The 144,179-nt window shown below is 40.3% G+C and overlaps 6 protein-coding genes across 21 annotated transcripts in view; 4 read left to right on the top strand and 2 right to left on the bottom strand.

Annotated features, from left to right (window-relative positions):
• Positions 1-27,388, bottom strand: part of vav1 (vav guanine nucleotide exchange factor 1) — a 33,743-nt gene extending 6,355 nt beyond the window's left edge. Inside the window, exons 1-25 of one of the 2 annotated variants that reach the window (XM_079812973.1) lie at positions 26,860-27,388; positions 25,660-25,776; positions 22,847-22,963; positions 22,710-22,768; positions 22,423-22,488; positions 22,137-22,242; positions 21,958-22,053; positions 21,299-21,367; positions 21,116-21,219; positions 17,837-17,936; positions 17,599-17,694; positions 17,428-17,496; positions 17,140-17,226; positions 16,966-17,051; positions 15,669-15,804; positions 15,478-15,587; positions 15,265-15,366; positions 14,014-14,108; positions 13,905-13,927; positions 12,942-12,984; positions 12,716-12,852; positions 12,230-12,295; positions 8,163-8,194; positions 7,944-8,054; positions 7,774-7,861 (exon numbers count right to left, since the gene is read on the bottom strand). In XM_079812973.1, coding sequence (XP_079669099.1) covers positions 7,774-7,861; positions 7,944-8,054; positions 8,163-8,194; positions 12,230-12,295; positions 12,716-12,852; positions 12,942-12,984; positions 13,905-13,927; positions 14,014-14,108; positions 15,265-15,366; positions 15,478-15,587; positions 15,669-15,804; positions 16,966-17,051; positions 17,140-17,226; positions 17,428-17,496; positions 17,599-17,694; positions 17,837-17,936; positions 21,116-21,219; positions 21,299-21,367; positions 21,958-22,053; positions 22,137-22,242; positions 22,423-22,488; positions 22,710-22,768; positions 22,847-22,963; positions 25,660-25,776; positions 26,860-26,946 — 2,202 coding nt within the window. In that variant the 5' untranslated portion in view covers positions 26,947-27,388. The remainder of the gene's footprint in view (positions 1-7,773; positions 7,862-7,943; positions 8,055-8,162; positions 8,195-12,229; positions 12,296-12,715; positions 12,853-12,941; positions 12,985-13,904; positions 13,928-14,013; positions 14,109-15,264; positions 15,367-15,477; positions 15,588-15,668; positions 15,805-16,965; positions 17,052-17,139; positions 17,227-17,427; positions 17,497-17,598; positions 17,695-17,836; positions 17,937-21,115; positions 21,220-21,298; positions 21,368-21,957; positions 22,054-22,136; positions 22,243-22,422; positions 22,489-22,709; positions 22,769-22,846; positions 22,964-25,659; positions 25,777-26,859) is intronic. The other variant, XM_079812974.1, reaches the window with a different exon arrangement.
• A 12,942-nt stretch (positions 27,389-40,330) lies between these two features.
• On the top strand, positions 40,331-63,086 carry sh2d3a (SH2 domain containing 3A). Of its 2 annotated transcripts, XM_079813578.1 has the most exons (16): positions 40,331-40,489; positions 43,436-43,567; positions 43,700-43,805; positions 45,184-45,346; positions 51,310-51,343; positions 51,451-51,567; positions 52,756-52,899; positions 52,976-53,253; positions 53,529-53,611; positions 53,699-53,970; positions 57,383-57,730; positions 57,848-57,963; positions 58,037-58,208; positions 59,723-59,834; positions 59,910-60,095; positions 62,499-63,086. In XM_079813578.1, exons 2-16 carry the CDS (start codon positions 43,478-43,480, stop codon positions 62,672-62,674), a joined length of 2,397 nt encoding a protein of 798 aa, XP_079669704.1. In that variant the 5' UTR covers positions 40,331-40,489; positions 43,436-43,477; the 3' UTR covers positions 62,675-63,086. The 2 variants fall into 2 exon arrangements, with proteins under 2 accessions (XP_079669704.1, XP_079669705.1); XM_079813579.1 differs by lacking the exons at positions 40,331-40,489; positions 43,436-43,567; positions 43,700-43,805; positions 45,184-45,346 and adding an exon at positions 48,781-49,189.
• LOC307124408 (cdc42-interacting protein 4 homolog) lies at positions 62,846-78,864 on the bottom strand. The gene is made up of 15 exons (XM_079813580.1): positions 78,458-78,864; positions 76,742-76,857; positions 74,132-74,185; positions 73,835-73,982; positions 73,684-73,746; positions 72,996-73,100; positions 72,786-72,914; positions 72,564-72,710; positions 72,233-72,391; positions 69,934-69,957; positions 67,769-67,878; positions 66,347-66,479; positions 66,207-66,256; positions 65,983-66,113; positions 62,846-64,109 (listed from the first exon to the last, which is right to left on the bottom strand). Exons 1-15 carry the CDS (start codon positions 78,479-78,481, stop codon positions 63,967-63,969), a joined length of 1,536 nt encoding a protein of 511 aa, XP_079669706.1. The 5' UTR covers positions 78,482-78,864; the 3' UTR covers positions 62,846-63,966.
• A 179-nt stretch (positions 78,865-79,043) lies between these two features.
• Positions 79,044-104,302, top strand: LOC307123827 (NACHT, LRR and PYD domains-containing protein 1 homolog). 5 transcript variants are annotated; one of them, XR_013816215.1, is made up of 8 exons: positions 79,044-79,134; positions 84,478-84,750; positions 84,937-85,011; positions 88,811-89,119; positions 89,291-89,353; positions 92,926-93,007; positions 101,283-103,646; positions 103,690-104,297. XR_013816215.1 is itself a non-coding variant. In XM_079812553.1 (8 exons), the coding sequence occupies exons 2-8, from the start codon at positions 84,495-84,497 to the stop codon at positions 102,439-102,441; spliced, it is 2,001 nt and encodes a 666-aa protein (XP_079668679.1). In that variant the 5' UTR covers positions 79,075-79,134; positions 84,478-84,494; the 3' UTR covers positions 102,442-104,302. The 5 variants fall into 5 exon arrangements, 4 of the variants coding, with proteins under 4 accessions (XP_079668682.1, XP_079668679.1, XP_079668680.1 ...); XM_079812553.1 differs by adding an exon at positions 85,793-85,849 and having other exon boundaries at positions 79,075-79,134; positions 101,283-104,302; XM_079812554.1 differs by lacking the exon at positions 79,044-79,134 and adding exons at positions 84,299-84,352; positions 85,793-85,849 and having other exon boundaries at positions 101,283-104,302.
• A 5,964-nt stretch (positions 104,303-110,266) lies between these two features.
• On the top strand, positions 110,267-123,889 carry LOC307123829 (NACHT, LRR and PYD domains-containing protein 1 homolog). 10 transcript variants are annotated; one of them, XM_079812567.1, is made up of 6 exons: positions 110,316-110,533; positions 110,576-111,044; positions 111,136-111,176; positions 112,576-112,848; positions 114,788-114,854; positions 120,634-123,883. In XM_079812567.1, the coding sequence occupies exons 4-6, from the start codon at positions 112,593-112,595 to the stop codon at positions 121,781-121,783; spliced, it is 1,473 nt and encodes a 490-aa protein (XP_079668693.1). In that variant the 5' UTR covers positions 110,316-110,533; positions 110,576-111,044; positions 111,136-111,176; positions 112,576-112,592; the 3' UTR covers positions 121,784-123,883. The 10 variants fall into 10 exon arrangements, with proteins under 10 accessions (XP_079668684.1, XP_079668693.1, XP_079668691.1 ...); XM_079812565.1 differs by lacking the exon at positions 110,316-110,533 and having other exon boundaries at positions 110,977-111,044; positions 111,133-111,211; XM_079812563.1 differs by lacking the exon at positions 110,316-110,533 and having other exon boundaries at positions 110,992-111,044; positions 111,117-111,211.
• A 1,848-nt stretch (positions 123,890-125,737) lies between these two features.
• Positions 125,738-138,998, top strand: LOC307124259 (protein NLRC3-like; the record flags this gene model as incomplete). Its single annotated transcript, XM_079813305.1, is given in 6 exon segments — positions 125,738-125,817; positions 126,411-127,282; positions 131,830-131,988; positions 134,653-134,847; positions 134,850-135,832; positions 138,435-138,998. Coding segments are annotated over 6 exon segments (2,853 nt in total).
• Between the last annotated feature and the right edge of the window lie 5,181 nt (positions 138,999-144,179).

The raw sequence follows: 144,179 nt of genomic DNA, 5'->3' as shown, positions 1-144,179 counted from the left end.
AACTGTAACAATAACTGTAACAATAACTAACAATAACTGTAACAATAACTGTTAGGATAACTGTAACAATAACTAACTGTAACAATAACTGTAACAATAACTAACAATAACTGTAACAATAACTGTTAGGATAACTGTAACAATAACTAACTGTAACAATAACTGTAACAGTAACTAACAATAACTGTAACTATAACAATAACTGTAACAGTAACTAACAATAACTGTAACAATAACTGTAACAGTAACTAACAATAACTGTAACAATAACTGTTAGGATAACTGTAACAATAACTAACTGTAACAATAACTGTAACAATAACTGTAAGGATAACTGTAACAATAACTAACTGTAACAATAACTGTAAGGATAACTGTAACAATATCTAACTGTAACAATAACTGTAACAATAACTGTAACAATAACTGTAACAGTAACTAACAATAACTGTAACAATAACTGTAACAGTAACTGTAACAATAACTGTAACAATAACTGTAACAGTAACTAACAATAACTGTAACAATAACTGTAACAGTAACTGTAACAATAACTGTAACAATAACTGTAACAGTAACTAACAATAACTAACTATAACAATAAATGTAACAGTAACTAACAATAACTGTAACAATAACTGTAACAGTAACTAACAATAACTGTAACTATAACAATAACTGTAACAGTAACTAACAATAACTGTAACAATAACTGTTAGGATAACTGTAACAGTAACTAACAATAACTGTAACAATAACTGTAACAGTAACTGTAACAATAACTGTAACAGTAACTGTAACAATAACTGTAACAGTAACTAACAATAACTGTAACAGTAACTAACAATAACTGTAACAGTAACTGTAACAATAACTGTAACAGTAACTGTAACAATAACTGTAACAGTAACTAACAATAACTGTAACAGTAACTAACAATAACTGTAACAATAACTGTAACAGTAACTGTAACAATAACTGTAACAGTAACTAACAATAACTGTAACTGTAACAATAACTGTAACTGTAACTAACAATAACTGTAACTGTAACAATAACTGCAACAATAACTGTAACAGTAACTAACAATAACTGTAACAGTAACTAACAATAACTGTAACTGTAACAATAACTGTAACTGTAACTAACAATAACTGTAACTGTAACAATAACTGCAACAATAACTGTAACAGTAACTAACAATAACTGTAACAGTAACTAACAATAACTGTAACAGTAACTAACAATAACTGTAACAATTAGAGCCCTGTATTTCTGCCCGAGCCCGACGGGCCCCGACTTTTTTACGCCCCTAGGGCCGGGCTTCGGGCCAATTTTCCCGTCATACCTCAAACGCGGGCCGGGCTTCGGGCCTTTTTAGGCTTCTCCTTCATTTTATATTTTAGACATTCAATAATTAAAAGAACCAATGAGATGTGCTGCGCTGGTGGAAACAACATGAGACCATGATATCGCGAGTCCACAACTGTCAAGACTGACTGAGTGTTTAGAGGACGGCGTATGCAACACACATCTGCAAATGAGTAAAGCAAGCCAACACGCAAACGGCCACAAGTGAAACTGAAAATAAGCTAAGACTGAGATGCTCAAAAACACAACCATTTTCATTAAAACTAATGAGATTAAAGGCTCTTCCAGTGCTCAGGTCGCTCGTTCTCATAATGCGGTCTTTGATGTTGAAATGAGCTGATGAATAAAATGCTCATATCGGTTGCTTTCGTTGACATGAACTCCGTTAATTGTGCATATAGCGCGGGAATTGAAGATCGGATTTATATTCATTTCGCAGAGAGGTGTAAGGCAAGACAACCTGCATGTTTTTTTTATTTGTATTCTTTGTTTAGCTTGTGTAGCCCGTTTCGTTTGCGCGTGCCGTTGCGATCTGCCTGCCTCATCTTGTCAAAAATGCCTTTTTACTGTGATGGTGGTGATAGAGGCTAAACGTTTAAACGATGCTTTAAGTGTTTTATATGGATTTTATAAGCAAGGCAAGTCAAGTGTTGATTTGAGAGGCTAAAGCGTTGGGTTAACTCACTGTCGGCCGCTTGGTCGTCACTTTAAAGAACAAAAATTTTAATTTAACAAGCAACAAAATGCTTCAAACATTTGTCTAAATTAACTTAATAAAGAAACAAAATGAAATATAACTACTTTGACATTAAAAACAAAACTGAACTATTTTAATGGCTGCAACTAATGTGTAATAGGGAGGATAAAAAAAAACACGGGCTCCAGTCGGACTCGGGCTGATCATTTTGATGAGCTGTCGGACACGGGCCGGGCTAGGGCCTAGTTTTGAGGCCCGTGCAGGGCTCTAGTAACAATAACTGTAGCCGTAACGGACCCACTTTATATTAGGTGGCCTTAACTACTATGTACTAACATTTTAATTAATCTTTGATACATTGCACTTATTGTGTACATACATGTTTTTACATTGTACTTACATTTTTAAAAACACCTTCATGTAATTACATCACCACACCACCACCACACCTGTCCCTAACCCTACCCTTAAACTCACCCATACCACCACACCTGTCCCTAACCCTACCCTTAAACTCACCCATACCACCACACCTGTCCCTAACCCTACCCTTAAACTCACCCATACCACCACACCTGTCCCTAACCCTACCCTTAAACTCACCCATACCACCACACCTGTCCCTAACCCTACCCTTAAACTTACCCACACCACCACACCTGTCCCTAACCCTACCCTTAAACTGACCCACACCACCACACCTGTCCCTAACCCTACCCTTAAACTTACCCACACCACCACACCTGTCCCTAACCCTACCCTTAAACTGACCCACACCACCACACCTGTCCCTAACCCTACCCTTAAACTTACCCATACCACCACACCTGTCCCTAACCCTACCCTTAAACTTACCCACACCACCACACCTGTCCCTAACCCTACCCTTAAACTTACCCATACCACTACACCTGTCCCTAACCCTACCCTTAAACTTACCCATACCACCACACCTGTCCCTAACCCTACCCTTAAACTCACCCACACCATCACACCTGTCCCTAACCCTACCCTTAAACTTACCCACACCACCACACCTGTCCCTAACCCTACCCTTAAACTTACCCACACCACCACACCTGTCCCTAATCCTACCCTTAAATTTACCCATACCACCACACCTGTCCCTAACCCTACCCTTAAACTGACCCACACCACCACACCTGTCCCTAACTCTACCCTTAAACTTACCCACACCACCACACCTGTCCCTAACCCTACCCTTAAACTGACCCACACCACCACACCTGTCCCTAACCCTACCCTTAAACTTACCCATACCACCACACCTGTCCCTAACCCTACCCTTAAACTTACCCACACCACCACACCTGTCCCTAACCCTACCCTTAAACTTACCCATACCACCACACCTGTCCCTAACCCTACCCTTAAACTTACCCATACCACCACACCTGTCCCTAACCCTACCCTTAAACTCACCCACACCACCACACCTGTCCCTAATCCTACCCTTAAACTTACCCATACCACCACACCTGTCCCTAACCCTACCCTTAAACTTACCCACACCACCACACCTGTCCCTAACCCTACCCTTAAACTTAACCATACCACCACACCTGTCCCTAACCCTACCCTTAAACTTACCCACACCACCACACCTGTCCCTAACCCTACCCTTAAAATTATCCACACCACCACACCTGTCCCTAACCCTACCCTTAAACTTACCCATACCACCACACCTGTCCCTAACCCTAACCTTAAACTGACCCTTACCACCACACCTGTCCCTAACCCTACCCTTAAACGTACCCACACCACCACACCTGTCCCTAATCCTACCCTTAAACTTACCCACACCACCACACCTGTCCCTAACCCTACCCTTAAACTTACCCACACCACCACACCTGTCCCTAACCCTACCCTTAAACTTACCCATACCACCACACCTGTCCCTAATCCTACCCTTAAACTTACCCATACCACCACAACTGTCCCTAACCCTACCCTTAAACTTACCCATACCACCACACCTGTCCCTGTCCCTAACCCTGCCCTTAAACTTACCCACACCACCACACCTGTCCCTAACCCTACCCTTAAACTCACCCATACCACCACACCTGTCCCTAACACTACCCTTAAACTTACCCACACCACCACACCTGTCCCTAACCCTACCCTTAAAGTTACCCACACCACCACACCTGTCCCTAACCCTACCCTTAAACTCACCCATACCACCACACCTGTCCCTAACCCTACCCTTAAACTCACCCATACCACCACACCTGTCCCTAACCCTACCCTTAAACTTACCCACACCACCACACCTGTCCCTAACCCTACCCTTAAACTGACCCACACCACCACACCTGTCCCTAACCCTACCCTTAAACTTACCCATATCACCACACCTGTCCCTAATCCAACCCTTAAACTTACCCACACCACCACACCTGTCCCTAACCCTACCCTTGAACTTACCCATACCACCACACCTGTCCCTAACCCTACCCTTTAACTTACCCATACCACCACACCTGTCCCTAACCCTAACCTTAAACTAACCCTTACCACCACACCTGTCCCTAACCCTACCCTTAAACTGACCCACACCACCACACCTGTCCCTAACCCTACCCTTAAACTAATCCACACCACCACACCTGTCCCTAATCCTACCCTTAAACTTACCCACACCACCACACCTGTCCCTAACCCTACCCTTAAACTTACCCACACCACCACACCTGTCCCTAACCCTACCCTTAAACTTACCCATACCACCACACCTGTCCCTAATCCTACCCTTAAACTTACCCATACCACCACAACTGTCCCTAACCCTACCCTTAAACTTACCCATACCACCACACCTGTCCCTGTCCCTAACCCTACCCTTAAACTTACCCATACCACCACACCTGTCCCTAACCCTACCCTTAAACTCACCCATACCACCACACCTGTCCCTAACCCTACCCTTAAACTTACCCATACCACCACACCTGTCCCTAATCCAACCCTTAAACTTACCCATACCACCACACCTGTCCCTAACCCTACCCTTGAACTTACCCATACCACCCCACCTGTCCCTAACCCTACCCTTTAACTTACCCATACCACCACACCTGTCCCTAACCCTACCCTTAAACTAACCCACACCACCACACCTGTCCCTAACCCTAACCTTAAACTAACCCTTACCACCACACCTGTCCCTAACCCTACCCTTAAACTGACCCACACCACCACAACTGTCCCTAACCCTACCCTTAAACTTACCCACACCACCACACCTGTCCCTAACCCTGCCCTTAAACTGACCCACACCACCACACCTGTCCCTAACCCTACCCTTAAACTAACCCTTACCACCACACCTGTCCCTAACCCTACCCTTAAACTCACCCATACCACCACACCTGTCCCTAACCCTACCCTTAAACTGACCCACACCACCACACCTGTCCCTAACCCTACCCTTAAACTAACCCATACCACCACACCTGTCCCTAACCCTACCCTTAAACTGACCCACACCACCACACCTGTCCCTAACCCTACCCTTAAACTGACCCACACCACCACACCTGTCCCTAACCCTACCCTTAAACTTACCCACACCACCACACCTGTCCCTAACTTTGCCTGTATCCCACCTCCATGTACACAGTAAGTACATTGTACTTATTTTTTGATGTAAGTACATATAACAGTAACTGTAACAATAACTAACTACAACACTAACTAACAATAACTGTAACAATAACTGTAAGGATAACTAACAGTAACTGTAAAAATAACTGTAAGGATAACTGTAACAATAACTGTAACAATAACTAACACTCACTAACAATAACTGTAAGGATAACTGTAACAATAACAGTTATAATAAACAGAACAATGTTTTTCCAGCTGATGAACACAAAAAAAACATTGACAGCCAATCAGAATCCATCCTGCTTTAAAGAGCTCAAGCATTTAAAGTGGCAGACAACAAAACCGCAGCGCTTATAATACACAGAATGATATTGCGTGTGTGTGTGTGTGTGTTTGTGCGTGTGTTTGTGCGTGTGTTTTTGCATGTGTGTGTGTGTGCGTGTATGTGTGTGTGTGTGTGTGTGGGGGCATGTTTTTGTGAAATATCAGGACACAAATGTGTATAATGACATTGGTATGACATAGGTATTACAAAAAGAGGGTGAAATATGAGGACGTTCCCCATGTCCTCACTTTTCAAAATGCTTATAAATCACACAGAACAAGTTTTTTTTCACAGAAAGTGAACTGCAGTCTCCTGTGAGGGCTAGGTTTAGGGGCAGGGGCAGTGTAAGGGGATAGAAAATACGGTTTGTACGGTATAAAAACCATTACGCCTATGGAATGTCCTCACATTTCACAAAAACAAACATGTGTGTGTGTGTGTGTGTGTGTGTGTGTGTGTGTGTGTGTGTGTGTGTGTGTGTGTATCTGTGTGTGTGGGCATGTTTTTGTGAAATATAAGGACACAAATGTGTATAATGTCATGGGTATTACAAAAAGAGGGTGAAATATGAGGACGTTCCCCATGTCCTCACTTTTCAAAATGCTTTTCAAAAATCATACAGAACAAGTTTTTTTTCACAGAAAGTGAACTGCACAGTCTCCTGTGAGGGCTAGGTTTAGGGTCAGTGTGTGTGTGTGTGTGTGTGTGTGTGTGTGTGTGTGTGTGTGTGTGTGTGTGTGTGTGTGTGTGTGTGTGTGTGTGATGGGTAGGTTTAGGGTCAGTGTAAGGGGATAGAAAATACGGTTTGTACGGTATAAAAACCATTACGCCTATGGAATGTCCTCACATTTCACAAAAACAAACGTGTGTGTGTGTGTGTGTGTGTGTGTATCTGTATGTGTGTGTGTGTGTGTGTGTGTCTATCTGTATCTGTTTGTGTGTATCTGTATATGTGTGTGTGTGTGTGTGTGTGTGTGTGTGTGGGTGTGTGTGTGTGTGTGTGTGTGTGTGTGTGTGTGTCTATCTGTATCTGTTTGTGTGTATCTGTATGTGTGTGTGTGTGTGTGTGTGTGTGTGTGTGTGGGTGTGTGTGTGTGTGTGTGTGTATCTGTTTGTGTGTATCTGTATGTGTGTGTGTGTGTGTGTGTGTGTGTGTGTGTCTATCTGTATCTGTTTGTGTGTATCTGTATATGTGTGTGTGTGTGTGTGTGTGTGTGTGTGTGTGTGTGTGTGTGGGTGTGTGTGTGTGTGTGTGTGTGTGTGTGTGTATCTGTTTGTGTGTATCTGTATTAGTGTGTGGTTGTGTATCTGTGAGTGTGTGTGTGTGTGTGTGTGTGTGTGTGTGTGTGTGTGTGTGTGTGTGTGTGTGTGTGTGTGTGTGTGTGTGTGTGTGTGTGTGTGTGTGTGTGTGTGTATGTCAGTACTCTGTTACCGGACCTGACGTTCATGAGGTGAGAAACTGGCACACAGGGGAAATGAAATGACCATCTATCATCCAGATAATCAATGGAGATATGCTTTTGACTAACAGCCCATATCTATGTTTTGGTCTTAACTGACAAAATTCCCCTACAGCGTGTGAGTGTGTTGTGTGTGTGTGTGTGTGTGTGTGTGTGTGTGTGTGTGTGTGTGTGTGTGTGTGTGTGTGTGTGTGTGTGTGTGTGTGTGTGTGTGTGTGTGTGTGTGTGTGTGTGTGTGTGTGTGTGTGTGTGTGTGTGTGTGTGTGTGAGAGATCACTTACAAACAGCCCCTTGAAGGCTTTCTTCTCGTTGATTCTGTAGAGACCCTCTATGAACGTGACCTTTATGTGTCTGATGTCCATGTTGAACCTGAGACAGAGACAGAGAGGCATGTCACTGGTGCTGTTTGATTGACAGCTGTCAGTCAGGGTTTTTGATGTATTCACAGTACTTGAGGCTGATGGCAAATTCCCCAGCGTCTTTCTGTCGCACCAGAAATGTCCCGTCAGAGCGAGACGTCAGCAGAGTTTTAGCACCGGCCCGGTCCATGTTACCAGCGAACCTGACACACACACACACACATGCACACAATCTCAAGACGATGCCTGGAAACTTTAAGACCTGTGTTTTTAATGAAAATGAGTGAATAAAGATGAAACGTGTGTTTTACCAGGGCAGTGCTGTTAAATCTGGAGGTATCGCCTGCAGAGACACAACAACACATTCACTGCACTAGTACTACTAGAAATTGCCAAGCAAAAACTTTTTTTTTTTTTGTATATATTTGATTTTTGATATATACAGCAGGGTCCAAATGTAACATCTAATTTAATTTAAACCTGGAAATAAACAGAAAAATGTGGCGAGGGGGCCATGTTTAATGTGAAGTCTGTAGCGGGGGAACGGGTGTGGAGACGAGCGGTAATAAGGATATATAGATATATAGTTATTATAAAGACTTGGACTTCTCCCACCCTGACTTCTTTGTCATTTCTACTGGAACTGCTTACATTTGTGCCGACACCTGGGACGAAGTAGTCGGCACGTTACCGTTGCGTCACGTTGCGGCCAGCCCACCCAACACCGCTTGCGGACCTTGTCAAGTCACTCGCTGGTCTTTATCAGACTCAACATCAGGCTCTGATGGACCTCAGGTTGAAACAGGAGGATGGCTTCCGCCTGTTGGTCCAGACCTGCGGGTGGCAGACGCAGACCCCACTGCCGCCCACGTGCAACTGGTGAAGATGGGTCCACAGGACGATTTGTGGACCTCTTTGAAAAGACGAGGAAATGTGGGTGGGCACGCGCCCAATGGCCGGTTTGCCTGATCCCGCTGCTGTCCGGAGAGGCACAGGTGGCCGCGCAACAGCTACCTGTACAGAACCTTCTGGCCTATGACAATCTTAAGCTGGCCATCCTTCAATGGGTCGGCCGCTCCCCTGAACAACATCGTAAACGCTTCCTGTAAGTGAAGCTGGGGGACAGTGGCCGACCTTTCATAATGGCCCAACAGCTCCGGGACGGTTGCCGCAAGAGGCTGGTGGCCCAAACACGTGATGTCGAGGAAGTGTTCAATCAGGTGGTACTCAGTTCATTGCTCGGCTGCCACAAGGAACGGCCGAGTGGGTCCAGCATCACAACCCGGCGTCACAATCCAGCTGGCTGAAGTTCATCTGGTGGGTGGCGTGTCCCTCACTAACCTCTCTCTCTCCAGCCCCTCTCCCTCTCTCACTCGCCTTATATCCGTTCCCAGGTCGCAAAGCAACACGCCCCCCTCGATCCACTCAGCAGGGAAGAGGCAGGGTTAAATCTGGGATCATCGAAGCCTCCGCTCCATATCCACCTTTCCCCCTCTTTCCCTCAGTCTCTTGACCATGCTTCTGCCACCGGACCAGGAGCAGTGTCCAGTGATGGAGATGGGAACATCGATACTGGTCCCCAACTAGCCGTGGGCTGCCCCTGATCAAGCCGGGCAATACCAAAATACCTCTGAGTATTAAGGGTGATCTATATCAGGCTTTGGTGGATTCAGGCTGTAACCAAACCTCGGTTCATCACAGCTTGATGCAACAACGGCATTGGATACGTCATGGCCTGATTTTTTTTGGCCTGGCATTCATGAGAATATTCGCCGGTGGTGTGCGGCTTGTCGTGAATGTCAGCTGGTTAACCCTTTGGCTTTTTCAAAAGGGCCATTGCGCCCATTACCACTGATGGTGGTTCCCCTTGAGAGAATTGGTATCGACCTCATTTTGCATTAGTTCTAGTGGACTATGCAACACGATACCCAGAAGCAGTGCCGTTACGCACCATTTCTGCAAAGACTGTGGCAGATGCTCTGTTTCGCATTATCTCCCAAGTGGGAATCCCCAAAGAGATTCTCATTGATCAGGGCATTGTGCTTAAGTCACATACGTATTTGAGTATTGTACAAACTTTTGGGCATTACATTGATTCGCAGCAGCGTCTATCACCCACAAACAGACAGCTTGGTGGAATGATTTAATCGCACACTGTAATAAATGGTTCGTAAAAGAGGATGCCAAAATTTGGGATGAAAGGCTTGAGCCCCTGTTGTTTGCGCTGCGAGAGGTTCCTCAAGGGTTTTCCCCATTGAAGCTTCTCTATGGTCGTGAGCCCCGCGGGGTGCTTGACGTCATCAGGAAGGCTTGGGAGGAGGTGCCTTCAAACAATTGTAGTGAAATTCAGTATGTCAAGGACTCCTGAGCCAAACTCCACACATTGGGGCAACTCTCCATGCAGAATTTCCTCCAGGCACAAGACTGTATAACAGGGGTACGCAAGAGCTTCAATTTACAATAGGAGATAAAATGCTTGTGTTACTTCCAACATCTAGTTCTAAATTACTTGCTAAGTGGCATGGAAACTTTGTGGTTACACAGCGATTTGGGCTTCTCGATAATGAGGTAAGACGGACAGACAGGGGTGGTGCATGTCTATTTTATCACCTCAATCCCCTAAAACGCTGGAGTGAGGTTACATTTTTTGAGCTAGCAGCGGCCGCTTCGACAGAGGAGGATCTCGGACCAGAAGCAGCTATCCCAGTCAATCGGCTCGCTCTGGTCCCAGGGGAGATCCCCTCACGCCGCTGCAGCTCACCAATGTAGCCAGGTTGCAGATTTTGCAAATGTATTCTCACCCCTGCCCGGTCGCCCGAACCTCGTACAGCCCCATATCGAAGCGTTCCCAGGGGAGGTGGCACACAGCCGACCATATCATTGACCTGAACATAAGAAAAAAGTGGTACAGGAAGAATTAAAAGCCATGCCTAGAGTTGGGCGTAAAAGAAGAATCTCATAGCGACTGGGCGAGCCCGTTTCTGTGTAGATTATAGAAGGGGGAATGCTGTGTCGAAATTCAAGGCTTATCCAAAGTTGATGAGCTGCTTGATTGGTTAGGGTCGCCTAACTGGATTTAACAAAAGGGTACTGGCAGAGCCCCTTATCACCATTATCCAAAAACAGACTTCACAACGGCGTTCGGATTACACCAATTAATTACTCTTCCATTCAGGTTGTTGGGGCTCCTGCTACCTTTCAGCGTCTCATGGACAAAATCCTTAGGCCACATTCCAGGTATGGAACATCTACACGCTGTCCTGCAATCACTTAGGGTGGCTGAACTCATGGCGAACCCGCAGCAGTGTGCAATTAGGTGTGTGGAGGTACGGTATCTGTGCTTCCACTTGGGACATGGGCAGATGCGTCCCCATTTGATAAGACCGCTGCGGTTGCAGCCTGCCCACATCCTAAGACCAAAAAGGAGATTGAGAGTGGGGCTGGCAATATATTATATTATATATAGAAGGAAGCTACAGATCCCTGCCAACAGGCTCTAACCAAAGTGAAGGCTTCCCTGTGCAGCGGACCGCTGTTACACTCTCCTAACTTTGATCTCCCTTTTTTTGAGAAAGAATGAATGTTTGGCCATTCGTTGGGCCGTCCTCAACCTCCGCTATTACCTCCTGGGTCTGGAATTCAGGACGCAGATGGCTGTGGCTGACTTCCTCTCTAGAAATAGGGGGAAGGCCAGATGGTGAGCCGTGTGGTGGGGGTATGTGGCGGAGGTGTGGTAAAGCACTGTCTGTAGCGGGGGAACTAGTGCGGAGACGAGCACTGATAAAGAGATCAAGTGAATGATGACTAAAAACCTATCTCTAATTCAGTAACTGGTGGAGAGACGGGATACAAGCGCCCCGTAGACCTGGGAAGAAGAGAGAGAGACTTTTCCACATGGACTGTTTAGTGAATGTGTTTTGATGTGTGCCCGCCTGGAGTTATTTGGACTTCTCGCCACCCTGACTTCTTGGTCATTTCTATTGGCACTGCTTATACTGGGATTTAGAAACAAATAAAAGAAAGTTCTGATGAAAAATGGCTAAACGTTATTTCAGATTGTCCTCTATTTCCGTCACTAATCGTGTGCTGACATCATCAAACTCAAGCTCTCAATTTCAGTCGAATTGTAATAGTGAAAACGATTTAAAATGAACAATAAAAGTGAATAAAAGAAGCACTTTCACTAGACTTTTGGACTTTTGGACACTAGTGACTTTTGGACGCTGATGTAACTGTATGATGATTATGTGATAAATTAAGAAATACTGTCAGAAATAAAGAAAATATACAGATTAAAAATGAAAGATAAAAATTGTAGGAGATGAATAAAGATTGAAAATGACATGTATCAGATGTGAAGGGCTGAGCTTCGACTCACCGGTACAAACGGCTGGACTTTACTGCAGGGAAACCAGCCAACCTCGCCGATGGTCAGATTCCTGCCCTGAAATGAAAGCATATCCCGGATTTGACAGCAGAAACCACCACTGAAGGCAAGAGGAAAAGAGAAGGAAAGAAGTGCAGACGCACAGAGGTTTCTGTTCTGCATTATCAGAAGAGAGCGAGACTCGTGTGTGTCCTGCTGTAACCTCCTTCAGACACACAGCCATCACCACCAAATCTGGGTTTTTATAGAATATAAACCAAGATATCTCTTCTCTGATGACAAGGGCGGGGCAACCTGTCACTCACATGAGATCCACCAATAGCAAACCACCACCATCCGATCAATTCCCCACAGACACAATCAAGCCCCGCGCTACATTTGTTCTTGTTTGAGAAGCAATTCACTCGGATATGCGGCACTATAGCTGTGAAGACAGCTAGCGGTGTGATTCCTAGCGAAGGCTTGTGTGATTCTCACCTCCCACCACTGCAGGTCGACCTCGGCGCGCGTCAGCTCCACCACGTCCCCCACAGACAGAGGCAGCGGCTGGCCGAACGCCACCGGCGGCGGGGGGAGGCCGTAGTAGTCCATACACACCTCCATCTTGGGCAGACCTGATGGAGACAGACGAGGGACGAGTGAGTGAGTGTGTGAGTGTGTGTTTGAATATCAGGACACTGTGAGCGTCTGACACACACTTTACCTGGTTTAGTTTGTCTTGAAGACGCTAACCTCATCGTCTTACCCTGGAAACACAGGAAATACACACTTCAACACTCACAAACATACGCTAACACGCTTGTATTATATTATTATAGAAACAGCTGTATATATAAATGGTAGAACATACTTGAACATACTTAAAATATGCATATTAATTATAATGTAATATAATTTATTAAATTTAATATTATATAGTATTTGTTCGATATGTTTACTATATTATATTATATTATTGAAGTAGCATATAAAAGATTAAAAATTGTAGTAAAAAATAAATAAAATAAAGTAATTATATGATATTATATTGTTGAAGGAACATTTAAAAGATTAAAAATTGTAGTAAATAAAAAATAAATAAAATAAAGTAATTATTATATTACATTATATTGTTGAAGGAACATATAAAAGCTATTGGTTTTTGCATATTATATTTTATTTTAAAAATGGTAGAAAAATTAAATATTTAGGAAATATATTTGTATTTATTAACAATATACAAATATATTATAATTTAATAAATATAACATTATACAATATTTATAAAAAATAAATGCATATTTATTATAATGTAATATAATTTAATAAATATAATATTATATAATTATTGTTGAATTATATTAAAACATGTTTAAATTAAATTTGTAATTACTAAATATATAAATATTAAATATATAATTTTGTTTGTATATATTATTATATTATATTAATTATATTATATTCAGCATATTTACGCAGTTTAAATGTTAAAAGTTTGAATTCATGTTCACTTTCGTAGTGTGTAAATGAGTTTATGATTATTATGTCAAGGTGTGTTTAATGTCCAGTTTAAAACAACAGAATGTTGGCCAAAGTGTTGTAAAGAAATAAAATAAAACTCTAGACATCATGAGAATATAGAGAAAGGAAGTGTGTCGAGCACAGTTGAGTTTTCAGATGTTCACACCTTCTTCAGCGTTCCAGACAGTTCTGTGGAGTGAAGGAGAAGCACAAGTGAACTCAAGCGAAGCAACAACATCAGCATCACAGAGTCATGAGCTCAGTGTGTCTCTCACCAGAGTTTCGTCCACACGCTCCGACTCGACCCAGGCACTCTTTATGAGCGGCCATCTTACAGCGCGTGCAGCGGTAGCCCTGGTAGAAGATGCCCCTGAAACACACACACACACAGCTGACTCCACAAAAATCTTCTGAGCTTAATTAGGGTTGATTCCTCAGAACTTCCTCCCGCTCTAAAAAGAGCTGCAATCGAAACTGAGCACTATTAACACACATTATATCAACAACTGCAGTACAAATGCTGTCATGGCAACTCACTGACATTATACACGTTCTGAAATACTAAAATTACTACTAAATATAAAAGCTAATAAAAATGTCAAATTTTCCCCAAAAATATTTAATATTAATAAAGTCAAATTAACATCTTAAATATAAAAAAAGATATTTAAAAACAATAAAAGGAAAAAAACTATTGAAATATTAAATATTAAAACATTCTTTTAAGCAAAAATAACTACTCAAACTAAACTTTTAATAAAAAACATATTATAGTAAGTAAGACCATATAAGTGTTAAAAAAAACCATTTCCGTTAACTGAAATAAACTTAAAATTAAATTAAATATAAATATTTAAAAAACAATAAAAGGACTTTTTAAAAATATTAAAAGTTAAATGAACTAAAACTAACATTTAAAATACAAATCAAAAGTATTAAAAACATTTTTGTTAACTGAAATAAACTAAATCTTATAATTAAAAATGAAAGAGAAATATTAAAAATGATAAATGTTAGTATTAAAATGTGAAATATTCAAAATGAAGTAAAATGAACTACTTAAACTAACAATAAAACCTGACAATTACAAATATTAAAAAATATTTTCGTTAACTAAAATAAAAGTGAAATAAACTAAAACATATAACTAAAAATTAAAGAGAAATGTTAAAAAAAGAGAAATATTAGTATCAAAATGTGAAATATAAAAAATAAAGTCAAATTACTTGAAAATTACCAATATTAGTATAAAATAAAAGTGAAATAAACTAAAATATAAAATTAAATAGAACTATTTTTTAACTAATAAAATGACAAAAACAACTGAACTACTAAAAACGTGCACTAAAATATAAAACGCTCTGTTACAAGCAATTTTCCACACCAGAAAGCCAAATTCATGAATACAAGCAACATAATATATAGATTTAATAGGCGGTTGAGTATAAAAGAGCAGCATTGACATTCTGACAGAGACTCGAGCGCACTGATGCATGCTGGGAGAAGTGTGTGTGACTGATGTTCACCTGAGGAGCATCTGACAGGCTTTACATGACGTGGTGTCCTCAAAACAGTGCATCTGGAAGTCATGACCGTTCGCAGAGCTGTTCTCCGGACATATGTTTGACCTGCACACACACACACACACAGCACATATTAATAACAGAAGTATCACATAAATGTAAATATACACAGCTCTTTTCTTAATCAACTCTGGAAATAATAACAAATCGACTCACAGTGCCATCTCAAACTGCTCCAGCCATTTCTTCTTCAGCTCACGCGTCTTAAAGTATAGATCGTAGCTGCCTTGACCGTATAAATCCATCAGGAAGAACGTGTGTGTCCACTATAAACACACACACACACAAGCGTTAAACACAGGAGACGCTGAAGATGACGTTCAGATGAAACGAGACGGGACTGAAACCTTCTTGCCGTCTTTCTCTCCTGACGGTTCGTCTCTCAGCTGGTAATGTTGTAGTTCAATTAGCTCCTTCAGCTCATGACTCTCCCCGCTGCGCTTCTTACACACTAACAGAGCCTTATCGAAGAGGAACGCGTACCTGAACACACACACACACACACACACACACACACACACACACACACACACACACACACACACACACACACACACACACACACACACACACACACACACACACACACACACATGTTACACACTAATAGCCTGATCACACCAAGAACGAGAAGTGTAACTATAAAGTTTTAATAATCGCTCAGTTCACACTATAATGATAATGTTGGAATCACTTTCAGAACAATGTTTTTCCTGCTAATGAATAGGAAAAACATTGACAGCCAATTAGAATTCATCCTGATTTAGTCACCATTATGTGGATCAGTGTTTATTTTAGTTGGGCACTTTGTGGTTTTTGGAACAGCGTTTGCTAAAGCACATGATTTGTTGCAAAGGAAACCATGATCAAAGACAATCAGATGATCAAAAATGATAACTAAAACAACAACTATAACACTAACTAACTAACTAACTTGTTTTAGTTATTGTTAAATTTACTGTTATAATTATCATTATAGTTACTGTTATATTTGTTGTTTTAGTTTTTGTTATAGTTACTGTTATAGTTATCATTATAGTTACTGTTAAAGTTATCATTATATTTACTGTTATAGTTGTTGTTTTAGTTTTTGTTATAGTTACTGTTATAGTTATCATTATAGTTACTGTCATAGTTATAATTTATAGTTACTGTTATAGTTATCATTATAGTTACTGTTATCGTATTAGTTATCATTAACATTATAGTTATTATTATAGTTATAGTTGTAGTTACTGTTATAGTTATCATAGTTATCGCTGTAGTTATCATTATAGCTACTTTTAATATTAAAGTAATAGTCATAGTTATGATTTTCATTATGGTCCCATCATTGTTATAGTTGCCGTTACCATAATAGTTATAGTCATAGTTATAGTTCAGTATTGTTTTTTAATAGTTATTGCTGTAATGTTAGGTATCATTATAGTTGTTGTTATAGTCATAGTTACTGTTTTAGTTATCATTATAGTTATCGTTATCATTGTAGTTATAGTAATAGGTGCTTTAGTTATTATTATAATTAGTATTATCGTTATTGTTACTATAGTTATAGATAGTGTTATAGTTATCATTCTTGGTGTGAATGGGCCTTAATAGAGCTTTAAATCCTGCTCCCACACACACACACACAAACATACACACCTGTCCTGTTTGGATTTCTTCTCTGGGCTGCAGATCTTGAATTCTCCATCTATTTTGGGACGGCCGTATAACGCCAGAGACTGAGACTAAACACACAGAGAGAGAGAGAGCGCCTGAATGAACACATATGCACCAGAATCAGTCAGAGTCAATCGTTCTCAAGTGCTTCTGTACCATGTTCTCGAGGGACAGCTGAAACGATGTGATCTGACGTATGATCTCATTGTCTCTCTTCACCTCGTTCACACACTGAGCCAGATCCTGCACACACACACACACACATCACGTTCATTTTTTCAATAGAACGTTCAAAAGAACATCACTTATTTGAAATATAAATCTTTTGCATAATAAATGTCTTACTTTCACTTTTTATAAATGTAAAGTGTCTCTGCTGAATAAAAGTATACATTTATTTAATTTCTGTATATCTAAGCTTTGAAGGTGAAGACATTGTTTTACCCTCATGGCATCCAGTGCAGTGCGTAAGTTTTCCTTGTCTTGTTGGTCCACTGTATGTTTCATGAGCTCCTGAGAGGCACATTTGTCATTAAATGTTCATTAAATGAAAACATCCTCAGTAATATAGTGAAATGAGAATAAAAGAAGTGTGTGTGTGTGTGTGTGTTTTACCTGCAGCAGCAGATGATACTTCAGGACTCTCTGCATGGGAACCATCAGCAGATCTCGCAGTGAAAACCTGCCGCTGTTTGCTCTCATCGAACACTCCTGACAAACACAAAACACTAAAAATGAGCGGCTCTGCTGAATAAAACCTCTAACGGTGGTTATCTCAGTTCTAGGTAAGTCGCTAGTATTTATATCAGACCAAAATGTGTGGGTGGTCTGTCTGTTTGTGTGTGTTTCTGACCTCTAGTTTCATCTTCACATCTTCTCTGGTGCTGGTGATTTTTTCCAGGTGTTTGGTGGCGGCTTCCACCTGACTGCAGTAACGTCCGTACAGCAGCAGCCTGCGACACACAGTTTGCATTTCCATTTTAGTTAAAGTTGTAGTAACATGTGTCTACACTCAGTTTTAGTTACTTTAGCATTCCAAGTTAAAATAAACGCAAATGAGGAAGTATAGGTTACATATGTAACCTGGTACCCTGATAAGGGAACTAAAAGCTGCGTTGACTGAAGCTTCGCTGAACCCCGTGTCTGAGGCACATGTAACATAACTGTCGCCTGAAGGAAGCCACGCAGACATGCCCGAAGAATGGCAACGCAGCATCTCGTTTCCTTCTCAGGGAACCAGGTTACATATTTAACCTAGATGTTCCGTTTCAAACACAATGCTATGGGGATGTGAATACCAACTACACCATGCTGATCAATGCCTGTTTTTTTTCTTGTGGTCAGAACCAATCTGCACTAAAAAACTCAAAGGCCTCAGTCCTGAACCCATAATGTGTTAGCTGGAAAGCGGTACGCACTTTGCTTCCAGTATCTAGTATAGCAATGTTAGGAAAGGCCCTGAAGGTTCTATGCTCTAATGGGAATCTCAATAGAAAGATGGGAGTCTGAACCATGCTTCCTGAGAGTCTATATCCCTTAGAGCACCGGAAAATTGACATAGCCTCAGCTAAATCCATTTTGACCCATCTCTAACCATTTTTAGGGCGAGGAAAGGTACCAGCTTCAGTTAAGACTGCTCCAGTCTTTAAATAATAATGAGTGTCAGGCTCAAGCCGGTGCCCTTCATCCTCTAGTCAACATCTTGTACCCCAACACCCTTTCTCTTATTGCCTGAACCCATATTTATCTCGCCTCTCTAAACTTGTCCACCACCCTCTCAACGGCAGTGCCAGAAAGTCCAGAGGGGACAAGTCATGGGCATCAAGGAGGACAGCTTTATCACACACCTTGATGCCCGAAAAATTCAGCTACAGATGCCTCCCTATTATAACCAAAGCAGCCATAGCCCGGTCAATAGAGCCGGCCGCCTGCTTGGTTGTACAAAGAGCTAGATCTGTGGCTATATGCAGTTCAGAATCCGCCTCAGTGGATAAACCCTCCCCTTGATCCAGGTCTTTGAGCAGGTCTGCCTGGTAAGAGTGTAGAACTGCCCTAGTGTGCAAAGCTCCACCAGCTTGATCATCCGGCGCATCCACTAGCTCCACTAGCTCATCATATTCAGAGCTTTGTTGTGTGGAGCAAGAAACAGATCTTTTGGATATATCTGTCTCTACTGACACCATGTTAATCCATCAGAATCACAGGCAAGCATCAAGTCCTTGTCTTCCCCCACACTCCTCTATCTGCTCCATCTGAGATTCCCACGCCCGCAGCCTGCAAACTACCTTGGCAAACGCAGGGCTAGAGATGCGGGGCTAAGCGTCTTGACTTCACTCATAGTGGCGAGCCAGTCAGGAGTGAAACTTTCGTAGTGAGAAATCCGCGCAATTAATGCATCAGCCCCCTCAAGGGCTGAATATGCCTGCTCCTCTCCCAGAAAGATAACACACAGTTCATGACCATCACCAGCCGTTATAAATGCCGTGATGTTTCATGTGCCTCAGACACCAGGTTCTGCAAAGACGCGACCCCATAGCGTCAGTCGACACAGAGTTGATTTCCCTCAAAAGATGATTGATGTGTGTGTGTGTGTGTGTGTGTGTGCACAGTAAATTCCCCGGTGTTGAATTAACACCGCTCGGTGTTCATATGGGAACCACCAGCAGGGTGTTAAAGTAACACTGAAGCAGTGTTAGAGTTAATAAGATACTTAAGTGATTAATTGAGTGATGATTGTTTGATTATTGAAGACACCTGATGGTAATGAGCAGAATCACTGAAGGACAGAGAAACACAACTACAGCCACAGCTTATGATGACATCAACTGAAAAGACATTAAATCTCTCTTATTATAAACCAGACTGACTTTATTTCTGTCATTTGTCTACAGTTCTTTTTGAGAATTAACAGAGGTTTGAAGTTTGATGTTTTATGGGAAATGTTTGGTCACCATTATGTAGATCAGTGTTTATTTTAGTAGGGCAGTTTGACTTGGCATTTTATGTCAGTTTGTGGTCTTAGCAACAGAGTTTACTGGAAAACATACTTTGTTGTAAAGGAATCCATATACATAAATTATCAGGTGAAATAGTTATCATCACAAACATTTTATTTTTGACTAAACTAATCTTTGAGAAAAGTGAATAATAGAAATGTTAATACAATCTGTTGTAATAGATTTTCACCATAAATGCTCTACTGCCGCAGATCAGTCATCCTAAATTATGATTCTTAGATACATTTGGGGGGGATAAATGTTTGCGCACACAGACATCAAGAATCATCATATGAATCTTAACAATGGTGACATGCTGCAATGCATGCTGGGAGTCATGCGTGTTATACTATGATGGTGATATATCCCAGCATGCATTGCAGCATGAAGCATGTCACCGTCATTGAGATTAATATGCTGATTCTTGATGGTTGTGTGAGTGTGCGTAAAGTGTTTTTCTTCACAATGTGTTTAAATAACAAAATTCAGAATATTTTATATTTGGCAGGAAAGGATTGCTGGTGAAAATCTAATAATAACAATTTGACAATATTATTTTTTATGTGTCAATTATCAGTCTCCTTTATGATGTTCAAAGATATATCATATGACCATCTTTGTTTATGGCTTCTTTCATAACTAATTATGCGTTTGAGTAAACACTATTACAAAGATCACAACCTGACATCAAAACCCAAGAGTCAAACTGCCCAAATAAACGAAGTACTGATCACCATAATGGTAACCAAATATTTTCAATACAACATCAACCTCTAAACCTCTGTTAATTCTCAATAAGATCTTCTGTAGATGTCAGAAATAAAGTCAGTCTGGTTTGCAATAAGAGAGATTTAATGTCTTCAGTTGATTTCATCTAAAGCTGTGGCTGAAGTCAGTTGTAGTTCTTGAGTTTCAGTGATTCTGCTCATTATCATCAGGTGTCTTCAATAATCAAACAATCATCACTCAATGAATCACTTAAGTATCTTATTAACTCTAACACTGCTTCAGTGTTACTTTAACACCCTGCTGGTGCTTCCCATATGAACACTGAGCGGTGTTAATTCAACACCGGGGAATTTACTGTGTGTGAGTAAGTGTGATTGTGTGTGCAAGTGTGAGTGTGTGTCTGGTACCTCTCCTTGTAGTCAATGAAGATCTGATGGAGATTCTCGGCTCCTAAGTGCATTATGGACTCCTCCAGCTCATGATGGAGAGAGCGATGGGTTTTGGCCAGATCCTGTGAGAGATGCCGTGGATTATTGAGCTGAACAGATGAACCCAAAGGCATATCATGAAGTCATGATGGAGAGACTCACTTGAATATTAATGAAGATGTTCTCCACGTCCACAGGCTGAAGGAAAGGCTGCAGTGGTTTCAGAAAGTGCTGCAGACACACAAGCAAACACACGTCTCAGTGCTCATGTGTGTCTGTGAGAGAAGCTGTGTTTGTGGTTACAGACCCAGCCGATGAAACACTTTCGCTTTCAGGCTGACTGACTAGATTAGTAGATGTGAGTGCGAGAGAATCAGTAAACCACAGCACCTGCACATCGCACCGGTCCATTGGTCAGAGCCTCGGTGGCTCTGGAGCGTGTGACCCTTCAGAGAGACGCTTCTCATGTGGCTCGACACAAAACGGCTACTAACAAACATTGGGCCTTAGGAAATACTTTTCATATTTAATCAAATTCCGATTTTCCTACAGGGACCAGCAGCTCATTTACTGTTATATTTGAGTTTTTCTCTATTTGTGCGAGTGTGTGTGTGGGGTCCTGGGAAACCCTACATTATGGGGTAAATGTCCCCACAAAGATGGCAATATCCAAAACCCTTGTCCTTGAGGGATATTTTTTGGTCCCCACGAGGAAACAGAATCATTAAAAAATCATGCAGAATTAATGTTTTAATACGTAATAAGTTTTGTGTGATGGGTAGGTTTAGGGGTAGGGTTTGTGTGTGTGTGAGAGTGTGTACCTGAAGTATTGATTCCAGTGTGTTTGTGTATTTCTCCTCTGTCTGTCTGATTTCCTGAAGACAGCAGCTCCTCTTGTCCACTTCGACTTTCTGCTGCTGTGACAGACAGACGGACAGATAAAGTTATCTATAATTCTGTTTTCTGTTTGTATTTGGGTCTGTGTGTGTGAGTATCTCACTGTTTCTAGTTCCTCTGTCCTCATCAGATCTTCATAAATATCATCTCCTTCATTCTCATCTTCCTCCACACAGTCGTAAAGATCGTCATCTTCCTCCACCGTATCACTGAGAGACAATCATTTATTTATTTCTAGCCCAGCTAACAGGGAACGTTCTGGCAAGGTTCTCTGAAAAGTTACGAACAAACGTTCTTCCAGTAACACTAAGAGAACAATAGTAATGAATTATCTGGTCTTCAATAACGTTCTCCAAACTTTAGCACATCTACACTTTTTCTAAACTCACTCGATCTGGTCTGAGAGGCCTGTGTAGATGTCATCGTCTCCAACACATGCTTCATCTGGAAACGGCCTGCAGTGAAAACGACAGCAAACACAAATAACACTGAATGCATGAACATTCTTCTGAACATCTGCTTTTGTGTTCCACGGAGAAGCAGTCAGACGGAGCGACATGAGGGTGATTAAACCATGACTAACTGAATCAGTCTGAGGCATGTGTGTGTGTGTGTGTGTGTGTGTGTGTGTGTGTGTGTGTGTGTGTGTGTGTGTGTGTGTGTGTGTGTGTGTTACCGGAATCCTCTCTGCACAGCCAGCGGTGTTTGTGACAGGATAGACAGCGTGTCGATCACCTACGACATGAGCATTCGTTAGTGAGACATCATGGTCAACACAGGGACATCATCACAGTAATCACACATCATCCATACCTTCCCAAAGTCCCGGACATCAAACAGGTCAAAGGCCTCGAAAAGCTCGTTTTTCTTCATGCCGAATTTCTCCTGACAGGCACACAGGAACGTCCTGATGTTCTTCAGACACAAGAACTACACAAACACACAATCGATCAGATAGATAGACAGACAGACAGACAGATGGATAGATAGATAGACAAACAGATAGATAGACAGACAGACAGACAGATGGATAGATAGATAGACAAACAGATAGATAGACAGACAGACAGACGGATAGATAGATAGACAAACAGATAGATAGACAGACAGACAGATAGACAGACGGATAGATACACTCAAAAAAATAACTCTTGAATGAACATAAAAAAAATCATGGAAAGTATTTCCACATAATTAACTTGCTTTATTTCAGCATTATGCAATTCTGTTATTCCAATTTAATGTACTTACATTGGGTCAACTTAATTTATTAAGGTTGATACAACTTAATGTTTAAAGGTTGATTCAACTTAATGTATTAAGGTTGATTTAACTTAATGTATTAAGGTTGATTTAACTTAATGTATTAAGGTTGATTCAACTTAATGTAGTAAGGTTGATTCAACTTAATTTATTAAGGTTGATTCAACTTAATGTAGTAAGGTTGATCCAACTTAATTTATTAAGGTTGATTCATTTTAATTTATTAAGGTTGATTCAACTTAATGTAGTAAGGTTGATTCAACTTAATTTATTAAGGTTGATTCAACTTAATGTATTAAGGTTGATTCAACTTAATGTAGTAAGGTTGATTCAACTTAATTTATTAAGGTTGATTCATCTTAATTTATTAAGGTTGATTCAACTTATTTACTATGGTTGGGCACAGCTTAATTTAGTAGTGTCAGCCCAACTAATTTGCAATGTTTTGGACAAACTAATTGACATAAGTTAGCCTTACAAAAGTGCTTAATGCTGATAGAAAGCCATTTAATCACATGGAAATTATTTCCATGATTTAATTACATTAATTCAAAGAATAGCTTTTGAGTGTTAATAAATTAAAACCTTTTTAACAAACTCTAATGATGGAAACACCACACAGCATAGCCTAACCACAAGGTCTACACTTCAGCATTAGATTTTTGGTAACCTCAAAAATCGACACAACATAACACAACTTTTAAATATCAAATATAACTGTCAAATATAACATCAAACTTTAACAGGTCTTTCCCTTTACTAAAAAACACATTAAACAGCACTTAATTTCAACATTTACTCTCCTGATCCATCCCTATGCAAAGCATGCTGGGAACTAGAAATACACTTGCCAGTTCAGTCAGCGCAACATACTGTAAATGATTCATGTAATCCCAACACAAATGGTTCAGGTTAACTTAACATTTTACAAATTTTATTTCATTTAACGTAATCAAATTTTGTTGGCATTTCCATGAAAGGCTGGACATGGTCTCAACAATGCTTAGGTATCTGGCACCAAGATCCATCCCACAGATGCTCGATTGGATTGAGATCTGGGGAATTTGGAGGCCAAGTCAACGCCTCAAACTCGTTGTTGTGCTCCTCAAACCATTCCTGAAGCATTTGTGCTTTGTGGCGGCGCATTATCTGCTGAAAGAGCCACAGCCACAGGGAATACCGTCTCCATGAAAGGCTGGACATGGGCTCAACAATGCTGAGGTAGGTGGGACGTGTCAAAGTCACATCCACATGATGGAGGACCCAAGGTTCTCCACTTCTGATAGAGCCTGACCACTGCAGACCGGGAACACTCCACAAGAGCTGCAGTTTTGGAGATGCTCTGACCCTTGTCTAGCCGTCACAATCTGGCCCTTGTCAAACTCGCTCAAATCCTTACGCTTGCCCATTTTTCCTGCTTCTAACAAAATCAACTCTGAGGATGAAATGTTCACTTGCTGCCTAATATATCCCACCAACTAACAGGAGATCATAGATAGATAGATAGATAGATAGATAGATAGATAGATAGATAGATAGATAGATAGATAGATAGATAGATAGATAGATAGATAGATAGATAGATAGATAGATAGATAGATAGATAGATAGATAGATAGATAGATAGATAGATAGATAGATAGATAGATAGATAGATAGATAGATAGATAGATAGATCATAATAAAACTGTGAGTGTGCACCACTGAGTCAAATGCAGAAACGGCGGTCTACATCTGCATTTAAAGTACTTCCTGAGTCACAGCCTTGTGCGGCGGGTGTGAGTGTGTGTATGTGTGAGTGTGTGTGTGTGTGTGTGTGTGAGTGTGTGAGTGTGTGTGTGTGTGTGTGTGTGTGAGAGTGTATGCAGGAGGAAGTTAAGTTGAGAATAAGGAAGTGTAATGAAACTGCTGTACATGAAACAACTGCTCTAAACTCATTAGTAGCACACACAATAATCTTTCTTAAATCTGCGTGTGTGTGTGTGTGTGTGTGTGTGTGTGTGTGTGTGTGTGTGTGTGTGTGTGTGTGTGTGTGTGTGTGTGTGTGTGTGTGTGTGTGTGTGTGTGTGTGTGTGTGTGTGACACTAGAGGTTATCATTAAACACTGACCAATTACCACTACATTAGCCAAATGTAACTTTCACTTTGGCTTCAACACAAACACACACACATGCATCCATTAAGATCAGCAGCTGGTGATTGTCATCAATGATTTCCATATCACACAGATCTCTCTCTCTCTCTCTCTCTCTCTCTCTCTCTCTCTCTCTCTCTCTCTCTCTCTCTCTCTCTCTCTCTCTCTCTCTCTCTCTCTCTCTCTCTCTCTCTCTCTCTCTCTCTCTCTCTCTCTCTCTCTCACGTACCTGAGACATCTGGGGTCGCAGGTTAATCTGCCGTAGGTTGACCGACTGTGGCAGCAGGTTATTGAGCAGCTGACAGAGTAAAACTCCATCTCTCAGCGCATGGGCCAGATCACACACCTGTCAAACACACAACAAAACACCGTAAAGCTCCTCATTCAGCCCAATCAAATCCAGACACACACACCTACCCAAATCAGACATGGCCCACCATATTCACAATACAGATACATCAATACAGCGTAACTTTTTACAATCACTAAGGCTGATTTCTCCTGTGTCTGTTTTTGAGAACAGTGAACACAACAGCAGTGTGTGTGTGTGGGCTGAACTGAGGATCATTCATGACTGCTTTGCATCTTTCAAATTACATGAATGCTTTTCCATTTAGACACAAAAAACAACAAAACTCGATGAACCTACAGGCACACGTTTATAACACTACAAGGTTCTCTCAATGTTGTGAACAAACGCTCCAGTAACGCTAGTAGAGCGTTCGTTCAACGTTATCTGTCCTTTATTAATGTTCCTAAAAAACGCTGGCACGAAATGGAAGTTTTGGAATGTAAAGAAACGGTTACACTTTATCTTACGGTGTCATTATTACAGTGTAATTATAGAATATTAATAACTATATGTACTTACTGTAGGGTTAGGGTTTGGTTTAGGGTTAGCTGCGTGTAAATATGCATAACTTACTGTTATTGCTATACTGTATACACTGTGAAATAAAGTGTTACCGTAACGTTCCCACAACATTTGAAGAATCGTTTGAATAATTTTTCTAATAATAATAATGGAAAAAACATTTTGAACATTTAGAAATGACCCGCAAAAATGGCTTTCTTAGATATATAAACATAAAAAGTCTCATATCAAGATTCTTTTTCTGACCCCATTGGCAGAAAACACGCATTGTGCTTCTTCTCCAGTAAATGTGTGTTGATTTTAAGAATGATTGTGTATCAGTGCTGGAAAACAAGACTGAACTTCTGAGGAAGAGCCACTTTTTAATTTCATTACCATCTCTACACAATGTGAAAATAATATGAGTGTGTCTGTTGCTGGTGTTTTTAGGTCATTGTGTGTTGAGTGCTCTCGAGACAGGTTTCGGCAGCTTTAGTGGGTTTTGGTTGAGTAATTCACCGAGCTTAGAGTGGAAAACACACACACACACACACACACGCACACACACTCACTCACCTGTGCGCTTTCCCAGGTGACCCTGTGGTTCTCGGGAAGCACTCGGCACTGGATCAGCCATCCGGCGCACTGCCTCCACAGCTCCATCTCCACACGATACCAACGGCCCTCAGCTGACCTTCAGTGACCTACAACCTTCCCAACGCATCGATGGTCCCAGCGCTAAACTACAAACCCCACATCAGATGCAGAACACCTCGACTCAATAATCAACTCCTCAGGCGTCCGGCGCGTGCTCATTAATGAAGTCTCCTTTGACCTTTGTCCTCTTCCTGCCTCTTCAGGATGTCCAGCGAGCGTCTCTTGAGTCGTCTCTCGCTCTTTCCTCCGCGCGGCTGCTGCTGCTCTGCAACACTGCAGAAGGGAGGAAGCCTTTCAAATGCACACAACTTCCTCTTTCCTCTATGTCACACGCACACGCACACATACACACTTGACTTGCAAAATTTGGGTTTTATATTCCTGCATGTGCTGCTGCTAGAGTGTGTGTGTGTGAGTGTGGTTTCTCTGTAAGAGTGTGAATGTGCATGTGTGTGTGTGTGTGTGTGTGTGTGTGTGTGTGTGTGTGTGTGTGTGTGTGTGTGTGTGTGTGTGTGTGTGTGTGTGTGTGTGTGTGTGTGTGTGTGTGTGTGTCACTAACCGCAGTATGTGCACTCAAAGAGCAGCAGAGCTGCTGTTGCGTGGAAATGCAAACTCTCAGGCCGGTTTTCGTACAGTATGTTAACAGTATAAGAGCAGACATTCGCTCATAGGCGATCCGCTTCTATCAATGAAACGATAACAGAGGTCATGACACTATGCTCACACAATCAGCATGAAGATTTGTGAGCGTGACTAAACTGAACTAACTCAAGCATGATGGGAAACGTCCTGCTGACGTCACATGGACAACAATGAAGTTCTGTTCTTAATTATCATTTTCGTCCTCAGAATCATCTGCTTTTACATGTTTAAATCAAGGTGCATTTACTTCAGAAGCGTAATGACTAGAGATATTATGACATATTCATTGGGTTAATGCTTGAAACAAGGACACATATCTGAGAAACTTGATTCAAAGGGCAGCTACTTCTTGTTTTAAGCATAAACTCTCTTAATATTGTGTGAAAACAATGATATCTCGCACTGTGAGCGGTTCTGTAACTGGGCCTCCTTTGATTCTTATGTTCGTCTTTCCATCAGTTCATTCATGCCTCGAATTTTAAAGTTCTTGTCTTGTTTTTATCGATTCCTCCTCCTGTTGTCACCTTTCTGTTTTGTCATTTGTCTTAATGTACAAATAATTCATTGGTCCCATTGTATTTATCACTTATATTTCATAAGGCGTGCATATCTTATTTTGGCACAAGGGCTGTGTTGAAATCTCACACTTCTCAACTATATAGTAGGTGAAAAACTGTGCTCATAGAAGAGTCTGCAAAAACTACTTCCGGCGAGATTCTGAAGTGTGCATCCCATGGTAATAATCTGACCCAGGATCTGAAAAAAAAAACTACACTAAAACTACCCAAACACTGGGTTGTAACGTCTGACCCAGGATCTGGGTAACACAAAAACTACCCAAACACTGGGTTGTTACGTCTGACCCAGGATCTGTTTAACACAAAAACTACCCAAACACTGGGTTGTTACGTCTGACCCAGGATCTGAGTAACACAAAAACTAGCCAAACACTGGGTTGTTACGTCTGACCCGGGATCTGTGTAACACAAAAACTAACCAAACACTGGGTTGTTACGTCTGACCCAGGATCTGTTTAACACTAAAACTACCCAAACACTGGGTTGTCACGTCTGACCCAGGATCTGTTTAACACTAAAACTACCCAAACACTGGGTTGTTACGTCTGACCCAGGATCTGTTTAACACAAAAACTACCCAAACACTGGGTTGTTACAGCTGACCCAGGATCTGTTTAACACAAAAACTACCCAAACACTGGGTTGTTACGTCTGACCCAGGATCTGAGTAACACAAAAACTACCCAAACACTGGGTTGTCACGTCTGACCCAGGATCTGTTTAACACAAAAACTACCCAAACACTGGGTTGTCACGTCTGACCCAGGATCTGTTTAACACAAAAACTACCCAAACACTGGGTTGTCACGTCTGACCCAGGATCTGTTTAACACAAAAACTACCCAAACACTGGGTTGTCACGTCTGACCCAGGATCTGTTTAACACAAAAACTACCCAAACACTGGGTTGTCACGTCTGACCCAGGATCTGTGTAACACAAAAACTACCCAAACACTGGGTTGTCACGTCTGACCCAGGATCTGTTTAACACAAAAACTACCCAAACACTGGGTTTTCACGTCTGACCCAGGATCTGTTTAACACAAAAACTACCCAAACACTGGGTTGTCACGTCTGACCCAGGATCTGTTTAACACTAAAACTACCCAAACACTGGGTTGTTACGTCTGACCCAGGATCTGTTTAACACAAAAACTACCCAAACACTGGGTTGTTACAGCTGACCCAGGATCTGTTTAACACAAAAACTACCCAAACACTGGGTTGTTACGTCTGACCCAGAATCTGAGTAACACAAAAACTACCCAAACACTGGGTTGTTACGTCTGACCCAGGATCTGAGTAACACAAAAACTACCCAAACACTGGGTTGTTACGTCTGACCCAGGATCTGAGTAACACAAAAACTACCCAAACACTGGGTTGTTACGTCTGACCCAGGATCTGAGTAACACAAAAACTACCCAAACACTGGGTTGTCACGTCTGACCCAGGATCTGTTTAACACAAAAACTACCCAAACACTGGGTTGTCACGTCTGACCCAGGATCTGTTTAACACAAGAACTACCCAAACACTGGGTTGTCACGTCTGACCCAGGATCTGTTTAACACAAAAACTACCCAAACACTGGGTTGTTACGTCTGACCCAGGATCTGAGTAACACAAAAACTACCCAAACACTGGGTTGTCACGTCTGACCCAGGATCTGAGTAACACAAAAACTACCCAAACACTGGGTTGTCACGTCTGACCCAGGATCTGTGTAACACAAAAACTACCCAAACACTGGGTTGTCACGTCTGACCCAGGATCTGTGTAACACAAAAACTACCCAAACACTGGGTTGTTACGTCTGACCCAGGATCTGAGTAACACAAAAACTACCCAAACACTGGGTTGTCACGTCTGACCCAGGATCTGTTTAACACAAAAACTACCCAAACACTGGGTTGTCACGTCTGACCCAGGATCTGTTTAACACAAGAACTACCCAAACACTGGGTTGTCACGTCTGACCCAGGATCTGTTTAACACAAAAACTACCCAAACACTGGGTTGTTACGTCTGACCCAGGATCTGAGTAACACAAAAACTACCCAAACACTGGGTTGTCACGTCTGACCCAGGATCTGAGTAACACAAAAACTACCCAAACACTGGGTTGTCACGTCTGACCCAGGATCTGTGTAACACAAAAACTACCCAAACACTGGGTTGTCACGTCTGACCCAGGATCTGTGTAACACAAAAACTACCCAAACACTGGGTTGTTACGTCTGACCCAGGATCTGAGTAACACAAAAACTACCCAAACACTGGGTTGTCACGTCTGACCCAGGATCTGTGTAACACAAAAACTCAACCTGGTCTCATTGTGAAAATGTACCTCTGGCAACGTTTTTGCAAACCGCCAAAATACGTACCAATATGTACATATCTCTGCAGTTTCAAAGTGAAATGAACACTAGAGGCAGTAAAACAGCAAGCACTTTTTATCGTTTTTTTTTTTCCATGTAAATGAATACATTTTGGAGTTTGCGTCACTTAATCTGCTCCATATGCTCGGCTTTTTTCATATAATAAATTTGCTCAGTAGCTCAGCTGGTACAGATTTGTACTTGTAATAATGAAAGCTCAGGTACGAATCCCGTGAAAGACAAGTCATGATAAAAGAGCTCAAAGATGAGTTCACAGAAGCTAACAAGACATGGTTACTATTGTATTTTTGTCACATTTGCTTTTGTTAACACTATCGGTTAAGTTTAGGGTTTAGTGTAGGTGTACGTTAAAAAAACAATGTCACAAAACGTCAGATTGACGCTCATCTGTTCCGGGAAAAAAACGAAGCTTTTGGCGGCACCCAGTGGACATATCACTTTGAAACTGCAGTGATATGTACATATTGGTACGTATTTTGGGGTTTGCAAAAACGTTGCCAGAGGTACATTTTCGCAATGAGACCAGGCTGCAAAAACTACCCAAACACTGGGTTGTCACGTCTGACCCAGGATCTGTTTAACACAAAAACTACCCAAACACTGGGTTGTCACGTCTGACCCAGGATCTGTTTAACACAAAAACTACCCAAACACTGGGTTGTTACGTCTGACCCAGGATCTGTTTAACACAAAAACTACCCAAACACTGGGTTGTTACGTCTGACCCAGGATCTGAGTAACACAAAAACTACCCAAACACTGGGTTGTCACGTCTGACCCAGGATCTGTTTAACACAAAAACTACCCAAACACTGGGTTGTCACGTCTGACCCAGGATCTGTTTAACACTAAAACTACCCAAACACTGGGTTGTTACGTCTGACCCAGGATCTGTTTAACACAAAAACTACCCAAACACTGGGTTGTTACAGCTGACCCAGGATCTGTTTAACACAAAAACTACCCAAACACTGGGTTGTTACGTCTGACCCAGGATCTGGGTAACACAAAAACTACCCAAACACTGGGTTGTTACAGCTGACCCAGGATCTGAGTAACACAAAAACTACCCAAACACTGGGTTGTCACGTCTGACCCAGGATCTGTTTAACACAAAAACTACCCAAACACTGGGTTGTTACGTCTGACCCAGGATCTGAGTAACACAAAAACTACCCAAACACTGGGTTGTTACAGCTGACCCAGGATCTGAGTAACACAAAAACTACCCAAACACTGGGTTGTCACGTCTGACCCAGGATCTGTTTAACACAAAAACTACCCAAACACTGGGTTGTCACGTCTGACCCAGGATCTGTTTAACACAAAAACTACCCAAACACTGGGTTGTCACGTCTGACCCAGGATCTGTTTAACACAAAAACTACCCAAACACTGGGTTGTCACGTCTGACCCAGAATCTGAGTAACACAAAAACTACCCAAACACTGGGTTGTTACGTCTGACCCAGGATCTGAGTAACACAAAAACTACCCAAACAGTGGGTTGTCACGTCTGACCCAGGATCTGAGTAACACAAAAACTACCCAAACACTGGGTTGTTACGTCTGACCCAGGATCTGTTTAACACAAAAACTACCCAAACACTGGGTTGTCACGTCTGACCCAGGATCTGTTTAACACAAAAACTACCCAAACACTGGGTTGTCACGTCTGACCCAGGATCTGTTTAACACAAAAACTACCCAAACACTGGGTTGTTACGTCTGACCCAGGATCTGTTTAACACAAAAACTACCCAAACACTGGGTTGTTACGTCTGACCCAGGATCTGAGTAACACAAAAACTACCCAAACACTGGGTTGTCACGTCTGACCCAGGATCTGTTTAACACAAAAACTACCCAAACACTGGGTTGTCACGTCTGACCCAGGATCTGTTTAACACTAAAACTACCCAAACACTGGGTTGTTACGTCTGACCCAGGATCTGTTTAACACAAAAACTACCCAAACACTGGGTTGTTACAGCTGACCCAGGATCTGTTTAACACAAAAACTACCCAAACACTGGGTTGTTACGTCTGACCCAGGATCTGTTTAACACAAAAACTACCCAAACACTGGGTTGTTACGTCTGACCCAGGATCTGAGTAACACAAAAACTACCCAAACACTGGGTTGTTACAGCTGACCCAGGATCTGAGTAACACAAAAACTACCCAAACACTGGGTTGTCACGTCTGACCCAGGATCTGTTTAACACAAAAACTACCCAAACACTGGGTTGTCACGTCTGACCCAGGATCTGTTTAACACAAAAACTACCCAAACACTGGGTTGTCACGTCTGACCCAGGATCTGTTTAACACAAAAACTACCCAAACACTGGGTTGTCACGTCTGACCCAGGATCTGTTTAACACAAAAACTACCCAAACACTGGGTTGTTACGTCTGACCCAGAATCTGAGTAACACAAAAACTACCCAAACACTGGGTTGTTACGTCTGACCCAGGATCTGAGTAACACAAAAACTACCCAAACAGTGGGTTGTCACGTCTGACCCAGGATCTGAGTAACACAAAAACTACCCAAACACTGGGTTGTTACGTCTGACCCAGGATCTGTTTAACACAAAAACTACCCAAACACTGGGTTGTCACGTCTGACCCAGGATCTGTTTAACACAAAAACTACCCAAACACTGGGTTGTCACGTCTGACCCAGGATCTGTTTAACACAAAAACTACCCAAACACTGGGTTGTCACGTCTGACCCAGGATCTGTTTAACACTAAAACTACCCAAACACTGGGTTGTTACGTCTGACCCAGGATCTGTTTAACACAAAAACTACTCAAACACTGGGTTGTTACGTCTGACCCAGGATCTGAGTAACACAAAAACTACCCAAACACTGGGTTGTTACAGCTGACCCAGGATCTGAGTAACACTAAAACTACCCAAACACTGGGTTGTCACGTCTGACCCAGGATCTGAGTAACACAAAAACTACCCAAACACTGGGTTGTCACGTCTGACCCAGGATCTGTGTAACACAAAAACTACCCAAACACTGGGTTGTCACGTCTGACCCAGGATCTGTGTAACACAAAAACTACCCAAACACTGGGTTGTTACGTCTGACCCAGGATCTGAGTAACACAAAAACTACCCAAACACTGGGTTGTTACGTCTGACCCAGGATCTGAGTAACACAAAAACTACCCAAACACTGGGTTGTCACGTCTGACCCAGGATCTGTGTAACACAAAAACTACCCAAACACTGGGTTGTCACGTCTGATCCAGGATCTGTTTAACACAAAAACTACCCAAACACTGGGTTGTCACGTCTGACCCAGGATCTGTTTAACACAAAAACTACCCAAACACTGGGTTGTTACGTCTGACCCAGGATCTGTTTAACACAAAAACTACCCAAACACTGGGTTGTCACGTCTGACCCAGGATCTGTTTAACACAAAAACTACCCAAACACTGGGTTGTCACGTCTGACCCAGGATCTGTTTAACACTAAAACTACCCAAACACTGGGTTGTCACGTCTGACCCAGGATCTGTTTAACACTAAAACTACCCAAACACTGGGTTGTTACGTCTGACCCAGGATCTGTTTAACACAAAAACTACCCAAACACTGGGTTGTTACAGCTGACACAGGATCTGTTTAACACAAAAACTACCCAAACACTGGGTTGTTACGTCTGACCCAGGATCTGAGTAACACAAAAACTACCCAAACACTGGGTTGTCACGTCTGACCCAGGATCTGTTTAACACAAAAACTACCCAAACACTGGGTTGTCACGTCTGACCCAGGATCTGTTTAACACAAAAACTACCCAAACACTGGGTTGTCACGTCTGACCCAGGATCTGTTTAACACAAAAACTACCCAAACACTGGGTTGTCACGTCTGACCCAGGATCTGTTTAACACAAAAACTACCCAAACACTGGGTTGTCACGTCTGACCCAGGATCTGTTTAACACAAAAACTACCCAAACACTGGGTTGTCACGTCTGACCCAGGATCTGTTTAACACAAAAACTACCCAAACACTGGGTTGTCACGTCTGACCCAGGATCTGTTTAACACTAAAACTACCCAAACACTGGGTTGTTACGTCTGACCCAGGATCTGTTTAACACAAAAACTACCCAAACACTGGGTTGTTACAGCTGACCCAGGATCTGTTTAACACAAAAACTACCCAAACACTGGGTTGTTACGTCTGACCCAGAATCTGAGTAACACAAAAACTACCCAAACACTGGGTTGTTACGTCTGACCCAGGATCTGAGTAACACAAAAACTACCCAAACACTGGGTTGTCACGTCTGACCCAGGATCTGTTTAACACAAAAACTACCCAAACACTGGGTTGTCACGTCTGACCCAGGATCTGTTTAACACAAGAACTACCCAAACACTGGGTTGTCACGTCTGACCCAGGATCTGTTTAACACAAAAACTACCCAAACACTGGGTTGTTACGTCTGACCCAGGATCTGAGTAACACAAAAACTACCCAAACACTGGGTTGTCACGTCTGACCCAGGATCTGAGTAACACAAAAACTACCCAAACACTGGGTTGTCACGTCTGACCCAGGATCTGAGTAACACAAAAACTACCCAAACACTGGGTTGTTACGTCTGACCCAGGATCTGAGTAACACAAAAACTACCCAAACACTGGGTTGTTACGTCTGACCCAGGATCTGTGTAACACAAAAACTACCCAAACACTGGGTTGTCACGTCTGACCCAGGATCTGTGTAACACAAAAACTACCCAAACACTGGGTTGTCACGTCTGACCCAGGATCTGTGTAACACAAAAACTACCCAAACACTGGGTTGTTACGTCTGACCCAGGATCTGAGTAACACAAAAACTACCCAAACACTGGGTTGTCACGTCTGACCCAGGATCTGTGTAACACAAAAACTACCCAAACACTGGGTTGTCACGTCTGACCCAGGATCTGTTTAACACAAAAACTACCCAAACACTGGGTTGTCACGTCTGACCCAGGATCTGTTTAACACAAAAACTACCCAAACACTGGGTTGTTACGTCTGACCCAGGATCTGTTTAACACAAAAACTACCCAAACACTGGGTTGTTACGTCTGACCCAGGATCTGAGTAACACAAAAACTACCCAAACACTGGGTTGTCACGTCTGACCCAGGATCTGTTTAACACAAAAACTACCCAAACACTGGGTTGTCACGTCTGACCCAGGATCTGTTTAACACTAAAACTACCCAAACACTGGGTTGTTACGTCTGACCCAGGATCTGTTTAACACAAAAACTACCCAAAGACTGGGTTGTTACAGCTGACCCAGGATCTGTTTAACACAAAAACTACCCAAACACTGGGTTGTTACGTCTGACCCAGGATCTGGGTAACACAAAAACTACCCAAACACTGGGTTGTTACAGCTGACCCAGGATCTGAGTAACACAAAAACTACCCAAACACTGGGTTGTCACGTCTGACCCAGGATCTGTTTAACACAAAAACTACCCAAACACTGGGTTGTTACGTCTGACCCAGGATCTGAGTAACACAAAAACTACCCAAACACTGGGTTGTTACAGCTGACCCAGGATCTGAGTAACACAAAAACTACCCAAACACTGGGTTGTCACGTCTGACCCAGGATCTGTTTAACACAAAAACTACCCAAACACTGGGTTGTCACGTCTGACCCAGGATCTGTTTAACACAAAAACTACCCAAACACTGGGTTGTCACGTCTGACCCAGGATCTGTTTAACACAAAAACTACCCAAACACTGGGTTGTCACGTCTGACCCAGGATCTGTTTAACACAAAAACTACCCAAACACTGGGTTGTTACGTCTGACCCAGAATCTGAGTAACACAAAAACTACCCAAACACTGGGTTGTCACGTCTGACCCAGGATCTGAGTAACACAAAAACTACCCAAACAGTGGGTTGTCACGTCTGACCCAGGATCTGAGTAACACAAAAACTACCCAAACACTGGGTTGTTACGTCTGACCCAGGATCTGTGTAACACAAAAACTACCCAAACACTGGGTTGTTACAGCTGACCCAGGATCTGTGTAACACAAAAACTACCCAAACACTGGGTTGTCACGTCTGACCCAGGATCAGAGTAACACAAAAACTACCCAAACACTGGGTTGTCACGTCTGACCCAGGATCAGAGTAACACAAAAACTACCCAAACACTGGGTTGTTACGTCTGACCCAGGATCTGAGTAACACAAAAACTACCCAAACACTGGGTTGTCACGTCTGACCCAGGATCTGTTTAACACAAAAACTACCCAAACACTGGGTTGTCACATCTGACCCAGGATCTGTTTAACACTAAAACTACCCAAACACTGGGTTGTCACGTCTGACCCAGGATCTGTTTAACACAAAAACTACCCAAACACTGGGTTGTTACGTCTGACCCAGGATCTGAGTAACACAAAAACTACCCAAACACTGGGTTGTCACATCTGACCCAGGATCTGTTTAACACTAAAACTACCCAAACACTGGGTTGTCACGTCTGACCCAGGATCTGTTTAACACTAAAACTACCCAAACACTGGGTTGTTACGTCTGACCCAGGATCTGTTTAACACAAAAACTACCCAAACACTGGGTTGTTACAGCTGACCCAGGATCTGTTTAACACAAAAACTACCCAAACACTGGGTTGTTACAGCTGACCCAGGATCTGAGTAACACAAAAACTACCCAAACACTGGGTTGTCACGTCTGACCCAGGATCTGTTTAACACAAAAACTACCCAAACACTGGGTTGTCACGTCTGACCCAGGATCTGTTTAACACAAAAACTACCCAAACACTGGGTTGTCACGTCTGACCCAGGATCTGTTTAACACAAAAACTACCCAAACACTGGGTTGTTACGTCTGACCCAGAATCTGAGTAACACAAAAACTACCCAAACACTGGGTTGTTACGTCTGACCCAGGATCTGAGTAACACAAAAACTACCCAAACACTGGGTTGTCACGTCTGACCCAGAATCTGAGTAACACAAAAACTACCCAAACACTGGGTTGTTACGTCTGACCCAGGATCTGAGTAACACAAAAACTACCCAAACACTGGGTTGTCACGTCTGACCCAGGATCTGTTTAACACAAAAACTACCCAAACACTGGGTTGTTACGTCTGACCCAGAATCTGAGTAACACAAAAACTACCCAAACACTGGGTTGTTACGTCTGACCCAGGATCTGAGTAACACAAAAACTACCCAAACACTGGGTTGTTACGTCTGACCCAGGATCTGAGTAACACAAAAACTACCCAAACACTGGGTTGTTACGTCTGACCCAGGATCTGAGTAACACAAAAACTACCCAAACACTGGGTTGTTACGTCTGACCCAGGATCTGTGTAACACAAAAACTACCCAAACACTGGGTTGTTACGTCTGACCCAGGATCTGAGTAACACAAAAACTACCCAAACACTGGGTTGTTACGTCTGACCCAGGATCTGAGTAACACAAAAACTACCCAAACACTGGGTTGTTACGTCTGACCCAGGATCTGAGTAACACAAAAACTACCCAAACACTGGGTTGTTACGTCTGACCCAGGATCTGTTTAACACTAAAACTACCCAAACACTGGGTTGTCACGTCTGACCCAGGATCTGTTTAACACTAAAACTACCCAAACACTGGGTTGTTACGTCTGACCCAGGATCTGTTTAACACTAAAACTACCCAAACACTGGGTTGTTACGTCTGACCCAGGATCTGTTTAACACAAAAACTACCCAAACACTGGGTTGTTACAGCTGACCCAGGATCTGTTTAACACAAAAACTACCCAAACACTGGGTTGTTACAGCTGACCCAGGATCTGAGTAACACAAAAACTACCCAAACACTGGGTTGTCACGTCTGACCCAGGATCTGTTTAACACAAAAACTACCCAAACACTGGGTTGTCACGTCTGACCCAGGATCTGTTTAACACAAAAACTACCCAAACACTGGGTTGTCACGTCTGACCCAGGATCTGTTTAACACAAAAACTACCCAAACACTGGGTTGTTACGTCTGACCCAGAATCTGAGTAACACAAAAACTACCCAAACACTGGGTTGTCACGTCTGACCCAGAATCTGAGTAACACAAAAACTACCCAAACACTGGGTTGTTACGTCTGACCCAGGATCTGTTTAACACTAAAACTACCCAAACACTGGGTTGTTACGTCTGACCCAGGATCTGTTTAACACAAAAACTACCCAAACACTGGGTTGTTACAGCTGACCCAGGATCTGTTTAACACAAAAACTACCCAAACACTGGGTTGTTACAGCTGACCCAGGATCTGAGTAACACAAAAACTACCCAAACACTGGGTTGTCACGTCTGACCCAGGATCTGTTTAACACAAAAACTACCCAAACACTGGGTTGTCACGTCTGACCCAGGATCTGTTTAACACAAAAACTACCCAAACACTGGGTTGTCACGTCTGACCCAGGATCTGTTTAACACAAAAACTACCCAAACACTGGGTTGTTACGTCTGACCCAGAATCTGAGTAACACAAAAACTACCCAAACACTGGGTTGTTACGTCTGACCCAGGATCTGAGTAACACAAAAACTACCCAAACACTGGGTTGTCACGTCTGACCCAGAATCTGAGTAACACAAAAACTACCCAAACACTGGGTTGTTACGTCTGACCCAGGATCTGAGTAACACAAAAACTACCCAAACACTGGGTTGTAACGTCTGACCCAGGATCTGAGTAACACAAAAACTACCCAAACACTGGGTTGTTACGTCTGACCCAGGATCTGAGTAACACAAAAACTACCCAAACACTGGGTTGTTACGTCTGACCCAGGATCTGAGTAACACAAAAACTACCCAAACACTGGGTTGTTACGTCTGACCCAGGATCTGAGTAACACAAAAACTACCCAAACACTGGGTTGTCACGTCTGACCCAGGATCTGTGTAACACATAAACTACTCAAACACTGGGTTGTTACGTCTGACCCAGGATCTGTGTAACACATAAACTACTCAAACACTGGGTTGTTACGTCTGACCCAGGATCTGTGTAACACAAAAACTACCCAAACACTGGGTTGTTACGTCTGACCCAGGATCTGTTTAACACAAAAACTAACCCAAACACTGGGTTGTTACATTTTAATTATTCATAAAAAGAGAATCTATTCAAGATTTTGGATGCAGCTAAGCACTTCTAGTGCAGTTTTATCGATGATGTACACTTGAACCATCTTACAGTGTTCAACTGTAATAATAATATTATTATTATTATTATTATTCTTATAAGTCAATGGTGTCTGTAGAGTCAGTGGTCTTGACCTGAGAGAGGGGCTGCATGGGCTCTAACCTGTCTCCACCTGCTGGTGTAATCCTGTGGCTACAGATGAACAATATTGCATTTGATTTCTGATTTTTTCAGAGCCCCACTGAATGATAATCATATTGATAATCAAGTCCAAAGTGAGTTACAGTCATCCGGACTCATATTTCATCAGGTTTGTGGGAGTCAAACCCACTACCTTGGAATGCCTAGAATCACGTTCGACCAGTTACAGAAACGTCACCTGCTAATTTCTCACACAACGAACTGATGTTGTTCTGAGAATCACTGAATGTGTCTCAACCTGCAGACCGAAGCTGCAACTTCCTGCACTGTGATTGGCTGAGAGAGGACAGATGCTGCAGGAGCCAATCAGAACACAGCGCCCCAGGTTCTTCCATCAGGAGCCCCTGGAAATCAAACAGAGAGAGAGAGAGAGATGTGGACAACGGTTCGAATACAACACAACTGATGACTAAACCATAAAGACTGACCAACGAAGAAGGAATAAGAGCAGAGCAGAAGAGGAGTTTAGCATCACAGGTAGGAGTTCAACTACATCTGTACATCTGAATGTGGCTGATTTCATCTCATATATATCCACCAGAATCCTGCGGAAGCACATACGAGAAGATAAATCACACTTTATTGATTATGACATGAAAAGTCATAAATGACATAAACTTAATAGTAATTAAATATTAATTATGACATGAAAAGTCAAAATTATTGCATAATAATGAGTTAAAAAGTCGAAATTATGAGATAAAAAGTTTCAATTATGATATACCAAGTCATAATTATGACATGCTATGTAATAATTAAGATACATCTGAGATACTGATCATACAAAGTGTAAATTATGCCTTTCTGTGTCATAATCACAACTTTGTCATCTCATAAATTAGTTTTTATTTAATATCATATGACTTTTTATGTCATCTCATAAATATGAATTTTTATGTCATCTCATAAATATGAATTTTATGTCATCTCATAAATATGATTTTTTATGTCATCTCATAAATAAGAATTTTTATGTTATCTCATAAATATGAATTTTTATGTCATCTCATAAATATGAATTTTGTAATCTCATAATATGACATTCTATGTTATCTCATAATTATAACATTATATGTAATCTTGTGACGTTTTGTCATCTCAAATATTAATTTTATGTCATCTCATAAATATAAATTTTTATGTTATCTCATAAATATGAATTTTATGTCATCTCATAATTATGACGTTCTATGTTATCTCATAATTTTGCCTTTTTATGTTATCTCATAAATATGACTTGTTATATCATCTCATAAAAATGTATTTTTATGTCATCTCATAAATATGACTTTTATGTCATCTCATAAATATGACTTTTTATGTAATATCATAAATATTACTTTTTATGTCATCTCATAAATATGATTTTTTTATGTCATCTCATAAATATGACTTTTTGTCATCTCATAAATATGACTTTTTATGTCATCTCATAAATATGATTTTTTATGTTATCTCATAAATATGACTTTTTATATCATGCCATAAATATGCATTTTTATGTTATCTCATAAATATGAATTTTATGTCATCTCATAAATATGAATTTTATGTCATCTCATAAATGACTTTTTATGTCATCTCATAAATATGACTTTTTATGTCATCTCATAAATATGAATTTTTATGTCATCTCATAAATATGAATTTTTATGTTATCTCATAAATATGAATTTTTATGTAATCTCATAAATATGATTTTTTTATGTTATCTCATAAATATGAATTTTATGTCATCTCATAAATGTGACTTTTTATGTCATCTCATAAATGTGACTTTATGTCATCTCATAAATATGAATTTCATGTAATTTCATAAATATGACTTTTTATCTTATCTCATAAATATGATTTTTTTATGTCATCTCATAAATATGATTTTTTTATGTTATCTCATAAATATGAATTTTCTGTCATCTCATAAATAAGATTTTTTATGTTATCTCATAAATATGAATTTTATGTCATCTCATAAATAAGATTTTTTATGTTATCTCATAAATATGAATTTTATGTCATCTCATAAATAAGATTTTTTATGTTATCTCATAAATATGAATTTTATGTCATCTCATAAATATGACTTTTTATGTTATGTCATAAATATGACTTTTTATGTAATCTCATAAATATGAATTTCATGTAATTTCATAAATATGACTTTTTATCTTATCTCATAAATATGACTTATGTCATCTCATAATTATGACATTCTATGTCATCTCATAATTATGACGTTCTATGTTATCTCATAATTTGGCCTTTTTATGTTATCTCATAAATATGAATTTTTATGTCATCTCATAAATATGAATTTTTATGTCATCTCATGAATATGAATTTTATGTCATCTCATAAATATGACTTTTTATGTCATCTCATAAATGACTTTTTATGTCATCACATAATATGCATTTTATGTCATCTCATAAATATGACTTTTTATGTCATCTCATAAATATGAATTTTTATGTTATCTCATACATATGAATTTTTATGTTATCTCATAAATATGAATTTTTTCATCTCATAAATATGACTTTTTATGTTATCCCATAAATATGACTTTTTATGTAATCTCATAAATATGAATTTCATGTGATTTCATAAATATGACTTTTTATCTTATCTCATAAATATGAATTTCATGTGATTTCATAAATATGACTTTTTATCTTATCTCATAAATATGACTTATGTCATCTCATAATTATGACGTTCTGTTATCTCATAATTTTGCCTTTTTATGTTATCTCATAAATATGACTTGTTATATCATCTCATAAATATTACTTTTTATGTCATCTCATAAATATGAATTTTTATGTCAGCTCATAAAAATAAATTTTATGTCATCTCATAAATATAACTTTTTAAGTTATCTCATAAATATGAATTTTTGTCATCTCATAAATATTACTTTTTAAGTTATCTCATAAATATGATTTTTTGTCATCTCATAAATATGAATTTTTATGTCATCTCATAAATATGAATTTTTATGTTATCTCATATATATGAATTTTTATGTCATCTCATAAATATGAATTTTATGTCATCTCATGAATGTGACTTTTTATGTCATCACATAAATATGACTTTTTATGTCATCTCATAAATATGACTTTTTATGTCATCTCATAAATATGAATTTTATGGCATCTCATAATTATGACTTGTAATATAATCTCATAAATATGACTTTTTATGTTATCTCATAATTTTGCCTTTTTATGTGATCTCAAATATGACTTTTTATGTTATCTTTATAATTATAATTTCTTTATCTCATACATATTAATTTTGGTATCTCATAATTATGACTTATCTCACCGCATGATATATCTCATAATTATGACTTTTTTGTCATTTATGTGAATTCTGATGTGTGATGTGGGTAAATGTCCTTCCATGTGTTATCAGAGTGAAGCGCTCTGTCCTCTGCTGCGTGTGTGTGTGTGAGAGATGAACAATCGGTCGATCGCGCGCTGGCTGGGCCAGATCGGACTGCCGCAGTACACCAGCGTGCTGGAGAAACAGTACTACGGCCTCGAGGTGCACCTTCTCTCTAACCGCCCCGCTGATATCATTACTCTTGTCTGATTAGAGACTACGTGGAATATTTGGTACTTTTAAACTGATTTGACACAGAGCAGAATCAAACAGTGAGATGGTGTGTGTGCGCAGGGTCTGCTCTCTGTGACAGAAGATGATCTGAGACTGATGGGAGTCGAAGATCCAGAACACAGAGCGACCATCATGAGGGAACTACAGACTCAACAGCCGGAGAAAGGTGAAGAACATCACTCTCACAGATAACAGGGAACGCTCTTTAATTATGTTCTCACAATGTATATACACTCACCTAAAGGATTATTAGGAACACACACTAATACTGTGTTTGACCCCCTTTCGCCTTCAGAACTGCCTTAATTCTACGTGGCATTGACTCAACAAGGTGCTGAAAGCATTCTTTAGAAATGTTGGCCCATATTGATAGGAGAGCATCTGCAGTTGATGGAGATTTGTGGGATGCACATCCAGGGCACGAAGCTCCTGTTCCACCACATCCCAAAGATGCTCTATTGGGTTGAGATCTGGAGACTGTGGGGCCATTTTAGTCCAGTGAACTCATTGTCATGTTCAAGAAACCAATTTGAAATGATTGGAGCTTTGTGACGGTGCATTATCCTGCTGGAAGTAGCCATCAGAGGATGGGGACATGGTGCTCATAAAGGGATGGACATGGGCAGAAACAATGCTCAGGTAGGCTGTGACATTTAAACCATGCCCAATTGGCACTAAGGGGCCTAAAGTGTGCCAAGAAAACATCCCCCACACCATTACACCACCACCACCAGCCTGCACAGTGGAAACAAGGCATGATGGATCCATGTTGTCATTCTGTTTACGCCAAATTCTGACTCTACCATCTGAATGTCTCAACAGAAATCCAGACTCATCAGACCAGGCAACATTTTTCCAGTCTTCAACTGTCCAATTTTGGTGCAAATTGTCGCCTCTTTTTCCTCTTTGTAGTGGAGATGAGTGGTACCCGGTGGGGTCTTCTGCTGTTGTAGCCCATCCGCCTCAAGGTTGTGTGTGTTGTGGCTTCACAAATGCTTTGCTGCAGACCTCGGTTGTAACGAGTGGTTATTTCAGTCAAAGTTGCTCTTCTATCAGCTTGAATCAGTCGCCCATTCTCCTCTGACCTCTAGCATCAACAAGGCATTTTCTCCCACAGGACTGCCGCATACTGGATGCTTTTCCCTTTTCACACCATTCTTTGTAAACCCTAGAAATGGTTGTGTGTGAAAATCCCAGTAACTGAGCAGATTGTGAAATACTCAGACCGGCCCGTCTGGCACCAACAACCATGCCACGCTCAAAATTGCTTAAATCACCTTTCTTTCCCATTCCGACATTCAGTGTGGAGTTCAGGAGATTGTCTTGACCAGGACCACACCCCTAAATGCATTGAAGCAACTGCCATGTGATTGGTTGATTAGATAACTGCATTAATGAGAAATTGAACTGGTGTTCCTAATAATCCTTTAGGTGAGTGTACAGTGTTCATGGAATGTTTTCAGAACGTTCAGAGAACATTTAAAGGTTTTAATTTTTCTGGTTCCTCGCATTGTGTAATGGTAGATCTGGTGCTCCCTCCTCAGAGAATATCTCCACTGGCACATTGAGCCGGAAATACGGATCGTCCACCGACTTCTTCCGCCACAGCATCGTGCCGCGACTGCGTCGCCGTGACAGCAGAGTCTCCGCCTCCTGCCTCCAGCTCCGGGATGTAGACCACGCCCCCTCCAGCAAACTCAAACCCAGGTTCCTTCATGACCACACCTTGATTATTGATTATTTCAGAGTGAACACTAAACTAGCGCCAAATGCTTTGCTGACTTAATCAAATTAGTCGCTAATAGTCAAAATAAAAAAATTATCATCTAAAGAAAGGATATGTCACGCTTCTTCAAGAAACATTTACCTCAGTGACAAATTCAGCCTAAGTTCAGCAAGTAAGTTTCCAAACGTGAGTTCACATCTATTATCTTGGAGCGATTCTATAATTGGAGCAGAGGTGGACGGTAACTAAGTACATTTACTTGAGTACTGTACTTAAGTACACTTTTTGAGTATCTGTACTTTACTGGAGTATTATTTTTTAGGGATACTTTTACTTTAACTTCACTACATTTGAAAGACAAATATCATACTTTTTACTCTACTACATTTCTATCAAAGTCCTCAAAGTCGAAAGTCGTTTCTGTAGCAGCTTTGAAAGTAAGTGGATGATTTTTTCTTCTTTAAAAGGTTTTTATTTATTTATGTAGGGTCATGTGAAGTTTCCTAATAATTTTTTGAACACTGATCAGTTTATAGCTAAATGGAAAAAGACGGTTCCTTGGCACAGTGTGTGCACCATGGCCATACTTAAAAAGTGTGTTTCAGTTTTCTCAAAAGATTAAAGATTAGTTTAGTTGGCATATACTTAAAGCATGTCTCATAAAATGTAAAAAAAAAATTAAATGTCCGGGAGAAAGAAGAGTAAACAGCTGGGCGAATATCGGATGCAGTATCAGAGTATAGGGTCCATGCATTCAGCCTTAAAGTGACAGCAGCTTTGTAAAGAGCGTTGTAACTTTTATACAAGTATTTAAATTAGTTTAAGGTGGTCGTATGCTAGCATGTCGGATGGAGCATCACTGACTGGCTTAAACCACCATGATGACATAGAGTGCATTTATACAACAATGCAACAATAATAAAATAATGCATTGACATACAAAAGGAAATGTACTTTTGATACTTAAGTACTTTTAAAAACAAAGACTTCTGTTTTTAGAACTTTCACTTATAACGGAGTAATATTTGACCAGTAGTACTTTTACTTTTACTCAAGTAATAGAGTTGTGTACTTTGTCCACCTCTGAATTGGAGATACATTTTGCGTTTCAAAAAGTTAAGGAAAAAGTGTCTTATTGAAAACATTTTCAATGTGCTTGCCAAACACAAGTTACTGCCTCTTTTTTTTTTACTTTTAACAAAAAAAAAAAATTCTTTATAGTATTGTTAGTCAACTCTGTTACCGTCAACTCTGTTACTCTACATTGGTAACAGAGTTTGACAGTAACAGAATTGACACTTTTAGCCAAAAACTTCACTTACTAGCATAAATGCTAAGAGCACAGATTAAAAGACTTTTAAACAACCCACTGTGTGATCAGTGATAAATTCAGTTTTCCTTCTGATATTATGGTAACAGTTTTGACGTTTTACAAAATAACTGGACCACAAAACCAGTCATAAGGGTCAATTTTTATACATGAAATCTGGATAAACAAACTTTCCATTGATGTGTGGTTTGTTAGGACAATATTTGAAAATCTGGAATCTGAGGGAGCAAAAACATTTAAATATTGAGAAAATATCCTTTAAAGTTGTCCAAATTAAGTCCTTAGCAATGCATATCACTACTAATAATACATTTCTGATATATTTACGGTAGGACATTTACTACCATAATCATTTACTAAATATCTTCATGCAACATGATCTTAATATCCAAATGATTTTCCGCATAAAAGAAAAATTTATAATTTTGACCCATACAATGTATTGTCGGCTATTGCCACAAATATACCCGTGAGACGCAGGACTGCTGTTGAGCTCCAGGGTCACATATTTTCTCAGAGAGAGCACACACACCTTTCATCGCTGCAGATCCTATCAGTGAGGGAAAGTTACATCATTTCCTGTACCTCACATACTTGTGGGAGATAATTCCACCAATTTAAAGGGAAAGTATGACACGGTAACAGAGTTGACACAAGATTTACGGACACAAAGTTTTACAAGATAAAATTTATTTTTTAAACAATTCAATGTTGTAGAATTAGGAAAATGACTATTTAGGGCTTTTATAAATGAAATATTACCAAAAGAAATATTTTGGTTACGCAAAAAGATACACTGACTAATTCCGACAACAAGAAATCATGATTTCCAGACACTTTTTACAGAAAATAGTATATTATGACCTGTATACCATAAATACAAAATGTGCAGTGTATCGTGCAATTGTTCTCCCAGCTCTTCTATATGGAGCAGAATCTTGGCCAGTTTATATGACCCAAGCATACAACCTAAACGCTTACATGATGAGACACCTGAGACTAATTTTAGGCATTAAATGGTGGCACCATATATCCAACAAAGAGTTATTAGACAAAACCAACACACTTAGTATGTACGAAACTTTAATACTTTTAATAACTTTAAAAACTCAGCGCAATCTGAAATGGGCTGGCCATCGAAGCAGACTGGACAATAGTCGACCACCAAAGCAGATTATCTACTCCCAGCTCAAAGAGGGGCAGCGTGGCATAGGCAGGCAAAGTTGCGCTTTAAAGACACAGTTAAACGAAATCTCAAGCATAAACAGATCCCACTAGGCAAGCAAAAAATAGGACTCTGTGGAGAAATTTAATTCGAAGGAAGTCGTCATCGGACACGATGGACAGCTATTGAGAACATCTTGTGATCTATGACAATGAGTGACATATTATTAAAATAGTTCAAAATATAACCATTTGAAAAAGCAGAAAAAATAGGCTAATGACTTTGGACACCAAATGTACCTGCAATTATAAAATCTCACCCATATGTATCAAGGAAAAATGCATATGTTTTTGCTGAATTGTCCGTGAAGTGTTTTGTTTACATTTTGCTGAAAGGTCTGTCAATGGCAGGACTTAATATTGTATTAAATATATGACCCTGGAGCTCAACAGCAGTTCTGCGTCTCACGGGTTGTGTGGGTCAAAATTATCCATTTTTCTTTTATGCCAAAAATCATTAGGATATTAAGATCATGGTCCATGAAGATATTTAGTAAATTTCCTACCGTGAATATATCATACATGTATTATTAGTAGTAATATATGTGCTAAGGACTTCATTTGGAAAACTTTAAAGGAGATTTTCTCAATGTTTAGATTTTTTTGCACCCTCAGATTCCAGATTTACAAATATTGTCCTAACAAATCACACATCAATGGAAAGCTGGTTTTGTGGTCCAGGGTCTCATATTGTGACTAGAAACTTTATTTTAAAGTTTACCCAGAGAAATACTGAATGCAATAAATTGTGTGACAACATGCCCCGGGCTTACCTATAAAAGTACACACAACAGAAGTTTACTGTCAGGTTAATTGTCTGTCTCCTTCGCAACATGTCACGGCTCACACTTTGGATTCTTTCTTGTGAACGCGCACAGTGAACGCGGCGTCTTGCGCAACGCGCGTGTCTCTGGTTAAACTCAGCGAAACGGGGCGTCGTCACATCAAGCCGACACAAGTCTGACTCTGCCGCCGGAGATCGAGCATGTCGGCCGGGTTGCGGGTTTTCAGGGCCTCGGGCGGCGTCACACAGGTGAGTGCGCGCGGTATGCGAGGAATGCGCGTGAGATAGCGGCGCGCGCGCGCTCGCGCGGGAGGAGCGCAGCGTGTGTGAACTCGTCAGCTGTGAGTGAGGGATCTGCTGGAAAAGAAGAAGAAGAAGAAGAAGAAGAAGAAGAAGAAGAAGAAGAAGAAGAAGAAGAAGAGCAGTCGGATCATGATCTCTCCCTCGATGACAAACTCCAGAATAGGAATAGCTTTTGTTGTCCAGGTAAGTTTCAGCTTGGTGTCCATGTTCCCGTGCAGATGTTAATGATTATCCTGGTGTTTGCGCTGGGACGGGCACAGCTGCAACTCAGACCTTTGATATATACGTTGTTAAAACAGAATTAGTTGCTCTTAGGTTGCTTTCTAAACACTTTATTAAAGTAAGTTGTCATCGAAACCAGCTGTTCTGCATTACTTTGATGGTGAACTCAAGTTTGTGTTTCCAGGATTTAGAATCTAGATGAGACATTGTAGGCTATACTTTAACATACTTTAATAATTGCATATATTAATTTATAATGACTGTAATTTAATACTAAATGATTCAAGCAGGGGGACCATATTCATATGCCATATTTATGGTTTTCCATGATACTGGATAAACAAAACAACATTAGAGTACATGTCCAAAAACATGGTAAAACATTGTGGTAAATGTGTGGTTCTTTTGTTAGTGAATTGTTATCTAGATTTGTTGCTGTCATTGTAAATACTGCAAAAAATATGTTCTTCCTCAGTATTTTTGTCTTGTTTTCCAGCACAAATATCTAATCATTAATAAATCAAGATACATTTACTGGAGAAGCAAAATGACTGAAAATATTAAGTGTTGTTTTTCTGAACAATTGATCAAAATTATGTGAGTTTGTGCTTAAAACAAGAAACAAATATTTGCCAATGGGGTCAGAAAAAAACGTTATAATTTAAAGTGAAAACAAGGTTATTTTTTTATAACCCCACTGGCAAATTTTGTTATTTATTTATTTATTGCATAAAGTCACTTAATTTTGATAAATATTTCAGAAAGCAAGACTTAATATCTGAAGTAATTTTGCTCCTCAAGTAAATGTGTCTTGATTTAGGAAAAATAGATTTTTTTATTCTGAAAAAACAACACAAAAAGGAGTTTATAGGTTGAGTTTTATGTTTTTTGGAGGGGGAGTTTGACCGCACTGACCTTGTATCCACAGCCCATAACATCCGTTTCCATGGTAACCGGTCCCAGGGCATTCCCTGATGTCCACAGGACACAATGTAGCGGGTTTGGCTGTGAGATGGGAAGGAAACGCCATTAAAATGCTATTTGAAAACACACCTCTCCATGTCAGTGATCTGTAGTGCTTTACCTTGCTGTTCTCAGAGGTCTTTACTGTAACGGTGAAGTTATCAAACACAAAGAAGAGTTTATCGTAGTTCAGTTTCTGTGTGAAAAATTCTGCTGCTTCAAGGTAACATTATTAACATTGTAAAATAAATAAAATACAAGCCGCTACGAGTAAACAGGGTAACATTTTAGTAGCTATTCCCATACTTTCTCCAGTTGATTCATTTGACAAATTTTGTATTACAAGTTCTGAAATGTTATGTTTAATTATGCAAATGAGGCATTAATCAATCATCTAATAAAATGTGCACTCGTTTGCATACTTTTCCAGCACATACATCTGAACATTTGATAAAGCCAGGTTTGAAATTGTAGTTTGATTCTGTTTACATATTAGAGGTAAAGTTTTTTAGAGAAGGGATTTTGGATTTCTCTTTTTATCACTCCATAAATCAGAAAATACTGTCAACAGCGGGGAAAAAAACACACATTTTCACCATGTTTTTAGGAATTAAATTGTTAAATATATACCAAGGCGAATGGTATATGAACAAACCCCTCACTAGAAAGCTTCAGAATGTAGATGGGAATACAACTGTAAGATTTGGTGCATATAACTGCTGCTGAAGTGGAGAAACAACTCTTTAAATATATGTATTGTAACTGAAATCTACAGACGCAAATCGATAAAGTGCAAAAAAACAACAACACTTAAATGTGTATGGTGTTTTCTTTCCACTGGTCTGAAGAAAGACATGTAATGGAAGAAAAATACACCTCAAAATGGACCAGTGCGTGAAAAAACAATGATTTTGCATGTAGTGCCTGAAATAAAAATAATCGTAATAAACCGCTTTTATTCAAGTCAAAACTATCGGGACTGAATCAACTTGACCAGATCACATAAAAGTGGATACAGAGGTTGTATAAAAATGTGTCTGCAAAATGCATGAATGTAAATAAATGTCATATTACAAATGAAAATTGCTTTTTTTCATCTGTTGTGCTCTGTTTCGCAGCAGGAGGAAGAGTGTGGCGGCCTTCATCAGTCAGGTGAGTGTGTTACACTGGTCATGTCGTAAGACACGTTTTACCACTCTGACATTTTGAGATCTGTCCACCCCACAGTGCTTCATTGTGTTATTGTGATGTTTGTGAAGGTGTTCTCGGGGGTGAAGGACATGGACTCTCTGAAGAAAGAGCTGGAGGAGGAGCTCAAACTCAGCACTGAAGATCTGAGGAGTCACGCCTGGTATCATGGTCAGCTGCTGCGCGAGGTGTGTTTGTGCGATGCTACGGTAAAAGCCATCCTTCACTCAAAGTCACCAAACCTGCAGTACATTGAAAGACCCCAGGAGGAATGTTTGAAGCATGTTCACGCAGCTCTGTTTCAAATGAAAAATTCATAGCGGCCACAGTGTTTCCAAGCCCTAAAAGGACATAAAAAGAGCAAATCAGAATCATAAAAGTATATCAAGCCTTATTCCAAGTTTTCTGAGGTCATATGATGTTTTTGTGGGAGGAACAGACAAAAGTTAACATATTTCCATAAAAAAAAAAACGCATTACAACATTTTAATTTTAGTTTGAGCTATTCCTTTAGGTTTTCAATATTTTATAAGTTACGCACTTCCAAATATGATGGGCTGGACGCCCATCCTCAAATTTAAAAGACACCTACGTTGTTTCTTATATAAAAATAAATATACAATATATTGAAATATATACAAAATTTATATTATATTTAGTTTCTGTTAAGTTACCTCATTGTATTTTTCTATTTATTTTTTGTTTATTTATGCATTTATTTTCATATAATTTTTATTTGTTTGTTTTAATTGTTTATTTATCTGCTTTATTGTTATTTAAGTTAATTATTTTAATCAAATTTTAATTTAGTTCCAATTAGTTTTTTTAAATAATTTATTTATTTTATTTACTAATTTATTAACTTATTTAGTTTAATCTAATTTTTATTTATGTATTTATTTTATTTACTCATTCATTTTAATTAAATTTTAATTGATTTGTTTGTCTTAATTATTTATACATTTATTTAGGTATTTGTTTATACATTTTACATATACATTTATTTACTCATGTATTCACTTATTTGGCTTAATCAAATTTTTTATGCATTTGTTTGTCTTAATAATTTATTTATTTAGTAATTTAATTGTGTATTTATTTATCAAGTTTTTATTTTATTGCTTATTTATTTAATAAATTATACGCCCTTTTGAAAACCATTTTTTTTTTTTAAATTCTCTGTTCACAATACAATAAAAATGTACATAAATATATCAAGTTTGTTTATACTGTGAAATGCTGTTGTACTGTAAATTAAAAAAGCGTGTTCAATTACTGGCACGCAGTCCGGCCAAACCTCACTATCTGTTGATATCAGCACCTGTATTTGTTTGATAAGTGTGGGTGTGTGTGTGTGTGTGTGTGTGTGTGTGTAGGGTGCGGAGCAGCTGTTGTGTAGAGATGGAGAGTTTCTGGTGCGCGACTCCAACTCCAGCCCAGGCGAATACGTCCTGAGCTGCATGTGGAAAAATCAACCCATGCACTTCAAAATCATACACATTGTGCTGCGACCCAAACAGGTACGGCATCCGTCTCAGTATTTGCCATGTGAACGAACGTTCAGATACTGAGTCTGATTTATGTGTGCATGTGTAGGGTTACACCAGGGAGCTGTTTCAGTTTGAGAACGACCAGTTCGATAACATTCCAGCGTTAATTCGGTTTCATGTCGGTGGGCGGCGTCCCATCTCGAATTCCACCGGCACCATCATCTTTCAGCCAATCACACGCACTGTGCCTCTACGCATCATCAGTGAGCGGCAGGCTGCGAGGTTATCGAGCTCCTCCCATCTGTCACGAGGTCAGAGCAAGAGGCGGAGCCTGAGTTCCTCTCAGAAAGAGACGCTGCAGGTCAACAGCAACAACCTGCTCAGGTAAACACACACAATGATAAACAGATCCATAAAAAACATCTGATTCCGAAACGTGATATACAGAACAGGATATTGCAAAGTTTTGGACTGACATTCAGATGAATATTTGAATTCTTATGATTGATATTTTTCATAATGGCCTTTATGTGTTGTTCAAAATGTTGGAATAAAAAAGAACCGCAATGCACAATCAGAATCAGACATGTCTAACATGTTAACGGTGTTGTATATGTGTATAGTTGCCATAGTTATGGTGTGTTGTGTGTGTGTGGTAGGAGCGGCAGTCAGCCTGCTAATCTGGAGACAGTGGGGAGACCGTTTCTACAGTCCGCACAATCTGACAGCAACCTCCGCACAGGTACACACTCACGCACACGATGAACATACTTAAAAACTGATCTGATATCTGATTACCACACAGATTGATTTCTTCCATATTTTGCAGGTGTACCTCCGTCCAGTCCGTCACAGGAGTCCAGCCCCGCCCCCATCTCCCCAGTGTTCCGCACAGGAAGTGAGCCGGTACTCAGCCCAGCCGCTTCCTGTGCCGCTCCGCCCAGCCAGTCGGGTCTCGGTGGCTCTCCTCTACGCGGCTCAGATGGACAGCTCCATTCCCGAGCACCACCCAAACCATTGCGAATCTCCATCGTTTTCACCCCGTCTCAATCCGGTCCGGAGTCGGATCCTTGCGGCCTCTACGGTGAGCTGGTGCCACAGGTGAGAGTTCATGAGCGCATGCCATCTAAAGTACACATGACAACAAAATCGAACCAATTTACTTACACAATTTACTTTTGCGGACATGCTAAAAAAAAGGAAAAGAAATAAGGAAAAATAATATAGAAGATACTTTTGCAAAAGATACTTTTGCTTTATTGAAGAAGTATTGTTTACCCGAGAAATTTTGCCTTTCTTTTACAATTTTTTTTCATTCTGTTACACTTTTGCAAGTAAATGCAAAAGTTTTTATGAGCAAATACAACATTTTTTAGGGGAACACTAAGTTTCTTGGCGGAATGCAGAGTTTCTTAGGGGAACGCAGAGTTTCTTAGGGCAATGCAGAGTTTCTTACGGGAACGCAGAGTTTCTTAGGGGAACGCAGAGTTTCTTAGGGGAACACAGAGTTTCTTAGGGGAACACAGAATTTCTTACGGGAACGCAGAGTTTCTTAGGGGAACGCAGAGTTTCTTAGGGGAACGCAGAATTTCTTAGGGGAACGCAGAGTTTCTTAGGGGAACGCAGAGTTTCTTAGGGGAACGCAGAGTTTCTTAGGGGAATGCAGAGTTTCTTAGGGGAACGCAGAGTTTCTTAGGGGAACGCAGAGTTTCTTAGGGGAATGCAGAGTTTCTTAGGGGAACGCAGAGTTTCTTAGGGGAATGCAGAGTTTCTTAGGGGAATACAGAGTTTCTCAGGGGAACGCAGAGTTTCTTACGGGAATGCAGAGTTTTTCAGGGGAATGCAGAGTTTCTTAGGGGAACGCAGAGTTTCTTTGGGGAACACAGAATTTCTTAGGGGAACGCAGATTTTCTTAGGGGAATGCAGAGTTTCTTACGGGAATGCAGAGTTTCTTACGGGAACGCAGAGTTTCTTAGGGGAACGCAGAGTTTCTTAGGGCAATGCAGAGTTTCTTAGGGCAATGCAGAGTTTCTTAGGGGAACGCAGAGTTTCTTAGGGGAACGCAGAGTTTCTTAGGGGAACGCAGAGTTTCTTAGGGGAACACAGAGTTTCTTAGGGGAACGCAGAGTTTCTTAGAGGGGGAACGCAGAGTTTCTTAGGGGAACGCAGAGTTTCTTACGGGAATGCAGAGTTTCTTAGGGCAATGCAGAGTTTCTTAGGGGAACGCAGAGTTTCTTAGGGGAATGCAGAGTTTCTTAGGGGAATGCAGAGTTTCTTAGGGGAATGCAGAGTTTCTTAGGGGAATGCAGAGTTTCTTAGGGGAACGCAGAGTTTCTTAGAGGGGGAACGCAGAGTTTCTAGGGGAACGCAGAGTTTCTTACGGGAATGCAGAGTTTCTTAGGGCAATGCAGAGTTTCTTAGGGGAACGCAGAGTTTCTTAGGGGAACGCAGAGTTTCTTACGGGAACGCAGAGTTTCTTAGGGCAATGCAGAGTTTCTTAGGGGAACGCAGAGTTTCTAAGGGGAATGCAGAGTTTCTTAGGGGAACGCAGAGTTTCTTAGGGGAATGCAGAGTTTCTTAGGGGAATGCCGAGTTTCTAAGGGGAATGCAGAGTTTCTTAGGGGAACGCAGAGTTTCTTAGGGGAACGCAGAGTTTCTTAGGGGATCGCAGAGTTTCTTAGGGGAACGCAGAGTTTCTTAGGGGAACGCAGAGTTTCTAAGGGGAACGCAGAGTTTCTTAGGGGAACGCAGAGTTTCTTAGGGGAACGCAGAGTTTCTTAGGGGAACGCAGAGTTTCTTAGGGAACGCAGAGTTTCTTACGGGAACGCAGAGTTTCTTACGGGAACGCAGAGTTTCTTAGGGGACCGCAGAGTTTCTTAGGGGAACGCAGAGTTTCTTAGGGGATCGCAGAGTTTCTTAGGGGAATGCAGAGTTTCTTAGGGGAACACAGAGTTTCTTAGGGGAACGCAGAGTTTCTTAGGGGAACGCAGAGTTTCTTAGGGGAACGCAGAGTTTCTTAGGGGAACGCAGAGTTTCTTAGGGAACGCAGAGTTTCTTACGGGAACGCAGAGTTTCTTACGGGAACGCAGAGTTTCTTAGGGGAACGCAGATTTTCTTAGGGAACGCAGAGTTTCTTAGGGGAACGCAGAGTTTCTTAGGGGAACGCAGAGTTTCTTAGGGGAACGCAGAGTTTCTTAGGGGAACGCAGAGTTTCTTACGGGAACGCAGAGTTTCTAACGGGAACGCAGAGTTTCTTACGGGAACGCAGAGTTTCTTACGGGAACGCAGAGTTTCTTAGGGGAATGCAGAGTTTCTTACGGGAACGCAGAGTTTCATAGGGGAATGCAGAGTTTCTTAGGGGAACGCAGAGTTTCTAAGGGGAACGCAGAGTTTCTTAGGGGAACGCAGAGTTTCTTACGGGAACGCAGAGTTTCTAACGGGAAGCTTCTTATGGGAATGCAGAGTTTCTTAGGGGAATGCAGAGTTTCTTACGGGAACGCAGAGTTTCTTAGGGGAATGCAGAGTTTCTTATGGGAACGCAGAGTTTCTTAGGGGAATGCAGAGTTTCTTATGGGAACGCAGAGTTTCATAGGGGAATGCAGAGTTTCTTAGGGGAACGCAGAGTTTCTTAGGGGAATGCAGAGTTTCTTATGGGAACGCAGAGTTTCTTAGGGGAATGCAGAGTTTCTTACGGGAACGCAGAGTTTCATAGGGCAATGCAGAGTTTCTTAGGGGAACGCAGAGTTTCTTACGGGAATGCAGAGTTTTTTAGGGGAATGCAGAGTTTCTTAGGGGAACGCAGAGTTTCTTAGGGGAACGCAGAGTTTCTTAGGGGAACGCAAAGTTTCTTAGGGGAATGCAGAGTTTCTTAGGGGAACGCAGAGTTTCTAAGGGGAACGCAGAGTTTCTTAGGGGAACGCAGAGTTTCTTACGGGAACGCAGAGTTTCTAACGGGAAGCTTCTTATGGGAATGCAGAGTTTCTTAGGGGAATGCAGAGTTTCTTACGGGAACGCAGAGTTTCTTAGGGGAATGCAGAGTTTCTTATGGGAACGCAGAGTTTCTTAGGGGAATGCAGAGTTTCTTATGGGAACGCAGAGTTTCATAGGGGAATGCAGAGTTTCTTAGGGGAACGCAGAGTTTCTTAGGGGAATGCAGAGTTTCTTATGGGAACGCAGAGTTTCTTAGGGGAATGCAGAGTTTCTTACGGGAACGCAGAGTTTCATAGGGCAATGCAGAGTTTCTTAGGGGAACGCAGAGTTTCTTACGGGAATGCAGAGTTTTTTAGGGGAATGCAGAGTTTCTTAGGGGAACGCAGAGTTTCTTAGGGGAACGCAGAGTTTCTTAGGGGAACGCAAAGTTTCTTAGGGGAACGCAGAGTTTCTTAGGGGAACGCTGAGTAGGGAAATTCCATTCACAAAGTCCATTTTCCTGCACAGTTTCTCAGGGGAATGGAAAATAATTCATAATTAGATTCCATGTATGACAGTAATGAACTCACCTTTGACCTCATAGGTCCCCATCACCATGCTGCCCAAAGGTCACGCGGCGCGGCTCCGTGCTCAGGAGAAGTGGACCAGTCGTGCGCGTCTCACAGAGACCAGCTTTGGCTTCCTGGAGGCACAGAAGCTGGAGGAGGAGCGCAGACAGAGCGAGACGGCCGAGGAGGATGCACGTGACTGGTGTTTCGAGCGGCCGCAGACCGAGACGACATCGTGCTTCCGTCTGGATGAGTTTCGCTCACTCCTGCTGCCGGAGAACAACCGTCCTCTGGATCAGAGCGTCCTGCTGAAAGTCAAAGAGCTGGTGACGCGCAACGACCCCAGAACCACCGCACTGCACATTCTCAGCATTAACTGCCAGGTGCGACACGCCGGGGGTTATTAAACAAAACTATTAAAACAATTGTTTAATTGAAATTAAGCTGAATTTAAAATAATTTATAAATAATAATACAATTACACACCCGGCCTGGCTCAGGTGGCACGGGTCACAGGTGTGACGCCGGAGCTGAAGAGGATCATGGGAGTTGAGAGCGGCCTGGAGCTCGTCACGCTGCCGCATGGAGGCCAGCTCAGAAAGGATTTGCTGGAGAGGTGTGTGTCGTGACGCTGACACTGCTGTCATGTGATGCGTGATAAAGTCATCATGATGCTGTCTTCCCATCAGGCATCACGTTTTGGCTCTGGGAATCGCGGTGGATCTGCTGGGCTGTACGGGGACACTGGTTCAGAGAGCGACGGTGCTGCACAGGATCATCCAGCTGGCACAGGAGTTACGCAACACCACGCAAGACCTGTACGCCTTCTCCGCCGTCATGAAGGCACTGGAGTTACCGCAGGTATCCAGCTAATATATTTATATAAGAAGCAAGATTTTACATCTTGCTTTCTGAGAAATCTCTCAAAATGTAGCTTTTGCTTAAAGTGGACATATTATGCCCTTTTACAAAGTCTTGCTGTTGTTTCTGTCTCTACTAGAGCAGGTTTTCCTGCTTGAATGTTGATTATTTCCTCATATTCTCCATTGTTGCGGCTCCTCTCTTCCCAGTCTGTCAGTAACACTCTGTTTAGTTCCTGTCTCTAGGAAACCCTGCCTTCTGAAAAGCACACTGTGCTCTGATTAGTCAGCTGGAGCAATGTGTTGTAGGAATGCAGAGTTTCTTAGGGAAATGCAGAGTTTCTTAGGGAAATGCAGAGTTTCTTAGGGGAACGCAGAGTTTCTTAGGGGAATGCAGAGTTTCTTAGGGAAATGCAGAGTTTCTTAGGGGAACGCAGAGTTTCTTAGGGGAACGCAGAGTTTCTTAGGGCAATGCAGAGTTTCTTAGGGGAATGCAGAGTTTCTTAGGGGAATGCAGAGTTTCTTAGGGCAATGCAGAGTTTCTTAGGGGAATGCAGAGTTTCTTAGGGGACTGCAGAGTTTCTTAGGGGAACGCAGAGTTTCTTAGGGGAATGCAGAGTTTCTTAGGGCAATGCAGAGTTTCTTAGGGGAAAGCAGAGTTTCTTAGGGGAACGCAGAGTTTCTTAGGGGAATGCAGAGTTTCTTATGGCAATGCAGAGTTTCTTAGGGGAACGCAGAGTTTCTTAGGGGAATGCAGAGTTTCTTAGGGCAATGCAGAGTTTCTTAGGGGAACGCAGAGTTTCTTAGGGGAACGCAGAGTTTGTTAGGGGAATGCAGAGTTTCTTAGGGGAAAGCAGAGTTTCTTAGGGGAATGCAGAGTTTGTTAGGGGAATGCAGAGTTTCTTAGGGGAAAGCAGAGTTTCTTAGGGGAATGCAGAGTTTCTTAGGGGAACGCAGAGTTTCTTAGGGGAATGCAGAGTTTCTTACGGGAACGCAGATTTTCTTAGGGGAATGCAGAGTTTCTTAGGGGAAAGCAGAGTTTCTTAGGGCAATGCAGAGTTTGTTAGGGGAATGCAGAGTTTCTTAGGGGAAAGCAGAGTTTCTTAGGGGAATGCAGAGTTTCTTAGGGGAACGCAGAGTTTCTTAGGGGAATGCAGAGTTTCTTACGGGAACGCAGATTTTCTTAGGGGAATGCAGAGTTTCTTAGGGGAAAGCAGAGTTTCTTAGGGCAATGCAGAGTTTGTTAGGGGAATGCAGAGTTTCTTAGGGGAAAGCAGAGTTTCTTAGGGGAATGCAGAGTTTCTTAGGGGAACGCAGAGTTTCTTAGGGGAATGCAGAGTTTCTTACGGGAACGCAGATTTTCTTAGGGGAATGCAGAGTTTCTTAGGGGAAAGCAGAGTTTCTTAGGGGAACGCAGAGTTTCTTAGGGGAATGCAGAGTTTCTTACGGGAACGCAGAGTTTCTTAGGGGAATGCAGAGTTTCTTAGTATTATTAATATAAAGGTGATACTACAGGTGGTCAGGTTGGAGATGACGTGGAGAGCGCTGAGGCGCAATCACACCGAGAGCGCCGTGACCTTCGAAAAGAGCCTCAAGCCCTTCATGAAGTCCCTCAATGAGGGCGATGGTGAGTGTTTGTCACAGGCCGATGGTTTCGTATATCGAGTCTGAGTGAGTTTCCAGCGAGTGTCTTGTGTCGCAGACGCCGTGGTGTCGGGGCCGCTGTCTCTGCCGCACATGGTGCCATTGCTGAGGCTGATGGAGGGTGAGGACAGCGTCGAATCCACCGACAGAGGCTGCCAGCTGCTCTACAACCTGCTGCAGTCGGCCCGCAACGCTGCGCTTCACGCCAACGACTGCACGCGACACGCTCACGGCCTACTCTCCGGTACACTCCGCACACACACATCAGCTGCTTTCAATGCAGCTGCTCGGAAACTGGCTAAATGACATCTAAATCTGTGCAGTGACTTCAAAAGTAGCTAAATTACATCATTTTAGCTGTATTTATGTGAACATCAGTGGTTGTTAATCACCAAAAATAGGCAAAAAAGCTCTTTGTCATAAAACTAGTTACCAAACAAGTTGAAGCAACAAGTAGCTATTTGCTAATTAGCATGTTTTCATAATTTCGGCTATATTACATGTAAATCTCAGAGAGAATGTTTGACACGACAGAAAGTCTTTAGCCCTATTCGCACGGGATTAGTATTACCTGGTGACCTCTAGTAATTTGTAATAATTGCGGAGGTTGTCTGTGATCTTAATCCCGTGCGAATCGGCCATGTCTGTAATTTGTAAAGTAAAAATTCCACCGCAAATTACCTACCATATTTCGCCGAACACAGAGGTCCTGTGAGAATATTAGTCCCGTGTGAATCGGCATCTCTGTGATTTGGCCAGGATTTGGAGGGTCATATATAATTTGGAGGGTCATATATAATAAAAAAAAAAAAAGGTTTTTGTTTCTTGTGCGCATTTTTAATCCATATTTCGCGAAGAATGGAGGCTGCATTCATAAGGCACACCGTTATAAATGCCTGTGCGGCTGTGCACATTATACTTTGACTTTAGAATTACACTGTAAAAAAAAACAGGTCTCCAATTAAAAATTGTCTGGTGACTGATCACATCTAATTTTTTTAGTTGGCCAAATTGAATCAATTCACGGAAATTCAATTTGGCCAACTGAAAAATTTAGATGTGATCAGTCACTAGAAAATTTTCAATTGGAGACCTGATTTTTTTTTTTGCAGTGTAGAGGAGCAAATTACCTGAAAGGTGTGTTCAATATTATTCTTAATGAAAAACACAAAAAAAGAACAAGCTCGCTTAAATGGGCGCTTTTACATTTAGCTTTGAAACTTCCGCCATCATATTGTCAGCTCCTCACTCTTGTGATAAATTAAATCTGATTCCTGCTGCTGGTCTGTGCTCACTTCAGTTTTTAATTGTAACGTCTGTTCTCTAACTGAACTAAATGTTTTTTATTACTATAAAAAATCAAAACGATTTGGGGGGGGGGGGGGGGGGGCAAGTGATGTAACACTGGTGTAACCGGTGTAACACCGACTATTGCAAAAAGCCTAGATAACATATAGCAGCACACGGTAAGGAACTGTTGTTTATGATATATCATACAGCTATATCTATAACGAAAAACATTTACAAGTCTTGACATCATATCCGGGAGATAAGTCCGTAAATATGAGTAAAATCACAGGCTTTGCTTATCCTGTGCGAATGGCAATTCTAAATCACACAAGGTCCCCAGATAATACTAATCCCGTGAGAATAGGGCTTTAGTCTTGTATGGTTGTTAATCACCGAAAATAGCTAAACAAGTTTAAATGTTGCCATCAAGCATGTTCATGACATAGTTTCAGCTATATTTACATGTAAATCTCAGAGAGTAAAGTTTGAAACAACAGAACATCTTTATTTTTTTGTCTCGTATGGTTGTTAATCGCCAAAAATAGCCATTTACTGTGTTTAAATGTAGCCACAAATGCCACACGAGTCGTATTTGCATGCCTTTGCTGACAGATACTTTCCTCAAATACAACAGAATTCCCCAAAAAAGGCCTAATTGTTCTTATTTACATATTCAGTTTCTGTTGTCATAAAACGGAACTAATGTGAAATAGAGAAGTCCAAGCCATTATTTATTTATAACCGTGACATCATGTGATACCACAACCATGCACGTGCGTTAAAGGTGCAGTGTGTAAATTTTAGCGACATTTAGCAGTGAGGTCACTCACCCCTCCCTTTGGAAGCACATAGAGAAGCTACGGTAGCCGACACAGGACAAAGATGTGGTCGTCTGAGACAGCAGAGAGTGACTAGCGCTCTGTAGAAAAGTTTGTCCCTTTAAGGCCACTGTAGAAACATGGCGCCGCAAAATGGCGGCTTCACTGTAAGGTGGCCCATGGTGTGTGTAGATAGAAATGGCTTTTCTAAGATAATACATACATAACGGTTCATTATGTAAGGTCTGTATACTCCACTGAAAACATAGCATATTATGCATATTATATTGCATTTCTGTCCATAGTTCCTCATAAATATTACACACTGCACCTTTAAAGGCAATGGCTGTGCTTTAATTTCACTCTGAGAGGATGATAGAAGTGACAGAATGTGTTTTTATGCTTGTTAAATATCCAATATGTAGCCATTATTAGAAGTCGTAGCAACAATGAGAAAGTCGCTAAAATTGGTAGCCATTGGACAAACATGCGTTCTGAGGATCTGATTGGCCGGCTGACCTGTCGCTCTCTTCCTCCAGCCGGATGGGAACCAATCCCGGAGCTGCTGGAGGTGTTTCAGACGGAGTTCGCCCTTCGCCTCTTCTGGGGACAAGCGGGCGCGAAGGCCGAGCAGAAGGAGCGCTACGCCAAATTCGACAGGATCCTCACGGTTCTCTCCAACAAACTGGAGCCGGACATGGGCTCTGAAGTTTGAGCTGCACCGGGCCATGGCCACAGATATGCACCATATTGAGTTTAAAGGGACAGTTCACCCTAAAATGAAAATTCTGTCATTTACTCGCTCTCAAGTTGTTCTCTTCTGTTGATCCCAAAAGAAGACATTTTGAAGTATATGGGTAAACAAACCAGAAACTGTGTGAACCATCCCTTTCATATTCCTGTCATTTATTGTATATTCAGATTACGAAACGTTTCAACATTGAGAATATATCACACTTCACCTTCAGTGCTTTTCATTATTAATGCATTTGAGACCTTGATGATGTTTCAAAACTGTGATTGTGTTCACGCTCGAGTGAAATATGCCCAATTTCAGAGGCAGTTTGTATGGATTTAAGAATATATTTTAGTTTCTTAATGAATTAAAATGGAAATTAATATAATGGAACTGAGCCTGCTTAATTTACAGTCGGCATGAAATTCACAACCCATTTTACTTTCACATAGTGTAAGATAAAAGTGAAAAAAAAGGGGATTTAGGTAATCGGAAAAAGAAAATAGTTGTAGAGGTTGAGTTAACACATTTCAATGTATTCTTTACATGAATTCACTCGGTGCCCTGGAGAATGGATTTAAGTTCATTTAGTTGACTAAATTATAATACCGCCAGCAGAGGGAGACACACACACACACTCTCTCTCTCTCTCTCTCTCTCTCTCTCTCACACACACACACACACACACATACATTATAATATTGCTGCCTTCAGCAGAGGGAGACAAACACACACACACACCTGCACAATGTACCAAAACAAACCTGCTCACGTCAACAAACTCCTCGCACAAAAGTACCGAAACACCACGGACATACCATGTTTTTAAACAGGGTTTGAATTTAAAATCTAAATGTTAAAGACCTTTAAGCCCGTTCACATAAAGAAGGACGACTATAAGCAAACCTTATTGCCATTCACAACAAGGACGACAACTATGACGATAACAATCTAGTTTTACAAATCATTCGTTTACATACTCTGTTGGTGTGATGCTAATATTAGCTAACAGCTAACAGTTGTTGTTGGTGAGAACAGGCTTTAATTCAGCACAATCAGAGTCAAACATTTGGACACACATGACTGTATTTATGCTTCTCATGAATGTAATATGAAGGCTTGGCGAACACAACAGGAAAAGACAATGAACATGATCTTTAAAACTACAAATGCACAGGGAAGCATTCTGAGAGAAAAGAAAGAACATGAAAGCAAGCACTCCCCATAAGAACATAAACAGACGGGTATATGGAGTCACATGGTGTCAGTGTTCAGATGATCTGGATGTAGGACGCCGGCACATATCCCACGTCTCCATTGGACCTCTGAACCCGGACCCAGCCATCGCCCTGGTCCTCATCCATCAGACTCAGCTGCTCGCCCACCTTCATGGACACGGCTCCCTCGCTGCTGCCTACACACACACACACACACACACACACACACACACACGTCTCAGACAGAGGCTCATGGGAAGAGGATTGGGTCAATCAGACCCACAGCAGGGACCAACAAGTGCATCAACGGACCCGTTTCACATTTCCCTGGCCCTCAAAAGCAGAAGTCGTCATGGGTGGATAAACTTCAATAGTGGTGTATGGGAAAATACAGCAAATATACTTTTCGTGTTCCCTAAAAGCTATTTAAAACAAGAGTGTTTATGATTTACCAAAAGAGGAACGACACAGCGACAGACTGATGTCAAATTTGCTGTAGTATTAGAAACACAGTTTTCTGTCATTTAACGCCAAGGTCAGAACACACAACATTTAGTCTTATAAATGTAAGGGGGAAAAAAAAAATCGTAATTATGTCATATTTATGAGATCAACAGTCAAAATTATGTCATTTATTCAATGTAAAGATGAAATTGTGTTAAAATGACAAGACAAAAAGTCAAGATTATGATACAAAGTTATTTATGACATTAAAGGTCAAAATTATGACTTAAAACAACAAAATGAAGACTTAAGAATTTGAAAATTAGGACGTACTAATAGTATGTAATTATTTGGACTTTTCAAGTCATTTATGAGATGTAAAGTTGAAATTACTACTTAAAACGACATTGAAATTATGACACTAAGTCATAGTATGTCATTTTTTTGACTTTTCAAGTAATTTATTCAATGTAAAGATTGAAAATTATTACTTAGAATGACGACAAAAAGTCATTTATGAGATGAAAGTTCAAAATTATGACTTACAACGAAATAATTAAGACATAAGAAGTCGGGATTTTGACATGCGAAGTCATAATTATGATAAAGTATGTTATTATTTTGACTTTCAGTCATTTTTATTAGACGTAATGTTGAAATTATTACTTAAAACGACAATTAAGACTAAAATTAAAACATACAGTTATATTTATGAGATCACAAGTCGAACTTTCGACTTAATTTTTTAAGTCGTAATTTCGATTGATGACATATTAAGTCATACTATGTCATTATTTTGACTTTAAGTAATTTATTCAATGTAAAGATTAAATTATCACTTACAATGACGAACAAAATGTCACAATTATGACATGTCATTTATGAGATGAAAGGTCAAAATTATGACATAAAACAACAAAGTTAAGATATTAGAAGTCAAGAATTTGACATACCAAGTCATAATTATGAGAATGTTATTATTTTGAATTTTCAAGTAATATTTACTAGACAAAGTTGAAATTATTACTTAAAACGATAATTAAGACCAAAAGTTGAAAAGACTTTTCAACTTTGTCATAGTTGTCATAATTTTGAATTTTCATCTCAAATAGTGTCATAATTATGAGAGTATGTAATTATTTAGACTTTTCAAGTGATATTTATAAGATGTAAAGTTGAAATTATTACTTTAAACGATAATTAAGACAGAAAGTCAAAATTATTATACAAAGTTATATTTATGAGATCAAAGTCGAAAATGATGGCTTAAAACGTCAAGTTGAAAAGTCGAAATCGACAATCTTTATAATTATGACTTATGTCAATTTCGACTCTTCAACTGTTATAATTGTCATTTTAAGTCTTCATCTCAAATAATGTCATAGTTTCGACTTTATAATTATGACTTAGTATGACACGATTTATTAGATGAAACGTAAAAAAATATGACTTAAAATGTCAATAATGACAAAAAGGCGAAATTGACAGTCACATTTATGAGGTGAAAGGTCAAAATAAAAACACACAGAGGCTCATGGAAGACCTTTCGTTTGCTCTCTGTCGGCTGACTCTGAATCAGTAAACGTGAGATGATCAGATGTTGTGGAGGAACAGAAGGAAACTCACCGTCAAAGTCATAGAGCGCTTTGCACTGTCCTACGGGCACGGCCACGTCAAAGTCTTCATCAAAACCACTCTCATAGATGTTCTCTGACGGAGACACGCTGGACTCGCTCAGCACAGCAATATACTCCGAACTACACACACACACACACACACACACAGATGAGTCAAAATGATGATCAATCCCTCATGCACATACAGACACGTGTGTTTGTGGACGGACTGACCTGGCGGGAGAGAATGGCAGCGTCCCACCGCTGGCTTCAGTCAGCTGACCCTGGAGAACATACATCGGTTTATGTGTTGAGTTTAGAATGATGCAAACTTCCTCAAGTATGAGACCTGCTGTGACATTGTGTGTGTGTACCTGGTATTTGTTGAGCTCTCCTCTGAGTCTGGCGATGTTGTGAGCGGTTTCTGTGATCTGAGGCTGAAGGCTGGACGGATCGCCGAGCTGCGAGTTCTGCTCATAAACGCCCTTCATCTTCATCAGAGCCTCGCTGACGGACAGACGGACAGAGCATCAGATAGTGGATCTGGGTTTACATGCATGTTTTTAACATGGTTACGCGAAATAAGCCGATAAACGCAGGTAAAACGCAAGTTACACTGGTCTTTTCTCCTCTATTGTGCCGTATATCCAGTGAATCGCTTCTCAAACAAGAACAAATGTAGGGCGGGCTTGATTGTGTCTGTGGGGAATTGATTGGACGGTGGTGGTTTGCTATTGGTGGATCTCATGTGAGTGACAGGCGGGGCCACCCTCATCATCAGAGAAGAGATGAAACTATTCTGATTCAAGATTATTAACACAATAATGATAGATCAATTAGAATAAACACTGCAATATTCCATAAAAAACACAAGAACTTTCCATTTTGATTTCTAGCTAATTAACTACAGTGTGTGAGGGCGGGGCAAAGAGATGCTGTTCAGCCAATCAAGACCAGAGGCGGGCATTATGCTAATTAACTACAGTGTGTGAGGGCGGGGCAAAGAGACGCTGTTCAGCCAATCCTGACCAGAGGCGGGTATTATGTTAATTAATATACAGTGAGAGTGAGTGAGGGCGGGGCAAAGAGATGCTGTTTAGCCAATAAGGACCAGAGGCGGGTATTATGCTAATTAACTACAGTGTGTGAGGGCGGGGCAAAGAGATGCTGTTCAGCCAATAAGGACCAGAGGCGGGTATTATGCTAACTAACTACAGTGTGTGAGGGCGGGGCAAAGAGATGCTGTTCAGCCAATAAGGACCAGAGGCGGGTATTATGCTAACTAACTACAGTGTGTGAGGGCGGGGCAAAGAGATGCTGTTCAGCCAATAAGGACCAGAGGCGGGTATTATGCTAATTAACTACAGTGTGTGACGGCTCGTTTCAGTTCAGAATCACTTCTTTCATTTGGGAGAAAAAAACTCAAACATTTATCTGCACTTTGATCTGCAGATATGAAAGATAATATCCATAAAAGCATAATCGGGGCACTTGAATAAACATTCTTACAGGAAGTTGCTGGAACATCTGATGTTAGTCAAGTTTAACTCGCACTCATGTTTCACAGAGGTGCAAGGAAATGAAATGTTTCTTTAATGTTTTTAAATAAACGCAACTATTGTCAAGAATAATAGAGACAGACAGCAGTCGTGATGCCACCCCTAGCTCCGCCCCTGAGTTTATAACGCTTTATTTAACAGCACAACTAACGCTCTGACACGACTAGCGTCTCTCTGGCGATGTAGCGTCGCCGGGTTATTGCTAGCATGAACACAGTTATGAGGGATGATCTGAACCTCTGCTCCGTCTCTTTCTGCAGCTCTTTCTGGACGTCGTCCATCTTCTCCTGCAAACGTCTCCGTCTCTGATCCGGCGGGAGACGAGAGAAGTCCTCCAGCGAAGACGGCTTCACACACACACACACACACACACACACACACACACACACACACACACACACACACACACACACACACACACACACACACACACACACACACACACACACACACACACACACACACACACACACACACACACACACACACACACACACACACACACACACACACACACACACACACACACACACACACACACACACACACACACACACACACACACACACACGTAATATGGTTTATTTGCACATCAACCCCTCAAACACCCATCAACAATGTACAACCCCAAATCAGAAAAAGTTGGGACAGTATGGAAAACGCAAATAAAAAAAAAGTGATTTCTAAATTTACTTTGACTTGTATTTCATTGCAGACAATATGAACACAAAATATTTCATGTTTTGTCTGGTCAACTTCATGTCATTTGTAAATATGCATCCTTTCCTGTCATTCAGACCTGCAACACATTTCAAAAAAAGTTGGGACAGGAGCAATTTAGGGCTAGTAATGAGGTAAAATGGTTAATGATGTGATTTGAAACAGGTGATGTCAACAGGTGATTGTAATTATGATTTGGTACAAAAGCAGCATCCAAGAAAGGTCTAATCCTTTAGGAGCAAAGATGGGCCGAGGATCGCCAGTTTGCCAACAAATACGTGAGGAAATTATTGAAATGTTTAAAAACAATGTTCCTCAAAGAAGAGATTTGGATATTTCACATTCAACAGTGCATAACATAATTAAAAGATTCAAGGAATCTGGAGGAATTTCAGTGCGTAAAGGACAAGGGCGCAAGCCTAAGCTGAACAACCGTGATCTCCGATCCCTCAGGCGGCACTGCATCAAGAATCGTCATTCATCTAGAAGCGATATCACCACATGGGCTCAGGACTACTTTGGCAAACCTTTGTCAAGTACCACAATACGTAGTTACATCCACAAATGCCAGTTAAAACTGTACTGTGCCAAAAGGAAGCCCTATGTTAACAGTGTCCAGAAGCGCCGTCGACTTCTCTGGGCTCGGAGGCATCTGGGATGGACCATCACACAGTGGAAATGTGTACTGTGGTCAGATGAAGCAGTATTTCAGGTATTTTTTGGGAGGAATGGACGCCGTGTGCTCAGGACCAAAGAAGAAAAGGGTCATCCAGACTGTTACCAGCAACAAGTCCAGAAGCCAGGGTCTGTCATGGTATGGGGTTGTGTCAGTGCCCTTGGCAAAGGTAACTTGCACTTCTGTGAAGGCACCATTAATGCTGAAAAGTACATAGAGATTTTGGAGCATAATATGCTGCCTTCAAGAAGACATCTTTTCCAGGGACGTCCATGCATATTTCAACAAGACAATGCAAAACCACATTCTGCACACATTACAAAGTCCTGGCTGCGGAGGAAGAGGGTACGGGTACTTGACTGGCCTGCCTCAGTCCCGACCTGTCTCCAATAGAGAATGTGTGGCGCATTTTGAAGCGCAAAATGCGACAACGAAGACCCCATACTATTGCCCACCTTAAGACTTGTTTGCAGGAAGAATGGGACAAAATTACACCTCAAACACTTCATCACTTGGTGTCTTCAGTCCCTAAACGTCTTTTAAGTGTTGTGAAAAGGAATGGCAACATTACAAAGTGGTAAATGCTTTACTGTCCCAACTTTTTTTGAAATGTGTTGCAGGTCTGAATGACAGGAAAGGATGCATATTTACAAATTACATGAAGTTGACCAGACAAAACATGAAATATTTTGTGTCCATATTGTCTGCAATGAAATACAAGTCAAAGTAAATTTAGAAATTACTTGCATTTTCCATACTGTCACAACTTTTTCTGAGTTGGGATTGTAAGAGCGGACCCTGGGTCTCATTCACTAATAACTGTTCTTACTCCTTAACTCTTTAAATAGTTTCCCCAATTGAAGTCAGAGCCTTAACACTTTACGTTTAGTCAACTTGAAATGTGTCAATGCTGAGATCAAAAGAGTGCTCATTCACTGGAGCTCAATCACTTTAAATGAGTATAAAAAGGGAAATGTCATGCAGGGAATAAAGCTGCTCAACGTACCATGTTTTTATCAGGAGATGTCACCTGAAAATTCAAACACATTCACAAACGTAAGTATTCATATGCGTTTCAAAGGCTTAAAATGATCATTATAGACATAAGACATGCTCATGAGCTTTAACACCATCCCATTCTTAATCCATAGGGTTTAATATGGAGTCGCCCACCCTTTGCAGCTCTAACAGCTTCAGCTCTTCTGGGAAGGCTTTCCTCAAGGTTTAGGAGTGTGTTTATGGGGATTCTTCTAGAAGTGCATTTGTGATGTTGGACGAGAAGGCCTGGCTCTCAGTCTCCGCTCTAATTCATCCCAAAGGTGTTCTATCGGGTTGAGGTCAGGACTCCAGTTCCTCCACACCAAACTCCTCATCCATGTCTTTATGGAGCGACGCTTTGAGCACTGGAGCGCAGTCATGCTGGGACAGGAAGGAGCCGTCCCCAAACTGGTCCCACAAAGTTGGGAGCATGAAATTATCCAAAATGCCTTGGTGAAGCGTTAATGGTGCGTTCACACCGGACGCGATTCACGCGAGTGATTTACATGTTAAGTCAATGCAGAGACGTGAAATGGCGGCGCGAAGGACGCGAATTGAGCGTTTTGAACGCGCGATTCGCATGAATAGCTCAAGTTGAAAAATCTGAACTTTGGCGGATATTTTGCGCCGCGTTAACCAATCAAGAGCTTGCTCTAGTAGTGACAACAATGAGGAGAAAATCTGTATATTAATATCTGGTTCAGACAATATGATTATCACTGTGATAACATTAAATGACATGAAACACAACCCAGTCTCTTTTTGTTAAATGCAAGTTTATGTATGATCAATAATACAAAAGTATAAGTAATGTATAACAAGCTATACATGAAATAAAGCAAACAATTCAGTCAAACATTCAAAGTCAGTGCTAGTAGGCTAACGATACAACTGCAACGTACAGTTATAGCCTAAAAATATAAGTAATGAAACTTCTCTTTGCCCTCAGCCTAAACGATTTGCCAGGGAACAAATTATAGATCCATGAGACCAAAGATCGGCCGTTACAAGACGAATTATAGCTCGAGACACACCACAGAGACATCAGAGCCAGCGGCAGAAGGACTGGCCGAGGAAAGGTTGCCCTCGCCGGCTTTGACGAGCGCTGACCGCCACTGATCCGCTGGAGCTCACAACTCCGAAAACGCCAGATAAAATGTTCAAATAGGCACTCTTTATATAAATAAACCACAGATTTGAGCTTTAAACAACTACATTATTGACTGAAAAAGTCTTAAAACTACATTTTGTCACACATTAACAGTAGATTTTAACAAAAAAAAGACATGTAAACACAGCCCATGTCAGCCATTTCTCAACGAGACGAGCTGCTGGCGGAAGCCCCGCCCATGAGGCGAATTCACGTCTGTTGTGCAGTGAATGTCACGCGCGATTGAAGCGAGTAAACTCAAATTTTTAAGCATCCACCTTCGCGCGATTAGCACAAATTATTCACGCAAATCGCGTCTGGTGTGAACGCCACATAAGAGTTCCTTTCACTGGAACTAACCCCTGAAAAACAACCCCACCCCATAATCCCCCCTTCCACCCATAAATCCCGTTCTCCTGGCAACCGCCAAACCCAGACTCGTCCATGGGATTGTCAGACAGAGAAGCGTGATTGGTCACTCAGAGAACACGTCTTCACTGCTCTAGAGTCCAGTGGTGGCACACTTTACCCCACTGCATCCCACGCTTGGTGATATAAGGCTTGGATGAGCTGCTCGGCCATGGAAACCCATTCCATTAAGCTTTACACACTGTTCTTGAGCTCATCTGAAGGCCACAGAAGTTTGGAGGTCTGGAGCTCTTGACTCTGCAGAAAGTTGGCCACTTCTGTGACCCTCAGCATGCGCTGACCCCGCTCTGTGACCCTCAGCATGCGCTGACCCTGCTCTGTGACCCTCAGCATGCGCTGACCCTGCTCTTTGTCGCTGAGTTGCTGTTGTTCCCAATCGCTTCCACTTTGTTATAACACCACTAACAGTTGAGCGTGGAATATTTAGTATAATATTTGGACTTATTGCACAGGTGTCCACCGATCACGAGTTCACTGAGCTCCTGAGAGCGGCCCATTCTCTCACTAATGTGTGTAGAAGCGTCTGCAGGCCTAGAGCTTGAGTTATACACCTGTGGCCATGAAGGGATTGAACACCTGACCTCAGTGATGTGGAGGGGCGGCACAATACTTTTGGCAATATAGTGTATATAGTGTATGTGTTGTCCTTCAGAGACTTTGACAGATGCTGAGATCTTTACGTGCTTACCTTGTTTTTCTTGAGGAAGAGCTGTTTGATGCGGACCTTCGGCAGGTGCGGCGTGTTGTCAAACGAGGCAGGTTTGACCCCCTGACTATAATCCTCAAACTCCACGTCAGCCGGGGGCGATGCACCTGATTTATACTGCTCTATGAGAGCCAGAGTGTCCTACACACACACACACACACACACACACACACACACACACACACTGAGTTGAGTACTCTTAACATTTGGTTATAGTTCATTCAGCGCATTAATTAAAAATCACATTAGATCTCTTCAGTGTCTTTTGTATCCGTGTGTGAGTGAGTGAGTGAGAGTGTGTGTGTGTACACACTTGTTTCTCATCGATGCTCCTCCCGGTGCTGCTGATGGTGTCCAAACACTTGTTGATGTTGGGCAGGACCTTCTTCTCGGTCTCTGAGAACTGCACATACCCGTCGGCCAGCATTCGGATGCGCCGCTCCTCCAGCTCCTGCAGCTTCTGCAACCACACACAGGAAGTGTTCAATACTCCGCTCGAGCGGTTCTCTCATGTTTAAACCACAGGATGCCGCACCTTAAACACTGAGGGAATCTCGGCGTGGTAGAGGTGGTTCTGCTCCTTGTTGTATCTCTGGAGTTGTGAAGCGTATTCGTTCTTACTCTCGTCCGCGACGTGGACACGAACGTGTGCATGCTGTTTGGCCTAAAACACACACACACACACGTGATGCATCCTCAAACCCAGACACAGGTTGTGTAAATGAAGCGTGTGGTGTTCATGTACCTTCTCCACGTCGGCTTTAGTGGCGTTGGTGTCCTGCTGCACTTTCTCCGTTTGCTGATTGGCCTTTTCTGCTTCTCTCCATTCCTTCTCAAAACGCTTCTTACTCTGAAATCAATCAACCAATCAGTCAGTCATGATGAAATCATTTTTCTTAACTTAAACTAATAAAATGAATGAAAAACTAAAGTAAAATACATTTTCATGACTCCAAAACAAAGTAGAATTAAAATAATGTGCACAGATTAGTTTTAGGTTTAGATCCTGAGTATATTGTAAATGTTTTTGTGTCCTCTAGTTTATTCGTTTTTTTGTTTGTCGAATCTCAGTGTGAATTATTATTGTTAAAGAAGAGTAAAGACAATTGACTAAAATTTAAATTAAACCATTTTCACAGGTCAATATCTAATGAGTGTGAAGGTTTTTTTTATTTGCAGCAAAACCTTTTCTAACACTAGAAGTCTTTATGTTTAGGTGTTTTTTACTAATTATATAAAAATATGTTGTCAGTGCCCTACAAATGATCTATGCCTTCATTTTGTCATCAAAACAAGATTTTTGATCCTGTAATGCAGGCAAAACCACAATGAAAGAGTTAAACTCTAAACCATCAAGAGTGTATAACATTATGACCTAATATTGTGTTGGTCCCACTTGCAGCCTAATATATCCCACACACACATTTACTCACAATCTCAAGCTGTTTGAAGGTGGTCTCCAGGTTCTGCTGAGCCTTTTTAACTTCACACAGACACTACAACAGAGAAGATGACATCTTTAATCAAGGAAACAGATATCCTGAGTGTGTGTGTGTGTGTGTGTGTGTGTGCGGGTGAGCTCACGTTCTTGCGCTCCTGACGCAGCTCTTGCAGGTTTCTGCTGAGCTCCACACAGATGGTCAGCGTCATGCTCTCGGACAGTTGCTCTCTCTGAGCCGCGTACTCATTCAGCGCCACCAGCATGTCCTGAAACACCTGCTGGTTGGTCAACCTGCGCACACACGGTCAACAACACTGTGTTTACACTTTTACTGGCATTGTGTTGAAGATGTTATCATGCATCCTTCAGGAATCGAACGTGTGATCTTGCGCTGTTTGACTTGCAGGAATGCAGATTATCAATGTTTAATCGAGACTCACTTTGTGTCCTGATCTTCTTTGATGCCTCGTCTGGAATATTTCTTACTGAGATTCCTTCAGGGAAACACACATTAAACAGGTTAGACCAGGGAGAAACATGACCACCAGGGCCTTCCAGATCACACGATAACGGTTAATTGTTCATGGAAAAATTATCATAATAATAACTTTGCTAACAGGGTTTCTAAACACCCGCCCTTATATGAAGACACTTCATCCTCTCTATTGATGCAACAAAAGAAATGATGCAGAAACTACTTAAGAGGGAATGATGTTGCTCAACCGGTGTGGCCTCATTAATAATCATGAGCCAGTGCTTTCTATACATGGCAAACAATGCTTTTCTTACTGGGTTTTTTTTGTCTTGTTTCCAGTCAAAATATCTGAAAGATGCATTTTTATATATAAGAAAAATATTACATATTACATATTACACTCACCTAAAGGATTATTAGGAACACACACTAATACTGTGTTTGACCCCCTTTCACCTTCAGAACTGCCTTAATTCTACGTGGCATTGACTCAACAAGGTGCTGAAAGCATTCTTTAGAAATGTTGGCCCATATTGATAGGAGAGCATCTTGCAGTTGATGGAGATTTGTGGGATGCACATCCAGGGCACGAAGCTCCCGTTCCACCACATCCCAAAGATGCTCTATTGGGTTGAGATCTGGTGACTGTGGGGGCCATTTTAGTCCAGTGAACTCATTGTCATGTTCAAGAAACCAATTTGAAATGATTGGAGCTTTGTGACGGTGCATTATCCTGCTGGAAGTAGCCATCAGAGGATGGGGACATGGTGCTCATAAAGGGATGGACATGGTCAGAAACAATGCTCAGGTAGGCCGTGGCATTTAAACCATGCCCAATTGGCACTAAGGGGCCTAAAGTGTGCCAAGAAAACATCCCCCACACCATTACACCACCACCACCAGCCTGCACAGTGGTAACAAGGCATGATGGATCCATGTTCTCATTCTGTTTACGCCAAATTCTGACTCTACCATCTGAATGTCTCAACAGAAATCGAGACTCATCAGACCAGGCAACATTCTTCCAGTCTTCAACTGTCCAATTTTGGTGAGCTGGTGCAAATTGTAGCCTCTTTTTCCTATTTGTAGTGGAGATGAGTGGTACCCGGTGGGGTCTTCTGCTGTTGTAGCCCATCCGCCTCAAGGTTGTGCGTGTTGTGGCTTCACAAATGCTTTGCTGCAGACCTCGGTTGTAACGAGTGGTTATTTCAGTCAAAGTTGCTCTTCTATCAGCTTGAATCAGTCGGCCCATGACCTCTGACCTCCAGCATCAACAAGGCATTTTCTCCCACAGGACTGCCGCATACTGGATGCTTTTCCCTTTTCACACCATTCTTTGTAAACCCTAGAAATGGTTGTGCGTGAAAATCCCAGTAACTGAGCAGATTGTGAAATACTCAGACCGGCCCGTCGGGCACCAACAACCATGCCACACTCAAAATTGCTTAAATGTGATTGGTTGATTAGATAATTGCATTAATGAGAAATTGAACAGGTCTTCCTAATAATCCTTTAGGTAAGTGTATATATTTAGTCTTGTTTCCTGGGGAAAAATAACAAATAATACTGTTTTTTGTTTGCATTACAATGATTTTCTTACCCCATTAGCAGATAATTTCACTTGTTTAAGCAAAATATTAAGGAAAAATATAAATATCCCCTAAATATCTTGTCATTTTTCTTATATAGAAAATGCATCTTGATTTAAGATTTTTTTATATTTGTACTTGAATTAAGACAAAAAGTCTACAGAAAACAGTGTACTTTAAATTTAAAAAATAAAAATATATTTTTTATAAAATCGATTAAAATAATTTAAAAAATATTAATAAAAAAATAATAAATTGCTGGACTAAAGTGTTAGAAAAGCTAAATCATTTAACTTAATAGAAACTAAACACTTTCCAAACAATACACAAATTTATAATATAATTTTTTATAATTATGAATTAATTTCTTTTTTTTTCAGTTTAAATTTTGTATTTATTCATAAAAATATATAACATCCTTTTCAAATAATAAACATGTATAATATACATTTTTATAGAATAGATTTGTAATTAATTTATATTATTTTTTCAGTTTTGTGATCTGGGTCTGGGTCTTGATCTTGATCTGGGTCTTAATCTGGGATCTGGGGTCTTGATTTGGGTCTGGATCTGGGTCTGGGGTCTTGATCTTGATCTGGGTCTTAATCTGGGATCTGGGTCTTGGTCTTGATCTGGGTCTTAATCTGGGATCTGGGGTCTTGATTTGGGTCTGGATCTGGGTCTTGATCTGGGTCTGGGGTCTTGGTCTTAGTCTTGGTCTTGATCTGGGGTATTGGTCTGGATCTGGGTCTGGATCTGGGTCTGGGATCTGGGTCTGGGGTCTTGATCTGGGTCTTAATCTGGGATCTGGGGTCTTGATCTGGGGTATTTATCTGGGTCTGGATCTGGGGTCTGGATCTGGGGTCTTGATCTGGGTCTGGGTCGGGGGTCTTGATCTGGGTCTGGTGTCTTGGTCTGGATCTGGGGGGTTGTGTGTGGCGTGTAAACGCTTGAAAGCCCCTGATCTGCTGTTCAAACACACTTGCCTGAGCAGTTTGGCGTAAGTCTGCTCGATCTCGGCTCTCTCTTTGACAAACTTCACGTATCGATCCAGCAGATCCAGTCCGCTCTGAGTGTGTCTTTCAATCACGTCATGCTGGTCCTGCAAACACACACAAGCACAGGGTCATGTATGAAGAGTGTATTGTGTCTCTGGTATGTAGGACAGAATGGTCTCAGAGTAGGTGTGGTACATTGTGGGTGTATGTGTGTGTGTGTGTGTGTGTGTGAGAAGCTCTTGTTCCCACGTGCACACACTCAAACTAGCTTGACTGGTGAATCCACTTCAGGTTAGTTGTGACAAGAGTCACATGACACATTTGGCTTCAGGCATAACTTCATTTACCTTCTATTGTTTTTTCTTTTATTTAGCTAATTATAAATATTATAACCTACTCCTACCCCACACAAGACGCAATATTTTATTATCCTTTCCCTTTTTATTAAACGAGGACGACCCCAAAAGGAGGTTTTGTCCGGTTTGAACCCATAATGGTACACACACACACACACACCACTGTATCTTACACTAAGTTCTCGTTTAAGATTTCATTGGACTCTGTTTGACAGGAAGGTGTGGGCCGACTTCCTTCTGGTCCTGAAATCATTCCAGAGCGGAGATGATCAGAGCCCAGCGGTTCCCTAAACCAGTTTAACCTGTACTAACCACACCAGCGCTGTGAAAACAGTGAGAGGAATCAGTGCCACGTGACTTAAAGAGCACATAATATATGAACACATTTAAATAAATCAGTGTTGTGACAACATGTTGAATTCATCCACGGACGTTTAACATGAAGGGATCAACTTATATGAACGTTTGCATGAGGAAAACATCTAATTTAACAAATAAAAGCTGTATTGTTTGCGGAGGTGCTCACATTTAAATAGTTTCTGCACTGTTTTTCAGTTCTAGTCTACTTTCGCGTTGTGTGTAGTTTTTTTTATACAAGTATACTGCAAAAAATGCTCTTCTTATTTAATATTTTTATTATAGTCTTGTTTCCAGTCTAAATAACAAAACATTCTTAAATCAAGATATTTACTAGACATATAAAATGACATTAGATATTTTTTCTTGTTTTCTGGAAAATAAAAATGAAGTGAGTTTTTTGCAAAATTCTGATTGACATTGTGTTTCTTGTTTCTGTCCCAAAGAGAAATAAGATTAGTTTCCTTACCCCATTGGCAGAAAATTGTTATTTTTTTAAGCAAAAAACTAATTTAGCTTTTTTTTCAAGAATTATTATTTTTTAGATATTGGACTGTAAACAAACTTACTTGTAAGAAAATAATTTTTGCAGTGTAACTGTTGGGAATTGGTTTCATTCTGAGGCAACATCGTACTTTATGTTTCACAATGGCTGAATATAAACCATCAACATAAAAATCAATGTTTTTATTTAAAATAAACGAGTAATGAGGCGTTCACACGTGCAGCGTTCCCAAAAACGAGCTCTACTTTGTTTTATTTTATCGTTATAATAATATATTTGTCAATGATTCTAGAAAAGTAAACCTTTTTTTTTTCAATCGTGAAAAATTTAATCACTGCCTTTTTAAAAAGATGTAAACATAATGAAAATCCAAAGGCAGTGTCTGGATCAATGAACGCTTCAACATGAACATTATTTTGAACATTATTTCAACCTGAACACACATTATTTCTCCTCTGTTAGTGATTAAAGGCAGAACGAACTTACCCACAGATCTGACCCCCAATCCATGATCCTATATCTGAGAGAAACCCACACGACACTCCTGAGGAAAGTTCGCTTTAACTCAAAGTCCTCTCATAAATGTGAGGTGGTCCCGTGTATTGTTGGGTAATGAGAGCTATTTCCCCATGAAACCGGGCTAACTCTCGTGTTCAGCAGGTAAAGCGATCCTCGAGTGAAGAGTTACTGTGGTTTCTCTCACGGATCTGATTGAGTTTCACTTCATGAAACCTGAGGGAGTTCACAGGCTCGAGTGATCGTGCTTTAAATCATCACTGCTCGCTTTCAGTCGACGGACATTTGACAAAAGACACCGTTTCCGTTAAGAAATAAACATAGAACAATGGTTGAACAATGTAAGAACTTTATTATGAGGTGAATGGCGTTTGTGTGTGATTGTGTTTGAGTTGTGACATTACACTGACATCTACTGGATTCAAAATGTCCAACGGCGACTGCACCTGAGGCGAGCGAGCGCTGAACCAATCACAGTCAGTTGGTGACGGAATGGACCAATCACAGTCAGTTGGTGACGGTATGCAACCAATCATAGGTTTTCCCCTCAAAAATGTTTCTGAACACAAACGAAATCGAAACGAAAGTTTGAAATAAATGCGCCACGACAAGACGCCATGCCCGATAGAAAAACACACGATTTTAAGGTCTGTGGTCATATTTGTTCAATATTGGTTTACTTTTATAACTTAAGTGTGGTGACATAGATATCTATTTAACAAAAAAGCTGGTACGAACATTTGCAACTTGTATAGCTTCCAGCTACTTCATCTGTACAAAAACAACTGCGGCCCCGCCATCTACGCTTAAAATATATTGCGCGTTTACATGAGGTTGCGTGGTAGTTGTTTTACTGTTTTAGTCTTTATATAAATATGCATCCAGAGCAATGATATGACTTTGACATATGATTGTTAAAGAAAACGTTAAAAACAACATGAAAATCCCCACAGTGTTACTTGGGAACACGTAGAACAATAATCAGGTGGAGTTTGCAGAAAACTATTTTATTTTATTTTATTTTATTTATAATATAATATAATATTTCTACCGACATAACCTCATGTAGACGCGCAATTTAGCGTAGATGCCGTGGCCACAGTCAAAAACTGTCCGTTCCCAGATGCACACTTACGTCTGCAAGATGTCTGTTAAAGATCACTTAATCTGGAAAGCATCTTCTGTTTACAAACATCTGATAGACGTCTTTCAGATGTCAGTTTTTCATACATTCTAAATCATAAACATCTTAAAGACATTGTCTAAACGTCTATTTGACATCTGACAGGAAACGTCCAATAGACGTATTGCAGATGAGCAAACACTCTAAAAAATACAACACGCTTATCGAATACACGTCTCCGAGATGTACTTGTGCTCTCTGGGATAAATGCTATCATAAATGTCAGGGTTTTTCAAACTTTATGATGCCAAGGACCCCCATATATGATGGACCTTTATGAGGGACCCCCTTCCTAAAATCCATCTATTTTTATGTACGAAAAAACATTTATAAATGCAACATATTGTTTCCAAACTTAAATTGGTTATTGATGTTGGATGTATGAACCTGAAGAAGAAAATTTTCAATTAAAAATAATTTGTATAAGCAACTTTCACAATAAATGTATGTAAGCACTGCGTTAAGAAAAGTGCCTTACAACCCCAATTAGCGAGATAAAGGGGACTAGTGAGAAAAACTCACTTAAAGGGTTAGTTCACCCAAAAATGTAAATTCTGTCATTAATGACTGACCCTCATGTCGTTGGACACCCGTCAGACCTCCAATGCACTTTACACTCTCAAGACCCTTAAAAGGCACTAAAGACGTTGTTACAAAGTCCATCTCACTACAGCGGCTCTACAATAACTTTATGAAGCGACCAGAATAGTTTTTGTGCGCAAAAAAACCCTAAATAACGACTGATATAGCCTAAACAGGCCCGGTTCTACGGGGGTGCTAGAGCACCCTCAAACGCAAGCAAGGCTACTTAACCTGTTAGTGATGTCTTGTTTATTTAATGTATGTTTAAATAAACCTGTTATGAAAATTACATTTAACATTAACATTAACATTTATGCATTTGGCAGACGCTTTTATCCAAAGCGACTTACATTGCATTCAAGGTACACATTTTTACATTTTGTTAGTTCTTGCTTTCCCTGGGAATCGAACCCATGACCTTGGCGTTGCTAGCGCCATGCTCTTCTGTTTGAGCTACAGGAAAGTCGAAAATTACAGCCACTAAATGATTATATTTCAACAACGAATTGGAGAAAAAAAATATAATAATTAGATGTAGAAGTTAATGCAAAAACTGCCTTATGTGAAGCTTATGAGTGTTGATTATTATATCTAAAAATAAATAGCAAATTAATTTAGGCTAATAGTTTGGGCTCTGTTGTAAATCTTTAATAGCAATAAGTAAGTAAGGGCTCCCTATATAGTTTACAGCATTATCTTAAATGAATTCAGTTATAACTAAAAGTTTCTTAAAGGACAGACACATTTTTTTTCATTAAACCACTGTTGAATAAAAATTAATAAAAAGCAATTTTGTAAAACTGCTGTACCGAATCCTTACCGAACCGTGACTTCAAAACCAGTCAGTTTTGTGTACACCCCTAAAAAATACTATAGTATATTATAGTAAAATTACAGTAAATTACTCTAGTAAATACTATAGTGTTTTTGAACCATACTATAGTAAAGATACTACAGTAAATTGTAGTATATTATAGTATTTACTACACTTTGTTAATTTACTGTAGTATATTTACTATAGTACGGTTCAAAAACAGTATATTATTCTAGAGTAATTTTACTGTAATATACTATAGTATTTGTTCATGAGGGCGTCAAATGCATTATTTACAGCGTGTTTTTGCAGCGGTGAGGAATGTAGCCAATCACAGATATAGATAATATCATCACACTTTTATTCATGCAAATGCTTTTAAACCATTGAAGATCTGTCTGTGACACACACACACATGACAATAACACACACAGTTATGCCAAAATGCCCGTTTTGTTGAGTATCCTCATAAGAGCAGCCTTAAATAACATCTTAAATGAACTTAAAGAGGTGTGAGAAAAACTTAACTTTAGACAGTCTTAACTTTAGAAAGTTATCAGCCACATTGGCTGGTGATCAAAAAAGTGTATTTAGAACCCTGGATATACTAGTTGTTGATTTCTCGAACGCGATCAGAATCTCACCGCTCAAAACAGCAGAGTTTATTCAGTGCTGAGTTAATGCAGGCTCGCCAAACCTCTCATTAACAAACAAAGTCAAGACACGATGTAGGCTAAGTAAGAGATTTATTGTTGACGACTTCATTTTTATAACAGAACTCTGTGAGATCGCGATGAACTGACAAAGCAACAGCATTTTAGTGATCATAGCGATCTTGGCTAACTTTCGAGGCTACAGTCATTCATTGAATAAACTATTATTGCTTAGAGGACTGACTGCCAAATGCTTGCTACAAAGTGTCGGAAGTGACATCTAAATATAAATGCCACTCTGCACGAGACAGAAATATCCTCCTGAGACCCAGAATAGAGGTTTTGCTTCTGTAGAGGACATTATTTAGCGAATTTCTCTGACAACATACACAGTTTTAAGTCTGGATATTCTTATGAAATACACGTGTTTTTACATTACATATTGTCCCAAAACACATTCATATGCAAATTAGATACAGTGTATAGATGCATTGCCTAGAATGGGAATGGCATTTATGGCCATGTTTATATTGCATAAAGTAAAATGGTATATCAAATCATGCCGTATCTTTCATAACATTGAGAGTCATCTTTATACAAAGTTTGGATAAAAAAAACTTGAAGCATAAAAATTAATTGGTGAATGAAAACAAAAATCCCATTGTTTGTCTATTCATGTCTTTTAATTTTCTCAATAAAGGGGTTCTGGGGCCTGTACCATGATGGTAGTTTAACAAACTCAGGGTTAGAGGATTAGTTTCAAGTTGACAAAACCAAACCAATCTATTCAGGCTTTGTTGGTCCCATGATGCTGATCGTCAGCTTTCTCTGTAAACTCAGGCTTTGATCCAGAGTTTAGCTGTGACATCAGCAGTGAACAGCCAATCACACGCTGTGGATCAGTGAAACTGAGATTCACTTCTCGCGAGAGAAGCAGCGAGATTAATTTCTCTCTTCTGCAGAATATTACATGACTGAAAAATATTAAGAATTGAAACAAATTTACACAGGAAGAAGAAAAGAGATGTCTATGAAAAAAATAAAAATCTTACTACGTCAATGCAAGTAAAAGTTATGAAGTTAGTTTAGTTGATATACAGAGAGAATTGATAATTTAAGCTCACATTTATTTATTGATTTATTGATTTTAAAGCTTATTTGTATGACCTTTATATAGCATATTTATTTTATTTGAACAAAGTGCCTATTTAATGATTGATTAACTAAAATGATGTGTAATTGATTAAGGGTATAATAATTACATAAATGATATCTAAATCATTCAAAATTATTGTTATTATAAATAAGCATTGTTAAAAGCCAGACGCTTTAGTCTTTAAAAACCATTTGCTATGTAGTGACCTTTAATGTGGAGTAGAAACAGGGGGAGTGTCTTTATTGCATCAGAGGTGTGTCACTTTGCTCACAGCTGATTGGTCTAATTTCAGTTTGCCTTGTCTTATCCAGAACATAACCTGCCCTGGAGCAGGTTAGCCATGGAGCGTAAGTTACTATAGAGATGAACACTGATAAAAGCCAAACCGCTTTAATGGTACCTAAAACCCAGGATTGGCTCAAACTAAGCTTAAAAATATCTGGCTAGCCAGCTAAACCGGCTTCATGGTACTGGCCCCTGGTGTCCTCTACAGATCAGAGGATATAGCATATAACATAGGAATTTAAAAACAACAACAACAACAACAAAAAAACATTTATGCTCCAAAACAATAATGACCGGGGGGAAAAAAATCTAAATTCACAAAACCTTTTTTCTGATTCTCAGGAAGATATGTTAAAATACTAGTAACGCATTAAAGCAATGTAAACCAGGCAGACTAATAGATTAATAGACAATTTGTAGCAAAATATTTTTGAAATTCCAATTATTGGTAAATTAATTGTAAATAAATAATCATACATTTCTCACTGTACACTGCTATGGTGGAGCCGTTGCTTAGCCTATCCGCACTGCTTATATAGTGATGACCGATTTCAAAACACGGCATCATGAAGCTTCGAAGCGTTATGAGTGAGTCGATTCATCATTCGGATCGCGCGTCAAACCGCCAAACTGCTGAAATCACGTGACTTTGGCGATCCAAACCGCCGAATCGACTTGATAATTTGATCTTGACCCTTAAGAAACTTTAACTAATTACTGTCACAAATCTGCTTCAAATTGAATGAAAAATTAAATGAATTGTTAATTACAACATTGAAATGTAAAGGGTGTACAAAAACTATAAAATCGTGAAAATAATTGGGAATCATGTTTAAAAAAAATAATTGATCTATTATAATTTTTATGTTGTTTTGGTCATTTGGCTGTTTCCTTATAGAGGTCCAGAAATGTGTTTTTGTTTTTTTGTGTTTTTTGTCAAGTTTTTTGCTTTTTTATTATATGATGTCATTACGTTGCTGTCTTGCCGCCAGCCAATCGCTTCACTGCTGATCGTGGTTTTGAGTATCGATGCATCTGCCCTCTCCAGGGAACACAAGAACGCACAGTAATCTCAATCCAGATATTTTAATCCAATCCGAAAATTCATATGTAGAACCAAATTAGCCAGAGATCAGTTATTATGATTAGAAGATCTGGGATCAGTGAAATCATCTCAGATGTATTAAGCGAGGTACGAAGAACGGACCCCAGATCTGATCTGATCGCAGCTTCATCATTTAAATAACGTTTGTGTGCTTAGATCCATGTGTTTAGAGTGAACTTACTGAAGGTCTTTTTCTTTTTGTCCTGCTGAAGTGAATCAGAGAAGGAATATGGCATCTGTTAAAAATCTGCTGACGGACTCACTGGAGGATCTAACAACACATAATCTGAAGGTCTTTCAGCGGCTCTTGCTGAATCATGGACGCATTCCAGCTTCTGAAATGGAGAACGCAGATGCCTTAGACACAGTGGACATGATGGTGGCATATTTTAGACCAGAAGAAGCTGTGAAGATCACAGTGGACATCCTGAGGAAGATGAACCAGTACCTTCTGGCTGAAGAATTAGTGAACAAACACAAGGAAGGTAATTAAGTTGAAAGGTTTTGACTGTTGACTACTGTGTGACTGTGTGACTACTGAGTGACTGTTTACTACTGTGATGGATTCAATGTGAAGAATTAAGTAATTGTTAAACTCAGACGTCCCTCTTTTGCTCAGCTGATGTGTTTGTGTGATCTGATGTTCACTCTTTTTCCTCTTTCTCTCACAGCTCAGACTGAGGGCAGTATGAAGGCTTCTTCCACATTCGGAGCCGATTCAAAACAGCCGATTCAAAACAAAACCGGTAAATAATGATTAATGGAAATACATATTTAACTCATAATCATATTCAAAACATGGACCAAATATTATGTAGGTACAAGAGAAAATAACTGCAAGCATCAGTTAGAGGGCCAAGTGTTTATTACATGATTTATGAGCTGTTACAAACATAAATAAAGCTATTTGTTATGTAAAACAATGGCTTATACACTCACCTAAAGGATTATTAGGAACACCATACTAATACTGTGTTTGACCCCCTTTCGCCTTCAGAACTGCCTTAATTCTACGTGGCATTGACTCAACAAGGTGCTGCAAGCATTCTTTAGAAATGTTGGCCCATATTGATAGGAGAGCATCTTGCAGTTGATGGAGATTTGTGGGATGCACATCCAGGGCATGAAGCTCCCGTTCCACAACATCCCAAAGATGCTCTATTGGGTTGAGATCTGGAGACTGTGGGGCCATTTTAGTCCAGTGAACTCATTGTCATGTTCAAGAAACCAATTTGAAATGATTGGAGCTTTGTGACATGGTGCATTATCCTGCTGGAAGTAGCCATCAGAGGATGGGGACATGGTGCTCATAAAGGGATGGACATGGGCAGAAACAATGCTCAGGTAGGCCGTGGCATTTAAACCATGCCCAATTGGCACTAAGGGGCCTAAAGTGTGCCAAGAAAACATCCCCCACACCATTACACCACCACCACCAGCCTGCACAGTGGGAACAAGGCATGATGGATCCATGTTCTCATTCTGTTTACGCCAAATTCTGACTCTACCATCTGAATGTCTCAACAGAAATCGAGACTCATCAGACCAGGCAACATTTTTCCAGTCTTCAACTGGCCAATTTTGGTGAGCTTGTGCAAATTGTAGCCTCTTTTTCCTCTTTGTAGTGGAGATGAGTGGTACCCGGTGGGGTCTTCTGCTGTTGTAGCCCATCCGCCTCAAGGTTGTGCGTGTTGTGGCTTCACAAATGCTTTGCTGCATACCTCGGTTGTAACGAGTGGTTATTTCAGTCAAAGTTGCTCTTCCATCAGCTTGAATCAGTCGCCCATTCTCCTCTGACCTCTAGCATCAACAAGGCATTTTCGCCCACAGGACTGCCACATACTGGATATTTTTCCCTTTTCACACCATTCTTTGTAAACCCTAGAAATGGTTGTGTGTGAAAATCCCAGTAACTGAGCAGATTGTGAAATACTCAGACCGGCCCGTCTGGCACCAACAACCATGCCACGCTCAAAATTGCTTAAATCCTCTTTCTTTCCCATTCTGACATTCAGTTTGGAGTTCAGGAGATTGTCTTGACCAGGACCACACCCCTAAATGCATTGAAGCAACTGCCATGTGATTGGTTGATTAGATAATTGCATTAATGAGAAATTGAACTGGTGTTCCTAATAATCCTTTAGGTGAGTGTATAAGCCATTGTTTTACTCAACAAATAGCTTTAATTATGTTTGTAACAGCTCATAAATCATGTAATAAACACTTGGCCCTCTAACTGATGCTTGAACTAACCCTTTACATTAACACTGGCTTCTACAAGATATATATATATATAGACTTATAACTATTAAACAAGATGTGTCATTGTCACCAAATTTGTATTGTCAGGACATGGTTACAGTGACAGATCCAATGAATGCTCTTGTAGGAGCCAGTGTTAATGTAAAAGTATTGGAGGGGGCAGTATGTGCTCAGAGGGTTTTTAAACAGGTGTTTCTTACACATAGATTTAGTAAGCTTGGTGGAGGGAACGTAAACAGTTTTTACCACACGAACACTAGGGGCCCTATCTTGCACCCAGCGCAATTGACTTTGTACACCGACGCATGTGTCATTCCTATTTTGCACCCGCGCAAAGCGCGCTTTTCCCTCCACAGAAGCACGTCGCTAAACTAGTGAATGAACTTGCGCTTCCTGGGCGGTTCAGCGCAAAAAAGGAGGCGTGTTCCGGCGCAAACAATCCCTGGTGCTATTTTGCTGTTCCATTAAACAATTGCGCCACTGACCAGAAAAAACCTAGTCTAAAGTCAGTGGCGCGTTGCGCGTTGTTCATTATGCTATTTTAAGGGCGCATGCTTGACCATAATGTATAGCGTGCACAACGCGCATACACTTTGCTCATGTAATCTACACAGATGCAACAGTTATTTTTGCAAATCATAAATTGTTACACTAAAAAATTAACACATGAGATGACGGAAATCATTGTGGTGTGCCACGAAGATGTGAAAAAATAGGCATAAATCTAGCTTACAAATGATTCAGGCTAATTGTAATAATTAAGGATAAGACCGGTTTGCCCAATAGTGGCAAGACATATCTATATAAGGACATCTGACAAATTGGTTTGTCCGTCAAGAACCAGGAAAAAAAATCGACTGAAAAACTGAAAAAACTGAAAGACTGAAAAAAAAAAGACTGTGAAATCACCTTTACCATAATGTACAACATTACAACTTCACTTCTCTGTCTTTCACTGCTCTTACAAGAACATCAGTCTCCTCGGCTGTGAACCGCTCCTGGCGTGCGCCTGGTAAATACGCCATAATAATAGCAATCCATAATGGAACTTGCGCACCTGCTTTTAAAGGGAATGTTGGATGACGCTCGGATTGGTTTATTCACGTTACGCCCAAACCACACCTATGAATAATGAAGCTACTTCAGACCAACCCATTTTAGATTTGCGCCGGGCGCAAGAGCCATTTATCCCGCCGGGAAAATAGCAACAGCGCCGAGACCCGCCCACAAAGTTACTTGCGCTTCGCGCTTTGACACTTGCGTTTCAGATCGTTAAAATAGGGCCCTAGAAGTTGGATGTCCAGCATCATTGTCCAAAAGCATGTCATTTAGTGTCTGCATTGCAGTATGTTTAAAGGTCCCATGGCATGAAATTTTCATTTTTAACATTAATATGAGTTCCCCTAGCCTGTATATGGTCCCCAAGTGGCTAGAAATGTTGATAGGTGTAAACAAAGTTCTGGGTGTCTTTCTCTGCCTTTGAGAAAATGAGAGCTCAGACGAGCCGATCTGGAATCTTCCCTGTGTGTCGTCATACGGGGAACGGTTACCTCCCCTTCCTCTGCTTTGCCCGCCCAGAGAATTTGGAGAAAATGGATTCAGTTTATCAGTTGCGATGTTAGCACAGGCTTTACAAACAGACTTTACCATATAGATTGTACTCAATGCTCATCACTGCAGCCGTTCATGTGATGGGAAAATATCTAAAAATAATGCTTGACAGCTGAAATGGTAAAAAAAAACTTAGTAAAAGTATTCGAGAGGGGTTCCACATGTTACAAAGTTCATAGAAAAAGGAGGAAGAAGGCCGAGTCACGTGACTGGGACTCGTGTTTATTCAGAACTCTCAACAACTCGGTACAATATAACTTTCTCTGCAATCTTTCTCCAGCTCTACGTCTCTCTGGTCCACATGCAGACCGTCTCTCTCTCTCTCTGGCAGTGCTTGCAGATCTCGCTAAACCACGCTCCCCCCACCACATAATCTAACACTCATTTCAAATGCAAAGATGTCAGCCAATCACAACAGTGGGCATTTTCACTGAAGTCTCACAGCAGACACGCCCCTTGAAACAGCATTCAGCCAGAGGGCAAACATCAGGATAGAAAAAAATGCCTTTTATTTCTAAATTATGACATTTTGTGATATAAAAATCATACTAACAATATAATTACACCTCAGGAAACATAAAATAATAAAAAAATCCACGCCATAGGACCTTTTAATAAAATAATCAATGAGTTTAGATCGACGAGTTTAGACCTGATCTGATCTGATTGCAGCTTCATTTCATCATTCAAATAATGAAGTGATCAGCGATCATCGATGGATGAGGATGGCGTCTGTAAGAGAGCTGCTTGAGAACTCACTGGAGGATCTAACAACAGCTGATCTGAGGGTCTTTCAGTGGCACTTGAAGAATCATGGACACATTCCAGCTTCTGAAATGGAGAACGCAGATGTCTTACACACAGTGGACAAGATGGTGGCATGTTTGGGACCAGAAGAAGCTGTGAAGATCACAGTGGACATCCTGAGTAAGATGAACCAGTACCTTCTGGCTGAAGAGATAGAGAACAATCACAAGCAAGGTAATGTTTGAAAATGAAGTTGAAATGTTTTCTTCATTGTTAGGAGTGAATGTTTATTACTGTGATGGATTCAATGTGAAGAATGAATTGTTAAACTCAGACGTCCCTCTTTTGCTCAGCTGATGTGTGTGTGTGATCTGATGTTCATTCTGTTTCCTCTTTCTCTCACAGCTCAGACTGAGGGCAGTATGAAGGCTTCTTCCAAATTCGGAGCCATTTCAAAACCGATCTGGGGTAAATAATGATCACTGTCTGTACAGGATAATACATATTTACCCCATAATCTTATTCAAATCATGGACTTAATCTCTTGTAGGTTCAAGAGAAAATACCTGCAAGCATCAGTTATAGGGCCAAGTGTTTGTTAAATGGTTTATGAGCTGTTAAAAGCTTAATTAGAACCATTTTTTTCCTTAATTGATCAAAGCTTTTGGGCTTGCTCACTCATAGAGACAGTCCCTTGTCGCCACCTACTGGCTTTATGGTGTAAGTTGCGCAAACAATATATATACATATTTATACAATACTAATATTGTTATGGCATTATATATTAAATTGAGATTATAGTTTCTAATTGTATCTAATCTTGTAATTAGCAAAGAACACATATCTGTTGGGTTTAGATACTTACATCTCGCAGGCCAGACTCGCACTTTATGCCCATTAACTGAAAGCATGTCGTGAAGTGTTGAGCTGGAATTTGCACTTGGCTCGCAGCTTTTGTGAACATAAAACCCTAAAGCCTACTTTGATTAGATTTTTTTTAATTTTGCTGCGGTTTAGAAACACCTGGGGAAATGGCCGCGCCGCACATCATGAGCGTTGAGATGCAGTTGCTCTTTATTTGAATGCACTTGTCATGCATCTACATTTAAAATTATGAACTTGAGCTTGGGAAAGACGCGACATAGCCCCTAAAGCAGCTCAGATGAGGTTGGTTATCGTGGCGATATGCAATATAATTTGTTTATATAAATATTTATATATTTCTTAGTAACTAAGACTCACGGCTTCATTGCACATGGCACCCCAGCCCGTGGCAGAGGCATCTGTTGACACAACAACATGCTCGGGTCTAAGGGCACTCGGGCCCGTAGAAAAGAGAGGTTCGACCATGGGGTGAAGGTTTGATGGCAGGCCCGAGTGACTGGCCTCTACAGATGCCATATGCCCCAGGAGCCTCAGTCTTGCCCTCGAATCGACTCGCTGCCCATTCATGGGGACTGAGTCGATTTCCATACCGAGAAAAGAGATCCTCTGCATGGGGAAGAGTTTGCTCTTTTCCCAGTTGACCCGAAGGCCCAGACGGGCGACGTGCTGGAGCACCAGTGCCTGGTTGCATAAAGCACCTTAAGTGTAATTTTCCCTTAAGTTCGCCCTTATGTTTCCCTTAAACCTAAGGGTGTTGCAGAAAAAAAACCTTAAGTGTTACAAAACGCGGACAAAAATAAGACGACATGGCTGAATTTATGGAACCAGCTGAAGATCATTATGTGCCAAGAATAATTTTTAGGGATAGGGAGAACCCTTTGGACCATCTTAGCGATGAAAAATTGTTGCAAGAATACCGATTTGACCGTCACACATTGCAACCACTGTGACACTGAACACTTGCAGTCATACGTACATTTCTGAATGAGATGAAGAAAATCTCACATAATTAAAGAAGTCGTTTGATGTTATAACAAGTCATTAATGTCTTTTAACTTATATGTTTCATATAATAGAACCGAAGCTATAGATTGTGAATTTAAACATTTCTCGTTTACCAGCAGCAAAAGTCAGGAGGACTAGCCGAGGTAAGGCTGTTCCAGGCGGGTTACATGAGCGCGAGCTCCCGGTGATCGCCGGGATCTCACAACATTTTTAAATAGACACCATCTTTGCAAATAAACCACATATTTGAGCTTTAAACAACTACATTCTCGACTGAACAACTCTTAAAACTACATTTCGTGACACAATAACAGTAGTATTTTTCAATTTCGCGGCCGCACACAACCACTATGAAAAGAGCAAAAGGACGCACGTCAATTTCGCTTCAAACTCTTGCTTTTTACGCGTTTTACGCGTGTTACGCGTGACGTATTACGCTTTGGATGCGCGAATGCATTCAAAGTTCAAGCGCCAAACTAGACGCGAATTTGACGCTCTATTCACGTTTGGTGTGAACACAGCATTAGTGTTAGAGTTTTGCGTATCTATGGCAACAAGACTTTTATAACGTGAATCCAGGATCACTGTCGTGAAACACTTAAATGTTTCCCTTACCTAAGAGAACCGTTTAAGAGATTATATGCAACACCCATAAGTTATTCTCTTAGGTAAGGGGAAATCGCCCCTTAAGTATCATACTTGAGGGAAAAACTTAAGGTGCTTTATGCAACCAGGCACAGGTCCCTTTGTTCGCAAACCTGGTCTGGAGAGTGAGCTAGTATCAGCCAGTCGTCAAGATAGTTCAGGATGCGAACCCCTTGTTGCCGGAGTGGCACAAGGGCTGCCTCGACGTCCTTCATGAAGATGCGAGGAGACAGTGCTAACCTGAAAGGGAGTACCATGTACTGGTATGAGGTGGGGCGGAGTTGCGTTATGCAAATTCCACAGACCCATGGCATTGTTTTGCCATTGGCTCGTTTTGTAGAACTCAAAGGTGATAGGCTTCTAAGCGAAACTCCCATTCCGTCAGTCACTGACATAACACGTAGTTAATACACAGAGTATAAATGCATAGACCAAACAAAGAGAAATGAGATGATTGACATGGCACAGGTGAATAACATAACTAATTAAATAGATTGGGGAAAACTAGGGGTGCGTTCCATTCGACCGTAAGTGGACTGCGAAGTGGACTTCAGAGGGTATTCCGCCATCTTAAGTGAGATTCCAATCCAAAGGGAGCGAACATGTTCAGTCCGAAGGGCACTGCGAACAGCGCAGAGAAGAAGGGAACATCGATACATCACTTCACAGGAAGTAGAGAGTGAAAATCACCCAAATGTCTTTGCGCGTCGCGTGCATTACCTGTCTGAACTAATGATGGTGCAGAGCCGTTGGTTGGAAGAGTTTTTAAACAGCTCTGCGATTAAGGAGTTTACATATGCATTTGAATATTCATAGTTATTATACAAACTAGTATTTATGAATGGTTATGGCAATAACTGTTACATTTGTATAATATATTTTATGAAAATGTAAACAAATTAAAAGTGTTGAGAAGCACCTGAGGGCTGTCATGTTTTATATTTTACTTTATTTACCTCAGTAATGTTTACTGTGCAGCTGCACTTGGGAAAGAAAGCGCACGAGATGAGACTGCTACAAAGACCATTAACCAAATCAAAGTATTTTCATATTGAATGACAGGTGCAGCTTCAAATCTGTTCGTAGTCAATACAGGTTATAAGTAAACTAATAAAACTAATGGACAATGTTTTGATTATATGTTTTAGATAGCCTATACTGTATGTTTGTGTAAATGTTTATGCTTATTATATGGTTTTCAATTTGAAAGTAAAGTAAATTACAATATTAATTTATGTTAGGCTATATCATAATCTGCACCCGTCGTTGCCTTTCTTTGATGACGTTGCAGGGCGTTCCAAATGAGCGATTATTGTCAGCGAGGTCCACTTCAACTGATATACCGTGCTCAGGGAGTAGGGAGCAGTGAACAGTGCTTAGGGACCCTGTCGAATGGAATGCACCCTAGGTCACAGGGACTGTACCAAAACCACAATGAAGGGGAAACACAGAACATACATGTAATAGTTTGCTTACCCTTTGCCATCTTTTCCTCTTTATCAAAGGCTTAACTCTAATGGACAGTAAAGCTGATCTTCTTGATTACACAGCAGAGGGGGGAGCAAGTCACACATGTTCAAGTCACAAGTAAGTCTAGAACAACATGGAAAACATTGCACTTCTGTGCTCGCAAGCTGTTTTCTGTGACACAGAGAACCGAGCCGCGTTGTGTTAACTTACCGTCACACTGTTACATAACTACCCGTCTAGGGTTGATAGTCAGTAACAATGAAACAAAAGTAAAAATTAAATAAAAAGAAAGCTTGGAGAGAGAACCAAGATTATTCAACCTCCTGTCCCAGAAAAGAATCAACCAGTTCAAATTAACATCTTTTAATTTGAAAAGATAAAGGATAATACAAAAATCCCATGAAAGGATACAAAACTACAATTTAAAGAATAACAAATAATCAAGAACAGGGGATAATACTTCAGGGGAGGGCCAGGCCAAAATAACAAACAGAACATAAGATAACTAACCCAAGAATCTCCATAAATGTCCTAGAAAAAGATAATAGAAATAAAAGACATCAAACTTCCCTTACTCCCTACCTACCCCAAAACAGGAGAAAAGAGAAGTACAAACATAAATGGCACCCTCCCCCTACAATCCCCAAATTACAAATAAATTAAGAAGAATATACAAACATACTTAACATAAGATCATAGCTTAAATCAAAGGTAACACTTTAGTTCTCTTCCCACTAAAGAACTCACGACAAGATCCTGAGCTCACTCAATCAGAATCAAGACAACAATCCAAACAACAGAGTCTGGGCAGACAGGAGGAAGAATTCATCTTGGCAAAAGATTGAGATTGAGATTAGATTGAGTACAGCTGGTCGTTGTACCTGTTGGAATGATGAAAGAGAGAACAAGAGACAAAGAGCAAAACACCCAAGCACATACACAAATGCATGACACACTGCAGTAACAAATAAACATACGTCCTTGGACATAACACACACATACCTTGAACTCTTGGTTGATTAACTCAAACCTTGCTTACTTGAGGTATGTGGGTTCCAAAAACACATCCGTGAGTAAGTTCAGACAACTCAGAGTATGTTCCCGGTTAACACAGAATGGAGTAACGCAAGGCTTAGTGCTAGAACCGTTGCTCTTCACCCTGTACATGCTACCACTGGGAAATATCATTAGGAAGCATGGCTTTAGCTTTCACTGTTACATCGATGATACTCAGAAACTTACCAATTCACAAGATTAACAGAATGCATAGCTGATATAAAAATTGGATGACTAGTAATTTCCTTCAACTTGATTCTGAAAAAACTTATATTATTCAAATCAGTTAAATGATTGTTAGGCTGCATTAACTAGGTCAGCCGGAACCGGGAACACTTCCCATAACACATGATGTACTACATCACAAGAAGAATGGCATCTACGCTAATGTTAGTCTCTGTTTATCCCGAGGTTTACAGTAGTCAGCTGAATCCAGATCAGATGGTGGACCTGCGCCTAGACACGACCACAATACAGCCCTGAAGTGTCTGCAGAGACCGTGTCAATTAGACTCTTCTTCTTAAGTGAGTTTTTGCTTTAAATAAGCAAAATAATCTTCCAATGGGGTAAGCAAAATAATCTTAATTCAAACAGAAAACAAGATTATTTTGTTTACCCCACTGACAGATTATTTAGCTTACTTTAAGCAAAAACTTCACTTCATTTTGAGTTATTTTCCTCCAAAACAAGACAATAATTTTTGCTTGTCTAGTAAATGCTTCTTGTTTTAAGAATTTTGGGATATTTGGACTGGAAACGAGACAAAAATACTAAGTAAGAAAAACATTTTTTGCAGTGATGTGAAGGCCTCTTTCACTTCACTTTCCCTCTGTACAGATGAAAACGTTATCGAAATTATCAGAAACAACTAAACGCCGTCCGAGTCTGGTCCCTGCATTCTGCCTCGCTGCTCCACTGCAGGTACGTCTGTTGTGCCGCTGGCCCCACTTGCTTGGTCGCTGGGAGCCTGGTTAACGCTTCCCAGCCTGTCTCGCTGGTTCCACCCGAACCATCAGACTCGGCTATACAATTCAGTTCGCCTCCTGGCCGCCCAAGTTCAGGGGTATCCACTTTACCTCAGTGCTGAAGGAGGCTGCTCCTGTCTTACGGGCGGAGATCGCAGTCCTACTGGCAAAGGACAGGATAGAGCCGGTCCCTCCAGCTGACATGAAGACCGGCTTATACAGCCCGTACTTCATTGTACCCAAGAAAGGCAGTGGGTTACGGCCAATTCTTGACCTGCAAGTTTTGAACCGGTCCCTGCACAGGCGGCCCTTCAAGATGTTGATGCAGAAACGCATCTTCGGATGCATCCGTCCCCAGGATTGGTTTGCAGCAATCGACCTGAAGGTGATTCTCGATTTTCATGTTTCATGTCTCGATTCTCCCTCGACACAAACCGTTCCTACGCTTTGCATTCGAGGGACGGGCATATCAGTACTTCCCTTCGGGCTGTTCCTGTCGCCCCGTGTTTTCAGGAAGGTCACTGAGGCGGCCATTGGTCCCATGAGAGAGCGTGGTGTTCGCTTCCTCAACTATCTCAACGACTGGCTCATATTGGCTCAGTTGACAGAGCAGTTGTGCGAACACACAGGGTCATGGAGCTCAGTCACCTCAGCCAGTTGGGCCTTCGGGTCAACTGGGAAAATAGGCAAGGCAAATTTATTTGTATAGCACATTTCATACACACTGGCATTTCTAAGTGCTTTACAGAAATTAAATTAAAATATTCGTAAGTGAATAAAATAAAAATATATATATAGTAGAACCCCTATCTGGAGTGGAAGAAAATGGAGAGTAAGGTTAACGTTAAAAATATTTGTCAGGTAACTGTGCATTTAAACATTACCCTTACAGACAAATCTTCTTGGACTGAACCACCAGGGCTACCTCTACAGATCTATCTGTCAGAGCAGATCTAAACGGGTCGTCCTCGCGCCGGAGAGATTTTGATTTATCGCGCTCCCGTCTCTTAACCTCTTCCACCCAGACAGCCTTAAGAAAATAATAATAAAAAAATTAAAATAAAAAGTATAATTAAAACAGTTATAATAGGAATTAAAATAAATAAAAAATAAAGATGAAATCCCCTATCTGGAGTGGAAGAAAATGGAGAGTCAGGTTTACTTTAAAAATATTTGTCAGGTAACTGTGCGTTTAGATAGTACCCTTACAGACAAATCTTCTTGGCCTAACTTGAGGGCGTTCTCTAGATGTTTTACCAGTCAGAGCAGATCTAAACGGGTCTTCCTCGCACCGGAGGGAGTACTCAAAAAAATTTTGTCAGGTAACTGTGCATTTAAACATTACCCTTACAGACAAATCTTCCTGGACTGGACCACCAGGGCTATCTCAGATCTATCCGTCAGAGCAGATCTAAACAGATCGTCCTTGCACCGGAAGGATTTCGATTTATCGCTCCCCCGTCTTTCAACCTCTTCCACCCAGACAGCCTTAACAAAAAAAACTAAAAAAATTATAATTAAAAATAAAAACAGTGTTAAATTGAAACGTATAAATTAAAGTGCAAGCAGTTCTGACAAAGCACAGTGCTCATTCAGTGAATGCATAGCTAAACAGATGTGTTTTGAGTTAGACTCCCCCTGAAATTACCTCATTGACACGGCATCCTCAATAAACCCGTCTCCGGCGTGATGACTCTGATCGTTCGAATATTCATATTTAATAATTGTTTAATCGATATGTCATCCTCAATAAACCCGTCTCTGGCCTGACGGCTCCGATCTTTCGAATATTTCAATTTAATAATTGTTTAATCAATACGTCATCCTCAATAAACCTGTCTCTGAAAAGCAGACTCTCCTTGCTTTGAGTGAATCCTTGGAATTTCTAACTGACTTGATCCTGATGATCTGAGTGATCTGTTGGGTTTGTACTTAATCAGCATATCTGCAATGTATTGAGGTCCTAGGCCATTGAGTGATTTATATACCGGTAATAATACTTTAAAATCTATTCTAAATGTAACTGGAAGCCAGTGTACAGACCTGAGGACTGGTGTGATATGGTCATATCTTCTGGTTCTGCTCAGCGTTCTGTATGAACTGCAGCTGTCTAATGGTCTTTTTGGGAAGGCCGGTGAGAAGACCATTACAAAATACCAAACTCTCCCCCATGCAGAGGATCTCTTATCTTGGTATGGACTTGGACTTGGTCAATCGGACAGCGTACCTCAAAGAGGAGCGTGTCCAGTCGATGTTGAACTGCTTAAAATCATTCAGACGCAGAACCTAAAACATTTTCAGAGGCTCCTGGGGCATATGGCAGGCGCAGTAACGCCGCTCGGATTGGTTCATATGAGACTGACCAAGCTAGGTGTGGCAGAGCCGGTCACTCTGTGTGGTCATCACACCAAGGTCCCGTCAAACCTTCAGCTTGTGGTCGGACCCTTCGTTTCTATGGGCAGGTGTCTCCCTATAACAAGTGTCCAGGCATGCTGTGCCATTCACGGATACTTCTGCCACCGGCTGGGGGGGCCACGTACAACAGGCCCTCAACTGCATAGGCACATCAACTGCCTCGAGTTGTTAGCAGTACTTCTTGCGCTGGGCCACATCAAAGGGCCGCTATGAGGCAAGCACGTACTGGTCCAAACGGACAGCACTGCGGCCACTGTGTACACTGTGACGCTAATCTGTGGTGATTGGTCCGATGATCCAGTTAGTTGTGATTGGTATAGTCTGTGCAGATATTTTCGGAAACGGAACGCCTATCACCATAAATGGTATTCGGAACCTCTTAACTGGATTGAGGGCGCATTCGTCCTCAAGCTTTATTTGTTTAAATTAGCTCAAATGACTGTCAGATGTAAGTAATTACCATGTCAATCTTTACACACTCTAAAAAGAGATGTGTTAAAAAACAACACACTGAGTGTGTTGATGGTATTTTGACACATGTTGTGTAGATATAACACACAATGTGTGTTAAATGTTACTCTGGATGAACAGCAGTGGGTGTTTTGGCAGCCAATCACATCATGCCTCTTTTTCAATGTCTTTTTCAAATGCTTTCTCCGCTTTTCACTTGTTATCACTGACCAGACTGACTTTATTTCTGTCAGACAGAAGCTCTTATTGAGATGAACAGTATTTGTGTTGATGATTCAGTGAATGTTTCATCTGAAGTCACCAGAATCGTGATTAGTGGCTCCTTTATTTTACCTCTTGACCCTTGACTCTTTCACATCAGTTTTACTCTGTTTGCTGTGATTGTGTGTTTATTATGCACACTTGAAGCAGCAGAACTAACCATGAGAAAACTATGATCAGATGATGATGTTTTCATCACATACATTTGTTGAGCTCAGCAAGTGTTTGATATCTAAAACTTTACTGTAAATGATATTTTCAGTTATTAATAATTTTTTTATGTTATTGTTGTCATTATCTGCACATTTGATTTTAGATACACAGAGCACATAGGATGTTCTAGTCGATGGTGTCACACAGGCACACACACATATCAAGAATCAGCTCATGAATCTCAATAATGGTAACAAACCAAAAGCTTCATCCCGCAATGCATTCTGGGAGTCACCATAGTACAAAACTCATCCATGACTCCCAGCATGCACTGCAGGATGAAGCGTTTGTCACCATTGTTGCGATTCATGAGCTGATTCTTGATGTTTGTGTTTGACGAGTATCTGCTGCAGCTCTAAACTTTCTGAAAACATTGAATTTGTATTTTTTTAAGAAATCATTCTGCACTGCTGGACATCATGGACTAACTTCACAAAACTTTTATAGCTAACAGCACATACATAAAGTAAATGTATACCATCCATTTAATCATAAACTGGATCAGATCTTGAGATTATGACTTGATCAAGAAACTTCTGATCGTTTTTTCTTTCATGCCATAACAAACATATTTGATTAAAAGGCAGTTACAGCAGAAAGAGGAGAATTAAAAGACAAGTAAAGGGTCAAGAGCTCAAATAAAGGAGCCACTGATCACGATTCTGGTGACTTCAGATGAAACATTCAATGAACCATAAACATCTAAACCTCTGTTCATCTCAATAAGAGCTGGTGTGTGTAGATTCATGATGTCTAAAACATCCAGGTAATACAATAAACAGTCAAACACACTTTATTAAACGTCAATGGACTAAACACAAGTTACCAATACGTGTCAGTGTTCATCCAAACACGAAGTAACATGTAACACACATCTGACACACGTTGTGTAACTATAACACATTATTGTGTAAAAGGTTTCAACACACTTCTGTGTAAGAGGAATAACACATTAGTTGAGTTACAGGTAACACGGAGATGTGTTAAAGAAAACGACACAGGTTGTGTGTTAAATTTTACGCAACATGTGTTGTCCCTGAGCACACACACTACATGTGTTAACATCTACACAACATGTGTTGTCCCTGAGCACACACACTACATGTGTTAAAATCTACACAACATGTGTTAAAATCTACACAACATGTGTTGTCCCTGAGCACACACACTACATGTGTTAAAATCTACACAACATGTGTTGTCCCTGAGAACACACACACACAATATGTGTTAAAATCTACACAACTTGTGTTGTCCTTGAGCATACACACTACATGTGTTAAAATCTACACGAAATGTGTTGTCCCTGAGCACACACACTACATGTGTTAAAATCTACACAACATGTGTCAATTTTTAACACATCTGGTTGTGTTGTTCTCAACACATCATGTTATAAAGCACCGACACACACCATCATTGTGCATTGTATGCAGTGTTTATGTTCTCAAACAAACAGGCCTGAGTAAATAAAAGTTATTTATATAGAATGTTTTATCAGTTGCTACATTTTAATTTAATTCAAAGCACAAACTCTGTCAACTGTTATCTCTTCATGATCTTTTCTCAAAAGCGGCATCGATGTGGTGTTGAAGTGTGAATAATTGAGTTTATAGAGTCATAGAGTTTGAAACATTGTACTTTGTGTGCACATGCGTTCTGTACTCGACTATTGATTAAATGCTTAATAATTTAGTTTCACTTTATTTTTAAAATTACATCTGAGTATGTGATTACCTGACACAATTAGTGTGTTAAAATGACTTACACATTTATCGTGTTAAATTTGACACAACATGTGTTGTCCCTGAGCACACTCACTACATGTGTTAAAACTAACACAACATGTGTCATTTTTAACACATCTCTTTTTAGAGTGCATAATTTAAAAGATCTAAGAGTCAAGCTTCCATTTTTTATCTCTGTTTTATTCTCAAAGTCTTATAGTGACAGTAATTTGTTAATATGTGTCAGGAGTTATGAATATGAAAACCGCGTCGGTACCGTTTGATTGTAATATGAGCCTCAGCTGATCTCATTCATAAAAAAACTCCTCTATTCTCGTCACGAAGACTCGCAACAAATCAACATCCCTCAGGGCTTTTAGTTCAAAAGTGTGCAGATGAGGAGAAATATTGATAGATTCTCATATGTCTGTGTCAAATTTCTAAACAGAGGAGTATTTTTTATTCAATACTTCCTCAAAATGCGCAGATGTAGCCTGTTCATGAGCGATTGAGTCTCTTATGTGTTGTTTTCAATTCATACTGGCAGCCGGAGGGCGCTCTGTGCACATGTAGTCCATATATGGTACACACAGACGAAGAAGAACCATGTGCCATAATAGAAGTCCATAATAAAAGCTTCCTGAGATCGCAAAACATGCAAATAGAGACATTTGAAGACTAATAAACACACAATCGCGATGATGTATGGTTTGTCTTCAAGCCACTTAGTCTTCAAATGCTCATCCTTGGGCAGATGAAAAAAGTTTGCTTTTGAGTCGCACTTCAGAACACAGCGTCTCGTCGCCATGATGTTTTCTAGTTTTCACTGGCGTCTTGGAGCGCAATAAGTGGGCGTATCGTATTCAAATAGCTTGACAATTTGACATCATCTAGTCAGAGAAAAAGCTTCGGTCTTCTAACGATTCTTAAAAATGACTCAGAGTCGACTCTTACTTTTGAAAGAAAATAACTATATATACGGTGCACTGTCATATTTCAAACTATCACAGGATGTTTTTGTTCACTTAGATCTATGTTACACACTACATGAAAGGTTCCATGATAGGTGCTCTTTAAACTTTAATAGTAGAAAATATTTACAGTACAAACCTTATCAGTGAACTTACTCTGAAAAAAAAGCAAAATAATTGTTCATTAATCGTAATCGAGGTCAAATGTTCAATTAATCAAGGTTTTTATTTTTGGTCAAATCGTTACAGCCCTATTATGTACCCTGTTTGTGCATCTCACTCGTTCATTCTGTCTTCTTCTGGTTCTCCACAGGTTCTCTGAGCCCAAACCTTCTGGGCTCAATATTCAGCCGCTGCTGAACTGTCAGTCTTGTGTCCATATCACTGATTCTGATCAGTGGGTTCAGATTGAGCCGTCGGCCTCTACAGATGAAGGAGGGTCAAAGTTCAGGGTCAGCACTGATCCAGGCCGTTACGAGTGTGTCAGGACCAGAATGCGATGGGTCTGTGACTGTAACGTCACCCTTCAGTATCGTACCGTAGACGGACACTTCCTCAACACAGAGCTGAGGAGACTGCAGTGCCACCGAATCGCTCCAGTGATGGACGTGACGGTGATCTCAGGGAAACTGGAGGAAGTTCATCTGCCCCATTACGCCTGTTTAGGAGAGTCTGACCCCTCTCTCAAAGATGCTGTGAAACTCCTCACCATACACGACGAGGGAATAACCACAGAACCTGTGCAGTTGACCCGATTCCATGCTAAGATTGTCCAACCATCCTTCTCTCTTATAACATTGATTATAAGTTGGATAATGCGATGGGACGAACACTGTGATCTTCTTCTCTACATGCGTTCTAAAGCTCCTCTCATTTTACATCTCTACATTTTTCCAGTTGATGATTGTGCAAAAGAAAAAGTTGAGAAGAATGAAAAGTCAAGTGACCCAATCATGCATCCCAGACCTGACCGGCCATTTCGGATGAAAACGCCACACATTCTTGATGTTCCTGGTACCACTATCCATCCCAAAGAAGGGATCACATTTAGAAGAGAAACTGATCCAAACTTCTTCAAGGTCAAGACACGTCTGGAGAATGATCTTCAAATTACTATTATCAGAGAAGAGGATCAGAAGAGAGTCTGGACTGCAACAATTGAGAAAGATGAACTTTATCAGATTCATCCCAAGAGAGATGAGCCATGTCTGAACAGTGAGGCAGATAAAGCAAGATATTACGATAACCATTGGTCAGATCTCATTCAAGAGGTTACAAATGTCCAGATCATTGCAGATAAACTGCGTCAGCAGGAACTAATTCATAAGGAACAATATTCAGAAATCACACATAAAAGTTTAACCAGTCAGGAGAGCATGAGAAAGATCTGTGACATTATATGCAAACACAGTGATGTTGTGAAAGCTAAATTCATCTCAATACTTCAGGAAGAGAAGCTCTACCACTTTTGAACATTGGTCTGATTCACACTTTGAGCTCAATCTGCATCTTTTTAAACTGCTCTAAAACAGCAACATCTGATAAACTCAAGGCCTCTCTAGTGATGTTACAGGAAAATATGGGTTTATCAGAAGTTATCAAAATATAGTACTTTCAAAATATTCATTCATAGTAACATTATAAATTGATCCACTTTATATTAGGTGGCCCTAACTACTATGTACTAACATTTTAATTAATTATTTGATACAAATGCACTTATTGTGTACATACATGTTTTCACATTGTACTTACATTTTTAAAAAGACCTGCATTCAATTACATCTGTAATTAATTTCTGTAGTTACATTTGTAATTACACTGTTGACACTTCCCTTAAAACTTAACCAACCCTTAAACTTACCCGTATCCCACATCAATATCAGCAAAAGTGTTTTGCAATACAATATGAACACAATGGGCCCTATTTTAACGATCTGAAACGCAAGTGTCAAAGCGCGAACCGCAAGTAACTTTGTGGGTGGGTCTCGGCGCTGTTGCTATTTTCCCGGCGGGATAAATGGCTCTTGCGCCCAGCGCAAATCTAAAATGGGTTGTTCTGAAGTAGCTTCATTATTCATAGGTGTGGTTTGGGCGTAACGTGAATAAACCAATCCGAGCGTCATCCAACATTCCCTTTAAAAGCAGGTGCGCAAGTTCCATTATGGATTGCTATTATTATGGCGTATTTACCAGGCGCACGCCAGGAGCGGTTCACAGCCGAGGAGACTGATGTTCTTGTAAGAGCAGTGAAAGACAGAGAAGTGAAGTTGTAATGTTGTACATTATGGTAAAGGTGATTTCACAGTCTTTTTTTTTTTTCAGTCTTTCAGTTTTTTCAGTTTTTCAGTCGATTTTTTTTCCTGGTTCTTGACGGACAAACCAATTTGTCAGATGTCCTTATATACATATATGTCTTGCCACTATTGGGCAAACAGGTCTTATCCTTAATTATTACAATTAGCCTGAATCATTTGTAAGCTAGATTTATGGCTATTTTTTCACATCTTCGTGGCACACCACAATGATTTCCGTCATCTCATGTGTTAATATTTTTTTAGTGTAACAATTTATGATTTGCAAAAATAACTGTTGCATCTGTGTAGATTACATGAGCAAAGTGTATGCGCGTTGTGCACGCTATACATTATGGTCAAGCATGCGCAACGCGAACAACGCGCAACGCGCCACTGACTTTAGACTAGGTTTTTTCTGGTCAGTGGCGCAATTGTTTAATGGAACAGCAAAATAGCACCAGGGATTGTTTGCGCCGGAACACGCCTCCTTTTTTGCGCTGAACCGCCCAGGGAGCGCAAGTTCATTCACTAGTTTAGCGACGTGCTTCTGTGGAGGGAAAAGCGCGCTTTGCGCGGGTGCAAAATAGGAATGACACATGCGTCGGTGTACAAAGTCAATTGCGCTGGGTGCAAGATAGGGCCCAATAAGTACATTGTACTTATTTTTTGATGTAAGTACATAGTAGTTAAGGCTACCTAATATAAAGTGGGGCCATATAGATAAATCTCACAACTGTCTGTTAAGATAACGTTCTACATGACAGATAAATCTCAATGTCCAATTTCAAAACAAATTTATAGTAAGATTTATCTTTATATTTAACCCCTAGAGGTCGATGATCGCGCTGGTGCGACCGCCTAAATTTTTTTTCTTATCAGTGCCAAAGAGACTCAAATAACTGTTGTTTTTATCATTCAGGCAAGTATTATACATCATTATATTCTGTTAAGTTTGTACTTAAATTTGTGTTCAGTCATAATAAAAACAAAATGTGCTTTTTGCAAAATAAAGAAAACAAACATGATGCCCGATCTGCAGCCTCTGTCAATGAAGTCTATTCTGATTCTCTTCAGATAATGAACTGTAACTTAGTGAATACTTATCACACAAACATGAGACGTGTCTAAAGAAACATTGAAATGTCAAGTTTTAAATAATGTAAATCAAATTGAAAACAAATATTCTGTGTTTATGTAATCTGTTTGAAAAGAGAGAGTTGTCTGTCATTCGCCAGCTTTATTATCCACTAATGCAGCCACGGCCACGAAGCGCGCATTATTTTGAGATTCAAATACTGAGGCGATTCATGTGAGCAGAGTCAACGCCCACATACAACTCAAATAAACACATCAAGTGTGGTGTGCTATACTTTAGCTACATCATTTTGAGACGCGGTGAGGAATAATCCTGGAATAATTTCGCTCAGAGGAAAAGCTGTTTATTTCTTAGAGCAACGGATTCAGCTGATGATTGTGAGGTAAGTTTATTCTGTTAGTGTCTGTGAATATTAAACCGCAAAAGACAGTTTAAATATGAATCCTGCTGCAACATTGTGGTGGAGGGGGCGTGGTTTGGCGAGGTCTGTAGCGGGAGAGAGAGAGCGGAGCCGAGCGGTGAGTAAGTAGGTCAAGTGCAGATGATGAACACCTGTGTCTGATTGCAGTAATTGGCGTGGAGAGACCGCATATAAGCCGCTGCAGGGAGAGAGAGACGAGAGAGAGAGTTTGGACTGTAACTGCGTGCCTGCCTGCCTGCCTGAGGAAATTAAGTGGAAACCGAGTGATCGATCTGAAGAAGTTCTGAGTGTATTTTGTGTTTATGCGCCCACGTGCGCCTGTTGTGTTTGTATCTGAAGTTTTGAGTAATAAAGTCGCAAGTCCCAGTCACTCCGACCCCGTCTTCTTCCTTCCTCCCCCACAAGACAACGAACCGAACTACACTGGTGCCGAAACCCGGGAAGGAAGAAGATCGCCGCCACCATGCAGACTCCGCCTAGAACGCCACTTGTGGACATTGTTCAATCGCTCACCGGTCCTCACCAGCAGTGTTGGGCACGTTACTTTAAAAAAGTAATTAGTTATAGTTACTAGTTACTTCTAACAAATAGTAACTGAGTTAGTAACTGAGTTACATCATTATAAAAGTAACTAATTACCAGGGAAAGTAACTACTGTGTTACTTTTTTTTTTTTCAAATGTTCAAATATGTCAAATAACTTGGATGCCCCCAATATTAGATATGTTAATGAATGAATTGGACACTAAATAGAATAAATTATTATTATAAAACATTGTACATTAATGTGCACTATTGTAATGTTGCTGTGGGACAATGTGAGAGACACCTATCAAATTCAATGTATTATTGTAAATATTATCAGTAGGCCTACTATAGTGTAAATATTGTGTAAATATTATCAGTACTATACTTTCCTTTGGTAGTGGAGCTCACGTTATCACCTGGGTTTTTACCCACTAATTTTGTGGCAAATGATGATGTGAGGCGCTTCAGAATCACTTGCCACCGGCGTGGAGAGACTCTTTCTTCCTGGGCATAAGTTGCACTCAACGAGGGAAAAGTAGCGCTTATACTTCCAATTTGCGAAAGCTACCTTTGAAGTCGTTGGACCATCGCTGAATGTGCATATGCGGCATAGGTGTGTGTGTGTGTGTGTGTGTGTCTTGAACCATAGACCGTGAAAAAAATAGGTGTGAACTCAACCTATCAACTTCAACCTTGTCTCCCACCCACCAATCATCATCAGAATGTGTACCACCGCACCCACCCCCAACACGCATGGCTGGTGCGCGCGCATACGCACACACACACACACACACACACACACACACACACGTTGCAGGTCCGACTGACAGAGAGCCTGTTCGGATGAAAAGCGCTTCAGTGAGCTCAATTATAGTAACGCGACTAACGCCGCATTTTTTTCCCTCAGTAACGCTAACGGCGTTGTAACGGGAGAAACAGTAATTTGTTTGATTACTCGTTACTGAAAAAAATAATTCCGTTAGTAACGCCGTTTATCTGTAACGCCGTTATTCCCATCACTGCTCACCAGGAACATCCCCAAGACCTGCTGGCCATAAGGGAGGAGCAGGAGAAGCACTTTGAGGCCCTCCTCCGTGCCCAGTATGAAGACCGCAAGCTGTTTTCCGGAGCTGGATGGACCGGGAGATTCGGGCCGTCCCCACCCAACCCACGGACTCGACTGCCGCCATGCCTCTCTCCAAAATGGGTCCGCAGGATGACCCAGAGGCTTTCATCGACCTTTTCGAGAGGTCCGCCGAGGTCCTGGGATGGCCCCAGACAGACTGGTCAATGCGGCTCCTGACGCTGTTATCCATAGAAGCGCAGGTAGCCGCCCACCAACTGCCAGTCCAGAATCTCCTGGTCTACAACGACCTGAAGCGCGCCATCCTTCAGCGGGCGGTTCCGGACCCTGGCTCTCGTCGAGTCCGGCCGGCCCTTCGCGTTCAGCTCTGGGACTCATGCCGCAAGTGGCTGATGGCCGACGGAAGCGCGGTGAGGGAATCATCGACCGTGTGGTACTGGAGCAGTTCGTGGCACGGCTTCCAAGGAAGACCACACAGTGGGTCCAGTGCCACCGCCCGACGTCGCTGAACCAGGCCATCCAGCTGACGAGGAGGAACAAATGGTGGCGTGCCACAGGGTCGGCGAGCCCCTTCCTTCGGCTTCTCTCTCTCTCTTCTTCTTCTTCCCCCTCCCCTGCTCTCTCCAAACCTGTCCCCCTTCCCAGGTCTCGCGGCGGGATGCTGCCCAGGCCGGCCCCAAGGTGGAGGATGGGAGTTCCGGCAGAGACTCCAGCAGCTCCCAAACCGGCGCCTAGGGGAGGGGGAGTGACCAACGACCCGTTCCCCTCCACGTCCGCACCGGCGCTCTCTCCACGCCAATTCCTTCAACCACTTCCAGCCACTTGGGCGGTACCCGTGAGTATCAAGGGGGGTACCTATCAGGCTTTGGAGGATTCAGGTTGTAACCAGACCTCCATCCATCAAAGCCTGATTCAGCCTAAGGCATTGGTTAATAGCCGCATGGTTAAAGTATGGTGTGTGCATGGTGAAGTGGTGAACTATCCGTTGTTGCCCGTGGATATTCAATTTCGGGGACAAACGCATAGTGTTGAGGTTGCAGTTAACCCGCACCTCTGGCATCTGCTAATTCTGGGAACCAATTGGCCAGCGTTTAATAATTTGTTGGGTCACTTGTGTGCGGATGCCTCTTGGGGAAAACAAGGGAAAAGGAAGGTGATGGTGGCTCAGCTTGGAGTGATTGATTCGGGACCTCTGGGAGCTGTTCCGGGGGAACAGAGCGCTCTGGAGATGCCCATTCTCACAGATCGCGATGACTTTCCTAGGGCTGTAATCAACCAAAGAAAATCTTGGTCTACTGAAGTCCTGAAATTTTTTACTAAAAATCGACTAAAAATGACGTTAGGAAATTTTTTTTTAAATTAATTAGCTGCGCACTGTGCGCAGTACTTGGTGGCCTTGTTGTCTGCCTAAATTAATTATAAATAAACATAAAAACTAGTAGGCTATTTGCAGTATATTAAATAGTTTTTGAGCTGATTATTTTGCACTGAAATGAGTCTGACACACAAGTCTGTCGCCTCTGACAGCGCTGCATCACGTGCACCTGCGCAATATCATAGCCTATGATTTCCAAAAATATAGAACTATGTTGTCAACTAGATATCATCACAAGAACTTTTGAGGTATATGCAACATAATTTAGACAATTTTTTTTGTCATATGTATTATAATAACTGACAGACAGTATCATTTCAGCCGCTCTGTGCAACTCGAAAACATATAACGTTAGGAGCTCAGCTTCGCGGCTGAGACACGAATAGACTATTAACTTAAAGCTTTTACTCTTAAACACAAAAGGCACGTCCACTTTAATAAAAAAGGAATATTTATTAAACAAGCCAGATCAAGAGCAGAAAAAACGCTCTCACAATTAAATAAATAATATACAGAAAACTAGCCTTCTTCAATCTGTCTCTTCTCCAGTGGGTTGGGCTAATCCAAAAGAAGTGAAAACAAGGGGGATGTTATGAAGTTCCCTGTGAAACAGGGGTGCTCTGAAAACACCCCCATTAGCAATTAGTGCTTTCCACCTGATGAAATGAACGGCAAAACCATGAGCAAAACTGACAGTACAGATCCACTTAGCGCGGTGTTGTGACGCTTCCCCCTCATGTGTATGTTGATGGCCGTTCCTCAAGTTTACCGCTATGGGCGTGCGTTTGAGCCAGCGGGGAATGAAAAACAAAGGACCAGCGAGAGACTTCTGTTCCCCAGTTGGTTGGGCTAATCCAAAAGAAGTGAAAACAATGGGGGTGTTCTGAATGGTGTGCGTCTTGTCGTGAATGTCAGTTGGTGAATCCACCGGCCAACCCAAAAGCACAAATGTCAGAGCATGTCAAAACTTGTAAAGGGCCCCAAAACAGCTCAGACTTCAGACGGTTAACTGTGCATTTAATAATTGTTGATGAATGAATGGATGATGTACATTTTTCTTGGTGAAAGATTGGCCATAAACTTGAATAATGTATAATTTTACTATAAAGGATAGCTATGGCAAATAGAATCCAGCTCTTTTTTTCATGAGATTTTATTTCTCTGCAACCACACATAGTTTGGTGAACTGCAATTGAATAGCAACCTTGAACATTTTATTGCAACCTTTAATGGTTGGAGTGTAGAATAATTATGTATCATTTTGTTCAATTTAATAAAAGGTATTTTAATAAACTTGTTTTGTTTAAGAATTTAATTTTTGGATACTTCACTGCATGTAAATATTGTGATATTCTGAATAATGTGCTGTAAACTAAAGTAAGACTATCATGAGATAATGCACACAAAAAAAAAACATCTAATTTAACAAATAAAAGCTGTATTGTTGCGGTGTTCACATTTTAATAGTTTCTGCACTGTTTTTCATTTCTAGTCTATTTGTTGCACTATTTTGTGTTATGTGTAGTTTTTTTATATACAAGTATACTGCAAAAAATGCTTTTCTTATTTAGTATTTTTTGTCTTGTTTCCATTGTAAATATTTAAAAAAAGCTTAAATCAAGATTTACTAGATAAATAAAATATTTTTTCTCGTTTTTCTGGAAAATAAAATCAAAATGAAGTGAGTTTTTGCAAAATTCTGATTGAAATCGTGTTTCTTGTTTCCCAAACAGAAATAAGATTATTTTTCTTACCCCATTGGCTTTCAATTTTGTTGTTTTAAGCAAAAACTCATTTTGATTATTTTTTTCTTCCAGAAAACAAGAATTATTATTTTTTTTAGATATGAAGTAAACAAGTAAGAAAATATTAGCAGTGTAACTGTTGGGAATTGGTTTCATTCAGAGGCAACATCATACTTTATGTTTCACAATGGCTGAATATAAGTCAAAGTTTTTATTTAAAATAAACGAGTAATGAGGCGTTCACACGTACCGCTTTTAACCACAAAAACGAGCTCTACTATGTTTTATTATATCGTTATAGTCAGTTTAATATTATAATTGTCAATGATCTAGAAAAGTAAATCTTTTTTTTTTTCAATCGTTAAAAATTGAATCATTACTGCCTTTTTAAAAAGATGTCAACATAATGAAAATCCAAAGGCAGTGTCTGGATCAATGAACGCTTCAACTTGAACATTGTTTTGAACATTATTTCCACCTGAACACACATTATTTCTCCTCTGTTAGTGATTAAAGGCAGAACGAACTTGTGTGTGTTTGTGTGTGTGATTGTGTGTGAGTTGTGACATTACACTGACATCTACTGGATTCAAAATGTCCGTACCAACGGCTACTGCACCTGAGGCAAGCGAGCGCTGAACCAATCACAGTCAGTTGGTGATGGAATGGACCAATCACAGTCAGTTGGTGACGGAATGGACCAATCACAGTCAGTTGGTGACGGTATGCAACCAATCACAGGTTTTCCCCTCAGAATGTTTCTGAACATGCAATAAACGAAATCGAAAGTTTGAATGCGCCACGACAAGACGCCATTTGACGATAGAAAAACACGATTTTAAGGTCTGTGGTAATATTTGTTCAGTATTATTTTTATTATAACCCTTTTAACTTGTTATTTAAGTGTCTCGATCAGGGGCGTCGCTAGACCGCTTTTACTGGGGATCTTGAACAGGTTAAATATTGGGAATGTGCTTTGTGAGAAGCAGAATTGGTGTCTGATAAAGTTAGGAATAAATGTAATGCTTTGCATCCACTGCAATACACAAGAGACAGTAAAGCATGTTTATAAAAGATGTGAGGAAGAAATAATTGAGTTAGAAGGTGGAAAACTACATTTGACATTAGAAAATCTGCTGGGAAAAACAATGTCTAATACTGGGATAAGTGAAATAATTTAATATGAGAATATATAGTTTTATTATATTTTGTCCTCTCATCCTTTCTTCATAATAAGCTGCTGTCCACACTCCAGTCCAATAGGTGGCGGTAATGCACCTTTAAGTTGGTTTGCCAGCCGCAAATAAAATCAAAAGATTTTTCAAAAGATCAAAAATCTAAAGCTTGAATTTTAACATTTTATTATGTCTGTCAATGTATTTTGATAATCCTGCAAAATAAGAAATAATAAGAATAAGAAAAGATCTATATGCAACGCAGTAACCCAATCAAGACACAAACTGACGCGTGCACGCGCGCTTCCTATCAGCTGACGCGCGCGCAGAAGTCCAGCGTCACCACGCAGTTGAGGTAGGCTATAAAACACGACGAAACTAAAGTAAGTTTCTAAATAATACCGATAATCTTATTCTAACTCATCAGAACATGTTGTACGAAGCAGGGACAGAGAAGCAGAAAAGAGAGATGATGAGTTTGAGGGAGGTAAGACGATGAACAATCTACAATTAAAGCCTGAGGTAAACATAACCCCCAATAATACTTTGACGTTTTCACAGTTACTTATTAAAAAGGTAGGCCCACATTGTTAACTTATTAATAGATAAATAACATATAAGTCTTATTAACTACTACAAAATTTGCGTTTTGGCTATGGGTGCGTGTAATTAAGGTAAAAAAAAAAAATGCTACGTCACTTTTAGCAATCGCAGATTTAGGGACCGTCTCTAAAGTTACACGACATTTGTACACACTTTTCTAACTTCAATAGGTGTCAGCTATGATGCACACCTTTTACATTTTTTATATTTATTCAAATCATGTGTAAATATTGCTGTTTTTTCACTACTGTATGATATGTGCGTAAATAAACATTTACAGTAAACATTACAGTTCCATACAATTACAAAAAATGTTGGCAGATTAGTCAGCAAGGCAGTTATCTTGTGGCCAGCTGACAAATAAAATACATTTTTGATGTATGAAATCATATGTGCATCAGATTTATTTTTATTTCTCCATTAGGACATATATTCTCATCTGCTGCTATTCAATCATTCATCCTATGCCTATCTAAAATCTAATATCTATCTAATATCTAAAAATTCTTAAATAAAGATGCATTTACTAGATAGATAAAATTATATAAGATATTTTTTCTTTGAAATAAAGTTCCAATGAAGTGAGTTTTTTGTCTGTTTTTGTGAGTTTTTTCTGTCCCAAACAGAAATAAGATTATTTAGAAATATAAATAGAGATTTGCAAATATCTAACGTCCAACTTTATGCCAGTCAAACACGTATAGTCAAGTTATGTTTACCAAAGGCTTTATTTTACACACAAATCGAAAACCCCGTAAGAAAATCTCGAGGGAACCAGTGGTGAACTTGGCTGGGGAATAGGCTACTTTGTTTTCTTTTAGAATATATATGCTCTTAATTTTAGTTTTAGCATAAAATGACTGGTTTCTTATTAATATCTATTTAACAAAAGAGCTGGCATGACCATTTGCTACTTGAATGTTTAGCTTCCAGCTACTTCGCCTGTACAAAAACAGTCCGTTATGTTGTTTTATATTAAAAAAGACATGTTATCATGTTACTACAATTTCATTGTCATAGTCATAAACACACTGGTTTGTAGAGAAATTTACCTTAGTTATATTAGAGTAAAAGTGTAGTAACCCTGTTTTTTTTTTTTTTTTGTCTAACCACAGTTTTACCTCAAATAATATCATCGTTAATCTATGGTTAGAGTTAGAGTTTGCTCCTGGGACAAATTGTTCTGGGTAATTTTGGTGGAAACGGGGCTTATCATTTGAGTGCTTAGATCCGTGTGTTTAGAGTGAACTTACTGAAGGTCTTTTTCTTTTGTCCTGCTGAAGTGATTCAGTGAAGGAATATGGCGTCTGTTGTGGATCTGCTCGTGAAGTCACTGGTGGGTTTAGAAAAAGCTGATCTGAAGGGCTTTCGGTGGCACTTGAAGAATAATGAACACATTCCAGCTTCTGAAATGGAGAACGCAGATATTTCACACATAGTGGACGTGATGGTGGCACGTTTGGGACCAGAAGAAGCTGTGAAGATCACAGTGGACATCCTGAGGAAGATTAAACTGAATAATCTGGCTGAAGAGATAGAGAACAAACACAAGCAAGGTAATGTTTGAAAGTTTTCTTTCTTTGTTAGGAGTGACTGTTTATTACAATGATGGACTCAATGTGAAGAATGAAGTAATTGTTAACCTCTTTGAGCGATTGAGGGTAAATAATGATCACTGTCTGTACAGGATAATAGATATTTACCCTATAATCCTATTCAAATCATGGACTGAATCTTATGTAGGTACAAGAGAAAATACCTGCAAGCATCAGTTAGAACAAGTGTTCATTAAATGGTTTATGAGCCGTTAAAAACATAATTAACTTCTTAACCCGCATCGGTTCGTGGGTGGGGGGGTTGACGGAAGTGGGCGTGTGTGTACTTTTATTTACTTTTGTTTTATACAAAATATTCAATCAACTATCACAAACTATGCATCATTTGAAAGCTAAAACACTGAACTTGTTTTTGCAATAAATACACCAGAGAGGAAAGGGTTAAATGAAACGCTAAAGGACCGTCCATGTAAACATTAGCATAATATCAGCGTTACTCATCTTTCATCTCCTGTCGTTCGGATCAGATCGGACGAATCCAATAAACACCTGCATACATCTCTGTGTAAGAGTCCACTCTTCAAAATGCATCCCACTTTTTAACCCAAAACAACGAAAAAATAGGGAACAAACTAAAAATCCTCCGTTGTTTGCAAGGGAGTTTTGAGTTAGCGTAATCAATCATGTCCATTTTCAATGAAATATCGATTCTACTCCGTGTCTGGCAAACTCCCCCTGCGAGAATAGTTTCTCCCACGTGAAATGGTTCAACCCTCGTCTCTCTCCTCCAATCAGAGACTCTTCTGGGATGCATCATATAGAGGAAGTGCCTTACAGGCTTGGTGAGCTGTCAATCATTGCGCCCATGGTTTTCGTTGGATAAAGGCACTCGGTGCCCAGCCAATGCCTTTCCAACAAAGGTTTGATTGATGGACTTAGTAACCAATCAAAAGGCATTATCTTGCACAGTTTACGTAAGTAGGATTTGGTGAATACTATTAGTGCGCTGTTTGCGCGCTGTCAATGGCGCAACTGCAGTGGAGCGCGCAGACTCTGACTGACACTTTTTATCAGCTAAATGAGTTTTTTACACTTTGTAATCACTGTAAATAGTTGCTTTAGTTTTTCAGTAACTGTTTATCCATTATAATTAGTAGTATATTGCAGTTTATTGCAGATTTATTTGAATGAAAAACTACTCTTTACAATAGCAAATGTTCTGAAATAAATGGCCTTTTTGAAATGATGCCTAGACTTTTCTTGACATAAAAGCTCACAGAAGCTACATTACTGAGAGAATCATCCTCATATTTGAATCATGACATGATTAGACATTCAGTTTTATATTTAAGTTATTTTCAGGCTCTTATCATTACATTATAATATTTTTTTCCCTAAGTGAAAAAAACAAACAAAAAAAACGTGAGTCACTTACATGTATATTACTCTGTTCCCATATTACTTTGAGTTATTATGACTCTTGGGTAGCAACATTTCGAGTGTCTAGTTTAAAATAAGACCAGATTTATGAATATAGACCATAGGGTTTAAGAGCTGCAGACATTTTCATTTGGGTATATCGTTTTCAAAGAATTCTCAAAAATAGGGGGGCAGGTTAAGAGGTTAAAGCTATTCGTTGTGTAAAACAATGGCTTATAACCTTAAAGCAATATGTGCCAAATTTGTAATAGCCATGTTCAGATCTCTCCAGGGATGTTCAATCGGGTTCAAGTCTGGGCTCTGGCTGGGCCACTCAAGGACATTCACAGAGCCGTCCTTTTTGATTGAGCGAAAGATTTGATCATATGATCCAATATTTCCATCACTATCATGTACAACAGTTTAAAAAAATCTGTTATTGTTAATGAGGGAAATCATAGCCCAGGTTTATTACAAAATAGTTTGCTTACTCTTTGCCGTCTTTTCCTCTTTCTCAAAGGCTCAACTCTAGTGGCGAGTAAAGCTGATCTTCATGCTCACACAGCAGAGGGGGAAGCAAGTCACAAGTAAGTCTCAAGTCACAGTGCACTCAAACCAATTTATACCATTATACTTTTAATTATTAAATTAAACCGCTCATAGATGGCGGCAAATCACTGTTGTAATGAATGAGTCATAGAAGCATTCATTCAACTGATTCGTTCTGGGTCTCTGAATCACTGAACCGATTCGTTTAGTGACGAAACACCACTTGCCACAAAGACGTGTAACTCTTTTGGCTTATTTGGAAATATTGTTGTCGGAGAAATAGAGCAAAAACAGAGAATATTGACAATGTTATTTCTAAAGTGTCACTTATCACAATATTAACTTTACTGAAATGTTGTATAAAACCAATATCACATTTGCTATCGTGCATTTTGCTAATAATTATTAATGCTGGTGGCATTTTTGCCCCAACCCCCTAATAATGTCTGACCTTGCGATAAGAGAAACATCGAGTAAACACAACAAAACATAATTATCAGTTTTGTGTATTGTTTTCCATTATTAGAAAGTAGGGCTGGGTAAAAAAATATAGATTTCTTGATTTTAATCGATTCTCACTTTTACAAAACAATATCGATTCTTAAATCCCAAGAATCGTTAGTGAATTAAATAAACATTGTAGCGCACCTCCCATCCAATAAATCGCAACAATCTTTGTGCTTTATTACTATTGATATGAAACAAAGTCTCAGATTTCAGATTACGTCTATTTTTTTTTTACGAAATTCAAAAGCATAAATAGCATTTTGGCGCGAGATCGCTCAGCTCAAGAGAACCGGCAGCACTGAGCGCACATGAACGGATCTTCTCTTCCGCCTTAATACCAGTTACAGCGCAAAATAAACACGAATAAGCATCTGAAAGTGTGTTAAAAGATACAGGACAACTGACTGAAATCCGTATCATGTCACATAGAATAGCTCAAGTGTTTTAACCGCAGAAAGACGTAAGTAAAATGGCTTGTAAATAGGGGTGTAACGATTCGTTTTAACAACGATACGATTCATATCACGATTTGAGGTTGTCGATACGATTCAAGGACGATATTGGTTCATTTAGAACGATACAATCCGAAACGATTCAGTGACTTGAAATCGATTCAGTAACTTTTTAGCCAAAAATTGTGTGACTGAAATAAATATCTGGATACTGCTCAATGCAGCTGAAGTTTCCAAGATTCCTGTTGTTTCTTGTAAGGGAATCAGGTATCAATTAATTATGGATATAAACAAACAAGTAAACAACATTTAATGGCAAATGCATTCAAATTTTATTCGAATAAAGTGCAACAGTTTAGGTTGAATTAACAGGAAGTTAACCTTTTCTGCTCTCATTTTCAATATTCAATACATTTTCAATAAAAGCACAGTAAGTGCAACCAACATTTCAACAGTAGGTTAACCTGCTACTTCTGCTTTTGTTTTCCAACATAAAAATATTACAATATTAATATCAAAAATATAAGTTCAACTAACTACTCTTCAGGTTTAATTAATAGTAGGTTTACCTGCTACTTTTGCTGTTGTTTTACAACATTAAAATAATACAAATACAATATTAATATCAAAAATAAAGTGCAACCAACATTTCTTCAGGTTGAATAAACTGGCTGAACCTGCTACTACTCTCAGTTTAATAAACAAACAATATTTAACAAAGATAAAATGTAACCAACTACTCTTCAATGACTCTACAGATTTCTTTTTACAAAAATATCAACATGATCTGACCGCAGAACACTTCTCTGTGCGTTCACTATGTCGCCAGCTGTACTAATACTCGCTCTGCTGGCACACTGGGGTCAGGAATGCACAGGTAACATTTAGCCAGGGTTGAAAGTACAGGTAAAACGTTACTAACTTAGCTCTTTCTCCTGGTGGCTTGATAATTTCTCACACGTTGGCTTCTCCTCTGTCATCCGCCATGCTATGTTTTGTTTTCTTAGCGCTGCTGCTGGTGCGTGCGTTGCGATGATGTCACAGATAGGCAGACTTAATCGAGTAACGTTTAACAGCTTTATCATTAAAAGTGCTAAGAACAAATATCCATATAAAGTCTGACGTGCTTGAATCCAATGCGTTATTTCCCATGATCGATACAATCGATTGATTACCTTTTAAAACGATGTTAGATCGATATATGTCGTCCGGAAGGCCATCTTGCCGAGCACAGATCGATGTAGTTAGATCATAGGAAAATAAATCGATACATCGATGTAGTAGATGAATCGTTACACCCCTACTTGTAAACAATGTCATGTAACGTCACATATAGCTCAGAAAAACCATATCCAGTGTCCATAAACTCGTTTGTCAGCTTTCGTCAGCTAGAAAAATGAACTCTAGAGAGGAGCATATTATATGCACCATTACATAGGCTATTGATTGTCATTTTTAATGTTCTTCAATATTTAATGCATGTATGTAGCCTATTAATAAATCTGGCAAGTAATATTATAACTTTATTATTATAAAAAAACTAAAATCATTTAGTGTAATTTAAGTGTTTGTATACAAATCAGTTAATTTTTACCTTCACTATTAGTAGGCTAATGTAGTACCAAATGACTCCCATAGTTTACAATATTAGTTCAGAGATTTGTTTTCCTTGAGAAAATTGGCCATGTATTGTACCTGATACATGTCTAAAATAATCGAAATTGAATTCAATTGAATCAAAAATCAAATCGAATCGAAAGCTTGTGAATCGAAATCGAATCGAATTGTGAAATTTGTGTCAAAACCCAGCCCTATTAGAAAGAGCAACATATTTGGCACCTCTAAATTTCCCATTTGTTTAATCCTGTTAATACTTTCCCTTTAAAAACATACTACCACGTGTGTAGTCACGACAACCCGCGAGCCCTGAAGCCTAGGGGGTATTCCAGGTTAACTTACTGCCACATATACCCTGAACTCTTGGTTGATTAACCCAAACTTTGCTTACTCGAGGTATCCTGGTTCCAAAAACACATCCGTGAGTTCAGATAACCCAGAGTATGTTCCCGGTTAACACACAAGACATTCTCAACAGAGCGACGAATCAATGATTCACCATGCAAACAGACGCTAAGAAAAAGAGTGCCATTCTACTTCCTCTTCTTCTTTTGTTTAATGGTGATTTACATAACCTACTTACTGCACATCTCCACCTATTTGGTGGTTGTGCAATAATTTTTTCAAATTTTTTGTTTAATAAGTAATCTTTATTAACCGAGAATAAGGATTATATTGTTTGTTTGATGCTAATTAATTGAATGCAGATCCATGTGTGAGATGACAATAAAATAAATAATACATATATTTGAATTGAATTAACATATAATTTAATTAACACCTCGTGCTTCGTGCAACAAAGGTTACGGTGCGGACGGTGGATCTTGCAATGTCCACTTTGGTTGTCCAACAATGCCATATCTGGCTGTGTTGGGCCAACATGGCGGAAACCGACGAGACCGGGTTCCTTAATATCCCCTGTGTCCCAGACCAGCCTCTTTGGCGATGTGGTTGAGAACTTCGCCCAGCAGTTCTCGTCCGCTCAGAAGCAGACTGAGGCCAGTCACATCATGCCCCGGGCGGTCAGCTGCTGCCTCCACCTAAGCAGCGTCAAGGAGCTGGATGCAAGCTGCCCCACCCGTCCAGACCCCAAGGGCAGGTGTCCCTGAGATGGGTGACCCGGAGATGGAGGGGTCCGTTTTATTTCTGTTCATGTCGCAACTCGCCCGCCATCTCCTCCTCTGGAGTCAGAAGCATCTGAGGTCCCTTCGGGCCTTTCATGTCTCCGGTGTGCTCAACCGTGTGGCCGATGAGCTCTGGGGGAGCGACTCCACCCCCCAGGCGGTTCAGCTGATCTGAAGACAGTTTGTGGCCGATACGTCCCACTGTCAGTTGTTTTATGCGCTGACGAGGGAACACTCGGCACATATGCACTGGCACACAGCTGGCCCCAGTGCCTGCGCAAATATGCGGTTCTACTTGCACTACCCTGTGCAAAGTCAGGGAGGATGAGGAGCAGGTCTTGCTAGTTGAGCCTTACTGACCAAACCACTGATGCTCCTTGTGACAGCCCTTCCCTTGCAGATTCCCCTGAGGAAGGACCTTCTGATTTAGAGACGGGGAACCCTGTGGCACCCGCATCCAGACCTCTGGAAACTGTGTCTGGTCCCTTGACATTGAGTGGTGTTCTCGCCGAGATCGTGTCTGTGCTTTCCTTCCTGCAACAGGCTGTCTCTCTCCACCCTCAAAGTTTATACTGCTGCAATATCCGCTTATCACGACCCCGTGGAAGGTAAGTCAGTTGGGAAGCACGACCTGGTCGCCAGGTTCCTTGGGGGGCGAGACTTCAGAATGCCCCATTTGAGCCTCTGCAGTCGGCAGAGCTAAAGATTCTGTCTATGAAGACTGCATCAAGAAGGTAGGGACCTGCAGGCATTTTTGGTCAACGAGTAGTTCCTGGAATTCGGTGAGATCCCGGTCTGGCTATGTGCCCAAGGTTCCTACCACCCCCTTCAGGGACCAAGTAGTGAATCTGCGAGCGCTGCCCCCGGAGGAGGCAGACCCAGCCCTGGCTTTGCTCTGTCCAGTCTGCTCTCAGCAACTGTACGTGGATAGAAGTCAAAGCTTCAGGATCTCAGATCAGCTCTCTGTCTGAGGTCAGCAGAAGGGAAAGGCTGTCTCCAAGCAGAGGATGGCCCACTGGATAATAGATGCCATCGCCTTGGCTTACCAAGCACAAGGTGTGCCCTGTCTGCTCAGGGTGCGAGCACACTCTACTAGAAGTCCTAGGGCGCTGACATGTGGCACCTCGCTGTCAGACATCTGTAGAGCTGCGGGATGGGTTACACCAAACACGTTTGCTAGATTCTATAGCCTCCTCAAATGGGTAGAAGCACTAAGAGGCCAACTCCTTCAGGGTAGGATGTGGTTTCTGCAGCGTTCCCTCCTACTAGGGCACCCTTCCCCAGTGTTATTCAGTAAGTCACTGAGCAGGTAATGCGGAACAGCAGTGGTGGACTTGGATGAACCACTGAAAGGGGGCAGAGGCCATGGCGCTTTGGTAGGGATTCCTATTCATCGGTCTCTGACATGACGTTGGAAGTGACCAACTGAATGGGAACGTCTCTGTTACATATGTAACCCTAGTTCAGTGAATGAGGGAACGGAGACCCCATGTCCCGTCGCCAAGTCCTCTGGTTCCCGCTGGGGTGCCAGTTCACCTACTCAGCTCCTCAGCAAAAAACTAGTTTGATACAATCACCTGCAACTCATTTATACCCACACTGCGTGGGCAGAGCAGCTGGTACAATTATTGCATGCCATTGTGGTTGGTAAGTTTGCAACAGAAATGTGTATTTACATAAAGGAAATTAATACAAAATAACTACAATTTCTGTCTGACAAATGATGTTTAAAATGACAGACAGAACCAAATTCAAAGTAATAGCGAAGGTAAAAGAAAGAAACAAACAAAAAAACAAATACAAAATGAACGGGAGCAAACAATTCTCACAACGCTCTCATGATGATACAACCATGCCTCGAAGCTCTCAAGCTCCCTCAAAGCTTTAATAATCATACAACATTTGAATTTAATAGTGCATTAATAAATGTTTAAATTAACAAACTGAGATAAATAAACTCTTTATAAGTATTTTTAGTTGACGTTAACTAATGTTGTTAAAGTTGCCGGCCAGCTGGCAAGAGTTTTATTTTTTTGTTTATCAATTATTTAATTTTGTACCCTGTTTGCGCATAACCATCTTACTCGTTCATTCTGCCTTTTTCTGGTTCTCCACAGGTTCTCTGAGCCCAAACCTTCTGGGCTCAATATTCAGCCGCTGCTGAACTGTCAGTCTTGTGTCCATATCACTGATTCTGATCAGTGGGTTCAGATTGAGCCGTCGGCCTCTACAGATGAAGGGTTAAAGTTCAGGGTCAGCACTGGCCCAGGCCGTTACGAGTGTGTCAGGACCAGAATGCGATGGGTCTGTGACTGTAGCGTCTCCCTTCAGTACCGTACCGTAGATGGACACTTCCTCAACACAGAGCTGAGGAGACTGCAGTGCCACCGAATCGCTCCAGTGATGGACGTGACAGTGATCTCAGGGAAACTGGAGGAAGTTCATCTGCCCCATTATGCCTGTTTAGGAGAATCTGACCGCTCTCTCAAAGATGCTGTGAAACTCCTCACCGTAAAAGACGAGGGAATAACCACAGAACCTGTGCAGTTGACCCGATTCCATGCTAAGATTTTCCAACCATCCTTCTCTCTTGCAACATTCGTTATAAGTTGGATGATGCGATGGTATGAACACTGCGATCTTCTTCTCTACATGCCTTATAAAGATCCTCTCATTCTACATCTCTACATTTTTCCATTTGATGAGAGTGAAAAAGAAAAAGTTGAGAAGGATGAAAAATCAAGTCACCCAATCAAGTATCCCAGACCTGACCGGCCATTTCGGATGCAAACGCCACACTTTCTTGCCGCTCCTGGTGCCTCTATCCACCCCAAAGAAGGGATGACATTTAGAAGAGAAACTCCCCCAAACTTCTTCAAGGTCAAGACAAGTCTGGAGAATGATCTTCAGATGACTCTTACCAGAGAAGAGGATCAGAAGACTGTCTGGACTCCAAGAATTGAGAAAGATGAACTTGATCCAATTCATCGTAAGAGAGACGAGCCGCGATTGAATAGTGAGGCAGATAAAGCAAGATATTTTGATAACCATTGGCCGGATCTCATTCAGAGGGTTAGAAATGTCCAGATCATTGCAGATAAACTGCTTCAGCAGAAACTAATTACTGAGGAACAATATTCAGAAATCAGACAGTGTTTAAACAGTCAGGAGAGCATGCGAAAGATCTGTGACGTTATACGCAAACACGGAGATGCCGTGAAAGCTAAACTCATCTCAATTCTTCAGAAAGAGGAGCTGTATCTTTAAGATTCTACCATGAGCTCAAGGTCGTAATCTAGTGGTGGGGATGTAGACAGTTGGAGAGTGTGGCGGATTGGAAGGAGAGTCCCTCCTGCTGACTCCTTGTGAGGATGTCGTTGTAACCTTATTACGATTATAACTTTAACTCTCCTTGTAAGGGTTTCTACTAGCGCAATAACTAATGATTATTTCACAAACGATTATTATACACAACTGTGTTAAGCAGTGTCACCACACTAGCCATTAGCATCTGCACTTGGGAGTCTTGTGTGAAAAATGACAGGGGATTAGGGATGAATGTACACCGCTTTGACGCATTCCACACAAATTTACGTTTTTTCGTAATTGATTACGATGTTGTGGTGTTCTTGTGAGTATTTCTGTGCAACTTAATTTCTTAATTTGATTTATTTTTGTAGGGAGGTGGTAAAACCTCGGTTTGCATACTGTTGTAAAATGGATATTACAATTGATATGCTATGGCAAGGGGTAATGCAGCAGAATAATATAGTATAACTCTAGTAGGAAATAAAATAAATTGCAAAATGGGAATAAATGTCTCAATGTATTGTATAATAAAGCCATTGAATCCCTCAGCACTGTGATCCAGGTTTCCCTTTTTTGAAGCGAGTATGCCATCCACTAGTGATGTTTGCTTCTTGAACAAATCGTTCTTTTGAGCCGGTTCTCAGCAACTAACCGGTCGAGCCGGTTCATTAATCGAACTTTAGTTCCGGGTTGAAGACGCAAAAGCCAAAGTAGCACGTCCAACTAAAAAGGAACGGAACAAGGCCCTCCTTACTGTGTTGGGGGAAGGCCTGTTACTAAACACATAGCTTTTAAAGGGGGGGGTAAGTGTTATTTCAAAAAATTCTTTAGAAAAAAACCGAGTACCCAAACAAACTTATAGCCAATCAGCAGTAAGGGGTGTGTCTAATAACGGCGAGGAGAAGAGAGCGCTCCGTGCACGTCATTATTCAAAAGACACGACAAAGGACAGACATTAGCCGAGCAGAAAGGTAGCGATGGCAGATACAATCAATCAATTCAAAGTGTGGGATAATTATTGAAAAGGTTAAGGACATAATTATAAATCTTCATGATTATTATTTTTTTGCAACTCAAAACACATACCCTGTAAACTAGGCCTACTGTTTTTATACTCAACAAGTAGGACTCAAATACAGTTCATTGAATTGTACATTTAATCATAACCGGTCAACAGAGGATTAAACAAAATAAATGACTGAAGTAGTCCTTAAATATTTAACAAATTAAATCATTGTATTTGCAAATTGCCCATTGTTACGTTTGCGATGTAGGCAAAAGTATGGAAATTCTGCCCTTACAGCACCTGTTAAAACAAACTGTTTTAGTTCATACCTCACATTTCCTTTGGTTTTCACAAAAAGAAAGCCCCATCCAAACAAAATTACATAGCATCATCAAAAAATAATTGTATCATTCTCAGATTTGAAATACATAATGACACTTGTGTTTAGCTGCAATGAGTTTCTCTAAAAGGGTTTCCTTCTGACAAATGTGCCAAATCTGCAACATGCCCAATAGTGTGCACTCTAGTAAGTTCGGTTATTATTCAATTAACCGACTGTCAGTGAGTGTGATGGCATTGCCTTTATGGCGTGTTCAAAACATAGCTCAAGCATAGCGGTCTGACGTGTCAACTTCTGATTAAACCAATGGTAAGATGTTGGGGCAGGCCAATGGGGGTCAAGGATTAGCTTCGGCAGTTATGGTGTTTTCAAGTCATGTCAGAAAGAAAGTATGAGTTAAAATGCACATGAATATCAGCACAACTCATGATTGTGAGTTTTGGTAACTTTAGACTTTCTTCAGACTTTCCGAGTTAGGTGTGTGACAGTGAGAAAACATATCAGAGCCAATGGATGCTATCAGTCAGTCCTATTAAAAACAATGCCAAAATGTATTTAAAATAGGCCTACATTTATTTCATACTAACTATTGGTTTCTAAAATTTAAAAAAATTATATCGTACCAATGATGAGCCACCAAGGGTCATCACTGATCAGGGGCCTGTACCATGATGGTACAACCCCAAATCAGAAAAAGTTGGGACAGTATGGAAAATGCAAAAAAAGAAAAAAAAAAGAAGTGATTTCTAAATTTACTTTGACTTGTATTTCATTGCAGACAATATGAACACAAAATATTTCATGTTTTGTCTGGTCAACTTCATGTCATTTGTAAATATGCATCCTTTCCTGTCATTCAGACCTGCAACACATTTATAAAAAAGTTGGGACAGGAGCAATTTAGGGCTAGTAATTAGGTAAAATGGTTAAATAATGATGTGATTTGAAACCGGTGATGTCAACAGGTGATTGTAATTATGATTTGGTACAAAAGCAGCATCCAAGAAAGGTCTAATCCTTTAGGAGCAAAGATGGGCCGAGGATCGCCAGTTTGCCAACAAATACGTTAGAAAATTATTGAAATGTTTAAAAACAATGTTCCTCAAAGAAAGATAGGAAGAGATTTGGATATTTCACATTCAACAGTGCATAACATAATTAAAAGATTCAAGGAATCTGGAGGAATTTCAGTGCGTAAAGGACAAGGGCGCAAGCCTAAGCTGAACAACCGTGATCTCCGATCCCTCAGGCGGCACTGCATCAAGAATCGTCATTCATCTAGAAGCCATATCACCACATGGGCTCAGGACTACTTTGGCAAACCTTTGTCAAGTACCACAATACGTAGTTACATCCACAAATGCCAGTTAAACTGTACTGTGCCAAAAGGAAGTCCTATGTTAACAGTTTCCAGAAGCGGCGTCGACTTCTCTGGGCTCGGAGGCATCTGGGATGGACCATCACACAGTGGAAACGTGTACTGTGCTCAGATGAAGCAGTATTTGAGGTATTTTTTGGGAGGAATGGACGCCATGTGCACCGGACCAAAGAAGAAAAGGATCATCCAGACTGTTACCAGCAACAAGTCCAAAAGCCAGGGTCTGTCATGGTATGGGGTTGTGTCAGTGCCCTTGGCAAAGGTAACTTGCACTTCTGTGAAGGCACCATTAATGCTGAAAAGTACATAGAGATTTTGGAGCATAATATGCTGCCTTCAAGAAGACATCTTTTCCAGGGACGTCCATGCATTTTTCAACAAGACAATGCAAAACCACATTCTGCACACATTATAAAGTCCTGGCTGCGGAGGAAGAGGGTACGGGTACTTGACTGGCCTGCAGAGGCAGACCCAGCCCTGGCTTTGCTCTGTCCAGTCTGCTCTCAGCAACTGTATCGGATAGAAGTCAAAGCTTCAGGACCTCAGATCAGCTCTCTGTCTGAGGTCAGCAGAAGGGAAAGGCTGTCTCCAAGCAGAGGATGGCCCACTGGAAAATGGATGCCATCGCCTTGGCTTACCAAGCACAAGGTCTGCTCAGGGTGCGAGCACACTCTACTAGAAGTCCTAGGGCGCTGGCATGTGGCACCTCGCTGTCAGACATCTGTAGAGCTGCGGGATGGGTTACACCAAACACGTTCGCTAGATTCTATAGCCTCCTCAAATGTGTAGAAGCACTAAGAGGCCTTGGTTCTTGTTAGCTTGCTGCACCCTTAACTGCGCTTATATTCTCCAGAGTAAACTCTGTCGAGTCCTCCTTCACCCTCGGTGCCGGATGTGGTAGAGCGTCTGGCATCAGGCCCTTTGCTGCTGAATCCTTGAGAACCGGTACTGGGCTGGGGTTATATGAGTGACCCTGCGGGATCTTATATATTTTTTCATGGTCTTTCCTACGGAAGCCTGTGTCAGTCCCTTGGGAGAGCCCTCCCTTCAGTGGGGCTAGGCCCAGCATTGTACTCCACATAACTCCTTCAGGGTAGGATGTGGTTTCCGCAGCGTTCCCTCCTACTAGGGCACCCTTTCCCAGTGTTATCCAGTAAGTCACTGAGCAGGTAATGCGGAACAGCCGTGATGGACTTGGATGGACCACTGGAAGGGGGCAAAGGCCATGGCGCTTTGGTAGGGATTCCTATTCGTCTGGCCCTGCTGGGGTGCCAGTTCACCTACTCAGCTCCTCAGCGAACAACTAGTTTGATACAATCACCTGCAGCTCATTTATACCCACACTGCGTGGGCAGAGCAGCTGGTACAATTATTGCATGCCATTGTGGTTGGTAAGGTTGCAACAGAAATGTTTATTTACATAAAGGAAATTAATACAAAATAACTACAATTTCTGTCTGACAAATGATGTTTAAAATGACAGACAGAACCAAATTCAAAGTAATAGCAAAAGTAAAATAAACAAACAAACAAAAAAACTAATACAAAATGAACGGGAGCAAACAATTCTCACAACGCTCTCATGATGACACAACCATGCCTCGAAGCTCTCAAGCTCCCTCAAAGCTTTAATAATCATGCAAAATTTGAATTTAATAGTGCATTAATAAATGTCGAAATTAACAAACTGAGATAAATAAACTCTTTAAAAGTATTTTTAGTTGACGTTAACTAATGTTGTTAAAGTTGCCGGCCAGCTGGCAAGAGTTTTATTTTTTAGTTTATCAATTATTTAATTTTGTACCCTGTTTGCGCATAACCATCTCACTCGTTCATTCTGCCTTTTTCTGGTTCTCCACAGGTTCTCTGAGCCCAAACCTTCTGGGCTCAATATTCAGCCGCTGCTGAACTGTCAGTCTTGTGTCCATATCACTGATTCTGATCAGTGGGTTCAGATTGAGCCGTCAGCCTCTACAGATGAAGGGTCAAAGTTCAGGGTCAGCACTGACCCAGGCCGTTACGAGTGTGTCAGGACCAGAATGCGATGGGTCTGTGACTGTAACGTCACCCTTCAGTACCGTACCGTAGACGGACACTTCCTCAACACAGAGCTGAGGAGACTGCAGTGCCATCGAATCGCTCCAGTGATGGACGTGACAGTGATCTCAGGGAAACTGGAGGAAGTTCATCTGCCCCATTACGCCTGTTTAGGAGAGTCTGACCGCTCTCTCAAAGATGCTGTGAAACTCCTCACCGTAAAAGACGAGGGAATAACCACAGAACCTGTGCAGTTGACCCGATTCCATGCTAAGATTGTCCAACCATCCTTCTCTCTTGCAACATTCGTTATAAGTTGGATGATGCGATGGTATGAACACTGTGATCTTCTTCTCTACATGCCTTATAAAGATCCTCTCATTCTTCATCTCTACATTTTTCCATTTGATGAGAGTGAAAAAGAAAAAGTTGAGAAGGATGAAAAATCAAGTCACCCAATCAAGTATCCCAGACCTGACCGGCCATTTCGGATGCAAACGCCACACTTTCTTGCCGCTCCTGGTGCCTCTATCCACCCCAAAGAAGGGATGACATTTAGAAGAGAAACTCCCCCAAACTTCTTCAAGGTCAACACACGTCTGGAGAATGATCTTCAGATGACTCTTACCAGAGAAGAGGATCAGAAGACTGTCTGGACTCCAAGAATTGAGAAAGATGAACTTGATCCAATTCATCGTAAGAGAGACGAGCCGCGATTGAATAGTGAGGCAGATAAAGCAAGATATTTTGATAACTAGGGTTGGGTATCGTTTGGGTTTTTTTCGATTCCGGTGCCAAACCGATACTTTTAAAACGGTTCCGGTGCCTAAACGGTGCCTGAACCGATACTTTTTTTTTTAAAAAAGGCCACAAAACGAGGTGGATGACATTAAATGGCTTTTTGTTTATTTATTTTTTATTTAAATTGAACCATTTATTAAAAGTTTAATGTATATTTAAATGTATGAATATAAATAAATAAAAAACACAATTTACTTATTTACAAATTATAATTGACTTATTTACAAATTCACAGTAAAACCTAAGCCACCTAACCCAACTACAACAAGCCTAATATAACTCTTAATTACAATAATAACAGCAGTCGTCTGTATTCTTGGTATGCTACTAACCAGCTTCAGCTTCAGCTCTTTTTTGAAATATGATCATATTCTCTGGCTAAATATTTTAGAACGCATCGTCTTAATGTTTCCATGGCGACGCGTCATGTTTCTCACATGATGACACAGCAGCCGCAATAGCGCTGACAGCTCAGCTGTATCGGGTTTATTTCGTTTTTTTCTTTTTATTCAAAATATTCACAAACTTCTTAACTGTGTCACGAACTATCTGATGTTCAAATGTGTGAGTGAATGTGTGTTAGTTGATCTATAAAGCGCAATGCGCGGCGCCATGTTAGTTTGCGCCTCAGAATCGGATCTGTCGGATTTACAACACTTGAGAGCATTCTCGTCTCACGAAATACATGAAAGTAAGTGACCAGTGAACTGGAAGAAGAACAGAGTAAACGCTATAGTTACTATATAATGTGCATGTATCTGATGTGAATAAAACATGTAACGTTAGTCAAATTATCGTCTGAAAGGATTGTCATAGCCGCTTTCATAGACATCAGGGTGTGTTTTTTGCTAGTAGCCTACTTATGAGCATTTAAATGTCTGAAACCTGAAATAAACATGATGTCGTTGAAAACACTGAATAGTTGTCATGAGTTGTGATGTGACCAGCGCTGAGCGTCTGTCTCTGGCTCAGCCAAAGCGCGAAAGCACGTTTGAATTTTGGCACCGAAATGAGGAACCGAAATCTGCGTTCTGATTCGGTCCGGTACATACCGGTTATATAAGTACCGGTGCCATATTGGAACCGGATTTCGGTACCCAACCCTATTGATAACCATTGGCCGGATCTCATTCAGAGGGTTAGAAATGTCCAGATCATTGCAGATAAACTGCTTCAGCAGAAACTAATTACTGAGGAACAATATTCAGAAATCAGACAGTGTTTAAACAGTCAGGAGAGCATGAGAAAGATCTGTGACGTTATACGCAAACACGGAGATGCCGTGAAAGCTAAACTCATCTCAATTCTTCAGAAAGAGGAGCTGTATCTTTAAGATTCTACCATGAGCTCAAGGTCGTAATCTAGTGGTGGGGATGTAGACAGTTGGAGAGTGTGGCGGATTGGAAGGAGAGTCCCTCCTGCTGACTCCTTGTGAGGATGTCGTTGTAACCTTAATACGATTATAACTTTAACTCTCCTTGTAAGGGTTTCTACTAGTGCAATAACTAATGATTATTTCACAAACGATTATTATACACAACTGTGTTAAGCAGTGTCACCACACTAGCCATTAGCATCTGCACTTGGGAGTCTTGTGTGAAAAATGACAGGGGATTAGGGATGAATGTAAACCATGTACGTTCGGCTGAATTTTTTGCTTTATTTCTTATTGTATATCTTCTTATACTATGATGGCTATTGTTGATTATTAAAATTGACATTGACATAAAACAAAACAGGGTTGTGTTTTATGTCATATTTCATTTTATTACAGTGAAGAAAATCAGAGTACATATGCACATATTGCCTGAAGCAAATACTAATGCAAACAGTGTGGAACTTTATGTAATTTGTTAAATATAAAACAATTCGATATGTTCTTAAGCCATTAAACACTGTAAATCCACATGAGGATCACTACATCAAAATAAATCAAACTAAAATGAAAGAGCATCACAAACATATTATAAATAAATTTTGACGTTGTGCACGTGCCATGCAAATAATTTCAGTTTCACTCAGGAAGGGTTTTTCCTGGACTCATTTTATTTTGGTGTTATCTCGCATGATCACCCACTTACGCGAAGTTGGTTCCTTTATAATACAATACATATTTTAGTAGCCTTTAAAGATAACAGATTATCCTCCAACAATCAGTGTTGGTTCTTTAAGTGTTGGGCTTTCTGTCTGTTACTGATTGTGTTACTGTCTGTACATCTGGCTGTCTTTTGCCTGTAATTGCTGTCAGTGTACTATATACTTAAGATAAGATGTATGTATGTCTTGACGTCAGATTGTGATGCTCTTGAAAAACCAGTTTCAGTTGGTTTCCTGTAATGGTTCTGATTTAGTAGATGTTTAAGGAAAAACATTCCCAGTGATGAGTTTAAGAGGTTTTTGTTGAGACGCCATTTCAGAGGTGGAACAAGAAACCTACAAATGTCATCATCATTCATGGTAAGTTGGTAAATACTACTACATAAAACATTAATCTTGCTGGATTTAAATTTAACATTGGATATAGACTTTTTACATTTGTTTTACATATAAGCAAATGCTAAATTGTGTTTGGTTTCATTTTAAAACATCTAACAACTAAAAAAAGCAGGGACTAGGGTTGGCTCAGCGCCACAAGTTTGGCTTTGGTACGATACCAGAATCTGGTACCATGGTATTGATAGCTTAGGAGACAAATAATCACCTCAAAAGATAGGTGAATTATGTTATAGTACTCTATACTGTGATAAAGGCTATGTCAATTGCATTATAAATGTACCTTATTCTTACGGAAATGGCTTGAAGAACACCCATATGTATTGGCACAATTTTTTGTTTATTGTCTTAACGTTTCATCAGTCAAAACGTTTCTAACTGCTTTTTAGAGTCTGGTGCCCTATAGATTTTCCTTTGGGTTTTTATAATGGGGTTCAATTTACGAGTGAAATAACGCCTGTAGTAAACATTACTTGACAGTTTGCTCTACATACACACCCATATTGAAAACGTGAATTTTAAAGCTGTTATTTTTATTTTTGAAAACTTATATTTTAATAATTATCTAGATTTTAACGTGGGATGTGTGTAATTTACATTGTAGAGCAACATGTCAAGGTATTGTAAAGTTATGTTTACCACAGACCATATTTTACTCATAAATTTAACAAATGTATGGGTTTTGACATCAGCTGGGTGCCTTTGTCCATATAAGGGATTTCCTCAACATAAAAATGTTCAATGGGTTATAAAAAATGTAAAAGTTTAATTTGGTGAAAATCTGACAAGCGGTCTAGGGAGTGAAGATATGACTCCTGTGCAAATAAGTCAACCATATACAAAGTCCTAAGCATGTAAATATTTTTTTCACCTCTAGGTGGTGCTGATCCGAAACATGCCATGTTCTTTCAGGGCATCGTTCCAATGACCATACCAAGTTTTGTAGCAATACAAAATTCTAAATGGCCGACATGGGAACATTGGATACCACTCGAATCAGCATGTGTCCCCGAATCTAACGAGATCCAAATTTTATAATTTTCGGGCAAACTGTTCAGAAGTTATACGCAAAAATGGCAATCGTATTTCGTATCTCCGCACCAGTTGGTGGAGCTGTGCCGAAACGCAGTATGTAGCCTCAGGTCATGTTTGTGATGATGTGTACCAATTTTGGTCAGAATATGATGAAGTGTTGCGGAGATACAGCCTTACGTCTATTTTCAGAAGCGCCACGTAAAATTTGTTCGCACGTTATTGGAAAGCACTTTCATGAATCGACTTGAGTTCCAAAAGTTTTTGTTGGGATGGTATGAAAATGGTCTGGTTCAATTTTGGTGCAAATCAGATGAACCGTCTAGGAGCAGTTCAAAAAGGTTTGAATCGTAGAAGTCAATCGAATTGACTTCACGGTTCTAAAGTTATTAGTATAAATACAAGTGCAACTTTGGACAGGTGGTGGCACTAGAGGGATTGAGTTAAAGACTCCAAATTTGCTATAGTGACATATCAGACTGCCCTCTATCTGTGTGCCAAATTTCATAACTTTCCCACAAGTGGTTCTATGGGCTGCTGTTGACTTCCAGAGCGGAAGAAGAATAAAAATAGGAGGACCAACGGATACAATAGGTGCCTATGCACCTTCGGTGCTTGGCCCCTAATAAAGATATTAATATGATTTCCTGATTTTGTCATTTGTATCAGTTTATCTCCTTTTTTATTTTTTTTAAAGTAGATCGTTATCAGCTGTATAAATCCTGATTGGAGCATCTCGATTCAAAACATCAAGAAAGTGTGGTGAGAAACTGCACATCCTGAGGAAGATGAACCAGAACAATATTCCTGAACAGTTGGAGAACAAACACAAGGATGGTAATAAAGAGATTTATCGTGAATATTAGTCATGAAATCTCTGTAAGATGCTTAAATATGTGCCTTTGTCTCTATTTCAGTGCCGATCAGCAGCTCCCATCACACTGGAGTCAGTGTTGATGTAAAAGCTGACACAGGTGCGAATGTAAATGCTCCTGTACTCACTGGAATCGTAGGTCAAGTAAACATCAACTATGTCTTAAACACTGCAGTATGCAGTACACCAACAATCAATGAAGGTACTGTGTTGAGGTTTAAATGGGAATTTATTCTACAAAACATATTTAAGCATGAAACGATTGATGATTTAATGCAGGTGTTCTCAAAAGGTTCCCCAACACTGCACATTTTGTATGGCCGTTTCTCAATATGCATTCTTGTCTGTACTTGTGTTCTTGTGAAATGTCATCAGTCGCTGCCCAAGTACTGTTCCAATTCAAAGTTCACATCTAGCCAAATACAGTTCAAATCCCTGGATGTGTTCTTGATCCGCACCTTTTATTGAGGATGCATCAAGAGGTGACTTGTGCGGACTTGAGACAGCCATGTATCCCAGATCCTCACCAACCAGCTAACAAAATCCATGTAGTTTTAAAAATTAAACTGTTAACGTGTAACCAAATGTAGTTTTAAGAGTTTTTCAGGCAAGAATGTAGTTGTGTAAAGCTCAAATCTGTGGTTTATTTATAAAGAGAGTGCCTATTTGAAAATTTTATCTGGGGTTTTATCTCCAGTCGATCAGCGCTCATTAACCTCGCCGAGAGCAGCCTTTCCTCGGCTACTCCTTCTGACGTCTGCCGCTGACTCTGATGTCTCTGTAGTGGTTAAACATGAGATATAATACATCTTGTTTAGATCTAACGGCCGATCTTTGCTCTCATGAATATGTAATTTATTCCCTGGCAAATCGTTTTTGCGTCCTCCCATCCTCAGGAGTTCATTCTCCTGAGTTGAACTTAGCAAGGACGCAAGTCCGAAAAGCGTACTTGGTACTAGGGCTGTCACGATTCCTCGATTAAATTTGAGTTCTCGATTAAAAAAAAATCCTTGATTGCAATTTACCCGTGACGAGTAACAAGTTGCGCATTCCACTGACAAGAATCCATGAACCGCATTATTAGATTATTTTCTAAGGCTGCACAATGTACTAAAACCAGTTAAAAGCCATAGCACAATGCTATTGTGAATTCACAAAGCCATATACACTGATCAGGCATAACATTATGACCGGTGAAGTGAATAACACTGATGATCTCTTCATCACGGCTCTTGCTAGTGGGTGGGATATATTAGGCAGCAAGTGAACATTTTACATTTACATTTATGCATTTGGCAGACGCTTTTATCCAAAGCGACTTACATGGCCCTTATTACAGGGACAATCCCCCTGGAGCAACATGGAGTAAAGTGCCTTGCTCAAGGACACACTGGTGGTGACCGCTGGGATCGAACCAGAAACCTTCTGCATATCAGTTCCATGGTTTAACCCACTGGACCACCATCTCACATTTTGTCCTCAAAGTTGATGTGTTAGAAACAGTAAAAACGGGATTTTAGCGAGTTTGACAAGGGCCAAATTGCGATGGCTAGACGACTGGGTCAGAGCATCTCCAAAACTGCAGCTCTTGTGGAGTCTTGTCTTGTGGAGTAGACTTACCTTTTTGTGGTCCTGCTATCATCATCCTCCATGTGAACTTCATCTCTCATTTTGGTTGTCAGGACAGTCATCACAGGTAGTATGGTGTACCACCCTGTACTGCACAGTTTAGAATCAAAATCAGAATCAGAAAGGCCTTAATTGCCAGGTATGTTTACACATAACAGGAATTTGTTTCAGTGACAGAAGCTTCCACAGCACAAACAGAATGGCAGTGACAAGACAGATTGCATGCTTCTCAGAGCAGCTCCATTCTGCTCCATGTTAACTGTTATCATTTACATGCGTGGAGTGTCTCAAACTCCATCTCTGAATATGCTGTGAGTTTGGGTTGCTTATAACGTTCATCTGTTGTTCATCACAATATGTGCCATTTCACCAGATTTGTAAGGTAAATCATTTATAAACCTATACCAATACAGGAGAATGCATCAATATGTTTCTAAATATGCAACTGTTCATCGCGATTACAAAATAAAAGTTTAACCTTCACTGTTCTATGAAACCCATATGTAGACTTGTTTTTGATACTTTATTTGAACCAAATATTATTGCCTCATTGTTATTGTATATGTATTTTAAGTCATTTTAAAGTGTAGGTCTATATTTATTACCACAAAAAAGTATCTGATTACTTGATTAATCGTCAAAATAATCAACCGATTACTCGAGTGCCAAAATAATCGTTAGTGACAGCCCTACTTGGTGCTGAGAAACGCCGTATGTCTCCCTCATATAATACATGACTGATTCAGCTCATCTGCTCATTAGAGACTGCACGACCTGAGTTGGGTGTGTCAGATAAAGGAGACGATACAAATTGTGCAGTGCTGGGGGACACCGGGACAGGTTTGAGAAGCACTGATTGAAAGGTACAAAATCGTGTATTTTCAAAAATGTTATGAAATTTATGTAATGAGGGAGTACATCATGAATCCATCTTTCAAACCATGTTTGTTTCTTATCCTGAATCACTATGGTACACCTATAATAAGTGTTCATATTCAGACTATTTTAGACTGAGTGGGATGCCAACCGCTGCGGAGTATCCCAGTACCTGCGTGACTCATAAACAGAAAGAAGTATCTCCAGCTACAAGTAGAAGTGCAGATTTCAGTACTGCATCTAGCACACATTCAGCCAAAATGATTTCCAGTCCAAACACAGTCCATAGTTCTAAGTCTAGTATTGTGAGATCACTTACGACGCATCACTTAAATATGATCTCTTTTCCTTTTTCTCAAAGGCTCACCTGCAGAGGACAGTAACAGAAAGATCAGCCACAGACTGAAGAACAATTTACAAGAGGACTACAAGCGGATATTGGTTGGTAATTCACAAACAGGTCATCAGCAGTACCTGAATGATATTTATACTGATCTATATGTGGTGGAGAATGAGACTGGAGGAATAGTGAATGACCATGAGGTGATACAGATTGAACCAAGGACACGGCAATCAATTTCAATGGCATGTTTAAAGTCCAGTGTGATACTGGTCAACAAAACAGAATAGTTCTGACGATGGGCATCGCAAAAGTGGGAAAGACCGTCTCTGTTAATAAATTCATCCTTGACTGGGCTGAAGGAAAAGAAAATCAGGATATAGTCTTCACATTTCCACTCTCATTTCGTAGACTGAATAGGATTAAGAAAGAGTACAGTCTCATGGGGCTGCTCAACAAAATTTTCTTTAGTGGTCGTGAAGAACTGCCCTCTCTTCCTGAAGGTGTTGGTAAGGTCATGTTTATCTTTGATGGGCTGGATGAATGCTGCTTCCCTTTAAGATTTCATGAGAGTGATGAATTAACAGATGTGCATGAAAAAACAACAGTGAGTAAGATAGTTACAAACCTCATCAAGAGACATCTGGTCTCATCTGCTCTCATCTGGATCACATCCAGACCAGCAGCAGCCGGTCTGATACCCAGAGACTACATTGATCAGGTGACAGAGGTGAGAGGATTCAATGATGAGCAAAAGGAGCAATACTTTCACAAAAACAGCAGTCCTGAGGTTGCTGGAAACATGATACGTCACATGAGAAAATCCAGGAGCCTGTACATCATGTGCCACATCCCCGTCTTCTGCTGGATCTCTCTCAAAGTTCTTCAGCCTCTACTGGCTCAAGAGAGCATTGACAAAACACCCACAACTCTCACAGAGATGTACACAAACTTCTTACTTTCTCAGAAGCAAAAGATGAAAACATACTGTGGTAATCCTGAACTTAATCCCAAAGCCAAGTCTTTTGATCAGATTCTTCTGAAGCTTGGGAAACTGGCCTTCAAACAGCTACAGAAAGGTAATCTGATTTTCTACAAAGAAGATATTGAGGAGTGTGGACTAGGTGTCAGTGAAGGGTCAGTGTACTCTGGGTTATGCACTCAGATCTTTCAGAAGGAAAAACCTGTGTCAGAGAGAAAGGTTTACAGTTTCATTCATCGCAGCCCAGCCAGCAGAGTCATGTGGGGCCCATATGGGCGTCACCTGGGCTGTCTAACTGGGGCCCTGCCAGTTTTGTCCTCAGTTTCCATGTAGGCCCCACATGGGCTAGCCCAGATGAACTGAACACTGCTCAGTGTGCACACTACAGGCTGTTAAATGTAACTGAATCAGTGTTGGAGTTAATGAGATAATTAAGTGATTAATAGAATAAAGACTGAATATTACTGAAGACTCCTGATGATAACAAGCAGAATCACTGAAGGACAGAGAAACACAACAGACTTCAGACACAACTTCACAAAAGCATTATCAGCTTCCCTTTTTACCTATTAGATTGACTTTCTGTTATCTTAGTTTTTATTGATAATTCCCACTGAGCAAAGGCGTACGTTGAAAAGACGTCCACTGAGGAGCCAGAATGAAAGTTTTTATGACGTCTGTTTTTGACGTGTTCTGCACGTCCGATATAGACGTTCATGGAACCTCAAGGTTAAAAACTAGTTCAAATCTGCTCATTGTGGACATATTTTCCATTTGTAATTGCAAAGCAACTCACAGACAGTGTGTGTTTGTCCAGAAATCATGAAAATAAAAGAAACTTAGCTCACACCTTTAGACATTTTAGACAACTTAGCATCTGTAATTCACACATCTTTGGATCGTGAGAGAATCGTGGGATTCAATCCAGGATCTTCTTGCTGTGAGGAGACAGTGTTTCCCACTGAGACACTGGTGCTGCCCTTAATCACAGACATAAGACACACTTTGACTATTTCTGTCAGACGTCTACAGAAGCTCTTACTGAAAATTAACAGAGGTTTAGATGTTGATGTTTATGGTGAATTTGAAGCCACCATTGTGGTGGGAAGCGTTTGCTTTAGTTGGGCTCTTGGTTCCTGTACTTGAATTAGCTTTTCTTTGGCTGCTGTAACTGTGTGTGTGAAACACAATAGTTATGGCTGAGAAAGCAAAGATAAAGTGACTTAAGGTGTTGTCAGCTTCTTGCTGATGACTAAATCATCAGAAGTCTAGAATCTGATGTTGTGCTTTTGAGTTTTAGGTTCTTGTTCGGCAAATAATAATTTGTTTATATAGCCTACCATAACCTTGTGAATCCACTGTATTGACACCAATAGCAATAAACAAATCACTCATTCTGAAAGATGATTAAAAAGCAGGTGCACATTGTTTTGAGAAAATATGTCACATAGTCACACACAGACATCAAGATTTTGCATATGATTCACAACAATGGTGACTATCAAGCATGAGTTTTGTACTTTGAAGCTACCCATCATGCATTGCAGCATGAAGTTTTTTTTTATGATTGTCACCGTTGTTGTGAATCATATGCAAAATCTTGATGTCTACGTGTGACTATGTGAAATATTTTCTCAAAACAATGTGCACATGCTGTTTTATCATCTTTCAGGATAAGTGATTATTTTATTGCTATTAGTCCCGATACAGTGGATTCACAAGTTATAGTATATAAACAAATTATTATTTTCCAAACAAGAACACAAAACTCAAAAGCATAACATAAGATTCTAGACTTCTGATGATTTAGTCATCAACAAGGAGCTGACAACACCTGAAGTTACTTTATCTTTGCTTTCTCAGACACAACTATTGTGTTTCTCACACACAGTTACAACATCCAAAGAAAAGCTAACACAAATACGGGGACCAAGAGCCCAACTAAAGCAAACGCTTCCCACCACAATGGTGACTTCAAATGAAACATAAATATCAACATCTAAAGCTCTGTTAATTCTCAGTAAGAGCTTCTGTAGACGTCTGACAGAAATAGTCAAAGTGTGTCTTATGTCTGTGATTAAGGGCAGCACCAGTGTCTCAGTGGGAAACACTGTCTCCTCACAGCAAGAAGATCCTGGATTGAATCCCACGATTCTCTCACGATCCAAAGATGTGTGAATTACAGATGATAAGTTTTCTAAAGTGTCTAAAGGTGTGAGCTAAGTTTCTTTTATTTTCATGATTTCTGGACAAACACACACTGTCTGTGAGTTGCTTTGCAATTACAAATGGAAAATATTTCCACAATTTGAACTAGTTTTTAACCTTGAGGTTCCATGAATGTCTATATTGGACGTGCAGAACACGTCAAAAACAGACGTCATAAAAACTTTCATTCTGGCTCCTCAGTGGACGTCTTTTCAACGTACGCCTTTGCTCAGTGGGAATTATCAATAAAAACTAAGATAACAGAAAGTCAATCTAATAGGTAAAAAGGGAATCTGATAATGCTTTTGTGAAGTTGTGTCTGAAGTCTGTTGTGTTTCTCTGTCCTTCAGTGATTCTGGTTGTTATCATCAGGAGTCTTCAGTAATATTCAGTCATTACTCTATTAATCACTTAATTATCTCATTAACTCCAACACTGATTCAGTTACATTTAACAGCCTGTAGTGTGCACACTGAGCAGTGTTCAGTTCATCTGGGCTAGCCCATGTGGGGCCTCCATGGAAACTGAGGACAAAACTGGCTGGGCCCCAGTTAGACAGCCCAGGTGACGCCCATATGGGCCCCACATGACTCTGCTGGCTGGGAGTGTCCAGGAGTTTCTCGCTGCTCTCTATGTGTTTTTCAAATACAAATATTCTGGAAGAAACTATTTGCTTCAATCTTGGAGAGAAACACTTCCGTGGAAACTCTCCAAAACATCACTAGTTGACCTTCACAAGTCTGCTATCCACAAGTCTTTGCAGAGCGAGAATGGACACCTGGACCTTTTCCTCCAGTTCCTCTTGGGTTTCTCACTGGAGTCCAATCAGAGTGACCTGAAGGAACTGCTGCCAAAACTGAAGCTAAAAACAGAGAATGTCAAAGACACTGCTGACTATATCAAAAAGACAATAAAGAAGGAGAAATCAGTGGAGAGGATTATAAATCTATTACACTGTCTGGTTGAACTTAAAGATGACTTTATGGAGGAAATCCAGAAGAATCTACACTCAGGAAATCTTTCAGAACAGAATCTGTCCTCTGCTCAATGGTCAGGTCTGGTGTTTGTGCTCCTGATGTCAGAAGAGACTCAAGAGAAGTTTGAACTGCATAAATACAGAAGATCTGATGAGGCACGGAGGTTGCCAGCAAACCAACACACCAGAAGAGCACTGTAAGATTCATTTATTTTAAATATTATTATTATGTAACATTATATTTCTTTATTAAAGAAAAACATACAGTCTTTACTGGTAAATTACCGTGAAGAGATCATGTGTAAACACGTCCTCTTGCAAAAATACTGTTGAATCAGTTCTGGCATTTTTCTGCGATGAGAACCCTGTTGAAAAAAAACAGCATACGCTGGTTAGCTATGTTTTGAACCATGGCAGCTGGTCCATAGCTGGTCATGAGCTGGTTTAAGCTGGTCAAGTGCTGGTCCTAAGAAACTAGCACCAGATCAGGATCAGCTTCTCACCAGCTCCATGCTTCAAAACATACCTAACCAGCATATGCTGTTTTTTTGTCAACAGGAAAGTTGTAACATTACCACTTAATTACCATTAGGATGCTGCGTGTGAACAAAGAATAAAGATGAACGGTATGAGCACATACTATGAGTTCTGGATGTGCTGATGGAAGAAGTCTGCTTTGGACTATTCAGAAAATTCTGACGCAATTACTCTGCGCTGTTTACAGTTAGCACAGCTGCTTTTTAATTGTTTTTTTTATGTAAACATGAGCTAGATGGATGTCTTTGACCATTTTGCCACATCTCACACTCAAGACCCTGCCTTCTTTTCTCTTCATCAGCACTGCGGCTCAGGATACTATTGTGTGGCGTCCCGTTTTTAAAAGCAAAAATCAACAAACAGTGTATGATTATGATTCAGGCAAACATTACAAGTCAGAAGTCAGATTAGATCAGAACATTCATAATATTTGTCCAGTTCCATCTGCTTGAAGATCATAGTCATCACACAGGAGACTGGTTTTGTTTGTTTTGGAGAGCTAAACCATTTAGTGCTTTGTAAGTAATTAGCAAGATTTTAACATTTATACAATGTTTAATAGGGAGCCAGTGCAGTGTTGACAACTATATAATATAAGATATATTTTATATATCATACAGATAAGTATGATTTAATCCATGCCAATGCAATTCCACTAATGCCTACATAATTTTCGAGTCTATTCAAAAGAATGTTGTGGTCGATAGTATCCAATGCAGCGCTAAGATCGAGTAACACTAATAAAGAAATACAGCCACAATCGGATGATAAGAGCAAATCATTTGTAACTCTGATGAGAGCAGTCTCAGTGCTATGATATGGTCTAAATCCTGACTGGAAATCCTCACAGATACAATTTCTTTCTAAAAAGGAACATAATTTTGAGGACACTGCCTTTTCAAGTATTTTCCTGTTTATTATTTTATTAATGTACTTTTAACTATGTATTATTATATTATGATACCGAGTGCCCCTAGAGGAAGTTAGTTTTTCATATAGATAGCGTCAAAGGTAAACAAGACTCCTTAAAGGGATAGTTCACTCAAAAATAAAAATCCTATCATCGTTTACTCACACTCAGATTGTTCCTAACCTGTATAAATACCTTTATGTTGGACACAAAGGATTATATTTTGAAGAAAGTTTGTAACCAACAAACTGTACGAAAAAAATTACTATGGTTGTCAATGGAGGCTGAGATCTGCTTGGTAGAAACGAAAGTAAAATAAGGAATAGAGACACCATTTTGAGGAATGGTGGAAACAATGGTGACTAAAGTGCTTACGTAAATACATTCATTTCTGTTGCATAAGTGTAAAAACGAAAATACAAAAAAAGTGCTTTTACAAAAATACATTGTTGGTAAATTTGACTGTACAAAGCAGTGTTGAATACTGAATACAAATGCCCAATGTTTAAAGGAATGTGAAATTACAGACAGTTATAAATATTATTATGAGTAAGAACTATTTTTATGAGTATACTAAAATGAACTAATTTGACTTTACATTATGGGGAAGATAATTTGATTAAGAGTTTATTATAGCTGTACTCGATTTAATCAGTTATTAATTTGTATTTAACTTATCAAAAGAGTTAAGAACGGAGTATTTAAGTTTTATTTGTACAATAAAGTGCCGTTTTTCATAATACTTTTAGTTGGAGACAGCAATGTTCTTACTGGATAAAACTGCAAGCTTTTCAACCTAGCAGAACCAGAACTAACAATCTTACCACATTTGTTTCCAGTACTGCAGTGTACTAACGTTAAAACATATTAACCAGTACAGCATCATTGTACCACAGAAAACTAGAGATCATTTTTAACAATTTTTCCACATAAAAGGTCTGGGAAATGAGAGTAGGAGGACATTGCCTCTAAAATGAGCCTTCTCGACAAGAGAGAAGATTAATTTATTTATGCAATAGTGACCTCTGACCCCAGGTAAGACACTAGCTATTTTTGCATTTGACAAATGTTTTGTCCACAGCGTCTTACAGTGCATTACAGAAACCTGCAGTTTGTTAGTGAGTGGCACCTCATGGTACCTGTCACAGTCATGTTCAGATTGTTTTGGTATTCATTCATCGCATGTGTTCCACTCATCAGTCACCATGGACACTATCACTCATCACAGCTGTTTGTCTTTGAGTTAAAGATCTCTGTGTATTTAGTTCCTGCATGTGTTCTGTTCATCGTCCGGTATTGTCTGTGCACACTTTAGAGTTGAACTTTTTAAAATTGAACTTTTGAAAACAGTCAAAGCATTTACAGTCTCCCAGGTGTTCTGTTTAAGCACTTAATCTAAATATATATTTAAAATAACAGTCTATTTACAATAAGTGCAAACAGGATCAGTGGCGTGGAGAGTAAGGTGGGTGGCGTTTGCCTTTGATGTGGCTGACCCGAGTTCTTCTCGCTTTTCCCATCACAAACTAAAAATTAAGTGGAAATAAATTGCCTAACGGGTATTTTATTGTGGGAATTAAGTGTTAAATGGGTAGGGTTAGGAAGAGGTGTAGGGGAGATAATGTGAAGTACAAGTAATATATAAATAAATAAAACAGCATCCATTTATGATTTTAATAAATATAATATACACTGAATATGTTGTTATTATTGCACACTGTTTTGTAATATAATACAATACACTGGGGTGCAAATAGTATCTGCCACCATCTGCATGAAGTATAAATAGCATCTAACCACTATTTACACTTAGTGCAAATAGTGTCACATGTGCTATGTTTTTCCTTTTTCCTTATTTCCCCACTTAGTCTCCCTAAATTAGTTAATCACACCTGTTTTTGTTCTGATCATTATCTCCCAGCTAGATATACCCTTAGCTTCCTCAGTACACATACCATCTAAACTTAGTGCAAATAAAAAAGTTTTTTTTTGCTATTTACACTGCTACACATTCTTTTTTTACTTTACACAAATAGCTGCTGCCTACAAATAAATCATCTCTATAGTTCCACTATTTCTTAATTTCTTTTCTGTTTTTACTCTTTTAGACAATTTTAAAACTCTTCATACTGCCTCCATAGGATGAACTCCTCGTTGTATTACTCATTTGCAGATGCCTTTGGATAAAAAGTGTCCATTAAATAAAATGTTTTAAGTTAAAGGTGCATTCCAGTTATACAATATAGCTAGTGCTCTAATGCCCTTTTGTTTGTCTTTTGTCAGTATCAGCAGGAAGAAGAGACAGATATCAGAGTCTCAAGGACCGAGCTGCATTTCTGTAAAGAGTAACACCTCTATGGAGCTACCCATTGATTTCAATGATGGCCCAGTGACCACTGACCTGTTAGTACAAACATTTATTTGCTAATTTACTGTATTCCACCTCAGATTAATAATTATTTAACTCTGTGCCCCAAATTATGTAAGAGAAGTGCAACACAAAGAGAGGCCCCAAAATCCTTCACTGTAGCCAATATTCTTCTGACAAGATTCTTCTTAATGGCCATTATAATAACTGTGATTTATATCTGTAGTCTTTTATCATACTGTACTTGTACTTATAAAACCAGATCATCTTCAAAATTACTTTTAGTTATGCCTCTTATGCTCCTAGGCTATGGAATGAAATGCAGAGTATTTTGATGCTAGAAGAGAGGTTTATTTGAAAAAATCATGTTCATGTTTTACATAATGTTATATTTCATGGTTATATATATATATATATATATATATATATATATATATATCTCCTCGGTCTAATAGGATAATGGTAGCGATTGGAACGATTTGGCAGCGTTATGCCTACGTGCCCTGACTGAACTAACACATCTTCCTTTCTTAAGAATGACTTCAGTGCCGTTCTTTGTTTTTTTCTCAAAGAAAAGCTTAACTCAAAGTCTTCCAGAGTCACGGCCAAAGCCGATTGGAAAGACCGCCGTTCGCCAGCTTCTTTGTTTACAAGTAGCACGCGCCACGCGTAACCGCCGCAACTCTGCCGTGACGTGCCGTCATTATGTTAAGCCCGCCCACCGACTCTATACACGATGTGATTGGCCTGACCAGAGTTTGGTTTTTCCAGCTTGCAAGTCTACCGAGAGTTGCTAGACTACACTCGCGGCAAATTAGATTTGCTGCCCGCTAGGGTGCGTCTAGATTTCTAGGCTAAAATTGGCCAACTTTACAGCAGAGAAAAACCTTTTCAAAAAAGGTTTCCTGCCTGGTACAAATTATGGTTTTGGTCTATATTGCTAATTTTCCAGAAGGGGGGTGAATTTGAACTCATTCGTTTACATTATATAAAGCCTTAAAGTTCTGCATAATTAAGGGCGTGGCTACTTTGAGTGACAGGTGGATAGCCATTTATCTGTTGTGTGTTAGTCATCACGTCACCTCAGCTCTGCCCACATCCCGCCTCTTTGCCCATGTTCTGTTATCCGGGAGTGACGCACTGACAAGATGGCAACGGCGACTTTACGCTTAAAAAAAAAATGTCTGAATCCTATGGGTGACAGTCACGTCACAAACAAGGAAACTGGTGTGAGGACTCAAGTGCAGGGAAAAGGTATTTATTTACAAAAAGGAACATAAACACAAAACAAAACCCACAATGGGGCAAAACACAATCCAAATAACAAATAGAACTTAAACATACCAAAAGGGAAAAATCACAGGAAACCGGGAGACATAGACAAGACAACGATCTCACAAAGACTGAACACACAAAAGGAACTTATAAAGGGCAAGAAATAAGGAGGGAACAGGTTGGAGAAATCAAACACTAATCAGATAACAAGGGGGAGGGAGGGAGGGACAGACCTGGGCGGGGCGGCCAGGGCGGCCCGCGGAGTTCAGGCGGCCAGGGCGGCACGCGGAGT

This window comes from Gobio gobio, assembly GCF_949357685.1.
Source record: "Gobio gobio genome assembly, chromosome: 3".
Lineage (NCBI taxonomy): Eukaryota > Metazoa > Chordata > Actinopteri > Cypriniformes > Gobionidae > Gobio > Gobio gobio.
The sequence above is the reverse complement of the archived record's forward strand: the minus strand, read 5'-3'. Positions and strand labels throughout refer to the sequence as shown.

Coding starts and splice junctions, on each gene's coding strand:
- LOC307123829 (XM_079812558.1), top strand. CDS start 112,593: ATGGCGTCTGTTGTGGATCTGCTCGTGAAGTCACTGGTGGGTTTAGAA. Junction 112,849..114,787: donor AGAGAACAAACACAAGCAAG/GTAATGTTTGAA, acceptor TCTTTCTCAAAG/GCTCAACTCTAGTGGCGAGT. Junction 114,855..120,633: donor GAGGGGGAAGCAAGTCACAA/GTAAGTCTCAAG, acceptor GGTTCTCCACAG/GTTCTCTGAGCCCAAACCTT.
- LOC307124408 (XM_079813580.1), bottom strand. CDS start 78,481: ATGGATTGGGGGTCAGATCTGTGG. Junction 73,747..73,834: donor TGCGTCAGGAGCGCAAGAAC/GTGAGCTCACCC, acceptor TCTCTGTTGTAG/TGTCTGTGTGAAGTTAAAAA. Junction 69,958..72,232: donor TCTTCCTCAAGAAAAACAAG/GTAAGCACGTAA, acceptor TTGAATTTTCAG/GTGACATCTCCTGATAAAAA.
- LOC307123827 (XM_079812553.1), top strand. CDS start 84,495: ATGGCATCTGTTAAAAATCTGCTGACGGACTCACTGGAGGATCTAACA. Junction 85,012..85,792: donor GCCGATTCAAAACAAAACCG/GTAAATAATGAT, acceptor ATGTCTCAACAG/AAATCGAGACTCATCAGACC. Junction 89,354..92,925: donor CATTTCAAAACCGATCTGGG/GTAAATAATGAT, acceptor TCTTTATCAAAG/GCTTAACTCTAATGGACAGT.
- sh2d3a (XM_079813578.1), top strand. CDS start 43,478: ATGAACAATCGGTCGATCGCGCGCTGGCTGGGCCAGATCGGACTGCCG. Junction 43,568..43,699: donor AACAGTACTACGGCCTCGAG/GTGCACCTTCTC, acceptor GTGTGTGCGCAG/GGTCTGCTCTCTGTGACAGA. Junction 51,344..51,450: donor TGGCGGCCTTCATCAGTCAG/GTGAGTGTGTTA, acceptor ATGTTTGTGAAG/GTGTTCTCGGGGGTGAAGGA.